This window comes from Anoplophora glabripennis, unplaced genomic scaffold, assembly GCF_000390285.2.
Source record: "Anoplophora glabripennis isolate ALB-LARVAE unplaced genomic scaffold, Agla_2.0 scaffold52, whole genome shotgun sequence".
Taxonomy (NCBI): domain Eukaryota; kingdom Metazoa; phylum Arthropoda; class Insecta; order Coleoptera; family Cerambycidae; genus Anoplophora; species Anoplophora glabripennis.
Window position 1 is genome coordinate 1312848 of NW_019416264.1, and position 144179 is coordinate 1457026.

Sequence of the window (144179 nt, forward strand, 5' to 3'; positions counted from 1 at the left end):
AAGTGAAAAAATACGTAAATTTGCCAACTTAGCGTCACTTTCGAATTACTTTGATATTATCATTCTATATACATATAGAAATTGAGATAAAGTGTACAGTATAATGCCACTGCATATTCGATTTTCGAACCATAGGAATTATCATGACAAAGGAATATTTAATTACTCATACCGATTTAACGTCATAATCGTTGGCGTGAAATTTTCCAGACAATACTAATACCCGCCGGTAAATTTTTCGAATGCGCCTCCACATTTATTAATATCTAAGCGCTCATATTGTCTTACAGGTACAGTTTGTCGATGCCCACACGAACAAGGTAAATGCATCTCGATACCCGACGCCTATAAAGTATTTAATATTTATGCCCAAACGGCGTACGAAAATATAATAAATTTGAATACGTTTATCTTACTTCACACGTACTCTAGCCTCATGATAAAAGATGGAAAGCGTGTATGGGCTACGAGGCCGTTAAAGTCAATATCTTTAATAAATTTATTATCGTGATGCGTTCTCTGAAATTTTAAATTCGAAAGGTGCATAAATTGTTCAGAGTTTTATGGGCGTCACGAATAGTAACTCATTTTGTTCTAGAAACGTAGTTTGTGGGAAAGGGGGGAAATTTTTGTACAAAGAAATGTTCATTAGATATGCATTTTTACAGGGTCTTTATAGTGTTTTAAATTTTTTTTATATGGTGTAGAATTTGCTGGAAAACTAATAGAAAACCATTGAAATCTTTACATTTCTGAAGAATTTTGAACGAGGGACAAGACTCAGCATTTAAATTTCTAGTACAGATTTGGAAATTCAATTCGAAAAATCTATTTTGTTTTGATTTTGTTCATTTCAGGAATATGGACGCAATATTTTGAAATGCCTACAACCAATTTGTGTTATATATTGTTATAAATTCTTGTGAGATGGTAATTTTCTTACCAGTTCTGCTTCGCTTCTTGTATCCTATTTTTCTTCTTTATTGTATGGGCGCCAGCTCACATGAGCATATAATTGTAATTTAATTCAAATTTTGTTTGTTATGTTTATGGAGAAAGTCTTTGTTTGAGAAAAATATTTTAATTTAAGATTCAAGCAAATTTTATCTAATAGTAGTAGTCTTACCTCAGGGTAAGGTTATGAGACGATTAGTATTTTGATTTTAAAATATTATACTGATTAATGAATTTAGATACTTAATCTTGAGAAGGAAAAGACAAAAAAAATTATATTTGAATTTTAACTGACCACAGTTATTCTATTTCTCGTAAAAATAATTTTTAATTCATTTAATTCCTCTGATCCAACATATGTCAAATTAAAATAAAAATTATGTGATTGGCTAACACTTCACTTCATTATACATCTTAACCACGTTCTACTAGACCACCATGTAGTTACGCTTCTGTCGCTTGAAGGTGTCACTGATAACAAAGCAAACATTTTTTGCTTACCCCTGGCGTGTCGCCTTACCTCGATAAGAATCCTTAATACGTTTTCAGTGCGCGTAGAGTGTGTCACGTTTGTACGAATAAATTAATTCGATTTTAAAAATGTGTAAAAAACAATTGAAATCCGTGTCAAAGAAGATGAAACGCCTTCAGGATACAATGGTTGCTCTACTGGAAAAACTTTTGAGCGATTCCAGTAAGTAATGCTTGTATATTTTTTTTATTTCTTATAAATTTAGGTGCATTAATAATAGGAAATCAATACCTATTGGCTGTTTTGAGAATATTAATCTTATAATTAATATAGCGCCAACTAGTTAGTTGTTTATGCAACTGCTAGTAATAAATCAAGACAAAATACGATTTTGTTGGTAATACGTATTAATTTTGTAATTAATACCTTTGCCCAGAAATGATTGTTTATGCAATAATCCCACCGATGAAAAATTTGGGGATATATTTGTGTATATTCTCTTCAGTTATTTTATCGTTTTTTNTAATAGAAGTATTCTTATATGAAACCTACGCCATTTCCCCTACTTTAACTTAAACTACATAACAATATCCAAGATTTGGATTTAAATATTAAATTTAACAAAAGTCTGTGTTATATTAGGGATTTATACCTCTTTACCACTGTCTAATACACTAATTTATTTTCTTCTTGGTCCTTTATCTCCTCTATTTCTTTCGTGTACCTGTTAGCACAATTTCCTGACTTGTCGTCTGTCATATAACTCCTTGTTGTTTGTCGCCTTGCTGATATTTCTATATTACTATTCCCTGTCGGTGACTTGGATTAGGCCTGTGTTGACTCGAAACAGGGTAATACTCTATAACAGTTAACTTTGTTTTGTTATTGGACTTACTAATCTTCCTTTTAAATTAAAAGTTTTATTTTCAAAACTTTAGCTGTCAGCTCCCCAATTTATTATTTTTTTTCTTAGTTACCTCACTCTTTTTCTTTTCATGTCCCACTAATTTTTTTTATATCACTTTCTAATTCTAGTAATCCAAATTTTTATTGCCAATCACATTTTCAATTTCGAATAATTACATTATATTTCTTTAAGTTTTGTTTGAAATTTATTTTTTACGAAAATTTTTAATTGGTCATATAGGTACTAATTTTTATTTATTTCATCTTTTCTTTCTCAATTTCAACCATCTACTGTACTCCTATTGGTCACACTTATTCAATTTATAATTTATTTCTTTAAAATCAATTTTACCAACTTTATTTTTCCAAATTTGCCTTTCTCTTTGATATTTTAAAATCTTTGCCCCTACTCATTCTATTACAATATATTTGAATCCCTCAAATGTAGGGTGTTCCCTTGTTAAACATCTGACTTTAATATAGGTCGAAAATCCCTTCCTAACCGACATACAGGGTGTCGAATTTATTTTATTTTTACGTTTTTTTATGATATCCCAAAAAAAAACAGTAAGTACTAACGAAACCAAATTAGGTACATCTTATGGCGACATAATGTCCTTTAATAATGGTCTACAAACGAATCACTATAACCATCAATGGCGTGCTAGTGAATGAATTATGTGTAATTTCATGTGGACTAAAAGGGTTTCACTTCATTTACCCAGATATTTATTACAATTTTACGAGAACAATTTTTCATTTTGATTTGAATAAAATTTCAAAAAAAAAAACGTAGGCCTAGAAATTCTGTTTAAAAAGGGGCACCGACTACCCGTCTACCACGCCACTGCACTGGCAGTTGTAGTGAATGCTTTATAGCTTATTTTTAAAGAACATTATGTTGCTACAAGGCAAACTTAATTTGGTTTCGTTACTACTTGCTGTTTTTTAGATATCACGATAACAAGTTAAAAAAAAATTAAATTCTACACCCTGTATCTAATTGTAAGTTAGGAAGCGGATTACGACCTGTGTTCATATGAACTTTTTTGTTCAAAATCAAGTTTTCTATCAACTGTTAAAGTTAGTACATTCAAAAACGGACCACCCTGTACAATGCTTTATTCAGTTATTAATTTTTTTTTATTAGTGTTTGAATTTATTTTGTGAACACGTGACATAATCAATAAAAAATTGAAATACGCGCCGCTGTAACATATTTCGAAGACCGTCTATAAATAGCACAATACCACCGCCTGAAAAATATTTGAAAAAAAGCAAATTCACCGATGTCATCAACCGCTAACTTGGAATAATAAATTTCACTTGCAGTTAAGCTGCTAATGAGTTCTGAACATACATTTATGTGTGAACATACATTTACGTGTGCTTAATAAAATTGCCATCTGTTCTTTGTCAATAATCAACTATCGCATCCTGATACAAAACTTTTATTACGCGTGTACAAATATAACCCTGAAATATTATGCAGTCAAAAGTTTAACAATCATAATATTTTTTATCACATCATGGTCCACGAGGATATTATTTCACTTTTAAAGTTTATAGCTTGATTTGCTATATCTACAACTTTGGTCAACAGAAATGAAAAAGATAATTATACAATTTAAACTAATTATATAATTATGTTGAATTAAGGCAATAATTACATAAGTTGAATTATTCACAATTAGAAAACACTTTTTATTCATAATTAGCAATTTGTTGATATTGATTGTGTTAGATCCATAAAATAGAGATATTTTCTCTTTACGTTCACACTATTTAGGCTGTAATACAGTCTAATTTTGGAAATTGACGTAGCAAAATTTTACATCCCTTTAACATTTTTAATGATTTATTTATTACCCATAAAATCTATTCATTCATAAACTACGCATAATAATAAATCTTGCCAGCAGTGTCTGCTACTTTTAGTTGAAAAGTGTGGAATTTTAACGTTCTTGCTTAAAAGTAATTGTCATAAAATTTTAATGTACTTAACAGTGAACGATTCTATGTTGTAGAACAAATGTTTAAATTATGTTTACACCAAAAAATTTAGTTCTAAACTTTATGATTTTAAAAATTATTGTCATTTACCATGGGCGTAGGAAAGATTTTTGCTTGGGGTGGGCCCCAGGTCTGCAAGCTCTATGCAGCAAAACAGAACTCCCAATCAACGACTTATCGATATAATATTTCAAAACCTTTTTCTTTGGTAGGCACCGGGCTTTCCGAGATGGATCATACACATCCCTGCCCCCGTTAGCTACGCCCATGTAATACAGAAATACGTTGAAGCAATAAATTTTTAAAAAATATGGATTATTTGCCCTTATTATAAAGACATTAAGCTTATTCAAATAAATTCAAAAACAAGTTTCCTAAAATAAATCCTAAGAAACAAAGTCAAACAGTGTTTTTATACCAAGAATTTAAGTATATGCAAGATATATAAACTCACAGACAAGATTCCTAATAATAAATAATTATTGTAATAGACTTAGCTAATTTTATTGTTATGTGTATGTGTATGTGTAATGTTACTTATATGTAAATGCTTAGTTTGTTTTGTATCTTTGCCCTTTGTCAATTTTTTTCTTTTTTTTTTTGTTGTGTTTTGTAATTGTGTCACCACTAGAAATTGAAACTGTATGTAAATCACTTTGATTGTATCAATTGGGTTCACCTGTAAATACGATATTGTTTAATAAATAAATAAATAACATTGAATTACACCAACAATATCTAGCAAATCGCTACTTGCTAAATAATGCAATCTTGGAAAAAATGATCTTGTATTTTTGTCAATCTAACATTTCCTTGAAAAAGACCGATACGTAAAATTTTTTAATAGGATTATTTCTTCAGGTAGCCTCCTTGAGAATGGAATTAATAAATATTTTCATAATAGAGTAATAAAGGATAGTAGGGAGTAATGTAAAATATAATAAGTAGTCTTTACGATATGTTGTTTTATTATTCGAAGAAAATAAATAGTAGATCTGATCCTATTCATTTGCAGTGAAGTCAAACAGTTTATTAAAAATATTGTGCTATTAACCTATACAAATTTGAAATTTATTATTTTTGAATATTTTCATGCCTAATGATCAAATACTGGAATAAAAATACACGTACATTACATAATGAGCTATTTTTAAGCTGAAGATAGTGATCATATAAAATAGGAACTTCGCTAGCTTTGCAGAAAAACCGACAGACGAAATACGATTCCAGTAGAGCATAGCAAGGCGACTGACAGTCGTTAGGGTTTTTCACAGAACTGCTTAGTTGTTTATTACTTTATTATCATGTATATTCAACAGACAAAATATGTAAATAGTTGCCTACACTAAAGGTAAGGAGATATGTTGGAATGTCTAAACGAAAAGGGCATATTCGTTTCAAGAGATTCGTCTCTGCACACAGTAAGAAATAGTGACAGATAACTTTACTATTTTATATTCGTTTCATAAACCGTATGTATGTATTAATGAAATTAACAACATTTATTTTGATTTGACTTGCACATCTGTTTATATGAAAGAGTAGATTAATGTAATATATTGCTATTTATTTTGCATTTTGCAGCATCGATTTGATTACGAAGAAGACGCAAGTTGGCAAATTTCAGATAGCGTAAGAATTATCATCATGCATTTTATAGTCTAAAGTGATATAAAATAAATACAGCATGTTCCACAGCGATTCTTCTTTAACTCTGCAACTGTACAATTTATAAACAAATGGTTTTAATAAAAGTTGTCTGGAATCATGTGATCCATGTAAAGAAAATATTTTTAGTTTTACAGGGTGTTCCATTTCGTATGGGCGCTACATAACTTTGTTATTTTAAATGGAACACCCTGTATATTATAGTATTTTTGAATTCCTTAGTTAATATCATGGGTGAATGCAAAATTGAATTCCCTTTCGACTGATATAAGATTGTCCATACTTATTTTTAACAATTTTCCAGAAAAATCAGGTTCTTCTCTAAAGTCCGAAAATGTAGCTATTTAACAGCTTGCAATATTCAATAATATTAATATTTTCCCTATATTTACCTGTAAACATTTTCAATCTTATATTACTTAAAAGAATTTAAAATTATTTAAGTAAATTTTTATGCTCAGCTTTGCAGAGTAAGTACAAGTAATCATATTGGATTTTAACATCCATAACATTAAAAAAGAAGTAGATAATTATGCTTATTCTATCATTCTGGAATAGTTTAATTTTCAATTTTATTTCAGTTTTACAAAAATTTAGAATATATTGAAAGTACTTTGATGTAAATTTGATTTTTTATATCAAATTCTAACTCGGCATATAACCTATAGCATTAAGTCAACATGTCTTCACCATTAACACTATACAGGGTGGTTCGAATTTTATGCAAGAAACATAGGGCAGATAGATCTCTTTAAAATAGTAGATGTTTGCTTTATATACATAGGGTCTGGAACGGCCTCGTTTTGGAGATATAGGGTGTTGAAATTTGATAAAAATATTTATTTTTTGTATATATCTCCGGAATCTATTAACCGATCCCAATAAAATGTGGCTCAGATAATGCCTTGCATTCCCTAAAATATGAGCCCTAAAGGTACATACATTTTTTACCCTAAAGGTCAACCAGTAGGGTACAACTGGACAGTGGTCACTTCCTTTTTTAGAAAAAAAACTTGCGCCCCTGCATTTTTTACAAATTACTGTAACGGATCTATACCTATTCTAATGCACAAAATACGTACCGTGGGATGGGGATACTTTGCTAAAAATAAATCGAATAATATTTTATTTGTATTACTCTCAAAGCTGTTATAAAAATAACCTCAATATCATTTTTTTCCGAGCTATCGGTTCGTCCAGAGTTTTTGCTAAAATATATGTTAGTTTTTAAAAATTTAATTCTTGAAGACTAAAACAAAGTTAAACTCTAAGTGGGGTTACTTTGTCTACCTCATTAATTTTCATGATATTTGACAAGTAAACCCTTATTTTTACCCAGGTATTAAAAATATATATCCGGAACAATCTCACTGAATGACAAGAAAAAAATTGAGCTTATAAATGGCATTAAGACACCAGAAATTAGAAACTTAGTGATATATTAAGGAAATATTATCTTTTACGGTACAAAAATATTATTTAACTCTTATACAAATGTAAAGTAAATATAAATATAATATTCTGCAATAAAAAAAATAACAATTTTTCTTTGCGCAGTTGTAAGTTCTTTAAATAATGTTTTCACCAAAACAATAACAGCTTCTATTAAGAATAGGTTGCCCTAACTTAAATCTTATATTACTTAAAGATACTTCGCAGACTTTGATAATTTTCAAAATTGCCCCACTACATCGATCAAAGTTTACCCCATTACCCCGATCAAAGTTACCCCACGACAGAATATTTAAATTTTTGGTCATATTTACTATGCAATATTTTCCAGTTTTTAATATCCTAATGGGTTAACGTGGTTTTACAGCAAAGACTATAATATATTACTTTACTCCTAGTGCCTGTTTCTCTTGTGCGCTTGAAGTAATATTGGCTTCAAAAAAGGGATAAAATATCGTTTTTTAAATTTTAAATAAAAGCCTGGTACACTCTTCAAACATCACTGGTTCACTGAGAAACGATTAGACATGATCGCGTTAATTATGCGGAGTTGCCATATTATGATATCTGCCTAATATCTCGAAAAATGTCGGAAGGAAGAATATAAAATAAGATCGTCAATGTTTCTGTCAAAGTAGCCCACGGTAAAAAAGATATCTTGAATTTTTCCCCAAAATTCAACGTTCTCAAATTATTCATACCAGTACAATCGCCTTGTGATTATTTGTTTATGCTTAAGTAAGTGCAATCTGTAAGCACATTAACAAAATTCTTTACACTCATGAGTCTATTCAATTGTTAGTTCGAATCGGCGAGTTTCTGATGCGCAGAGGTAATTTGCTCATGTATTTAATTATAAACCTTCATTAAATACCTATATTTATCAGACACAAATAAAATTTTGTGCAGACTGTGCCTGCTCCACTATTAAAGTCTCCTCTCTTTGTCACTCCTGCTGTGGACTCTCTTCTTGATCTGCCCATCTCGTGATGAAGATGGGTTTGGTTAAACCGTGTGTGTCTATTAGAGGGTTGCAAAATGGTTCAAAATGGCTATATCCGGTAGGGATCTGCAAAACCTACCATCAGAAAAAAAAAAGAAAAAAGGGAAGAAAAATCAACCATAGAATATTTTTTTGTCAATTGCCATGATAGCTGCCGTATTTCCGATATCCCTCTACGACTTTCTGGAAAATTTCAAATAAATACTTAATTTTCTTCAAATAAATAAAATTTATTTTGTAGGTTTAGGGCTGTTTTCACCCCTACGACGACCGCCAAGACATCGCTGCTGTATTTCTTATGTATTCCTGCGATTATCTGGTAAATGTTAGGTTGATATGTTATTTTCTTGAAGTGAAGCTTAATTTTTGATTAGATATTCACTCCCTTAGGGCAAGCAATTTTCAACTATTTTTTGGCCGTTATTAATACCTTCAACCTGTCGGTAATTTCTGTAGTAATTGCAGGATTTTTGTTATTACATATTTATAAGTGTTTCTTGAACCGTAGAAAATTTAACGTTACGCCTATGGACGTTCGGTTATTTCCGGAAATTTGGCTGCTAACATTTGGCTGCCAACTTCACACTGGTAAAATTAAAATTCCGATTAAGGTGAAATGAAAGTGTGTGAAAAGTGCACATCTGCTCTACAATAAAGTGTAATTTATAACATTCATTAGTAATTGCATCAAAGATTATAATCTGATAATTTTTCATATTTCTATGTAACTAGATTTCATCGTAATTATACCGAGTGATTAATTGTAGGAAATGGTCCAGTTAGTACCAACTATGAATTAATTAAACCACTTGAGGGGAATGCGCAATTTTTTATTTGAATTTCCTCTTCCTTAAAAATCGCTTGATGCAGCGATTGGTTTCTCACGCGTAAAAATCGCCATTGTCTCTCACATTGCATTATTTTTCATATTTATCACCTAATTAAATAAATTATTAATTTCTCACCACTTTCAAATTTATCTTTCCTTGTATGACAGACGTTTGATTGTGTGCTGTGGGAATGAGGGGTTAATTTTATTTTCTCACTAGTTTCTTATTATAAAAGATGTTTGTAAATTTCTGGTAGTATTACATGCATCACAGTCTCGACAGTAAAAGTAGAATAACTGGCAAATACCTATTTGTTTCTAACTAGTTAAAAGCCATCAAGCAGAATAACAATAATAACATTTTACAAAATTAAAAAAATAGCCCATTTCCATTATTTGCTTTTTTATACTTAAGTACTTAAAAATAAAAAGAATTAAAGTTTCCTCTGGATAATGAGAAAATGACCTGACAATAATAGCAACTCATTAAAAATACACCTTGAAACAGAAGGACCAAATGCAAAAATAATTAAAAGTAAACTGAAAGTTCCCAACCTCGCTTTTGATAAATTCAGGAAAGTGTTCGAAATGAGGCGATTATCTTTTGTTTAACTTTCATATATTCTCAATGGGAAAATTATAACGAAGGTCAGTTCTGAGGTATGATAAAGAAAATAGCAGTTAAATGCAAATTCTTGAACCTGGTTACCATTTTGATAGTGTTAAAAATGTAGATGAAGCATTAAAATGTGAAAAAACATGCGTCAGAATATCAATTTAAAAAATAAACTAAAGAATGAGTATATATTGTAATGAAATCAAAGGAACTTACGAGGAACTTAATAACTTAAAAGTGCATTGTACAAACAAAATAGAGTATAAATATTGAATTACTTTGTATTGTACAAGAAAAATGATGGAAATTGTTAATATGATAGTTAAGTTAATGAGAGCTTACTAAATATAATAATAATAAAGTAGAAGTAAATACTATAATAACATTAAATATAGACTAGACCCGAATTCTCGATCAAATATTGTGCCTGACAATTTATTATCAGAGTACATATTCAAAAATAATGATAAACCTATGCTCACGCATATTAAAAAGAAGCTAAAATTCCAAAATTTAGTTACAAGATTTTTGGGAAGAAAGCAGACATGGCTCTTAAGAAAGTTTCAATGTAATAAAAGGAGAAACGTAAAGGTATATAGAAACAAAATTTAGTTACCAGTTCCAGAGATCAAATTGTTCTGGAGAGGTACAATGGAATTTTCAATCCATAGGAAAAGGAGTGACTATAATTTGCAATAGATATAACAAGAAAGAGAGAAGTGTTCCAGAGCGAAAATTGTTCAGACTTATCCAAGGAATCCCGTGGAAAGAGTCAGATTGGATGAAAAGAAATAACCAGAAGCTGAATTAATCATAAAGGAAACAAGGAATCAAAAGTGCACATAAAAAGGTTAGATAACTGTTTCATAAAGATATAATAATCGAAATCTGCACAGAATAACAATTAATAAATGATAGACAGATTACTTACCTGTAAATTTGAAAAAGAAAGAGCTCTGTAATAATTAAATTAATAATTTATTTTAATTGACGTCACAATACAAATGTATGCATTTAAAATTGAAAGATTTATTTAGAAGCAATCATAGTAGATAAGGAAACAACCCATAAACATGTCTGCTGTTTTAATAAAGGTTTTTACCAATAAAATAAAAAAATTAGAATATTTAAATAACTGAAGACAAGAAGTGTTTTAAAGGGAATAGTTTTAAGAAAGTACACACCTGTACATTAAAATTTTGTATATCTTGAGTGGAAATATTCTTTAAATTTCATTTTTATTCATTTTAAAAGTGGTTCTACATTGTGCTAGATAATAAATTGGAAAATATTGATCCTCTGTTTCAGTGTGTCATGAGTTGCATGATTTTCCTTCCTGTTAGAACTTCCTGTTAGAATTCCCTACTGAAGATAAGATTTCATATCTCTACTTAAATAAAATATTAACTGAAATAAAAATTCTAAATTTTAAAATCATATCATTATAATTGGCGCCCAACAACAACAACAACAAATAGAATATATTAAATTTCATATCATAACAATTTCATTTCTCGTAACAGTGATAACTATATATGAAACGTAAATTTAAAATTAACAAAAAACACAATCATCACAATATATTATTCTTGCACTTATTTCCAAAATATTCAGTCGAGTTTCTAAGGTTCTTAATAGCGGTGTATGTTTTTATGGTTGGTAGTAAGGAGAAGGTAAGGAACTGTGTAGAGGAGAGGATTTTTATCTGCTCCGGCAGTCAGGGCGTGCTCAAGGTGGTTAGCTCCCAGATGACAACGTCCATCCTTGTTCAGGAGTGTGGAGATGCCCTGGAGTCACTGACCAGACGAAGAGAGGTAGAATTGGTTTTGGTTCCGGGCTACATGGATATCCCTGGCAATGAATGAGCAGACCATCTGATCCGTCTTGGATCCATGGGGCCTGGCCAAGAACCAATCCTCGGCATCACACGAGGTAGCATTAACGGTACCATTAATAAATAGGCATATCAAATATTAGTTCAAAACTGGAGGACGAACAGAGAATGTAGGCAAACCCATAGCTTTATACAGGTATGTGTGCTTAACAAACCTAAGACGAGATGACTGCTGAACTTTAGTTGAAAAATCCTAAACCAAATGGTGGGGTCGTGGCTCGTGACCACTGCAGACTTAGGAGGCATTTAAGCTTAATAGGAATTTGAAGAGGAATCTTTAGGCCCGAAATGTGGAGAAGGGGGGAATACCCCTATCCATCTTCTGGGTTTGGTACCGAAGAGCTTCAATAGGATGAGGTGAGAGATCTTGCTTGGATCAAAGTTCTGACGTTCATCAGGGCGTCAGGTAGGTTCGAGGAGGGTTGGAGGCAGACTGTGGATAGGTGATGGTTAGGTTAAGTTAGCGGGGTAGGCAAAAGGGGCACATTTGTGGCCTAATTGTCAGCACCCCTATTCACTACTACTAACGGTATCTTTCGTTTTACCTTTATTTTACTTTTATCAGACCATTAAAGCAGATAAAAAATCTCTAATAGTTCTTTGTTATAGTCTTCGAAAAACAGTAAGTCACTTTAATAAATTTATTAATTTAAATAAAATTTTGGCCTAATGATATGAATTGTTGTTTATTTTTTATCAAAACAAACTATCTTCGGACCAAATACTTAGCCTATATTCACGTGGCTCTAAAAATTGACGCTCAATTAAAATTATACAAATCATTGCTTAAAATAAGACTAAGGCAGATAGTTCCAGCCTATTTCTTAACTAAATTAAAATCGTGTATTGCAGTTTCAGGCAGGAAACGAGATTAATAATTCCATTCAGGGCATGGAGCTCTTGCTCAGGATATAACGGGAGAGTTAAAATAAATTAAAGACTTAAACGGTTAAGAACTTCACTAATTTGTTTGCTAATATGAGGCTTAAAATAATATTTGTTGAAGAATTATCTATTAAAGAGGATAATTTGAATAGAATTTAACTAAAATGATTACCTAATTAATTAATTACTTATACGGGAAATAATTATTACTTAATTGATTGAATGGATTAATGAACTTTTTATTAAATTTTGCCAAACCAGGTCAGTTAGTCAAATTTAACAATTGTAAATTTCAGTATCAATTTACGTAATTATTCTTAATTCTGTTAAAACTTAAAATTAAGATACCTACCCTCTCCCTCATTGCCACATAACGATTGACGATTGTAAAATGTGACAAATGGTATAGGACAGTCATTGCAAAAAAATTAGTCGTTTGTAATTAATTTTAGTAGACATGATGTAAATTTAATTAACTGATATTTACGCTATGTTCCACTACATTAATTAACTTGACCTATTATATTTTTTATAGTTTTTCCATATATTTCTATTAACGACGTCAAAACGTGTCTGAATCCGGAGTAATTCGAACTAAAAAAATCGAAAAAATTTGTATTTGTGATTTATATAAAACGAAATCAACATCAACAGTTATTTGTTCTTTTCTAACTAATAGGGCAAATTTGGGGACCACAGATATAATTTTTTTAAATGGTTGCAACTTTACCGTTGAGGTTGCAAAAATATTTTGAACGTTAACTTTAATGATAAATAAATTAAAGTCCCAATAACAAGAGTGTAGTGTAATATTTATTTAAACTAATTATTTAAATGGATGGCCATTTCACTCAGTATGAATTGTTAAATCTACTTTATAGCCATACAGCTTTGAATTACATATTCTATGAAGCATCTGCATTTGTAGGTACTACTGTTCAATACAAGATATCCACGTTCATTACTTACTTCAATATTTATTACTCTTCTGTTCGTTATTTGAATTATTCTTTACGATTTTTCATCTTAATGTCAGTTTTTTTATTTATCTTTATTGATATCTTCTTCGGCTTCAATTTTTATTCTGTGATAATTTGCCTTCTTGTTTAACTTTACGCTTTTCTGTAAGTTAAAAAGTATTAATTATTTATTAATAGATTATTTCCTATTTGTTTTAAACATGAACTTAGGTTCAATTTTTTCTGTAAGAAGAGATTTTTTTTTGTATCGGAGGTTATCGGTTTTTAGTACATTATGTTTGTTACTTTAGCTGTAAAGGGTATGGAAAGCAGAGAAACTATTTAATGAATAATCAAAATCAACAGAAAAATAAATAATACAAAAACAAAACAATACAGAGCAAGTTTTTGTGACTGAATGCTATAATACCAAAACGTTAAGACCTCGGGAGTTTTACCCATATTTAAGAAGGAAGTTTAGAAAAATTCGGAAATTCTTTAATGTGCAAAATATGCATAATTCTTTCGGTACTTGAGTTTGCACTACTACTAAATACATTTGACGCATTACCATTTTCCAAATACTAATTTTGTTTCAACAAGACAGTTGCAACAACAAAATTTACAACACATATTAATATTGGATACCAGCCCCAGCAGAAGTTATAAAATTAAATCGCTATTCCAAAATCTAAACACGTGTTCGCAATATGTCAAGTACTTCTGTCAGCTTCAATAAAATTCTGCGATTTTCAGTCCCCTTCTAGCAATATAATCCCTCAGCCGCAGTGATGAAACTAGAAAGATTGAATATTCACGTTTACGAACATCAAAACATTCCGCAGTGTCAGAACAAGATTATAAAACGTCGCACTACAAATATTTGTAAACATATTTGTATTTCTTTCAAAAGCTGCATATCTTCAAAGTGCCGATATGTCTCGACACACCCCTAAATACCAGTTTGAGGTGTAATTTTACCCGTCTTTAGTCTTTTAATGTGGCTAATGGAGTTACGTCCTTGTAGACTAAATATCTCCCTCGGATGTTTTTGGCACCAGAATTGCAACTGCTCCATGTGCCAACGGAAACTCGAAAATTATATGGACTACATAGTAATAAATAAACTTTCATTCCTTAGCCACACAAATACAAAATGTACGATTCAGTTACTTTGGTTGAAGTGCATATTCAAACGGAAAATAGATACTGCGTAAATCAGTGTCAATATGTTTGAAACTCATTAGACAAACCACTTATAAAAATATGCACTTGAGAGATGCAGAACAGGACATTTAATTTTAGACCAATTTATAACAGTTAAAACCGGCCTTCTTCCTGTTGGAAGACAAAGCGGTGTCAATTTTTAGACATGTTTTAAAAATACCTTGTATATTCTAGTTTTAAAATAATACAAATTCTTTTGGATTTTCAGAATGATTAAGACTTATTTAGGAGGGCATGTTTTTATTAGTAATTTGAATTCAGTTTACAAAATTTGCTAAAGTTGTTTATAATTGATTAAGAATTCTTTAGCAGTCGTTTAAGTTCTTGAACTAATCGACATAATGGTAATCCGATCACATTGTTTCCATCGCCTTCAATTCTAGTTACGAAAGTACTGGCAATACCTTGGATTCCATAGCCTCCTGCTTTGCCCCTGAAATGTAAGTTATGCAAACATGAATACACTATAAAATCTTCCAACAATAATTTCCTTATACAACTCAAAGGCAATAATTATGAAAAATGTAGTGTTGCTTTAAAATGCATTCTATATTATTGTAAAGGCAACAGCTATTTTCTAAAAGGATTATTCACATAAAAAACTATGTATAAATGATGTGGTAGAAAAGAAAAATGTGAAATGTAATTTTAAAGAGTATTTATAATTTTTTAAATTTCTTACATGGGTTCTCCAGTTTCTACATAAGCCAATATTTCTTCTTTATCCAATTTTGCCATATAAACCGTAGTTACTTCTGTGAACTTGTGGATTTGATCTTTATACATTATGGCTACTCCTGTATACACTGAATTTGGTATGCCAGATTGAGTCAAGCTAAAAAATTCAAACATACTGTATCAAATAATAATGGTAAACTATGGAAACTTACTCTGTTATAGTTTTTATAGCCTCTTCCTTTGACTTTGGTTTTCCATACATCTTACCATTGTAGGTAACCATTGTGTCAACCCCAATAATTATGTCAGGTTTTCTTTGGTCATTCTTGAGTTGTTGGTAGACGTCATTTAATTTGCCTATAGCCGTTTTTTCTACAAAATCAGAAAACGTATGTTCTCTTGGATCCAAATTTTCTTCGAAATTCGATGTGCAAATTTCAAATTTGAGTTTCTAAAAAAAGGTACATATTCATTTAAGAGCGTTTAGTGATGATAATTATTTTGAATTAAATTTTGGCGTATTTTAAACATTTCGAAGGAAAAGTTTATCTTTGAGAATAATTAGATATAATAGTTATTGATTAAAAAAAAAATCATAAATAGTTTAACTGATGGCATGAGTGGGATACGCCAATTACATCTGCAACCAAACACAGACTCGGAACAATTTCGTTATCGATTATATTTATTTTCATAAGGAACTGCCAGTGCCATCTTTTAGTTCTTACCGTACTAGCTAGCAACGACTGACGTTGTTTGGAACTGCTTGCTAAGATTACTCTCATTTCGTTTAATTGAGACAGCAGAGGTTCCAACATTTTGGAAATCATAAATGGTCTATTTTAGTAAGTACACTGAGTCACAGCACTACTGTAGCAATGAAAGTAACCACTTTAATATCAACCTGAACGCGTTTTGGAGGTTACAATAAGTAACCCTGCCCCCTGGCTGTTTTGTTGATAAGTAGAAATCTGTAAAAATTTGCGTCTATTCTATTCTGTCTTCTTGCAGAATAGAGTCCTTGAATGAGGAACGGAAGTTTTAAGAACGTATCAGTTATACGTAAATAATTTAATAAGTTGAGTTAAACTAATACGTTCAGTATACCTATATGCCTAAATGATAATATAAAATATCAGAGAATATACTGAAAATATTAAATATTTAAAGCAAAAGTTGTATCTACACGTAGGTTTATCATTTTCATTTACCTAAACAATGCATTAGATATTTTACGAATAATCTGATATAGCAACAAATATATATTTCTATGCATGATTTTTTTTAATATTTTTTATCATCACGTCTCTAATTCGTTGCCATAACAGTCCAGTTAAGTCATACCAGATAATAGACTAAATTAAGACACTGAAGGCCATATTCGGCAGTAGTTGCAATTGCAGGTTCTGTAAACATGTGTGGCGTTTACTTTTAGATAATGAGTAAGTAATTCTAAAAGGCCATAACAAAGGAAGTAAAACTGGTACGCGATGATCTATCTCCACGTCATCTGTTTATTATCTGATTATTTAATTACATTGACGTCCATTTAAACTTGTGTGACCAAATTTTCCACCTGCAAATAATTGCTTGTCGTTAACTATTTGTTTGCAATTGTGCAAGCAGGCATGTAAAACCGATTTGACTTATTTGACATTGATCAGCTTTTAGTGACATATTTCTAAAACAAACTATACAGGATATTTCTACCTAAAAGTTTGGTACTGATTCTTAAATATTCATGTGCATGCATTATACCTACTATGAATTTAATTTTATAGAATTTTAAATTAAAGAAATCAATACAAAAATAAAATATTAAAATATCTTCAAACTATTTTCATTTTCTTACATTTAGTCAAATTTGTTTGGTTTAAATAGTTGGGTACTTACGTATTTCTCATTTGAAAAGTGAGTATTTCTTATTACAATCCATAATTTTAATGATTCTGTAATGATTGATGCCTTATTTTGGGACGCATATATTTATAAATATGACCCGTCTAAATTACAGATGCAAATAGAAAGTTTTCTGAAGGCTAAAATTTGAAATTAGAACGGAATTGAAAAAATAGATGATTACCTCCACGAAGAACACATTTTTTGATGTGTAGTAAAAAAACTTTGTTATTACTGACACAAATATTGTTTGCTCCGATCAAAAATCAATTAATTAAAGAAATATATCTTAATTGAAAATAAAATTTTTGATGAAACAAATAATTTGATAGCTACAAATACCCGAGCAAATACCTAACTAAGTTGACCTTAGGAAATCAAATTCTAGAGATAAATGTTCCGCTAAGGAATCAATACTAAATGTAATAATTGCAGCGATACATTTGCAACACGTAATCTTAATAATTAATAGAAAGTTTGTTCATATTGCATGATTATGTAAGCCTTATATTATTTTTATATGTATGGCTATAGTTTACATGAAAATATGGATACATACAAACATTTTCTCTGATTTAGTAATAATTTATAAAACTCATTTCAATGAGATTCTTGCTTGTTATCTACTTGAAAAAAATAAAATAAATTAATTAAAACTTAGAAATTCAATAAATTACTCTGATGATACGTTTTGTTTAAAAGAAATTTGTAACTTTTCATATACGACTAGTTTTTCTTGAATTAAATTTGTCACATAGTAAAACACTGTATAAGCAATGTAGTTAAAAATATGTAAATGTTTGAATAAACGATAGTTTATATTTTCATTAAAAAATTGTTGCTAACGCTTAAAAAGTGAAATTGAAATATGGAAACTACTGTTGGTTGTATCCTTAGCTTCTATTTAATAGATTGGGGAGTTTACCTTGAAAACCAACATATGTACAGGCTGATTACTCGAAAATTGTTACCCTTTTCTCTGCGTATTTTACGGGATACGGAAAAAATATAAAAATTATAAGGATTTGACAAAAATGACACACGTAGTAGAAGGACAATTAAATATAGCACTTCCGAGTTATAAGCTTAACTTATGTTCCTTTTTAATGGTAGAGCCTGTATATCTTTAAACCGTCAAAAGAGAGATATACATAATAATTATTAATATGCAACATCACCCTAATACGTTGTGGAAGTCGGTATCTATTTTTTTCTATAGATATAGGAGCATCGTAAAATATTAAATAAACTAAGCGTTTTTAATTAATAGAATTTTTAATAAATTTTGTAGTATACAGTGTGTCCAAGATAAGTATGGGATAGCATTTAGATCTAGGAAACGGTAAGAGATACGGGGGTGGCTTAAATGTGAAAAATGTTGTGTTTTTTATACCTAACAATATGCTGTTTAGAAAGTTTTAAAATTTCGTGTAGTTTCGAATATCTGGAAAAACCCGAAATTCTGCAAAATCGTTTTATTTTTTCTGGCTTTATTTGAAAACGAATTTTAAAATAAATTACATATTTACAATGCCACTTTTTTCGCTCTATCCAATGGCGTCAACATTTTTGCAATCCGACGTTTCGTCTTCGAGGGGCCATCATCAGGTTAATTTTTTTAAATACGTCGCTGCTATTTTTATGACCAAATGAGTCATTTTTAATTCTGAATTAGAGGATATTACTATTGTAATCGCTTAAAAAGTTTTTAGCTTGTTTTAGCTATCATTTAAAATTTTTCTCGAGTACGGCTCTGAACGTTTAAAAAATATATGTTGGAGGAAGTCATAACAGTATAAAAGTCAATACAGCACAAAATATCCAACAATTTTTTGTACTACTTTAACAATACTAATTAGAAATACATAATAAAACATTTCATAAATTCGTACTATTTTTTTTATTAGGTACAACTTTTTTAAATTATTGATTAAAAAAAATTGTTGGAATTTTTGTTCTATATTGACTTTTATACGGTTATGACTTTCTCCAATAGATATTTTCAAAGCGTTCATAGCCGTACTCAGGAAAAATTTTAAATAATAGCTAAAATAAGCTAAAAACCTTTTTAAGCGATTACAATATTAATATCATCTAATTCAGAATTAAAAATGACTAGATTTTGTCATAAAAATAGCAACGACGTACTTAAAAAAATTAACCTGAATTTATTTTAAAATTCGTTTTCACGATTTTGCAAAATTTCTCCGGAACTACCTGGAATTTTAAAACTTTCTAAACGGCACACTGTATAGTCGGGGTTCTCTAAAAAAAAATGAAATAAAAATGGAATTATTTTTTGCTAAATTTTTATATACAAGTAATTGGCACTATATCGCCGTTCCTGTTTCTGAAAATATTTTTTCCTTTTTAAGAAATTAATTAGAAACATCATTTTTAAACTAATTTTTAATATTCTTCCAAGGTTACTATGTAAAACTATATTAAAATATGCAATCTTCTGAAAACCGTCAATATTATTAAAAACCTATCTTGATGGTCTTTCCAGTGATGTAAAGATCTGTAAGCTATTTAAAAAAACATAAGTTAGGCGACAACTATCTTTCCTGTATATCTTATTTTTTTTAAGTCCTCATAACTTTTATCTATAACTTTTGTTCGTATCTCAAAGAATAACTGAGATGAAGGGGAGGCAATTTTCGCGCGACTACCCTATAATGCAAGAAAAATTACGAATTGTTGTGTAGACTGATATTTCCTGCCTTATGTAACTTTAACAAAAGGGAATTTGTAATATTGAATTTATAGAAATAAAAAGAACGCAAATTATAAAAATAATTCGAATGGTTTAATAAAGTATTTTTTTCACAACATTTATTAAAACACTTTTTTCTCTAGTATTTTCTACATTTTTATATAAATCATTTACATTTTATAATAATAATAGTAATAATATGGAACGTAATAATATTATTTTTTTATAGTACTTTATATATTAAAATTATGCTGAAACAGTTTCTACTATGGATTTCTTAATAATCTCGCCGAAATTCTCATCGCAGTCCTCGGAACTGGTCGAGTTGCTGCTGTTGGTCGAATTCGCATTGACTTTCTCTATCCTCTCACCGGAGTTATTGGCGGACTCCACGGCCGGATCCAATCCGGAAAAAGCGTTGGTCTCTTCGTACCCTGAATAATTATAGCGCCCGTTCAACAGCTCAGAAAAGGACTCGATCTTATTATTGGCCCCGATAGGGTTGAGGTTGGTGTATTGGTTCTCCTTGGCCTCCACGCCGGTAGTCGCGAAATTATCGTTGGAAAAGTGCTCGTAGCCGGCGCTAGGCTGCTGGAAACCCCCTTCTAAAGCCTTCGAGCCGAATTCGGGCGCATACAGCCCTCCGTAAGGGTTAAAGACGGGGGAGAAGTCGGCGAAATTGGTCTGGTACGGCTGCGTGTATTGATTGGACGGCGCGGGGTAGGGCGCGCCACCGGCCGGGAAACCGACATCAGAGAATCTGGGGTCGGGGAAGTGGAACCCCTGTGTGGGCGGGAAGGGCTGCTGCTGCTTTCTTTCCACCGCGGAACCGTCCCGCACTGTCTCGTCTCCGTAGCAATTCTCGCGGAAAGTGTATAGATCCAGGGAGTCTCCTCGGTCTGGCAAGTTGGAGAATCCGGGCGGACTGTGGGAGAGAAGAGGCCCCGGACCTTCTCCGGGAGCTCCGTAGTGCAGGTTGGTAAAGCTGCCGTTGTGCACGCAGTTCTCCACCTCCACGTGTGCGTTTAAACTAATGTCCCTTAGCAGATTGCTGTTGTACTTATTTACACCTAGTTTACTATTCGAAGTTGCGTCTGGGTGGTCCTCTTTGTTCTGGTAGGTCGCGTTAAGTCTCTCATTGTTCATCCAGGTGGCCGTGTCTTTTTTGTCATGCTTCATCTCCTCCTCCTTCTCCTGTTTCTTCTCCAGTTCCAGTCTCATCAGGGTGTGGATGAAGTGCGTTCGAACTCGGACCGGATTGAATTCTATGCGACCGCTCGAGTTGCCGCAATTATCGCGTGAGCAGCCGCAGGGAAAGTTCAGTCGGTCGACTTGGCATTTGATGCCCGCTTGACTACACGAACAAGTATCTGGATCACAGTAACCTTTACATCCACAGCCACAGAATTCTCTGGACGAGCGAATGTCTCGACATTCGTCTTTCTCTAGAGAGTCTATCTTGCGAATACCTGCTGCCCTTAGCAGCGCTCTGCGCTGCCGCGTGGGAACAGGTTGCAGAAAGTAGTAATTATCCACGTCCATTTCGGATTCGGAAGCGTCGCTGGGTTCGTCCTCGCTGTCGCTTTCGTCGCTGGAAGAGCCCACCGTTCCTCCTGTTGTGTTTCTCTCCGATCGCAGCTGTTGCAACAGTTGGCGATGAATCCTGCGCTGTTCTACTGCGTGTTCGATGAGGGAGAATTTTTTAACATGTGAGTGGCGCGAGCCCATGCCCAGCGTGGATCCTCCTTGGGAGGGAACGCACGTGAAACCCTGCGCTCTGGGGAAATAGAAAACTGTTACGCTGTCGAAGGTTATACCACGTCTCCTTTTTACTTTAGGCTCGTCCGCGTCATTGTCGGTAGAAATTTTTCGTTTTAAACTACTTTTGATAGGCTTTTTTGATTGTGCTGCGTTCAGGATGTCTCCGATGTCCTTCGCTATTTCTTTAGCGCTCGCTTCCAGCTCATTATCTTTTAAAGATTCCTGTGAGCTCGTAGACGGAAGCTCATAGTCCGTGTGAGATTTTTGACTAGGAAAATCTTCGAAGTGGTTACTGGGCATTGCTTCGTCGTTTATCCTGTACAAAAATGACGATTCGCTGTCACTTTCTATGTTCGCGGCGTTTTCCTGCGGCCTTTCCTCGCACAGCTCTGACCCCAGTCCGGAGTCGGAACCGTCGGATCTATCGTGGGGTTCTTCCGTCAGTTCCTCTGCGGGAGGTAAACTCTCCGTGGCCGAATCTTCGCCATCGTTTAGGCTTTCCTCCTCGTTTTTTAGATTAAGTGAATCGGTTTCTATCCTGTCCTCAGTATTATCTATTACTTCTTCGTTTGATTTTGGCTCCCCATTGTCTTTAGAATTATCACGCGCCTCGTTACAGTCGTTTAAGTCTTTCTGGTTTGTACTAGAAGGCTTTTCAACAATAACATTAACAGATTCAACAAAGTTGGGTTTCTCGGCCAGCGATTGTGCTGTTGCATTTAGTACTGCTTGGTTCCCGTCTTGCATCGTGGGGAATGATGACTCCATGGTTGACTCGTTAGACCCCATTAGTGCATTTACTGGTTCTCCTTCGGATACATTCCAAGCAAGCCATCACTATCTGGAAAAGAAAATTAAGTTATTAGTTATCACAATTTTAAACGTATTACATTTAAATGATATTTATTAACTATGCGTATATTAAAACGGACAATTATACCGAGTATAAATAGATTGTAGATAAGGCATGAAAGATAACAATTTTTATCTATATCAACTGGCTGACGTCAGTGTATGTCATTATATTTCAAACCTGTAACAACTCTCATTTTTTGTTTTAAATCTGGTAAAAATGTATGTGTAGATTCAAATTTCGATGTGTATAACACAAAAATATATAATTTTCGGGAGGGTGAAATTTCTTTTATCTAAATTTTTACGATTTTTATAGTATATGTATATTATGTACCTACATACATATTACAATAATGTTATGTAAAAAAAATCGTACATAGGTTTTATAAATAAAAGACACTCTTAAAACAAAATTGTTATTGCGAAAATGTGATATTAACGAGTCCTTTATTTTGAAAAAAAAAAACGAAGCGAGTAACAATTATTGTTTTTAACTGTTTACTAATAAGATTTGTATAAATTCCATATGTTCAACAAGTTGCCAACGTCAATGTTTAATACATATACCTTTACTTCGACGTGCAATATGTTTTAGCTGAATTTTATTGGGATTTATTACATTTCTATGATAATGCGCCTGTACTACAGCTTTTCCTAGTTTTCTGTCGAAGTGGTTAGTCATAATTCTTCTAATGTTAAATGATACTTTCTGTCTACCACAGGTCTAACTTTCGTTACATTGATTCAGTTTGTTACAATTTCACTTTAAAAAGAAGTGCAATAAAGAAAGCAAAGCTGAAAGGCTTCCAATATTACAAATATTTAGTTAGCGTTAAATACAGATTTGTCCTTTACTACTATTTTATGTTTATAATGTCGTGGAACAGAGTTAGGAAAATTCAACTGATAAAAATATTTATAGTGGGAAACTCACCTAACACCTACCATATTCCTTTCACTTTTCTATGTCAAAAAGAACTGTCAATGACGTTATGTCATTTCTAGCTCCATGAAAACTCTCTAATCATCTGTCACAATGCAAATATACAGGGTGATTCATTAATAATTGTACATACGCTAACTGAATAATCCTGGTCTGAAAATATGAAGAAATGACACATAACGCTTAGGCTCCTTACAGAGATACAGGGTGTTTTATTAAAAAAAAATTAAATGACTTTTGTCCATTACTTTAACCTGGTTTGATATTTCCCTCTCATAGTTGGCATAAAGTTTAGAAACTTTAGAACATATTAAAAAATGCTACACAATCGTTCATGGCTATTACCAGAGGCGTACGGCAGGGGGTAGAGGGGAAGTTTCCCATTCCTATCTTCTGCGCCACTGGCGGAATTTTCATTTTGGAACAATTTTTCAATTCTTCAATACTTTCTATGCAATTAACTAAAGTCTTTACTTCTCGATATTTTTAAAGTTAAACATATGGCTGCACAATCATTTTTATTTGTAAAGTCGGTGTCTTCTGCCATGGGATTAGTTGAATTAAGTTTTACAGTTGAGTAGTACAGTTTTAGTAATAGGCAAAATCATTTAAAATTTTTTAAACAAAACATCCTGTAACTCCGTAAGGAGCCATATTTTATATAAGCGTTATGTGTCAATTCTTCATATCTTCAGCCTAGGATTATCCAGTTAGCGTATGTACAATTATTAATGAATCACCCTGTATAAATATGTAATGAAAATTGAAATAACTAGTTATATTTTAAACCTTATAAAATAAAACACTGGATGTACAGTATACAATTTAATTACATTAATTCTGTAAATTCACCATACCATATTTTCGTCAAAAAACAGCTACCAGTAAACATAATAATAATTTTTGACATTCTAGATTGAAGTTATGTACAGTTAAAAAAACTGTAAATTCCATTACGTCTAATGTAAATATGTATCAAAGGTCAACTATATCCAAAGTAAGACACATCTTCAGCACTTAAGTTTCTCCTAACAAAGGACAAAAGTTCTTCCAGTAAAAGCATCAAGGCCATTGAACTAATAAAGGATTTCATCAACTTAAAACAGTTACTTTTTAATGAAATCGGTTTGTTATTTATTTATGTTTTACCTATTTAAGCATTTACTAATTAAAAGAATATTTGATATCTCCTAAATTATGTAACTCATGTTACTAAAACTATGTATAACCAAAAATAGATAAAGACAAATCTAAAATCCGTTTTTTGTTTAACCATTTCTACGTGACTTGATTATTTTATTCCTGAATTTAACCCAACCGTTGTAATATATCTCTCTAATTTCTGCATAATAGAATAAAACAAAATTTATTTTTAATATAAATTAGCCTAATACTCACATGTGTTGTGCTTATAAAATTTCGACTTAGAAAGTGCGATACATACTTCATAAGTGATAATATCAAAATATTAGTTAAATATAAATATCAACAGTGAATAGAGATAAAAATGAAATAACAATTCAGTTAACCAATTCATTAATACAATAAAGAATTAATTCGGTAATAAATTTCAGTCAGTACAATAAACAAACACCTAATTTGTGGAATTTAAATAACTGTTACACTAAAAATGTACCTAAATGTTATCAGTCGTTAAAAAGCTAATTAGTTTAATTTTAAACATTACTGATACAGAGTTTTTTATATGTATTGCGGTTGGTGTTCATTTAAAACGTTATTAAAACGGTATTCTTCGTTTAAAGAAATATTGGGTATTTAATGGTAAATAAATAATAAAAATAAAATCATAGTAATAATAATACTATTTTATTATTTTGTATTTAATTTTATTCAGTAAAATTATTATTATGTTATTTTATACGCTTTCTAAAATTTGTTTTATTCCAAAAATAACTAGAATAATGTTAACCACATATTTAACTCATCAAAAGCAAAACATTTGTATAATATTTTTTGAGAATTGGTGCAATATGTATTAAAGAAATATCTTAAGGAACATATGCGAATGTTTTAGGCAGTGATTCACTATCTTAAAGTTTGTTACTAGACTCCGTGTCAAGTGTAAGAAGTACGACGAGGTATTAATAATAGTGATTGTGCATCATGATTTTAACTTTCGGTGAGGCTTATGGAAACTGTTCGTGGGATTTATATGGCTAATTTCTTGAATCGTCCCATACCAAATAAGTGCGCACTTGTATATGTTGTTCAGGAATTTCGAATGAACGAAAGCTACTGGATGATTTTCCGCTGAAAATTCGTCGAAACGTAATAATTTGATGATGGTGCTCCTTGCCGTAATGTCGGAATTATTCGAGATTGGTTAAGTCAGCACGATCGCCAGATTTCAATCCGTGCGACTTTTATTTAAGGGGTTGTTTCAAACAGCTGGTTAATGGTTGAGAAACGACGGGAACAAATAAAGAGTTCCGTCAGAATAATCTCAACAATGTGAGTGAAAAAGAAAATTTCAACTTAAATTTTCAATTATGCTCTGACAATAATGGAGGATGTTTTGACATTCCTTGGAACTAATCGAAATAATCGCGTTGAATTACTTTTGGCAAGTAAAAAGTTTGTCATCGTTACTTTTAAATAATTTTCGGCTCAACTAGTTCATAAATAAATATGTGTAATTATTTTTCAATAATAACCGAATAAATTCTGCATCTTTTTGTTTATTATTAAATTAAGTAAGTTAAATTAAGTTTTGATGTATTCATCAGTGGCGGGTAACAATAATTTAAAATGAAAAAAAAATAAAATGTTTTTAGATAAAAGCTGTTCTTTTGTCGAGTTAAATATATGGTTGAAATGTTGGTACTTATTTTTGGGACACCCTGTATAATTAAAAATACGTTAACAAATTACGTTGCTATCTTAATTTAGAAATTTGAATGTGACCTCTATTACGAGGAAAATGTCTGATCAATACATATAATTATTCAAAAAAGATATATTATATTTGGTCTCAAAGAGGGTTAAATAGGAAAACTAGTCCATATTTTCGATTGACGCTGTAATAAATTTGACACTTTTTTTAACAATATAAGTGTGTAGTAATCATTACATTTTATTATAAAATTCGAAGTAGTTTCAGCTAGATTCTTCTACCTCATAATATGTTCTGCGTAGCTTGTACGACTAGATTGGTCCCTCACATGAAATGACTAATCAGCGCTATTCCGTCTACTGACCAACCTCTGTTACTCATCTCGAATTTGCATATAAACGATCGGGCATATTACTGTTTGCGGACGGCTTTAGATACCTGAAAAATGTACCTTTGCATACATCACCACTAATAGCATTCAACGAAAGTACATAAGTAAAGGTTTTCTTCACAATTATTATACAAATGTAAACTATTAATAATATTTGATTGTTCCTACACAGCGGCGAATGCATATTCAAAATTGCTGCTGTCACGTAGAAGATGACATTTGTCAAGTAAAATCTCAAATTTTGTTAAATAAACATGTTTAAATATGGGCAACACATGTTCCGTGAAATTAAATTAATTAACAAGAAGGTATAGTCTTTCCAAAGTCAAATGAACATGTATAAAAACGCCTAGCAATAAAATATAATGAGTTTCATAGGCGTCCCTAAAAAAGTTTTCCGTTGAGGGTAAAAAATAATATTTAGTAGCTTGTATATGTATATAATGTGTAGAAAATTTCTATTATATGCTCACTTGGCCAACAGCATATTTTAATTATTTATGTTCTCAAACAATTTTATTATATTGATGGCAAGTTTCGTGTTGTTCTGTTTCAAAACGTCTTCAAAATGCCATGTTGTAATAATATTAGTAAACAAAATATCCCTCTTTCTCTCTTTCGCAATTTTAATATGAATGATTGATAGAAGGTGCCTATAGTAAATTAAAATTACCTGAATCATACCAAATTCCGCATTGCTGCACTGCACTGGCTAGGCAATTGTCAGCGAGTTTTCAACTACTGAAATTTATGGCCAGTCGCTCAGTTCGGCTGTGCTTGTTCGCCGTTTGCCCGCGCGCGCATTTTCAACTGGGCGTATACATTTCTGCCACGTCTACGTTTAGTTCGACCAGACATGTATATGGTTAAATAAATATGGGAACGAGTTTTTCAAATATTTTTATGCCGAGTTGCTGCGTGTCGACCGAACCTGGTACATACTGCGTAGCTCTTTGGTCTTCAATTGAGATCGGAAAGACTATAATAAGTAGTAAATTTAATATTAGTCCTGTGCTTTAATTCAAAATCATAAAACTGACATTTTCATCCTAAGAAATTAAGATTAAAATCAGCTTGAGTGGGAAGAAATTTCATTTTCATGTCTACTATGCTTTTTGAAAATCCTTATTTTCCTTCATATATGTATATAAGTAGAAAAAAGCAATTTTCTTAGTAGTTACTCATAAGATAAGACTAAATAATTAACATGAAGTGAGGATATACTTTTTGAACAAAAAGCGGGGCCAGTTGTTACTTATCTCATGGTGTCAATAGTTACAAGAAAAATATGTTCCATTTGCAAACAATTTTATCTCTGATTTAAATTATAAAGGAAAATCGAACTTTTTATAGCCGTGAAAGTTTTTACAGTGGTTTTATCGGGACTGAAATTATTTGCATCGTGATTGTCGGCTGTTTTGCCACTGAAATATTGACTCGGCATGTGAAACAAAAATGAACTGGTACTGCAGGCACGTTAATTTTAGACATCTGGAGAGTGAAAGATCTATTTTTATAATTCTGTATATTTTCTTACTCATACGAGTTAAAAGTGTGTAAAAACCCGACAATAGCTACGAAGAATAAGCCCGAATTCGAAAATACTTATTTATATCGTACTATATCATTTATGCTAAGATCTAAACACATTTTAAAGAGTATACTTAGTCACAGTTATAGTCAAAACAAATAAAACATCAAGGATATATTTTTTTCTATACTGTGACACAGACGTTGCTTGACGTTTTTTTGGTTCTTCTTTTTTTGGTAAAGTGAAATGTAAAAATTTGTTGCGGAACAAATTTTATAGCGTTCTATTAGTATGTAAAAGATGTTCAACTCGAAAATGTAGTGTCTACTTTTTTCAGCGTGAGATTTTTGATTAGGCAGAACTATTTTCACCAAAATTACGCTTCAGATTCTTTTTGTGCATCAGTTTTTTAAAATTTTTTCACAGGTAGCCAAATACCCAAAAAATAAAGAAAAAAACGGAAACTATGCTAAAAATAAACAACTGTAAACAAAATTTCACAAAATCTTCTAGCTGGGAAGGTCTTTCGGGACCATACGAGAAACTCCCTCGTAATGAAAATGAGGGTTTTGTTGGCGCAGAACAATTCACTTCAACATGAAGAGAAAACACATGTATACAAACTCGTATACTTTCAGTTTAAATATAATTTAGGTCGAAAATGTAACGCACAAACATACGGATTCTCAACCCAACCCGACTATCTTCTATATATGATTTTACTCTAAACTGAATGAAGGTCAACAAAATACCTACATTTCACTTAGATACAATGTTGAGAGTAAGTAATAATACAGTACAGTAATAGTAATAAGTACAAGTTGGAACGCTGCTGTACTGGTCTCAACATATTCGAAAATGCGAGTTTTAAAGACAAGTTGATTTTGTCGAGAAAAAGTCGTAAGTCACTGCTAAAATCAAGTCTAGAAAGGATGGACAGAACTAAATCAAACTTAAAGCTTCTGTGGATTCTAAAGAGAGACTTAAAATAAAGGAGAATTTTGTTAAAATTTAAAGTTTGCTATTCGAAAAAAATAACTAAATTTTATACACACATAGACCAGAAACAAAATACCATAATAATTTTAAATATTGATATACAGAGTGTTCAAACAAAGTGAAAGGCGAAGTGATAAAAAAAATAACTAACTAGCTACCTAATAACAACCTATACACACAGTTCTTTCTGTAACAATTTTGAACATAATTGATGATAAATTTCATCTGGCATTTTTGCCACAAAATTTTTTCGACGTAATGTTGACCTTGCCTTGATCATGATGGATTTTTCTTTGTGGGAATATTTGAAATAATGTGTACGGTGCTGAACTTCAGAAATAATGTTAAATTACTGAAGACAGTAAGTATTGCTCATATTTCATGATATACTAAATTGATTCCGAGATTTGGAAAGGTTGGAACTGAGTGTCGTCGGTAGGATGAAGTTTGAGTAATGTTTTAATTTAACATTTTCATATTTTCTGAACACTCCGCATCAAAATTTAAATTTACTTATGGCAATGCGATTATTTTGACAAGTAAACATTTTTACAAACAATAATTTTTCTGAAAAGAATTAAAAATAAATATGTTTTTTTTTTAATCAGACATGATTTTTTCTCTGGAATTTTTCATTTTAGGGGCATGCAACAAATATTCCCTTTTTTCAGTAAATACAATTGCAATTGTTAAAATATCTCTTTTCCCAAAATCTCTTCCGACAAAAAGAAATATGACAAAAACAAAAAACTGCTTAAGCGCCGTCTTTGTTATCAAAAAAACTCCTTTATATAAAATTTTATTGAAATATTTCTAAAGGCTATCTAAACAAAATTAAATAAAACTTTTTGAGGAACCGAAATGTATTAAGGATTAAGGTAATTTGTTTCACCAAAAGAAGCTATGTGGAAGTATAAACGGACATATAGGTTTTAACTTTTATATTATGAGTAAAATTAACTAATTCGGTTTTGTCGTAACTTTTTCTCAATTCCTATATGTTTTGCTACGTTTCTTCAACAAGACCTATTGTTAAAAAAATATAACCTTTTTTGAGTCAGTTACTGCCCTTGGTTTCAAAATCATACTAACACATTTCTACCAGTGTACAAACGATTTGTCGGGTCGTAATGAATTGATTACGATTCTATAAAGTTACAAATTACATAACAAAACATGTATCCTATGCGATGATCCGGCCTTGAGAATTAAGTACGAAATATGTACCGGTAAGACAACTTTTATTCCAATCTAATAAAAATGTCGCAATTCCGTCTTTTCCATAATTAAAAAGCGATCATACAGCTACTTGATCGACAACTTATCAACGTCGTTCTTCTTCTCAAGGTAGCTTTATGAAAGGTGTGCTACAATCGACTACAGTTTTCACCGCTATATCCACAACGAAATCCAGTATGTAGTGCTCCTACCAAACACACCCACATCGACAAAACTTGTTCTGTGGAGATCGAGATTAACAAAAAAATAGTTGGGCTATCGTTTCAAGGTCACAGAAAACATTAAATGGATTATGCAACATTTATTTGTTAGCAGTTTTATAATGTCAGTTTAAAAGTTGTTATTGCACATATATGTATCATTTTCAACTAATGGGGCATTGACTAACCGTTTGCCTTTCGACTACGCGACCCAGTTTGTTTCTAATCGAACTTCTAGGATACTTTCGTGGAAATAATGTGGTTTATTATAGTAGATTCTTAGTTAGTGTGCTACTTCAGGGCAAGAATAATTTTCATGTTGCCGGTACTGCGGCTTCTCTAAAGTTTCGATAACAAAGACTCCGAAACTTTCTAGATTTCTTATGATAGTCGTATCCGAATAAATTTTGACTGTTGTTGCATTTATTCTATAAATAATTTTTACTAATTCTCTGTTCAAATGAATTTGATAGCAAAATAAATTTGTAAAACATCAGAAAAAGTGTACGTATTCGTTTGTTAATCTTTTTTCTTGGAAATAATAACTGTTGGAAAGTTATGACTTATGACGATTTGTTTACGGTGTTGGTCACACAAGTACCTTCATAGCAGCCAAAGATCCGATATTCATGGTCTGACTGACCTACAAAGTAATAATAAAAATGATAAAGGACAAACGTATTTTCAAAATAACTTATAAATGTTCTCCGGACTTACAAGACCATGTCCAGATTCTTCAGTTATACACATTTTGACATTTATTATAAGAAACGGAAAAAAATATGGGTTCTCACTATCTTTTGAGCTTGTTAAATATACAGGGTGTTCGGAAAGGTCATGTCAAAAATTAAGGGGTATATGTACAGGGAAGGTTAAAATAGTCTATCGGGCTTCGTTGTGGAGTTATTCGTCTTCAAAAAAGAAGTTTGAAAAACAAATTTCTACTTAAGTCGTTCCCATGACAACAATGAAATTTGGGCAATTAAAGTAACTCATGGTAATGTTCATTTCGAAGCTTAAATTGATATTCAATATGCCTGGATTATACAGGAGGAGACGAAATTATCCATTTAAATTTATACATCTTTGACAGCGTTGCGAAATTTTACATTTTTCTTTCATAGTTTTCTCTTCGATCGAAGAGGATTGATAAGTAAGATGTTCAATATGTGCACCTTGAACTTCAATGCATTTTCTGAAACACCTCTGCTGTACTTACCTACTCGAAATAACATGTGGTGATCATTTCTAATGATGTCGGCGTATGAAATTATGCGATTTAATAATTCTATCCTACCATCTATAGGAGTTTCATAAACAAGACTTTTAAGACGGTCCCAAAGCAAAAAATCGAGAGGATTAAGATCGGGAGAACGTCGGGGCCACGGAAAAGGACTACCTCGACCGATTATTCGATTGGGAAATGTGGTATTTAAATAAGCCCTTATTGCCCTGCTAAAATGGGGCGATGCACCATCGGGCATAAGCCACATATTATTTCAAATATTTAAAGTGACGTCTTCCAATAACGGGTTAAGGTGTTCTTGAAGTAAATATAGGTATTTATCCCCATTTAAAATGTCCAAATCTTTATATGTATAAAAGATTTTATTTACAGTACACTCTTGGTCGCATTTTTCTTAATATTAGTATACATATACAGGGTGTTTTGGAAAAATGTACCAAATATTCAGAGACTAGTGAATGTGGAATCTCTTTTTGCTTTGTGATACAGGGCGTACAAAATTAAACGATTTTTTAAAATGAATACCTCCCCAAAAAAATATATTGCTCTGTAATTTGATATAGGTAGGTATGTTTTTGAGGATGTCTCACTGACAGTTGCTGACATATCGTTTTACATAAAAAAGTTGTTTTTATTTAAACTTTCTGAAGTCACACTGTTTTTGACAAAGACGCAATTGACTGTACCAAAGTTAATTCATAATATGCAAGGTGTCTGGTAACGAATGGGTCATACTTTAAAAATAGTCTCCCTGAATGAAATATTGAGGACTCGTAACTTTGTAAAGAAGTAAAATTGTTAAAAATCTAACTTTAAAAATGTTACTGGGACAGATCGTAGTTAGCAAGCTCAAGACAATGGTCAGAATTAGCAACACTGATTCATGTTCCGCATATATTTTTTTGGAAAATATATGACTAAAATTTTATATAAAAACCATCTTTGATGCTCTGTATCTCAAAATCAACAGAATGTAGATCCATGATACACAAGAAAGTATCGTCTTATTTTATTTTTTTTATATTTTACCAGCTTTCCCAGAAATTATGGTGTCCGTGTCATAAACACCCTATATTAAAGTTGTCATTTGGGCCTAAATTTTTTTGTGTACTTACAAGAGAAGTTTTGAAAATAAATATGCAATTTTTAACTCGGCACCATTAGAGAGCAACATTTTCCTTTATGAGGTACAACTAAAACCTTGAAAATACAATCAATAACGATTATATTGATTTTAAAATGTTTGTTTTCGATGCAAACACATTATTTGTGAGTATTAATCCGCTTATATTTCCTTTATTTTCTCTTTCAGTTAAAACGAACGTTGCCCATGTTTTAAAGGTCGTACGGATATAAATATACAGGGTGTCGTACGATTTAACATATGTTTTAAACTCAATCATTTTCAAGAAAAACTAAAAAGACATTACCAAATTATGGCTATAAATATGCCATATGGATCAAATGACAATATTTGTATATACCTATTCCAATCACGCGCGTCTTTTTGCTGTTTAAATGGAAATAATTTAATTTTAAATACTAATTCGTGAAATCATATATGTTTTTGGCAATAGTGCTAAATATTAAAATCATATTCCTCCATATAACTTAGCAGAGACAAGTGACAGTCGACAACGCTTGAGCGAACTACATTTTATTTTCACACATCTCAAACCCCTGACACCCTGTATAAATTTGACGTTCATAAGTTAATAGCCACATTTAGTTGGCACAAGATACAAGGTCGGAATTTATAAATATGGGATAAACGATATGAAGGCAGATATGCAAGGTGTCCGTATGTGAAGGACATAAAAAATCTGACAAATTACTTGTGTTCTATTGGCAAATATGGCGCAGTTGCTATATTTAATATTTTCAGTGGCGTGCCTTTAACAATGTTCTGAAATACTGGAGATGTTGACCAGTTCTGTAGAATATAGAACTATAATACATCAGTTAAAGTGAAGTTAAAAGAGAGGTTAAAAAATATAGGTACTTTATTTGTCGTCTATTCAATATAAAAAAATATTGATCGTAACGTAGCATACATTAAATATAGATATTAAACGATATCAAGTAGTGCCAACAAATTTTGAAAACTGGCTTGTGTTGGGTTAACAAAAATAACAAAGTGCCTTCTTTCAAGGTATAATAATGTAAATACTATATGTATTCATTATTGTAAGTACGTTTATTTTGTTCAATGATACGTAGTACTTTCCATTACAGTTTTTAGGTGTTGGCAAAATACAATTTATTAATTGTAAGTTGAATCATGCACTACAGAAAACACAACTTTATTTATCATTTATGTCCCTGAAGTCAATAAAACAGTAATTTGAATGTTATATACGGTATTTTTTATAATTTTACATATACTAACCATAAAAGTGTCTCGTAATTTGTAATTATAACTATTTAAACTTCGCGTAGTTACAGAATTGAGATATATACAGCGTGCTGCTTGCAGTATGAAACAGTCAAACATATAAACATCAAAATAAAGACAATATCTGAATCAAGAAGGAATATATTTATTTTAAGTAAATGCGTTATATACACAGGAGAAAACTACATTCTCTTTAAACTAAAATGAATCTTTATCATCAGTACGTTTTATGATGTAATATTTTAATCTTGAATATAAATTTATAAATTGAATAGTTCCTCAAACATTCTCTTATAATTGCTTCCTTATGAAGAGGTCACCTATGAAACTTTCAAGAGGCAATTTTCAGCTCATGCAAATATCGAATAATGGCATATTTTTGATAATATATCAAATTAAATACAAACAAAATCATTACTTCAACTTCACGATAAAGTCTTTGTCGACCACTGTTTTCGCCAAATGCTCCTTATTAGGATCGAATTTGCGATTTTTAATATTTGCGAACTCCTTTATTGACGACATACGCGAAGCACCGTGAGTAATGCACTCTGCCGTAAGTGCATTGTGATAGAAAGCAAGGTTGCCAGGTTTCATTTACGTCATTACATAATAGCAAATATTTTTAGACAAGCATTTCTGGATCAGGTTATGTGTCATTTACTTAAATCCAGTTTTACTCAACCGATAACCAAAATAAGAAATGATAATATTTTGTTTACAAGTGGTACTAATAAATAGAGAAAACTAAAATTACACCACAAATAGTACGAACAGTAAGACATTTTTTCATTTTTTGATTGATTCTTCCTAGGCTGCTTATCAACAAACGAAAATTTTTATTTTTTAAAGCAGAGAATTTATCAAAATTGGCGCTTTAGTATTATTTATATTTCACAATAGCAAATATTTCTTGTTAAATATTAGGTGATTTTAATAAAATGACGAGTTGCTTTACTATTACAACCAATGTAGATAACGTATATTGCAAAATATAGCAATACATTTTTTTCGCAATACTAGTTTTGCACTAAATATTACCCTTCTACTACAAATATATTCCATTCAAATTTTGATATAAGTGAATTAATTATTTTTTTTTCAAATACAAAGTAAAACTGGAACACCAAAAGATATCTGACTTATCACTATCAGCAATGTGATGAATTTAGTTTATCTTAGCTCTTAATTCACAAATGAATTATAAATTAATTACATTATATAATAAAATAAAAGGACAAAATATGACAGAAAGTTATAAAACATGCTAATTCAAATAGTAAAAATCATAAGACAGTGAAAATCTGATTGTAAGCGTAAGAAGGGACAATATAAAATTATCAGCATTTAGTATAGGGATTAGGAAAACTGTTGCAAAATCAATGTTACTGCCGTTAAAGGCGTCATTCTCACAAAAAAGTATTTTCTACAAAGACAACAGATTTTAAATAGCTGAACTATGTATTTAGGGTTTTCTAAATAACAATAATTTTATGTTATGATAGCCATTTTCAAGAGCAATAGGGAACAACGAATAGAAAGACAAAAAAAAACCTAAACATCGTCAGTGGAGTTTGCAGAGTTTGGAGTTTTCTGGTAAGATATTTCTTTCTTTATATGTTTTTTTTTGTGTTTTTGCAAACACAAAAAACTCACAAAAAGAAACAACACAAACGTTAAATGAAAACACAATAAAACATTTATATAAAAATTATTTTTAACAAAAGAAAAGTATTTTTAAAACAAAATACAAAAAGTACATTAATTTGAAAGCAGATTTAATCAAACATTCCGCAAGTCATAAGCGAAGGAAATCACGTTGATCAAATATCCTAAAAGGGACGCCTGTTCCTGGGTTACAATAATAGTAGTTCCTTGACAAGTCATTTTTCAGTAATTCAAAATTTGAGAAATAAAATTCGTAGTAAGACTAATTTTGATTATTTATATTGAAAAAGTGATATTTTTATTACAAATGTATTGCAGAATCGGTTGCCTAGGTTATCAATAGGAGAAATCGAAAAAATTGAATTTCGTTGATCATTTGCCATCTATCATGAATCGAAAAAAATGTTTCAGACAAATCCTACGTACTTTTAGCAGCAAAATCCGAATGTGCAATAAAAAATACGGGTTCCAATTTAAGATTTAAAAGTTTCAAGTAAAAAAAAATGAGCCGGTATTTTATATTACTTACTACACTGGAGAAAATTTTTTTCTTAGAGAGAAATATGAAACACCGACCAGTATTCTGATGATATATTTTCAAACTGTTCCTTATCGCACCAGCGGATTCTAGTCAACGAGTCATATTATGAAACGGTTAGATGTATTCGTCTGCTCCCTGTATTGTTAACGGTTAAGTTGCGCAACAGTTGCTCTTGTAATACCGATTTAACGGTCCTCCAAATCCGACATTTTTACATAATGCACAAATCAGCCCGTTTCCAACTGTTACCTATTACTGCAAACCCTTTTTATCGCAGCGCTAGAAACGCGCGACCACAAGTTGCACCATCCGAAAACTGAATAATGGGATATTAATTGGAAATTTTAATCGATACTCGCGTGTAGAAACATTGCAGATTGGATGATATGGTAATTTCTACAAGTAAAATTATATACAGGGTGTGGCGTCTATAATGCAGAAAATTAAAAACATAGGCTCTTGACAATAAATGAAGTAAAATAATATATACTACCATAAGGCGATTATGAGATATTGAATATCAAAAATATTTTCCAAAAAAATACAAGTGACAAAATGTTAATGCCGGTCCTGTTTAACATAGCACAAAAAACATTGACCTAGTCCGCACTCTGCACGGCATGGCACCTGTGGAGTGTCAGTCAGTCAGTGTCAGTGTCAGTATGCTTTTGACTTGCGGGTGAATTGTTGCTAAGTTGTGTCAAAAAGATTGCGCTTCTACTGTTTAGACGTTAAGTGTTTATTAAAGATGTTTCTTATTTTTTATTTTTTAAGTTATTGTTTTAACTAAATCGGCAATGGATAACGAGGACAACAATAATACGTTTACTACTATCGAACGATAGCGGTAAGTTTGCATCTTTTTTGTTTGTCGTGATCCAACCTATCACTTGCTAAAATAATAGTAGTCTTTTCTGTAACACCATGTACTTTGTTTCTACAAACCTCTTGTATGGGATTGCACATTATCATTTACAGTGAAAAAACTAATTGAATTTTATGTTTATTTTTCCTTTTAATTAAAACGAGAGGATTGTATTAAACTGGCCAAAATGATTTATTATTGCATTAAAACATTTTATCTCTTTTGTGTGTATTTCATACATTTTAATTTGGCAACACTGATTTGCGCAAAGGCTTGACTCTCTGTTAAGTTCGGTTTGGCAAGCGTGCGCTGATGTTAATCGAATGGCATGACATTTTTTGACCAGGACCGTACTAAGATTTATTTCTTCGCTACAAAATTGAAGTTCAATTTTCTTGACAAAACGTGGATATATGAATTTCTTATATACGGCTTTATTGCATATATTCCTAGTAATCTGCATTTTATTTTTTCTGCACTAAAGACGCCACACCCTGTATAAGATCTTATATAAACATAATGTACTTATAAAATAAAGTAAATAAATAGTATACTCATCTAATTACTTTTTTATAAGTTTAGTCTAAATTCGTCAAAATAAATAATGTGTAAATAAGGATAATATAATATGAAATAATCTATAGCAAGTACTGGAAATGATGATATTTTTACTGGAATCTTAATAATTAGCATTTTCGTTACATTACGTGGCAATTCTACCATGTCTTATTATGTTGCTAACTTGGCAGAGCCAACAATAGCCAGTAATGGCGGGTAGATGCTTAACTGTAAATGTACTCACCTCACTAGTTTTAATTCCAATGTAATGCTATCGCGAATACTTCATTCTGTTGACAAACAGTAAGTTTTATGTTTGTGGAAGTAACATAATTTAGAATCAATTTTTAGCTTAAAAGTTAGATGTATAATCTTAACACTAAATATTGTGTACTTCACTGTTTCACAAAATTAATTAATCTTATAATGAAATATGTGTTAATATTTTAGGCAAATAATTTTAACATAATTATTTTAAAAATTTCTAATTTTTGTATATGTACCTAAATGTTTGTTTCCTTTTCATTTAATTCATATAGTTGAATTAACAAATAATAAGCCTGTATAGGGTGTTATTAAATAGATATGTATTGGTTTTATGCTAAAGCAAAACTGAACGAAATGTACACGAAAAAAATTTCAGTATATGCTCAAAAAATGTGGATACCTATTTGTAGGTATGCTAAATAAAAATGTAAAAATGTAAAGCTGCTTGAGTTGATTTAAAATATATTAGCTGTACTAAAAATGAAATAACTGTTCTTCATGAGTAAGTTGCTGACTTGCTCTTGATTAAATCGCTGTGAATTATAATGGCATTTACTTTCTACAGAAGAATTCACTGCACTTTAATACAACGAAATCATATCGTTTATTTTGCATTGCTTCAGGAATAATATACAAAGTTATAGCTTAAAATAAAAGTTTATGCAAATAAATGAAGGAAGAATAATTATTTATATCGCCTCCGGCAAAATTTGACGAAAAATCAAGCTTTAACATCAGAATTATTAAAAATTTGAGGGGTTTCATATATAAAAAAACTTCGATGGAGATTTTCCATCAAAAACTTTTCTCCTCGAGCTGATTTCGTTGAGTATGTAGAAACATGACAATATGGGACAAGTGCTTTGCTATAATTTGTGAATAACCTAACCCTATAATCTGGTTGAATATATTCATTTGACTACATTTAAATAAATGCGAATTTGTGGAAATCTTAAAGTTGTTCCGATTTTCCTCTATGTTCTATGCTTTTTATACCTTTAATCGTAAACGGTGAAGAAAAAATTTACTTGGAGATAGTCCAGATCAATAAATCAAAATTCTCTTAACATTTGATCAAATTTTAAGGAATTAGGAACTATTCGAGGAACGGTGGAAAATCTCAGTTTTCTTTCGACACGTATACTGAATGTACATTTTCTAACAGGCTCAAAAAATACCTGGTGCATTTCAGACAAAAGATTATAATTTTTAATTTAGATTTATTGATTTATTTTTATTTATTTATATGCACGACAATCTAAAAAATATTACCGTTACGGGTGCTCCATAACTACAAAATAAAAGACATAAGTAGGTGCAGTAAAGGTGCAAAAAATTAAAAAATAAAACTAAACTAAAAAAACAAATAAGTAATGCAATCAATTTTATAAATTGTAAAGCAAATATACAGAGACTAACAATTTTTAATACAAGGAAAGCTTGGCGTTTTATAGAATATAATGGTAGATCAAGAATATGACCCACTAAGGACCAGGACATCTCTAAAATTTTTTTGAGGTATATAATTATAATAATGTTTTTTGTATACAATAGCCTTCTTCCGATTTTTTCTGTTCCTGGTTTACCAGGTTAACAAAGATAGAGATAGAATAGTGTTCTACTTTGATTTCTTTTTCAGCGCCAGTGAACAAGGAAGATTTTTTATGTGTTTTTCTATGTCTGATATGTAGGAACTTTTGGAATTTATTTTTGATTTATCTCTTCTACAGAAGTGTCGTATTGTTCTAATTACGTCCTAAGAGTTTTATTTGTATTTTCATTTAATTGCAGGAAAATACAAAATAGATAACAAAAAAATGTTAGATAATATATGTTATTTAATAAATATTGTGTACAAAATGAGATATGAGGTTAGAATACTAATAAAATCATAATAAAATGTGACAGCATTGTTGTAAATGTAAGATCCTTTTGCCTCTCTTTCGGTACTCAAAAAGTTATGATTATGAATTTTATTTTAAATTTTGCCTTTTGAAAATGAATTTATCATTTAATAATACTATTATACATAAATATAAAAATTATACATTTTTCCCTAAAGTTTTTGTGAGGAATTATATGTGTTTGGGTTATCAAAATCTTTAGCACTAGGTTTTCACGGGACTTTTACTTCTTTACGTATTATTTGATGCTGAGGGTGAGGCCGGATTTTTAATAAAAAGTGTCTAAAGTGATTTTCTAAAAAATCGTCTCTATGGATAATATGAAAATGGATTACCATAATAATAGTTGCTTCAAATACATCTAGCTATAGGTTACACAAAAAAAACATGTTCAATCGCATTATGTTTCAAAAAAATGTATTCTGGTTTTTAATGGGCCATCTTATAGTTATATGACTAAAGGACAGAGAGTATTGTTATTATAATAGACATTTAGGAAAGTTAATTGATATTTCATGATGATCGAGATAGACGTTTAATAAAATACAAAACACCCAGCAAAAGGACAAATGATATACGTATACCTATGCAATCTTCTAGATCCCAATTTTACCATATTGTAATGATTGATTCAGGCGTTGCATAATTTTTTCTGAATTTTTCGGTCAATACTGAAGATATCGAAATAACACTGAAATCTTTGATTTATTGCTCTTTTTTAGGAGGCAGCATCAAATATAAATTAAAGTTCAGATATAAATACTGCAATAACTGAAGTATTTAGATCTGAATCTTCTTCAGTTATCGACACAAGTTCGGCTCATCTCTCTCTTGGCGAAATCCTACAGCTGCTGGCAACGCTGCTAAACATCTTATTAAAACCGGCTACAACCCATCTCAAATAAAAATTACCACAATTCGACCTCTACCTGCTCGCACAGGATTCCATCTTCTCGGAACTCCCGTGGCATATTCCGCAATTCAATAAAAGGAAAGATTGCCGCGTTGGTGCGAGGGTCGTAGTTTACAGGAGGATCCGTCTTTCTTTCTATGTAGGGGAGGAAGAGAAACCTAGGAGGGCATAAATAGACGGATATTTTATCCTTTATGTATTCCACGGACGGTGCCATATGGCCTTATTGGTTAATTCTGCTTTACGTGTTCGAACACCAAGCGAATATTATAAATTTCCTTCCCCGTGGCTCTGGTTAGAGATAACGGTGGACATTAAATTTTAAAGGAATAAATACTCGTTGGAGGATACAGATACGAAAGTTTCATTAGAATTTTGCTCTAACTAATTTAGATTGTGAACTGACAATCAATTCAATCATTCACAACATAAACATACAAAATTAAAAAAGCGGGTGTACATTTTGGGGTTAAAATACTATTAAAGGGCCATGCATTCTCTTTTGTTTGTTTGTGAACTTCTTTGTTGTCATGTGGGGAAATTCTTTTTCCAAGTATTCTAAGCGTTTTCCATCTTTTCCACAGATTTTCACGAATTGCTTCTATGAGACCTGGATTGTTGTCTCATGTCGAAGATAGAAGAGAAGCGTTTTTGATTGATCGTGAATTAGAAAAATGTTGAAAGGTCTGGCCTTTATCTGAACAATGACAAAGAAAAAGTAGCATAGCCTAACTTTCAATAAGATGTTGAGAACTTCTTAAGGAATCACAACCATAGAAATGTAGACATAAATTCAAAACTTTGATAGAATGAGATATTTGATGTCCTTGAAATTGAACTTCCTGCATTCTCATATACAAGATCAATTCCCACAGATGTTAGGAGATTATTTATTATAGCGAAGATCAGGAAGAGTGTTTCTACAAAGATATACAAGGAATAGAGCACAGGTATCAACCATACCAGTCTCGTTACTAGATTTCTAATTTCGAAATGTACACGCAAAAAATTTCTTGCTTCAAATGTACAACATTCGATTTTAAAGTATCGTACGTTTATACAGGGTGTCCCGTAAAGTATGTTACAAACTTTGGGTGGTGATAGTACATAAAAAAATATGACTAAAAACTCTAATAAACATAACCTCTTAAACGCACCATTTTGAAGTTACAGACCTTCAAAGGTGCAACTATAAAAGTAGTTTTTATGACGTAACTCTTTGTTGGAAAAAGAAAACTTAATGAAATTTTCAGGGGCTAATCAGCTTTAGGAAATCAATAAATAATGCGGATATGAATAAAATCGAGAAAGCAGAAGGGTGTTTTTTTATCACCCTGTATCCTATTTTTTGCTAAAAAAAATTTTTCTGCAAAGGTACAGCAAGTATCATAAGATTTTTAGAAAGACCATTAAATTTAGAAATTTTTTTGTCTCTTGTGTTTTTTATGTAAAATGTTTAGTTTTCTAGTAAATTTACAAAATGCAGAGAGATGAGTGCTTCCGAATTATTTACATACATTTCTTAAGCCTAGTGAATTTTTAAGAATACAATCAATTTCCAAAATAATTTTTTTAATTAAGTAACCAAAACAGAACTAAAACAAAATATGTTATTATAATAAATGTTGAAATTGACCTCCTTCTGCATCGATACATGCTGTCAGTCTCTTTATAAAGTTAAATCTGACTCTTTGGAATATGAATAGACTATTTCTTATTAAATTAAAGGTTTCTACAATTCGCAGTCTAAGTTGATCTTCTGTATCAACAGGGGTTGCATAAACTTGAGATTTCGCGTGTCCCCAAAGATAAAAATCGACAGGATTCAAGTCCGGTGATCGCGGTGGCCAGGCTATTGGTGCATTATATCCTCTTCCAATCCATCGATTAGGAAACCGCATATGTAGATACTCTCTAACATGAACACTGAAATGCGCAGGTGCCCCGTCATGGAGGTACCACATGTATTGTCTCAAATTTAAAGGAACATTTTCCATTAACTCAGGGAGATGGTTTTCTAGGAAGTTTAAATATTCTACTGCATCAAGCCTTTGAGGTAGAAAGAAAGGCCCGAGCAAATAGTCACCTATTATTCCAGCCCATACGTTGACTGAGAATCGGTGTTGGTGATGACTATCAATGGTAGCATGAGGATTTTCGTCTGACCATGCATGTGCATTGTGCAAGTTCAGTAAACCATCTCGTGTAAAGGTGGCTTCATCGGTAAATAAAATGGAGCTAATAAATTCCACATTATGTTGGTGATGGTTAAGTATTATTCGGCAGAATTCTAGGCGTCGGGGAAGATCTTCAGGCATTAAATGTTGCACTTTTTGGAGATGGTAGGCATAAAGGCCGTTTTCCTTCAAAACACGCCAAACTGACATTCTGGAAAGCTGTAACTGATTAGCTGCCCTTCGCACACTTTCTCCCGGATTTTGTTCAAAAGATCTCAAAATTTGTTCATCTTGCGCGGGTAGTCTTCTAGCAATTCTACCACAATGTATGTAACGGGGTACCACACTACCAGTTTCAATAATCCGTCTGTGAATCCGAGTAAATAATTGTGTAGACGGCTGACGTCTCTGCGGATAACGTTCTATGTATGTTCTTCGAGCAGCTGTTGCATTTCCATTACATAATCCATAAATAAAATGCATTTCGGCATATTCTTGATTAGTAAAACGATTGTTATCCGCCATTGTACTCACAAATTAATAATTCGTCAACAGACACGATTAAAATATGGTAACAAATGTCAACTATGTTAAAAGTGACAGGCGCCTACTTTTTGAATACGTCAAATTTAACACCTAGCGGTGAGTAAACTCCCTTTGCATTTTGTAAATTTATTAGAAAACTAATCATTTTACATAAAAAATGCAAGAGACAAAAAAATTTCTAAATTCAATGGTCTTTCTAAAAATCTTATGATATTTGCTGTATCTTTGCAGAAAAATTTTTTTTGGCAAAAAATAGGATACAGGGTGATAAAAAAACACCCTTCCGCTTTCTCAATTTTATTAATATCCACATTATTTATTGGCTTCCTAAAGCTGACTAGTCCCTGAAAATTTCATTATGTTTTCTTTTTCCAACAAAGAGTTACGTCACAAAAACTACTTTTGTGTTGCACCTTTTAAGGCCTATAACTTCAAAACGGTGCGTTTAAGAGGTTATGTTTATTAGAGGTTTTACTCATATTTTTTTATGTACTATCACCACCCAAAGTTTGTAGCATACTTTACGGGACACCCTGTATATAGGTACGCAAGAAAATATTTTCTTCTTTCAAGAAAATTATTTATTTATTTAAATACTTTAAATTTCTACCAGAAATACAATTTCTTACTTTAAAAATATTTGATACCTACTCTTACGGTTAAACGAATTCTATTCTTAATTTTATGACCTATGTACATAGATTTTATAGAAACATGTTTTGTATTGTATATTAATGTATCGTTTATTTAATATAAAATTGAATAGTTTTGGTCAAATGATTGTACATACTTATTTTAAGAATATATTTGGATATAAATATTTCTTAGCAATAAAAAATATATTGTTCCAAACTCACAACACCTAGTACAACAGTTAGGATCGTTTGTAAATTTAACCAACCAGACATAGGTCGGTTTGGGACTTATTGATAGTCCTCGTTATTATGTTTTTAGAACGATCCAGCTGCTTTAGTGTCCTTACTCACAAGGAGATATGTATACACAGAACGTAAGTGGCTCCATCTATCGTGTTACTTCCCACCTATGCCATTCTGTAACCTGCTACAATTTTCTTTCAAGAAAACCTAAGTTTGATTAGAATATTATGCTACATTTGTCTTGAATAATTCCTACATTGGTACTAAATTTTAAATATACATATATATTTTAAGGAACTGGTAGTTTTGAAACAAATATGTTTGCAGTTTATGCTGAACTATAAGAGATATTGTAGCTAAAGTCCGAGATAATAAATTTCAAAACTATTGAAGATTTGAATTAAATTATATATATTTACAAATAATATGAATTCTAAGAACAATTATAGGTTACAGCAAATAATTCCATTTAAAACTATCTGCTCATTTGATCCAAATACTTTTTTCTTCAGTGTACGATCAGCGATTTATGGAATACATTTTTGAGGTTAATAGTAAACTTCAGATACGTATTCAGCAAGTCATACTTACATGGTGGTTGAGTAGTCTGGTCTTCAACAAAAATAATTTTGTATGAAAGACAAAATCATAATTACCAAAGGTCCAGTTTCCAAATCGAAATATCAAAGAGGAATTAGTATAGTCAATTTTTAAATGTCTATATAACATTTGAGAAAATCTTATAACTTATACTGCAAGATAATGTTTTTAAAATTATTTCTATTTCATTTTCTCCCTCATTCCAAAACTTAATTTCCCTAATCGCAGGAGCCTTAGAACCAGCTTAGCCAACCACAAGAATTGAAATGAATATCAGGGCAGGCCTAGGGGTTCTGATCGTGCCTCCGCCTCTACAGGACTTAGTCCAAAACAACAAGGGCATGTCACAGATTCCTGGCTAAAGCTAAGGAAGAGCAAGGTGCGTAACTAGCAGCGATAAAGTATATGGAAAAAAAAAACATTATTTAAATATCAGCTCGAGACGTGAAAGTTTTGAAAACCATACGTACAATATTCTACCTTCCTCAATTATTTTATTTTATTTTAGTTATATGATTCAGAATAAATAAAAATACAAATAATGTAGGGTTTTAGAAATATAGAGCAAATTTATGGTCTTTTTAATAGACTAGAACTACAGTGGAACATGATTTGATAGATGTATCTCTAAAAAGAAGGAAGACACAGTCAAAAGAGTGTGAAATTAGCGAAATATGTTAGACAAGGGCTACATTAAAATCCTGTTACTTTTACCTTTTTTTGACTGGCAATAATTTGTTCGGAAAATTGTTCAAAAGATTGTTACAATTGTTTATATGATTTTATTAGTTGATTTAGAGCTTATGCCAAATTAACTAGATTACGGTATATGTAACCTATCCTTTATATATTTAAATTGAAAACAAGGATCAAAATTAGAAAATGTAACTAAAATTGGTAAGTGTTGAATACTTATTAAAAGCCATTAAAAATGTGTTCTATTGTCTTTCATTTATTGACCATTTCAAGTTATATAAATCATCCAATTTCTTGGTAAACCTAAAAGGCTTAAGACTTATGGTACACTTTCCCGACCAGTGATTCTAAGAAGGTGTTCTAATCCAATATGCAAAAAATATACAAGGCATTCGATTAAAAAAAAGAACAAGTTCGGTTTATATCTCTGAAACAAAATATACACATTTTTTTTCGAAGCGCTGCACCGAAATCACAAGAAGATTTCCTAAAACTTTGGTTTTAAACATTTTTCTTAAGTACGTCTACAAAATGATAAAGAAGGCAGGGATCTTATGGAATATTCCTGTAAAATATATTTCTCAAAATTGAATGTAATTCTTACAAATCTTTTGAAGAATCCAAGTCTATTTTTTTCTGTTTCTTTAGAAAAAGATTTATAACTGGAGAAAAGAATATCCAAAGAGAAATTGCCTCTTAAGACTTCTGAGTTAGTTATCAAACTGTATTGAAATAATCTACGATGTAGGTATTTGAAAACCTATCACGGTACCTTTTATGGAACCGTAATAGAAAAATAATTAGTTTTATATAGCTAAAAATAGCATAATAAAATGGAACAGACGGAGCGTATCTCTCTCTAAAATAACATCACTTTATACCTACAACTACTACTCATTGCAACATTTTGATGAACTAAAATAAAAAAATATAAAACATATCGAGGCTGTAGGAAAATAATACCGTTTTTTAATTTCAGACAAATTTTTACTTCTACTAAGAATTAAAGAAATGTAGGATTGAACTTTTTTTACAAAAAAAAAATAAAGTTTTCCGAACCTTACTTTTACATACTAAAACTGTTACTTATTTTGGAGTCAATCAGGAACAAAGCTGAGAACATTTTCAAATGCTGTGTAAAACTCGATGAAGTATCATTAACTTACCATCTACTTAGGAGCCAATTAGAAAGATCTTGGAGATTGATATGGGGCTATAACGTCTACTTATCCACAGAAGTTTATGGATTCGTACCTAGTATTAAATACTGTTTTATGGCAACCAAAGAAAAACTTTCACTCAAATTGTACGTTACTTACACAATTGCTTTTATAATATGTTATTACCGGGATACATGACTGAATTAGATTAAGAAAATGGATAAAATTAATAAAAAACTGATTAGTGTCATGTTGACGAAGTCTCAAACATATTTATTATCTCTGTATTGAATTACGTTGTAATATTGCAACGAAAAGGTTGTAAAACTGTTTTTCTGACCATAAAAATAAAAAAAAATGTGAACGTTTCGTTATTGAAACATAGGGCGTCCAAATTTGATTTTTTTTGACGTTTTGCCCAACACCGTTCCTGGTAGGTGCATAGGTACCAGTGATGCTTTTTATTGGTTGACTGAATCAGACATGAAACCCTATTACTACATACAGTCGCATTTTGATGAATAGTAACCAAAAAGTTCAAGATCTTAAAAATATGCGAGATCAAAAATTACAAAACAGAGGTTGTTTTTCCTTATTGACCCAAAGAAAGTAGCACCCTGTATCTCAAAAATTAAGTGTTTGTTTCAAATAACATGTTGCTCTGATCGAAATAAGTAAACCACAAATGGCTATAAAACTATTGTTTCAATTGTGGAAAGTTGTCAGCATAATACTTTCTATTAGATAAAATAATAATTAATTGCTTTAGTTCAGATATGTATCAGCATGATGAAAATGACTCAATTTTTCCCGTATGCATCGATTAAGATCTAGACTCTAATACCAAAACTATGTTCTCTACGTCACTGCACGTCTTGCTATCTCACACCGAAACGATTTTAATAAATTAAAGCCTAAGTGAAGAAAGTTTCATGGATAAACAACAATACTTGAGAAATATCACGTATAATTTCACTCGCAACAATGGAAATCGACCCTGACAATCGAACAGATTAGACTACGTCACAGTGGGGCAAATGACGGCATATAGGGAGCCAACTGATTTTCTGGTCTTTCATAAAAGAGCTGGTATGAGAATTAATGTAGACGATCCAATGTGTGTGATGTTAATTTTATAAGTTAATAGAATCCATTCTTAAATTTAATAGATCTCCTTTTGAAGATCTTTTATTTCAGAAAATATTTAGATTACCCGCCATGACTGGCTACCTTAAAGGTTACATTAAGTGAAGTAAACTATTCTAATGGTACTCTTCTTTATTGTTATAGGTAGACCCACCGAATTCTATATCAACATATGTACTTGTAAAAGAACGCTCTTTTTTAATATAAAAAAATGATTGTTCCGTTAAAAAAATCATTAACCTCTCTCACTTTTTGGGAGCCACTGAATTTTCCAATCTTTCAATGACCATATACAGGGCTAGAAAATCCACATGGTCCATCTGCCTTTACATGAGAGCAACAAAGTAAAGTAAAGAAATCCGTGCGATAGATAAGGATGGCTATAGTGAAGACGTTTCATAATTTGAATAGTCACCGCCCGTTTCGGGTTAGAACTATTCAGATCATGAAACGTCTTCAATGTAACCATCCTTGTCTATCGCACGGATTTCTATGACTTACTTCATTGCTCTCACGTAACGGCCAATAAACCATGGGGACTTTACGAACCAGTATATTGCTTTTAAGGAGGATCGGGTCATTGGGAGGGGTGGAAGGGGGTTAAAGCGAGACGCAGGGGGCTCTATCATTACCGTGTAATAAAATCATTGCTATCAATGCAAAGGAAAATATTTAAAATTATATATTTCCATTCCTCAATTTATCTTTTTTACCTAATAAACATAAATAAATGCCAAAATTTGCAACAGAAACTCGGCAACAGTTTATTACATATATGTAAGTTTGCAGTTCTTGTCATGTATATAGTTATACATTATGCTATGTGATCGCTGGCACAGCTGATTGCTTTAAGCTATAAAATGTCGGACGAAGAACAGAGTCCAGTGACCAAAAGAAAATGTGAGTGATTAAGTATTAGAACAAAAAATAGTAAAAGCAGAAAAAAAGCTGATGAAGAGAAGGTTGTGGAGCCAAAACCTCCGCACACCCTTCGAGGGCATCAACTAATCGACATAGAATCATGCACTGCTCTTTCTGCAAAGAACTTTTACTACATATTTTAGATTATCTACAAACTGTGATCATGAATTAGTTACATGCATAAATAGCATACTACTATGATGCACTTCTGTGAATACAAAATAAGACAAAGGTTTAAAGCGACTGCATTTATGAAAGTATAATACAATTTGATATGTGTAGTATTATACTGTGATACGATGTTATTGCAGCCAAAATTATTCTAAAAAATATACTGAAATTATTGAAATGTTAAATTTAAAGTGAAAAATGTCATAATTTATCAAAATGTATAAGATTGTTATATGCGCTATGATGCAAAGTATAAATAAGTCATTGTTTATATGCTGCTATTTACTTCTTGTATTGAAAGTTTATCGTACTTTATAAATAAAAATAGTTTTCAAAAAATATATTTCAATTGACACTCCCATTTTATTTTATTATTCCAAATTGAATTACACAAATAAACACAAGTTGAATGTAATCCATTTTCAATGACTAATTTGTGGATCGAAAAATTTATTTAAATTTCCCGTTACCTATCCTCATTCATACTCTATTGCGCTGTTGCCGTTACTTCTTCGCGTTTAGTACTTGGGGGTCGACAAGTCAGAACTTTTTATGTTTGATAATCTATTTCTCTGTGAAATGTGCGGTAACCTACTTTTTTCTTCCTTTCATCTATTAATTAAGTAATGATTCAGGTAAATGTTTATATTTTTTTCGTCTTACCATTTACATTTTTTCAGCAGCAATTCAATTGTATTTCCCATAAGAACCTATGAAATAGTCAAATTTTTGCCATTAATTAAAAACAAAAACAAACCGATAAATAATTCCAGAATAATTCACAGAATTCACATCTGCAAGAAAAAAATTTCATATATTTTTTATGAAACACTTATTATTTTCGGTTTATTCAACAGTGGCAAGTTTATGACAAAAACAAGAAAATAAAGTAATGGTTAACTTTTGGTAAAGATGGGACACTTTTCGGAAGTGTGTTACGGACATGTCCGTTGGACATGTCGATGAAATGTCCGGACATGTCGGGAAAAGTAGAGTGACGTCATGTTTTCACAGGTCACTGCTTGAGGGTATGTATCGACATATTTTACTTATTACCTACCTTTAAACTTTTTTATAAACAGGTTTCTAATTTTCCCGGGACAGTCAATACACTTATTTAAATGTTTTTCCATCCTACTGGAATTCTTAAAAATTGTTTTTGAGCAGAAGATTTATTAATTATTTTTACTCAATTCAGAAAAATATAACCAAACTGTTAATTTTGGGGTCATACTTCATTTATAAACTATTTGTGTATTAAATATTAAATTAAGAATCAACTGATTACTATTTACTAATCTAAACTAAATAATAAAATATGAACATATAAAAGAAGTTATATTTTTAAAATGTCAGTTTCAGTTAAACAATTACCAGCAAAATTACAAGAAAATGGCTAAACATCTCTAATTTTACATGTAATAACCTCATAAATTTTTTGCGAGAATTATGAATGTAACAAATAATTCCGCGCATGCGCAAATAACTTTTCCATCTTGAAAAGTGTCTTCAAGACATGTTCACTTTTCACGACATGTCCGATAGACATGTCCATCTTACATGTCCGCGGCATATCTCTAAGGCAGGTTAACTAACCACCGATAGACATTCTTTGTAGAATCCATAGAAACATACAAAAAATTCATGTATCTACGATAGCGTCAAAAGTGATAGTTTGGTACATTATTTCCAGTGTAAAAAAATGGCTGCAATAAAAATTTTCGTTGTAGTTTTTTACTGACCGATTTAGTTAAAATATCTGAGTAACACTTTTATAGTTAACACAATTTTCAACAAGAATTCTAGAAAATTGAGAACTTCATATCACAGTTTTGTCCTACATAAGTTCCTGCCACCGTACGCATTTCTTTAAAACAACTTCTCTTGCATCTGCAAGCATCATTGCAGATAACCGTCTAAATCTGTGACCCGTATACTCCTATGGAGAAACCCAAGATATCTTGCAATTTCCATTGCTATTTTTCCAAAGCTATAGATACCTATCGGTTGAATAGAACACTTTCCACTATGGTGGCTAGCAAACAGTCTATCATGTTTTTCTATAAATTTCAAGCATATTTTTCGATCATCTCTGGATTTGCCTCACCCTATAACCCCGGCGCCGAATTTAACCTCGAAAGCCTATGCAGAGAGTTAAAAATAGCGTCTGGGGTGTCAAAATATCGTTGGGTTTAAACACGTTTAGTACAGAGGAATACACAGGTCGGATCGATATGGAGAGCGGCTCGAAATATCGACCGGAGCCGGTAAGGACGCCAGTTTAGATAAATTATTATTTATTCACGGCATGGGATACTATTCTCATGTAAGTCAAGTACATCAATCATGCAAATCGTGTGACAGATAACCTTGATGATAACGCATGAGTGTACAAACTGGACTGCCGGTCGAATTCTGTGGATAGTATTGACGTTTGCTATTTTTGTACCTTCCGATCCGTGCGGCCTAGTGCAAAACTGATTATTACAAAGTACTTAAGGTCGCTGAATTTATGGCAAAAAATGTTCATATTTCTAGTCTTTAAGTACAGGAATTTTGAAAAATGTGACGTGCACAACACAACAAAAGTAAGCACAAAAAAAAATTGAAATTCTGTTTATTCGTTATTAATTTATTCATTTAAATTTTGCTCCAATAAAGTTATAAATTATAATTTTTAAAACACGTTTTAAACATCATCTTTATTGCTAACAGTATCTATAATTTCAATAATACTCTTTTAGTGGGACGTCACATACAGGGTGTCTCACGGTGACGACCCATTAGAATTATTTCAGAGATTACTTCGCTTTGAATTTTGAAAATTTGGGATACCGGGTTTTCGGGCATGCCCTTCTCAACTAAAATAATGGCGTCCACGTACCACTTCCGGTTATACCGGAAGTCGCCATCAACTTGCTTATTTTAAATGGAACACCCTATATATTATTGCAGTTTTGGATTCTACGTGTTATTTTAGGTGGACTTTTATGAAGATTCCTAAAATTAACCGTTTTCGAGATATTTAATTTTTTTCAAAAAAATGGAGAGAAACAGTGACTAGCTTCAAACCATGTGTATTTTATAGTAAGAAATATAAAGCAACAATATTTATAGGGGGGATAGGTAGACCCCTAAGCTTCCCATCCATACGTTCAAAGTGGCTTAATTATATACAGGGTGCTAGAAATTTAATACCGAGTTTAGTTAACTTCAAACCTTCATAAGACGGTTTTTTTAAATGGAACACCCTGTATGTTTTTCTATATTCTGATACAAAATTTTATTCTCTTTCGAACAGTATCAGAGTTCCCTATACCTATCTCCTCTAGTTTTTTAGTTATCTACTATTTTTTGTGTAATCACCTAAAGTCATGTAGTTTCTTGCGAGGATGGCTGTAGAATTTTTAGCAAAACTTCAAAACACCCTTGGGTACTATTTACATAAATACTATAGAAATAAACAAATTCAAATTTATTTTTACAAGGATTTGGAAGTAGTTAAGAACAACAAACATATATTTCATAAAATATATACACTAATGTGCCTAAAACTTACAAAAACCGATATAAAAGAATATTCTTAAATTTAAATAAAGTAAAAATTTAACATTAACCGCGTTATTCCTAATGCTCATGCTCGGAAAGAATAGCCCCATACGCATGTGAGATCTTGTTGATATTTACAGTACATATTTACAGGATGTTTTTAAACAGTCTTCCATAGAAGTACTCATAAAACATAAAAGAGAAATATATACCTTTCTATGGACCTATCTTTTCTTTTTAAGATACATGGCGTCAGAGACGATTTGTTTTATTACAGTTAGCTAAAATGCATTAAAATGGACCCATATGCGACACAGGAATACCTATCTAGTTTCAGAGCTAGAAATTTTAAACAGTTAGTTATAAATAACTACGTTCATTTGAGAGTTATTAGTATTTAAAATGAAAAAAAAAGTAATTTTATATTTAAAAAGATTATTGAAAACGTAGTTTTATCCGAAATTTTACAGTAAACCCCAAAAACTAATTTGTTACGTTTAAAATAGAAAATATTAGACGGAATTTTGGAAAATGTAATGGAAATGATGTTGATGTACGTATGTATGTATATGTAGTAACTGTATTTAAACGATGTGACTTTTGGTTCTTAGTTGCATAGAATCCGTTGTCCAGTGTGTATCAAGGCGTCGTCAAACAGTCAGATCGTAAAAAAACAATGATTTTTCAGCTTGTTCAGCTAAATTGTTGTTAGAGAATATGAAAAGGATTTACATCCCCTAAATCTTTAATTTTTAAGGAATTCGTTTTGACCAATTGAACTGTGTATTAATGACAGACAAAGGGAGATATCGTTTTTCTTCATAAATTAACTTCCAACTGCATACATATCAATTATTGAAAAAAAATGTATTCAAATGCATGAGTTGATACGCGACAGAATGTCGCATAGTCCAACACAGGCTTTAGCTTTCTGAATGGAACTAGTACTATTGCATCAGCATCAATAACACATATAATTATGTAAAAGCAACAAAAACCCTTCATAAACAAGTTTTTTAAACATTTGACACAAATGAGATACATCACAAAGTCAAATGTATTAAACAATTTAAAATAATTTTTGAGCTAATTATCGATTTGAATACTTAGTAATAAAAGATTAATTAAAAAAAAAACAACCTTCAATCGTGCTATTCTATTACTCAATTAAAAATACTTGCAAGCACTGCATTTCCGTAATTTTATATCGAAATGAAAGTATATGAAAAAATCAATAAACATTAACAAAAAAATAAGGCAATTCCCATGTTATTTATTGTCGTTAAAACATTTATATAAAGACATTTTAGTAACATTAAATTACTGATTTTTAATTTTTAAACCAGTTATTCACGTTCAGAAAATGAGCAATGCTTGATTCGTATCGCACTGCTTGTTGTCGCTAATAATGTGCGTGATGAGTTCGTGTTAAGGATAAGTGATTCGTCTCCATGAAAACTGCTTGATTCGAATGGGTTATATTGCTACATGAAATGCAATAAAACACACAGGACGTATATTTAATTTATGTGGTTCCTCCACAAACTACAGTTTCTATCTTTGAATTTGTCTTTAGCATGAATTACTGCTCTACCAAAATTTGTAGTGGCAGCAAATTGTGCTTGAGACCAATTATCGTATGCATAGGTCCATCAGTCACGCAAAATGATCGATAATATTGCATATATCATATTTCAGTGAAAAAACTAAACAGTATTTGGTATCTCTTATCGACTGATATTGTTTTAGGAGAAGGTATGTTGCTATAAACTGTGATTGCGTTGATTTTATTAAGGTCAAAGAACTGCTAAGGAGTAATCAGGAAATAAGTAAATATTCGAATCGATAAACGAATCAAAGCAGGCATGTTATCTGAGATAATATTACCTCCAATTATATCGATTAGAACCTTACAAACTTGTTGCATTGTATTTACCTGTATTCACAATCGTAGAATTATTTGGCAGAAATAGAAACAACTCTATATCAAATTGAAGGAGGTGAAGAACAGCGAAACGTTTGGAACGTCTCTAAGGAGCAAGCACATAACTTACGTGACGTACCTGAGATAACTTTCAAGGAATCATTTCTGTGATTACATACAAAAAAACTAACCCGACCTAACCTAACCTATCAGTTTAGATTTTTTTAAATAATAATCGAGAAAAGCGAGCATACTGGGAAATTCGAATCAAAGTGGATTGGTTATCTTTAGACACTATTGTGGGCTGCCGCTAACGTGTGGTATGACGTCACAAAATGGCTTCTGCGCGTTTTCCCAAGCATCGCTTTTATTAATTATTTCGAGGGAAAAAAACTACGATGTGTAGGTACTTTTTGAATATGAATTTAAAAATAAAGCTAAATGAGCCCATTGTAGTAATAGTTAATAGTAAATATTTAACGCAATTTTTTGCAACAGTTTCCCTCTTTTAAGATTTCTCTGCTTACAATTAATCTTAAAGAATCTTGTGAGATTTAATGGTAAAATAAATATCTATTATTACGTAAACATGCATTACTTTTTAAAAAAATTGTGTGAGACGCGCTTAATAGATAAATGACCTAATATTTTCAAAATACACTACTCGTATACACGTTATTTTGGTGCATCGTTAACAACAAAACATTTTATTGTCCCGTCATCACTATACTAGTTGTTTACATTTCCAACTGAAAGCGAGACGATTCGGGCGTACTATTCAACAAACACTCAGGTTTTACAACCATTCAAATTCGCGGTGTTTATTTTACGACTTATCTATAAATATTACTGCGTTCCCAGATTCACAATTTGTCGAAAATAAATAATAACTTTATTACTGTTGCATTTCTGCAAAGTTTCGAAAACGTTACAGTTGAGTTTATTTTAGCACAAAAATTAATATACAGGTTGTTGTACATAATGCGTTGGGGAATAAATAACGTCCGTTTTTTTTTTTCAAATTAAAATGAAAATTAAACGCATTGTCAAATTGGCACATGCCATTCGAAAGAGGACTTATTGCTCTATGAAATAGTGTTTTTGGTTGCTTTTTTAGATTTAAGTTTTGTAAATTTTCATTCATTTCAAATGGAATATTAAGTTGATAAATTTTATCATTTTCGGCACTAAAACGCTAAAGCCGCTCAAGCTACTTGGGACATTTGCGCCGTATATGATGATGGTGCTATGAATGAACGAAGGGCCCGTTGATGGTTTTCGAAAGTGATTCCAACCTTAAACACATTAATTATTCCAGATGCCCTGTTGAATTTGATGAAGAACAATTGAATCGACTCCTTCACGAAAATCTAAGACAATCATCAAGGGAATTGGCTCAGGAGATGGGAGAAGTAAACCACCTGCATTCGATGGGAAAAGTTCAAAGACTCGGGGCTTGGCTTGGCTTGGCTTGGCCTCACATGTTTTGTAGGAAAACAAAAAGAATCAACGCTCCGCAATTGCCGCTGGATTACTCTGTCATCATCGATCAACACGTGGTCATAAGGAACGTTTTCTTCATTGGTGATGAAAAATGGTATCGGTAAGTCAACTTGAATCAGCGGAAAGAATGGTTAAGCCCCAAACAGCAAGCAACACCGCGAATAAGACCAGAACTCCATACTCGAAAGGTAATATTATGAGATTGGAAAGCCTTTTCCCTTTATTATTAACTCTTACCAAACAATCAAACCGTCAACGCAGAACTCTGTGTCCAACAATAACTGTGACTCCACGTGGCTATTCAGCAAAAAAGACCTGATTGGCGATACAACGTTCTTTTGCAACATGACAATGCACGACCATATTTCGCCAATATGACTATCCCGATCACGCGCCTTCTGATTTTCACCTCTACCGCTCTTTGTTAAACTCCTTAAGCGGTGTTTCTTTTAACAGCAACAATGAGCTAAGATCTTGGTTGGTAAGTTTTTCGAGTCAAAACCGGATAATTTCTACAGAAGAGGCATTGAGAAATAACGATGGAGAATACATCTCTCTTTAGCCTAATGATAAAAATTGTAGAGTTAAAAATAAGATATCATAATAAAAAAACTTATTCCCCAACCTTATAAATGAAGTTTAAATTTTAAAAATATATAAAACTGAATATTTTTTTCCATTATCCAGACATTTGTAATATAAACCAAATGTTAAAATAGTGTACGCCTTAACCACTATGTAGCTATACTGCGTTTGGCTAGTTTATGTTCACGACTAAGCATTTTTTGTTTAACTACTGTTGGCAGTTTTTCAGTTTTGTAAATGCAATTGACAATCGCTTTTATCATAGATTAGCACCTGCACTAACACCGAACAAACGCGTATGTTGTCATATTAAAAAACTTTCATTCAAGTGAGTTATTGAACTGTGAAAAAACCTGACGTAATTTTATTTTACAGAGAAAAAAAGGGCAGTTTGGCATACAATCACCGATATTTAAAGGTTTCTTGAAATTATGACGTTTTGGCGGCATTGCCAGAACGAAACTTAAAAACAAAAAATAAAATGCAATGATTGGAAACTGCTTTTTTTCCTAAGTGTGAATAAAATATGAATTTTAAACTCTTATTGTTATTAAATCCAAATACACTGAAATAATTACATAACGATATAACGTTTGTCTCTTTCACCAATTGGCATATTTTGTTTTGAACATAAATTCTATTTAGAAAATATCTTTTTAAATTTGTTATGGTGGAGACTCTTGGATGTCACACATATATTTCTAAGTATTTCGAAATGTTTGCTTTCTATTAAAAGTAGTGCTAAAATAAACGTGACTGTAATTATACTACGCGAAATGGTAATAGTTTCAGTCAATTGCGTAAGAAGACTTACAGGTGTGACATTTAAAGCAAGGGTCTTGCAAGAGTCAAAATATGGGCGAAATCAGGAAAAACACGAAGTAAATAAATGAACTTTAATAAATACATGCTTTAGAAAACATATAATTCTAGTCAGTAAGCTATTAGTATTCATTGAATGTAATTAATTAAAGAGAACAAATAATTGTATGAAAATTATTTGTTAATATTAACTTAGATAAAACTATGGTCTTGAATTGATAATTTGGGTTTATACTGTAATTTTAAAATAAGTAAATTTTTCTTCCGTCAAGATTTATTTATTTAAGAGAAGATATTATACAGGGTGTCTCACAATTAGTGTCCAATAATTTACCACTTGATACTATTACCAAAAATAAGAATATTTTTTCACGTAGACATGGGTCGACAAATGCTACGCCCCCCTAAATGGGGCCTCAAAAAATTCATTTTTTTTAAATATTACCGAAATGGCTTGAAGGAAAATGATGAATTTTGACATCGTGAACGCTCATTAAAAGTTGAAATAGATCATCAAATTTTTCAAAAATTTTAGTCAGGGGCGTCTCAATTGGAGGGGGAGTCGTCGGTTAAAATTTGCCCCAATTTTTTTGCTTGTCGAAATTTTCAAATTCAGATTCCAACATATGATAGACCCTAATTTCCTTTACAAAAAAGATACTCTTAATTTCTTTCAATAAAATGCTCCATTTCCGAGAAAAACGGATCTCAGCATTTCATTGCATACATTAATAAAATGAAAAAAATTTTCTTGAATAGCTAAAATGGGTACATGTACCATTATGAATTTTGATATGTCATCATGTCATTATACATTGTAATAAACAACGTGAAAAGTTCTTAGAAAATTTTGTTATGGGTGTCTGAAGCAGGGTGGGGGGCGGGAGGCTCGAGTAAAATTTGCCCAATTTTTTTACATATTGCTATTTTGAAATTTAAACAGTAACATTTTATAGATCTGAGTTTTCTATTAAAAATGCTAATGTTGTTTTATATCGAAACAGTAATCCGTTTTTGGGGAAAATCGATTTAAATATGTTTTAACAGTTTCCAAAGTGTGTTTTTCTAAGCACCTAAATCGGTTTTTCTTGGAAATGGAGCATTTTATCGAAAGAAATAAAGAGTACCTTTTTTGTAAAGGAAATGAAGATCTATAATGTTGGCCTCTGAATTTGAAAATTTCGACAAGCAAAAAAATTGGGGCAAATTTTAGCCGACGACCCCTCTAATTGAGACGCCCCTGATCAAAATTTTTGAAAAATTTTGTGATCTATTTCGACATTTAATGAGCGTTCATGGTGTGAAAATTCATAATTTTCCGTTAACTTATTTCGGAAATATTTAAAAAAATATAATTTTTTAAGGCCCCATTTAGGGTGGCGTAGATAGCATTTCTCGATTAATGTTTACAGGAAAAATATTCTTATTTTTGGCAATAGAATCAAATGATAAATTATCGGACATTAATTATGAGACAAATAAATGTTTTTTACATACCCCCAAATTGAAAATATCGAAACATTGTACTAATTGTAAAATTTCTTCACCTAAATAAATCTTGTCTGAAGAACGCTTTTTTTAATTCAATGTTACAATATGGTTAGTTAGGTACTTAAAATAAATATATCATTGATTAAAAATAATCGTTTTTCCATTTGTATACTTATAAGTATACACAGAGCTTAGCCCGAGAACAACAAGGGCAGGTCAAAGATTCCTAGCTACAGAACAATAACTATAATTTGATAACGTGGAGAAATTTGACGTATCTGTTTAGTTTTAATCTTTACTTTTTAAACTCATACATAATTTAGAACACTGTTTGGTACAGAATTCAGATAATATGTAGTTGTATTAGCTTGGAAACTATCGGGAGTGAAAAACAGACATTCAACTTATGTTTCATCTGTGGGTGCCAATTTCTTTACAACAATGGTTTACTTGCTTTCGTTAAAATACTAAAATATTAATTAAAAAATGTTTTGGAAACAAATATCCAACTATTACCTCAAACGAAATTTTAAGTTAAATTTTTAGTAACAACGTCTCAAATGTTTAGAGAACTAAACATGCAACTCTTAATTACACACAAAAATTGCATTCTTTGTTTTGTAAACTTTGCCGCTGTTAATTCCAATTTAACTGAAGTATCAAAATTCTCAAAACACCCTTTGTAAAAATTAATAACTTGGTACATATTTCGAGGGAAACAAAAGGGTGAACCTTATCAAATGAAACATCATCGAAATAACAAAAATGCTGATTTCAAAAATATACATGTCATCTATAAGAAAAATAGAAGTTGTACAAGGAGGAAACGGTATTCTGTTCTCAATGATATACATACCTTTCAGGCCAACTACACTCTGTTCAGTATTTCTCGGGCATTATTACCATTATTGAAAATATAGGTTTATAATAATTGGTTACTAGTTATAACATTAGGGTAAACAATATCGGTAGCAGATTTCACATAGGTACAATCGTATTTTAATATTGGTTTTCATATCAAATGTAAATTTATTGCTTGCGTGATACTGATATCAGTCAATCATAGTAAATATTGGTTTAAAGTAATAGTTACCATTGGAAATACAGTAGCAGTTTTTTCAATACATATTGTTTCTCAGACCTTCACAGAAAAAGATTCTTAAAACAAGAATACCTGCATTTGTGAACATATATCTGTAGGAAAATATGTACTTATTATAATCTAGATTTAAACAATTTATTTAGTCCGAGGTTATAATAAGCTTATATCAGTTAAGGCTACGGAGCCGATATATCAGAGACACCATTATTTCTTTTGAGGTAAAGCATTTATTATTATGGTTAAAAAAAAGTTCATTAATTTAGAATATTAAGTTCCCAAAAAAATTTAACGTAACTATGCAACTATTTTACTTTGTCAGTCAGGTCATTAATTAAGAAAAGTAAATGCAGTATTTAGAAATAAATACAGGTTTTAGCAAGAAAAAATGATAAAACGGTTCATCAGGAGAATTTTTAAAAGATCGCGTCAGTTTTGTAGAGTTTCAGCATTTATTATTCATTTCCAGCGATTATATTTTCTGTACTTATTTTGCCACCTGTGAAAAAAATTAAGAAAATAAACCCGTGTGCTAAAAATCTCACTTAACGGTTGACTTTATGAAACTATTTTTGTCTAACCAATAATCTCAGTGAAAACCGGCAGAAAAAATACGTATCACTATATTACACAGTTCCTTCGATAACATTTCGAAAAGGAATCCATATTTGCTTTTAAAACTGCGAGTGGCGTTTTCTCTTCAAATTTTTTAGTTAGATTTTTTTAGTCAAAAAGTCATTAAAACATCTGACCGTTTCATTTGACACAAGGGATTATTTAATAACTGTTCTCACAGATTACAAAATGTCCAAATAGGTACAAAACAAAAACTAATATCCTCTAAATGAATAATGAATACTACAGCACTATATAGTTAATCAGGTTTTTTTGTTTTCATTTTAAAAGTTTTCATTTTAATGATGGGAATGGGTTTTGTCATTTTATTCTGATTACAAGAAACATATCTTTTATTTATTTCTAAATACTGTATTTACGGCGAATATTCTGACACTCTTCCGACATATTTGCAATAATTTGAAAACGGAAAAATATATAGACACGGTGTTTCCATACATTATTTTCTTAATTGCCTGTAAAACAAATTAAAAAAATTATAGGGTTGCATTTAATTATTTCGAAAAATCAGTTAAGTATACAAATTAACTTTTGATTTGTTTACAACAATACTGAATCATATGGAAAAACATTTTAAAAATTCGGCATGTTCTCCAAAAGATCTTGAAACATTTGTAGTGGAATGAAGGGAGTTTATAGAAAGAATATTTCTGACCAAAACTCTATGCGAGATATTTGAAAATACTGATGATTTTTTTGTAATACCATGACAAGTGCGCCCTCTAGCGATGAAGTTAGGTAATTAAACATTTTAAACCAACTTTTTTTTTGGCCATGAAAATAAAACACAAATTTGAATGGATCTAGGCTCATTTTTTTCGATACACTCTGTACTTTCGACTGCACCACACCTAATACCATGTAATCCTCAGCGAATGAGAATAATGTGACGTTTGCAGCTGAATATGCGTGACAAAATAATTAAAATCGCATTTAGCGCTCGCCTATCGCCATTTAAAAAGGGACGCTCGTTCCGACATGGAAAATCCATCGGGGCCTGTTTTTAAAGTTAATTAAAAACTTTCCTCATAAATAAAAGAAAATAAGTATTTCTGTCTTTCGCCGCGCTAACTAAATTCGAATTTAAATCACTTAAAAAAAGTTTTTCGGGTTAAGGAATCTCATTTTAGCGCGTCTTAAATCTCCCTAGTAAATTGCTCCATGAAGGTTGCTACTAATTAACGAATTACTACTGGAGGAAATCGGAAAAGTTTTTTTAAGGAGAGTAGTGTGGTGAGAAACGTATTTTATATTTTAAACAAATTGGGCTCAATAACCCATAGCAAAATTAAAATTATTTTTTATAAGTTGTAAAGGAAAAAGTATTTTTTAGAAAGCAAATCAAACATCCTTACTTTTTATAATTTTATATACACAGAATAAAAATCAATAAACCTCATCTTAACTTCACACTGATTTTGAAATTTAACATATCAACTTAAAACCAAGTTTTTCTTACAAATCGATGAGATTGCCAGAATATCTCTTAGCATAATACACTAGTCACAAAAATTAAAGGATAAAAAAATCCTAAATAAAAATCACTTAGGTTAAAAAGTGATTTTCAAAAGGCTGTATTTTGGCGAAAAATTGTCGTAGAGTAATAAAACAAAGCTAATCGATACTGGAAGTTTCTAGTTTCAGGAAAATTCAAAATTTTTTAAGAAATCATAAATCCAGCGGAAAAAATTTGTCAAAATTTTTGTTTTCCTTTCGGGAGCTCCACGGGCTTCAATACATTATCTTTGGCAATTCCACTTGTCTGCTGTTTTAGTTCCTTCATCCTCTTTAATTTAAGCCGACTAAGAGCTTTGTACAGTCTTTCCTATCTCAATTGAAGAACCAAGAGCTTGGCAGTGTGTACCAGGTTCGATCGCTGACGCAGCAACTCGGCATTGAGAAATTTGAAAAACTTGTTCCCATATTTATTTAGCCATACCCATATACAGGTCTGGTCGCCCAGCTGAAGAATGAGCGCGCGGGCAAACGCGGCACAAACGCAACCGCACTGGGCCACCTGGCCATAAATTCAGTTGTCAACAAATGGCCTAGCAGTGCACTGCAGCAATCCGGAATTAGGTGTGATTCAGGTAATTTTAATTATTATTATAGGCACCTTCTGTTAATCATTCATTCAATTGCGAAAGGGAGGGATAAGAGGGTTATTTTGTTCACTAATATTATTACAACATGGCATTTTGGAGACCTTTTGAAAGGGAACAGAACGAAATTTACCATGAATGTAATAAAACTGTTTGAGGATATAAATAATTAAAATATGTCAAATGAACATATACCTAGTTGAAATTTTCTGCTCATTATATACAAATTATTATAATTTTACCTTTAGCAAAAAATTTTTTTAGGGACGCCTATGAAACTTATTAAATTTTATTGTTACGCGTTTTTTTACATGTTCAACTGACTTCCGAAAAAAATATACGATGATTTGTAGCTGAGCTATCGTCGTTGAAAGTAAAAATAATTTTTTTTTTGCTTTGATAATTAGTTACTCGGGAACTAATTATTGTACAGTAAATCTAATTTTTGAAAACCTCAGTATATCCTCTATAAGAAGCTCTTATCATTTTTTAATAAAATAATTTTTCGATGGAGGAAACTTTATTGAAAAAAGGCAAAAAATTGCATATTTAACGATTTTCATTAAATTTGAGGTAATTACAGATAATGAATAGACTAAGGATATTTTCGTATTTTCTTAAGTTCAAAGTATCCAAAAGAAATCCTCAAGACTTCAAACCGCTGAGATATTTCTTTCATTGTGATCCGATTCATTGAAATTGTCACTTTTGCTTAAAATCAAATAAATTTTATTATTTAATTTTGCATCTTTTATTCGTTTTTATAAATTGAAAATGTTTGTTTTGCAAAAATCGACATAAATAATGTTAGAATAGAAAAAAAAGAAAAACATGAAAAAATTAATACTGTCCTTTGAGAAATTAAGAGATTCTTCTACTGCTGCTATACTTTGCCACTACTCCACCGACTAACCGATAAATGAACCTGGAAGTGGGGTATTTCTAAGTTAATTTTAAGAAAATAAGTTTATATAAACCTTTGTCCGGAAATGCTTCGTTTCTGAGACACAGGGTGTTAAAATTAAAATTTTATTTTCGATTCTCTCAAATAACGTTTACGAAAGGTAAATTTTTCGCACAATATTTGGTAACCGGGGGTTTTTCGTGGTGAGAAATCATAATTTGGTATTAATTTTTGTGCAGAACTTAGAGAGGGCTACGTACGATGTCATTATTAATTTTAATATACCATAACTTTTTTGACAGAAGATTTCTGCAATTTTTTATGAATAAATCATATTCCTACACCTTTTTTAAGCAAAAAAGGTACACTTCCATAACAACGCTAAAAGCCACCGTTTTCGAAAAATTTGCAAATTTCTGTAAAGATGCAATTTGCTAAGACGAGGAAATGTTAAAGAACCGCATAATAGATTCCTGCAAAACGATAACACTTAAATATTTTAACGTACTTAGGTTACACCCTATATATTTGGCAAAAGACGATTGACATTAAACATGGGTCTAGATTACGTATAAAAACATGACTTTATTTTTTTCGCACAAAATTAGTAAAATTTAGTTTTTTTTATTTGCGCGACCTTGTCAAATGTCACCAATCTGTTCGAGAAACAAAAATTCATTCATTCATTCATTTTATTTGTCTCTTTTATTAGAATCGATTCCAATTGAAAACATAAATTTATATTTTCTTCCTATAGAAACTTGTTTCTTATTTTGAATGAACAGTGTCCTGTAGTATATGTTTTCTTAAATAACCTGTAAACAGGTTCGGAAAGTACCGATGGACCATCGGTACTCTCCGACCCTGTATGTATTTTGCATATTGATGAGAGTGAATAAGTTCAAAACCGACTTATAAATAGTGGATGAGGTTATAGCCCGCAGAGTACTAGTTTCCCACAATATCGTTAGTTATTTGTCATTTATTTAATATTTCAGATATATTGAAAGAATGTGCTATTTCTAAAACCTAATAATTATATAATAATCCGGATTTTATTATAAACATTCGGTTTTTGATTCTTTTATCAAATGATTTGTATTACGCGATTTTGTGTTTCGCAACAAAATTCTCTGTATCCCCATTCCTAACTGGAGTAATCAGTTTCGATTTCCACCCAACAATATAAAAAAATTGTGCATGAAGCTCTTGGCAAATGTGCTCCCAATTATCGTGATACGCTTGCATATCGGGGCATTTACTGGTTAAACGTAATTGCTGTTTATATTCGTGAAATCATTTTTAAATTTAACATCAAAATCTAATTACTGTGGTCAGTCACTCGGGCGATGGAATCTGGGAAGTGAAGTGTCCCAAATGAGGCGGCTTGAACGAAATTTCAGAGTAATGAGGACAACAAAGCGAGTTCTGCAGTTGGGGCGCAGTGGAGGATGAAAAACAAAAAAATACGTATTCCATCGAGTCGTAAAAATTTCGATGTTATGGCAGAAATGGACCAAATTCAACTTGTTTAGATGACTGATGAAACACTTATTTTTTTACAATACACTCTTTCTTTGATAAAAATTGCTTTTTAAAATAAGAATGAGGTCAAACCTTTCGTAACAACTGGTTATTTAAATACAGGGGTGATACATACAAGCTGATTCTAAAAATAAAGGGTAAACAATTTAGGATGCGATACTATCTATAAAAAATTTAAAGAGGAGAGCAATTACAAAAAATTTAAAGAGGAGAGCAATTGTTCACAGCCAAGATGAATACCAAGAAAAACACATTTGCATATGTGATGGAACAAAAGCTGACTAACAACGCATATAAAGATATGTCTATCTTAGTATTTTTTTATTTCTATAAAGAATTTGATATTAAAATAATATTGTGGTGAAATATGTTTTAGTAAATATTTCCCCACTGTACAGGATGTCTCAGTTTTAATCTATGAGACTTCGGGAGCAGTAGTACAACGAAAAATAATGGCACTTTGTCATAAAGATTTATTTCAAAATCTCAACCATTTTCGAGATACAGGGTGTTAATAATTAAAAAAAAAATCAGTTACCTACTGTAAATATCTTCTGAAGTAATAGAGGTATTTGAACTAAATTTGGTGTACGTTATATTGGATCAAGTTTCCATAAAATACTGTAATATCAAGACTTCTGCGCAACCAGTGGCAGAGATATGAGAAACTCATTAGACTATTTTACAAAAAAAAATAGTACGGTTTTAGTTTTAATTATTAACACCCTGTAACTCGAAAATGGTTGAGATTTCGAAATAAGTTTTTATGAAAAAGTCACATTATTTTTCGTTGTACTATCTGCTCCCGAAGTCTCATAGATTAAACTTGAGACACCCTGTGTATTATCTTCTACTGCAAACACAGTGGTAGATATAAATTGTAGAATTCAATAGAAAAATGAATAAATTTTGCTCCAATAGAAATACGAAAATGCTTTTTTACAATACAGATATAGTAACTTTTTTCAATGCATCTTTTTCTGTACAAATTAAACAAGACGTTTTAGAATAACTTGAGAAAAAATAAAAATGTCTGCCAAATTTGTCGCCCTCTAGCGGCTAAATAAAACTTTGGTAAGTTCAGTTAGATGTTATTTTAACCCCAAGGATCTGTGGTCCATGTACCCGAAATATGTAATAGAACATGCCGCAATATTGTACTTTATTGACATTAAGCCTCGCTTGAAGCTTTATTATAAATTATTGTCACACAATTTAAATATGTGTATTAAAACATAGCTCGTATAAATCTAGGCAATTCCATAAGTAAACAATTTCCGATAGTAATAGTATACGTGACAAATAACACTTGAAGATAATATAAAAATACAGAAATATTGAGATATACTTTGTAAACCTGATCTTTATAAATTAACATAAAATTCATACCGTATGAAAACAAGAAGGAAAATAATATATACAATATTTCCTTAGTGTCTATTAGTATCTCAAATATAAATAGTACAATAAACACGATGTCTCATACAAGTCTGATGGTCAGAGATTAGAATGTAAACACAAACCTTGTATTTTTAAACTGAAGTATTACTGCATGCCATTATTTCACAGATTAGTTAGCAGTGTGGATACGGTGCGATATTTAACGATATCAGCAAAAATACTTAAGGAATACGCAAGGTGTAGGTATTTACAAAGAGCATTAAGTCATCTTTTTAGTATTAACATTTTAATTTGTTTATTTTGTAATCTGGACATAATGACCAAAACGAAACAGATAAAGCCTCGGTTTGAGCAATGGAAGGTGAAATTATTGATTGTCTTGAAAGATTACGCCCAATACTTAGTTAACAACAATCTATCAACACGACAACCTACTAAAACACAGAAAAAATATTAGTATAAAATGTTATAAGCCGATTCTCTTTGTCTTGAAAATTTTTTACTATTTTTTAATTCATAATTCGCTATTTGGTTACTACCTTATTTGTTACTGAATTATAATTTTCGGAATTTTTATAAGATTCGTTAAATAAGATAATAAATCTAACATTTTATACTTTTACCAGAATTATCTGATATGGAATGCATACCTGATTTGGCGAGTTAATGTTGTTACTTTATACATACAGTAGAAACGACCTTGTCGCTTTGCTTAAGAATGTTTTCGGTGGAATAAATTGAGTGTGGACTATTGCTATTCTCGAAGAATACTTTCAAGAGCAGAAGGCTTGAAAATTCGAGTACATAACTCAAGCGACATAAATCTTATTTTAGAAAACATTTTAAATTTCAAATTAAAAGTGGGTCAGTTACCAATCCTTAAGCAATTTCAGATACTCGATGGTGTGCCTTTAAAGTTGTTGTTATCAAGAATTTTACAAATTTAAAATATTTTGTATCGTGGCATAAGCTGTGTTATTTATTTATTTATTGATTTAAAATTTTAAAATTAAAGCCATGGCATTATGATAACATGATTAAAATTTTAATACAGTAAGCAACAATCGTTTAATAGTTTAATACTAGATCAGTTTTATAATAGAAATATTCTGATACAGTCAAGGGTACGAGTAAGAACAAAAAATAAATTTTTGTTTAAAATTACCAACAACATTGAGTAACAGAATAAAACGCATATTTATTGAACTGAATTACTATGTAATAAAATTATAAAAAGTAAATACAAGGCACTGCACATTCTTTACATAACATACTAAGCAATCTATGTTCAAATAAGTATAATTGATCTATAAAGTTTGAGTGAAAGGAAACAATCATTTTGTTTAATTTTATGGCGAATTACGAACTAATTTTACCATATCAAAACTGATAATATAATATTTAATACAAAAAACTGAAAGTTGGTAATAATGGTCTGATCCTATCAACAAAAATACTTGAAATTAAATTATTTTTAATACCTAGTAAATGACATAGTATTGCAAATGAAATATAAAACACCATAAAGATATCCAGATGTGTGTGTCCGCTTTTTGACCCCGTATCTCTCAAGATAACGAGATCTTAAAGGAGCGGCTTAAAAAACGGGTACCCTGTATGTACAGGGTGTTTTTTTGTGATATACGTTTTGGTAGGAATTCGCGTTTATAGTAATTTTTCTTAAATGCGATAAAGTGGGAACAAAATTCAATAAACATCCCGTAAAAAGTTACATATAATTTCTGTTTTAACTGATAATTCAACCTAGGCAACGTGTTAATTCCATCAACTTAGCGATATTAAATTTAATAATGTATCGGTTCGTTCTTTATTTTTAAACACAAAGATTTTAAACATTAAACAACAATAAATAATTACGTTACGGTTATCTGGACTAATTAATTTATTGCGACTTACTCGTGAAGGCTGTTTTTCTACATAAAAAATATCGATTAGCTAGATTCTGCCTGCTAATGTTTTTTTCTTGTTTTAATAATATAAATCCCTTTCGCAACGATTTTTAATAAACAAGAGATACAAAAAGACATAATTTAATTTGTAGATTAATATTTTCATCTTATAAGCGCAGTATAAATAACCGCAACAACTAATTTTGAGTTTCCAGCAGGGTTGCCAAATTTAATGAGATATCTTGAAGAACTGGACACAATGTGATATGATATGATTGAAATTTTAAGTAAATATGTAACTAATTTGATGTCTTTATGAGCATGTTTAATGTAATTTTATTTTGAAAATTAAATAAACTGTAGGAGTATTTCAAAAAGTAATACCAAATTTATTATAGGCAATGAGACATTTAATTAAGATAACTTTTCTATGCAGACATCGGGTTTTTTTATTATAAGAAATGGTTATGACTGTACCACTTTTTTAACCTCGTGACAACCATTTTGTGGCGTGACTACAGGAAGAAGCCAAAAGTTTTGTGGAAAATAATAAACTGAAATATCCAAATAGAGCATGAGTTTTTTTTATAGAAGTCCCCTATACCATAATCTTATTATTGGCTTTACTGCCTTCACCGAAGGGTAAGCCATTGGCCAAAATTTGTACAGTAACTTTCAGACTTTCATAATTAATTACTCAAATATTATTCATATAAAAGAGAGAGGCCGTGTGACCTAAATAATTGTTTTAATATCCAAATAATGTTAAAGAATTACTCAAATATTACTCAAAGTGCGATTATTGGATATTAAGTATTTATTATTTCACGCTTTTTTCAGACAATATTCCATACTATGTTCATACTCATATAATCAAACAGTGTCTGATATTACTTTCTTAAACTTAAACACCTTCGTAGTTCCTCTTTACAGAGAAATATTATAAGAATTGATCTATATTTAAAATTAATGCAACATATTTTAAATTATTCACTCGAGTTGTATGTTAAAAAACAGAAACAAAGCAGCCTATTTCAAGCTCAGTATCACTAATGAAATGTGCAATTCTGTTAGTTTACTATAAAAATTTTATAAATAGACGAAAAGCGAGCAGATATTGTTTCAGTAAATAATTTTTAATTCTTAACAAAATCTCTTTAATTGTGGATAGGCTGTAAATAATGTTTCTCAATGTGATGGTACGATTATGGCTGACTTTTGCATTTGGGTATCTTGTGTTCAAATTTATTTAATAATTTGCAGGCTAAGTTACCGACCTATATTTCTGTTTACAATATAGGTATCACCTTCGTGATACATATTCTTATAATGTCATAAAAATGTCATTATTCATTATTCATTGATGACGGTTTGTTTTAAAACAAGAAGCTCTTGCCTTGTTTCAATGTTACAGCTGCTATGCTTTTTCAAATATGAAAATCTGGCTCTTTATCGAACACTTGGCAACGTTGTAAACTATTTATTCATTTGACTGAACTGCGGGCGTTGTCTCTCTGATGATGGTTCTCTGTCGCAAGTACAAAAACAGTTTTAGCACACCTAGATCTAAAAGGAATCCTGCTTTCGGCAAATGTGCATTCTAGTTTATACTATTTACGATGGATTTTTTACTTTCTAATATAGTTAGTTACACAAACGGAATTAGAATGCACCCAAACACGCTACTGAAGCTGTTCATGGACATTAAATAGAAAATCGATACTTTATTAATATCATTTGTTGCTAGTTGGTAAAGCAAAACATTTTAATTGGTTGCCGCATTTTATCTGGATTTTATTCATGTCCAATTTCAACGCCTTCATTTCTTCCTCCGTAAAATGAAACATTAGGGACCAAAATTGTTTGATTTTATTCTTATTCCACATTGTCCAAGTTTGGCGATTGATTTTTTTCTTAGTGTATATTCAGGACGTCATTTTTAAATTCAATATGCCTTTATTGCAGTTAGGTTTCGGAAAAAATTGATTAGAAGTTAAAAAAAACTATTATTGATAAGTTTTACCTATAAATCGATTTTTATGACATAAATACTTAGTTAATTTTGTAGCAAAAAAATGATAAAATGACACTGTTGGCACCAGGAACTATTTTACCTAGAAAACGACACCAATAACGATTTAATAAACAGGTGATACAGGTAGATATGCATTAAAAATAGGTTCCAGCACCTTATTCAAAGAGTTGTTAGAGGCTATTTTGAACCGGCAAGTGAATGTTTTTACCTACTTTCAGTTCGCAATAAGCTAGTTGCTATGGATTAATACTCTACATATAAACTTCAAGCAGTAATAATTTTAGGTTTTATTTGAGCCGGAAACAAGCTACGCTACTGTGTCACCCTTAAAATTAAAATGTAGTCACCTGCACAAAACGGTTGCGACGATTGGTGGAACACCTTGTTGCATCTTGTCAAATTCAAATTTGAACTCTTTGGGGTTGGAAGCGGCGAATATCACTCTGGAGACGTTAAACTTGCCGAACACAGTCAGAAACACTTCAGTCACAATATTTACTTGTAATAAAGTTTATCAGCTGCAGATATAAACAATCCAAAAATAGTACTGGATTTAACCGCTAGTCCCTACGTCCGAATCCGCGGAAAACGTAATTTATTTTTTCGTGGCGTTGTAGTTCAGGTCAATTAGATGGCTGCTTAAACGGTTTTTGATTCGTTTTATTGTGTTCTCTAAAGGTATTAAGTTCATTGTACCAAATGTCCCACAACTTTAAGCGGCACTTTTAACTTGTATACTAACAACCAGTGTGCATTGAGAAACCTATCTTTTGGCGCATGCGCCCGGTGTAAGTTCAGCGTATGACGTATCGCCCGTTCGACGAGGAATTTTGTTGGTAGAGGTGGGTGCGAGCGGATTGCTTGCCGTCGAATATCTTTCGGATTCAAATGCGGCGATCGGGGAAGGCTAGCGCAAGGATTAATTTTATTGTTTTGTTTTGCAGCTACTTGCGATGGTGACGCCATTTCGAATTATTGCGGTACTGCGTAGGGATCTAAAGGTGTTCCTTCCAATATCGGACGAATGATCGGTGCGAACTAATAAATACAAAAAACTCGTATTGCGCTTCTCAAACGTTATGCAGTTCGATGGGGTGAGGTTCAACGACATCACTGTAGGAATGACATATATGTCGCCTCCCTTTCCTCTTAGAAAATTAAGTTATGATTTCTCAATATTCCATTTTTTGGTATCAAGGGTGTTTCTGCGTAATTTAATAAAGTAAGATATTGAAAGTGATCATCTGAGAAGAAAGAGTAAGTAGAACCCGTCGCGTAGTCAATCAGTGGTTGTGCTAAACCGAACATTGGTTTGTAATTTCCATAATTGTTTCTGTTTCGCGATTACAGTGTCTTTCTTTAATGGAATTTGTACTTTAGACAATAATTTAAATGAAGAAAAATAACCAGTTTTTAGGCATAATATAGCAGAATATTAAAATTTTAAAAAGGTACCAAACCAGTGGCGGCTAGTGCTGGAGGCTTAATTTAAAATTTCGTTTACAATGTTATATATGTAATTTGTAAAATGTGTAAAATTCGTTTGCAAAACTCTGAATACTCGCCTTTACATCTGTAAAGTGTTTACAGCGGTGGTCATGGTTACCGTCGCGTAGCAGTGAAAAACGGAGTTAGAGTAGCGCATATTTACTATGCAGTTTTGGGATCTGTTTAGTCTAACCCTAGCCAAATAATATACAGGGTGTTTCAGAAAGACCTCCCGTAAATTTAGGGGGTGATAGTACGTCAAAAAATAAGAATTTTTTGTCTTATGAACTATATGTCTATCTCCTCTTGTTTTTGAAATACAGAGCGACAAAATAAAATTTTTTAATAGAATTTTTACGAAAATTTCCAAACGGTGCGAAATATTTTTATGAAATTTGGTATTCCGGGGTTTTTAAGGACGCCAAATGCGCTGGTCTAATTATTTTTTGGATACTTCATAGAGGGCCATAGCTACATTCCTATTAGATTTTAGGTTCAAATTTTTTTGAGGTTAGGTTTTTTGGGCTCCAATTTCTAATGTACACTTTTATTTTCTAAAAATAATGTACTCTTGTTAGAACTTCCTAATGTGTGTTTTCGAGAAAAAAGACTTTTAATTGAATTCTAATAATATGACAGTGTGAAATAAGTGGCTTTTTTCAAAGTAGGCTTATGTCAAAAATTGAAGGATGTCTCATAAACAACGCATAAATTCTTAGTAATATTTTAAACTCTAATTAGTCATTACTAATTACAGTCACTAACTATCACTAAAATTTTAATACAAGGTTAACTAGAGTTTAAAATATTACTAAGAAGACATCCACCAATAAGTTTTGACATAAGCCTACTTTGAGAAAAGTCACTTATTTTATACACCGTCATATTATTAGAGTTCAATTAAAAGCCTTTTTTCTCGAAAACCGTCAACATTAGGAAGTTCTAATAGGAGTACATTATTTTTAGAAAATAAAATTGTACAATTGCACTCTTACAATATTACGGTGTAGAAAATAAGTGACTTTTTTCAAAGTAGGCTTATGTCAAAACTTATTGATGGATGTCTCATAAACAACTCATATATTCTCAGTAATATTTTAAACTCTAATTAACTTTATATCAAAATTTTAGTGACTGTAATTAGTCATTACTAAATACACTAACAATTACTAAAAGGATTTTACGGGTGGTCTTTCTGAAACACCCTGTATATTCTCTGCCTTTTTCTAAATAAGCGTAATTTTTTCAGCTATGGTGTAAAATTTTGTTACTTACATAAATATTCTTTCTTGTGTTTTTAAAAAATGTTATAAAAGTTTAAATTGATTGTAGCACTTGCAATAAAAAATCAATGGTGAGAAAATTACCAAAATTTAATGAACAAGTAATTGAAAAGGTTATTTCGGACACAAGCAGAAGAAAGGAATCACTTTAAAAAATAATGTTGAGTATGTTTTTATTTTATTTGTATTTTAATAGGACCTACTTAAAATAACAATACTTTATTATATTTGATTTTTTTAATATTTTGTACCTAGATTTTTGCACTCCCTGGTATGGATGTTCAAGAGCTGCCACTACAAAACCTTTTGCATAGTTCAGATTTACAAGCAATGCACACATGCAAATGTTTTTAAATAAATGGTCGATGCAGATAGAAAAACATTTGCCCGTAAACAAAAGCAAACGTGAATGAAATGTTTTTTAGTTGGCCGTGAACAAAAGTTCACATCAGAAAATATGATTTATTCGGTTTGAGTATTGTCAGTTGGAAAAATAAGTTTCAAAGTGAAGCTGGTATAACAATTTTTGCAGGCTACATATTTCTGAATTTAAGAAGTGTAGACATTAGGAAAATGAGTTGATACTTTTCAAAATAGAATACATCCTGAAATCCTTTGAGAGATATGAAAATAAATGATGAAGCTGGATTTCGAAATTTTTTGAGAATGACAAAGTTATTAACAGGAAATATATAAATAGTATATATTAATATTTTTTTATGAATAAAAAGTCTATTTGTATTTAAGTAAAATCGAATTTGTAAATATAAAATTTTTTTTAGAAAATATTATTTTTATCTTTTTTTCTGTATCTGTGCTTTTCATCACCCTGTACACTTATAATTAAATATTTTCGTTCTGGAGCTCTTTTATTGAATATGTATGTGATGTTATTGCTTCGAATTTTTTTACCATTTTGTTTATGAGTATAAAATACTTTTTAGTGAACCCTAATAATTTTGTTTAAAACTCGAAGAACGATCGCAAAAAAGTTTTTTTAGTCAATTGCTCATACATTTGTGTTTGTGAATAAAAATGTCCGCACTACTTGTTTGCGGGCAAATTTTATGTTTAAAACTTTTGTTTTCCATGGAAAGGATGAAAACAAAAAACACAGTGCATCGGTACAAATGTTTTACACAGAAAATCGTAAATAGTTTTTATACATGTTTTTTTTTGTTTGTGGGCAAATGTATATAGATTTATTTTGACTTTAGGGGAAACTGTAAACCAATAATTGAATATTGAACTTCAACCTACCTACGTTGCAGTTGTACTTGACGCAAATAAAATGAGTACTTATTTAACTTTCATTACAAAGTGTAAATATAAAATGAACCTCCGATTAATTCACCCGAGAATCAGTGGCTTTGGAATTACATCTTAATTAGTGTCAAAAGAGCTATCTGCCAGAACCTATTTTTTTCAGATTTCGATAGATCTTTTCCAACCAATATTTTTTCGTCTTCTAAGCAATTTCGAAGCATGTGTTAACAAATAAAATTTCAGAAATATTCAAAACGATCAAATATCTGCAACTAAAAGCCAATCATTTTGCCCTAACAATAATTTAAGCCGCGTAAATATTGTGATAAATGTCACACACACAAAACATAAACTATGGCACATAGTTCCACTCTTAATCAAATCTCACTTAATTCAAATGTCAGTGGTTAGGTTTAGTTAAATTTTACAAATAGCTATAATGAAGGATATTTACTAATAGTAAGGACTATAGGACAAAAAGTGTGTGAGTGTGCCTTATACTAAATTTAATATGCCAGAAGAATATTATTAATAGGTGTTTGCAATTAGATAAAACAATGCTTCTATTCTTCAGTGATATGATATTCAATTGTTTCTGTAAAAAATTAACAAGTTTGCTTACATACTTTTATTCTCACACGCTTTTAACTCGAAGAATAACGGTAAGAATAGAGAATGACACTTATAATGTACTAATATCAAGGTAAAAGGCCAGGTATGAAAAAGAAAAATGCAGTTTCTGCAACTTTTAGCTTTTCTGGTTTCTTTTTACAGTGATGAATAAGATACATTAGAAGATGAGGGATCAGGGAATACATATTTAAAAATGAACAGTTGTGAAAGAATAAGGACAAAAGATATCCATTAGAGACTGACTACCTAAACCAGCTAAAACATAATACTGCTAATTTTTTTGTTCACACTGACATTTTTCAAAATTATTGAGAAATTTCATCATAAAATTCAAACTTTGAACGCCCTGTGTCTTTGAAACCAGCAAAATTTGCATAAGGCATATTTGGCTCAATCGACATATTTTGGTTACTAGTACCTCCAGTTTTGAGATTTCCCGGTATAAGTGAAACCACAAATTAACAAATTTTCATGTATGTATTTTTTGTTTTGTTTTCGATTTAGAACTGTGGTACCTGACAATTCTGTAGAGAAATCACAGTCAACTGATCTAAAGATATCGTGAATATATGCATACATAATAAGGGAAGAATAGTATGAAGTGCCAAGAAAATGTTGGCAGTTGTTCGTTTGAAGGCGCCTGACAATATTAATCACTGGTTAATTGCATATTATTATCATAGCATGTGGTCCGTCTTACCAATATTTCATTAGTCGCATAAGAATTAATTTGATTAGTTCAGGTGTCCATTTCGATGATTTTTAAGGCAAACAACAATAAACAGGAATTATAAACAGTATTGCAACGCTTTTACTGTGTGATGTTAGAAATTTAGTAAGTTTGCACGTTTTGTTACTCAAAAAATGTTTAAAATATTTTTATTTTTAGGTCAAATGAAACTTCTTGTGGAATACATACGTTGAAGTATTTGAAAGCTTGCTTTTACTGTATTATAAAGGTTTAAACTAATACCAGAAATCTAGGCATGCCAAAGATATCTAACCTCACAAACAAGGTTCCTAACTGTTGATATTAAGGGAAACAACACTTTATAGGCTACATTTCTCAGCTAGCTATTAAAAACTTGAAATTATATATACCTGGAATATTGCAATTGTTAAATAATTCAAAGTATTTTGTATTTTTGTTGTTCTAATATCACCCACCCTTAACAAAGACGAACACGTAAAAAATAGCACTACAGAAATTCTTATTACCAATTTTTGCTTCTTTATGTATAAGCGTCTTTTCGGATGGTACTAATTAATAATTATTGATAGAACCAAATTGTTTATAAAAACACAAAAAGCTTTTAAAAACAACAGTGAAAATTGTTGAATATAACTAGATTAATGTTAAGTGTTGTTTGTTACTTTACCGATTTCAAAATATATAAATTTCAGTATGTCAAGTTACAAGGACGTCGCCAACCAATGGGCCAGGGGGGGCAAGATAAGAGAGAGGAAGGGATAAATATAAATTATAGGTAGAAATAGGTACAGTGAATTATTTTTTTTTGGAAACATTTTTAATAAAACCTTTTTAATATAAGAAAAACAAAAATATATAAATAACTAAAAAAATAAAGAAATTCAACGAAAATTAGGTATAACATAATCCTCTCGGATTTTTTGAAAAGTTGTCGATCACTGTATTAATAAAATCTTCATGGTTGTCAAAAATAAGCTTTCTGTGACTCATTTTGTACCATAGTAAACCATAGAGCAGTTGTTTCCCGCAATAGCAGCAGTTAGTTCCATGTGGGGTTAGATATCTTTTGCGCATCTAGAGTTCTGTTATCGAAGAACATTATTTGACTTCAGTCTGTTATTATCGGTCAAACTAGAGAGCCTGAAAGGTCCGATTCTAAACTTTCTATAAATCACAATTAAATAACTTTGTTTCATTATAAGTAACTATTAAATTATATATGAATTTAATACTGACTTACTTTGATTAATTATATATTCACTACTATATACTTACTATAGGACAGAGTGTAGTAACTGGACTTAGTACTTTATTCAATACTATTGAGGACAAATGCACTAGAAAACGATGAAAGTAGAATAGATTTCTGACAAAAAACATTAACGAATTTGTTTTTTGCGATTTTAAAAAAACTTGTACAATCTATTTTCCATGGATCATAAATTCAGTCGTACGTTATTTCAAGGATACCCCAAGGCTCCGTATAAAGCCCACTATTTTCCAATATCAAATTTAATTATACTGACGACGATCTGGAGGTTAACTAATAAGTTTATTCAGTGAACTCTAGACTCTAGGCAGTGTCAAGGCAATAACTTGACTTATAAATGTAAACAAATGTACCAGTGTCACGTTCTACATTAAATAAAATATTACCGTTTATATTTATAAAATAATTAACTTTTCGTGTTTCATTTTTTAATTATTAATCTTTATTCAACTACCTTCAAAGTCAAACTGTAATGGATTTATTAATATTTTTTTAACAAGTTGACTAATTCTAAATCTTTTTCTGTTTCCAATAATTTCCTTTTTGTTTAAAAAAATATAATCTGTATTTTTTTACTCCTAGGAGACGTATGTAAGATTCTTACAATTAGTAACTGAAAATGTACTAACTGAAAATATTTATTTTTATTTAAAATGAAAAAGTAGCACCTAATTTTCTTATAAACTACGAGGTTTTGCAAAAAGAATCGTTAGACAAAAGTTATTGCTTTTGCTAAGTTAACTATGTTGGAATTTGTTTCTAATGCACCATGTGCGTGGATTAAACTAATAATATTATTGACCATTTTCTCACGTTTCTTGTTTTAGGGGTGGTTTCCACCCCTTAAGTAGGGGTAAGTCGAACAAATATTGGAAAAATCGAATTATGATCACCTAGATTTTTCATGACGATCAATTTAAGTCCACGGAGACCTCTGGACGACCTTCCCCGTTCTTGCTACACACTACGCAAAAACGGGCGAAAAAATGGGTTTTTTTGCGGTTACTCTTTCATTCGTATTTATTATATTTAGTTCGCTCAAATTGGTTTATGTAAGGTTGGTGCTACAACGAAACTACCATGTATAAGCATATGCTTCCCTCCCGCACCGCCTGCCCCGCAAGAGATGTATCGGACCTCCTTAATATTGATAATTGTATCCCTTTTGCCATAATATTTGAACTAAAACTGAGTATTTTCACTCAAATATAGGTAGGTTATAGGATAAACTCATATTTGGTACACTTGTACCTAAATCGGAGTAAATGTCCTCATTATTGAGTGACCCCACCCCATTCTATGGTTGTCGTGCGTTGTCTTTGTCTATTCCCATCGTCCCCATTAGGTCATCTCGTGCCATGGTGTGTGACGTTAGTCAATAATAATATATTGATTAATATTTGGTTAAATAAACGGATAGTTAAATAGTTACCTATACTTACTTACGTATCTGTAATGTACCTACAATACAGTTGTGGCAATCTATTCGTCCGATCAGTTAATCAGTTATTTTAATAATTGAAACCTAAAATATTGTTTCTGTGCGCAAACCACTGTGACAACTTAGTAGTTTACGATTTTAATACAATGATATTTAAATTAAAATTTAAAGAGAATATAAAGCAAATCTGAGTAAAATATTAATCGGTAATAGTTAAATTTAGAGAAAAAGTCAACTCTTAATTGTTTTTACATACTCAGATCAGAATAGAGTCAAATGTCACTCACTTGAGAGTTAGCAGAAACTTGTATTTGAGTAAAATTCACTCACTTCTGTTGCAATAGTTTCACTCATAAAATTTTAGTTGTACTCATATTAATAGAGCGAATATTTCACTCAATCCGGTGTGCACAGAAATTGATATTGAGTAAAATTGAGTGAAATTGAGTGTTTCTTTTTACAGTGTAGAACTAATCTACTCAATAAAATGCAAAATTATTTTAAAGTTGCTTATAATTAACAAGTAATCAAGGAAATGGGCTTTGTTTTGAAAAATTGGAAGAGCTGTAGCTTGCAAGGCGTACTTTTTGCATGTTTACAGGAGAAGAAAGTCGCATTTTGCTGCTAAAAATTGCCTATGAATTGCAATTATAGCTTTTACAATATTTTATTATTATTTTTCTCTTATTTTCTTACTCATTTAACAATACTTTTGTTGTCTATGTTTCTTCTCTTAGAAGTAAATTCAATATATTTTACAGTTCTTTTTCTTGTATTTATGTATTTTTATTTATTTCTTTACTATATTTGTATGCTATATTCTAGTTCTTGTGTGTGTAACTATTCTAATTTCACATTTTTATTTCCGCTAATGTCATGTAATTGGGTTTGTTCCTGTTGGACTAATAATAAATAAACAAATTAATTTTTGCCTGCAGAATCCACCATTCCATTTTTTACTATCACTATTGGGACACCCTCTATATGAATTAAAACGGCTCGAGGACCATTTGTTCGCTTACGAAAAAAAATTATAAATAAATTTCATCTCTTGTTACAAAATACCCACTTCATGTTTATTCATATCCAGAAATTTGGAAATTCCGGCGCCTGGATGCGAGCAAACAGAGGGGATGCAAATGTGTTTCGCCCGGCAGGGTAGGGCGGTCATACAGCTTATCTCATTTAGCGGTAATCACCCAGCATTGGGAAGAACGAGAAGGATAATCCACAGGTTCCTCTTAACGGCGTTCACGCACGCACCTCTAATTCCACAATAGTTCTCCCCTCGCAACAATCTTGGTAGGCTACGGGAAAATAAAAAGCGATTTTGATGTACGGTTTTTCGTTTCGTCAAACGCGCCAAAAGATGCAGAAACGGCAACGGTAGGGGCAGAAATAGGACGATGAGCGGACAATTGTTTTATTACCTTGATTATCGAAGTGCGCTGTAATTTTCCGTTATTATATTTAGAGTGATTACGTAGCGCGTATTTTAATAATCGAGAAACAGAGACACTGACTGGAATAGTACAGTTTTAAGTAGCTGTACTGAATCAAGTGATATGAATGCAGATAAGACTGGGACGATTCTAGGTGCACTACTTCTGTCTTCTTTGCTATTAATTTATTAATGTATGTTGTTTGTGACAATTTACTGACGTATCAGGGCAGATGTAAACTGCTACATCATGTAGGTACAGGGTGATTCAATATATTTTGACCCCCCTTTAACTCTTTTGTTTTAAGAGTTATAAAAAAATGTGAAATACAAAAGTTGCACGATTTTTTTATATAGTTTTCAAAAATGATTGTAGAAAAACAAATGAAGTCCAAACAAAATGGCCGGGGATGTTAATTTTGTTAATTTAAATGGAACACCCTGTACAGGGTGATTCAGAATTTATCCAAAAAAAAATTCTGGATGTACAGGGGACCCTTACAAATACAATTTTGTAAAGAAAAAATCAAAAAGGGCAATTCGAAAATGATTTAAAAATACACTTCAGCACGGCACTGAAAACTGGTCCACTGTACCTCGCACAATGCGACTGGCATGGCGGTGTGATAAAAACGGACAAAAACTTTCGCAAGGAAAGAAACGTAAATAGAATTTTATCGCACCTATTTTATATCGGCAAATTCAACTGCTTTTGCCCTTATTAATTAATAAAATTAATTTGTGTTTTTAAATAATAAAATCATTTGACATACCCGATGTTACAACAATTGTTCAAAATTTTATCATATATTATATTTTATATTTTATCATATTTTTTACACGTTGGTGTAAACACATTTGGGTCCGTTGTACTCAGTTTCTACGAACTAATACAAATGTTGTCTTGCTTCACCATAACACAAATGCTTCACCATAAATTAAAACAATATCCATCAACTCCAAGTTGCTATACCTACACGCAAACCATTTTTGACACTAACTACTAAAAACCTTTTGTAAACACCACTATCGCAACGACGATTGCAAAATCCGATTTCAGTATTCGGAGTCCCTGAGGCTACGTGACGAATGATGCTAGAGACTACAGTTGTCCAGCTATGTAGTGGTTGAATGTACTATAACTTCAATTTTTTTTTTTCTCGGAAACTATAAGGATTTTACAAAAAATTTTTTTGCAATATTGATTCCATTTCTCATGCTGCATTTATTCCCAAATTTTTTGGAGAAGTTGTGAATCACCCTGTATATTTTTACATATTTGGATAGAACGTTCTGTGTCGAGCATAGTCATATAGGGTTTGTTGGGTCCATCTCTAACAATAAGCGAGATAATATTAAAAAACGAAATGATGTTTTTTATCATTTTCGAAAACTTCATGAAAAATCATGCAACTTTTGTATTTCACAGTTTCTTTATAACTTTTAAAACAAAAAAGTTAATTGGGGGTCAAAATATAATGAATTACCCTGTACAAGGTGTTTCTATAATATTGTGCCAAACTGTAACATTAGATTTTCTATCTAAAATAAAAAAAATTCTTTATGAAAAAAGAATACTTGAAAGAGACAGCACATTTTGTTTACAATTTTTAGACATTTGCCTATTTTGACTCAATTCTTTAAACATAATATTTATAATTATAAAATTAATATTTAATATTTGTCATAATATTATCTGGAAATATTTTTGTTTCCTCATTTAAATACACCCTGTATATTTCACCTTAGGAAATTACTTATAATTAGTTTTAATTTAAAAAAATGATACGCTGATGTATACGATTCATAACGCAATTCTTGGAAGGTAAATACTTATTTCTATGGTACTTTTCAATCCGCCAAAATGGGTGAAAGTTTCAGCCACAACTTCCTTGCCTTTATATTTTTATATCCACCTTATTGGATCCGAACAATAAAAACTGTAACTCGAAAATGGTTTATTGTGTGAAGAAATGCAAGAGATCTTTTTTATTAAAAACAATTTTTCTGAAAATCCAGTGGGGTAGTTTCTGAGGGTTTTAATGACAAAGCTCCCCTGACAGATTTAAATATAGAAATATGCCGAATTATTACCTTTAATTAGTTGCATCATTTTCCCAAGTTTGGTCAATCTACGTCAACAACTTCAGAGATAATGTGATATTTTTCAAAAACTTTAACGCCCTCTTTCCTGGAAACCAGTAATTTTAGAGCCCTGGTTTATTAAGGCTTTTGTGCCTAAAATATCCCAAGGAATCACCTACTTAATTCATGACAGACTTAGCATACACCCTGTATATGTATTTGGTTGTATAAAATACAAGGCTATGGTTTTTCACATTGTTTTGTATTAACATTCGTTATTTGACCTTAGGTGTGGAATTAACCCCCTCGTAGAGATGGGTGTGAATTTAATTTTCACATATTTATTTCCCATTCTCAAAGTATTATTTTAAAATGTTTTCTCCAAGTATTTACAAATTGTTGTATTTCATTAAAATGCTTTACTTTATTTCACCGTATTTTAGGGGATATTTTAGCGTTTTACTAAAAAAAAATACCCTGGTACATCGGTTTTTGGGCTGTGGATTCGGATTCAGTATCAAAAAATACACAAGGTCTATGCACTCATATCTCTGGTACAGAACTTTTTTTATTTTTTATTACTCTATACTTACTTTTTTATTGGACTCATGTTCATCGGAAGCTTTTAGCTTAAAATAATATTTCCTATCTCTTATTCTAATTTGACACCATATTTTAAAAGCACTATGTATAATACTCCAATTAAGACATCAGATTTGTTTGGTTGAGGCTGAAATAGGTTGCGCTGACTTGTTATACAAAAATAAAACATATGAATATGTTTTATTCATGTATAAAAATAATAATGAAGCCTAAAGTCATGGTCAGCCACTGCTACTATTTGATAAATAAAAGGTAATATTAGCAAAATGGAATCATCGGCAAAAATATGCAATAAATTCATTAAAAGTTAATCAATAACATGCATACTAAAGCTTATAAACTGTGAATAAGAAGTCCATTGGAGCAGAAATCACAGTAGTAAGTTTATTGTTCAATATTTATGATTAACTATTATTTATTATTAACTACTATGTAGATACTTCAAACTTTTTTTAATGACAATACATTTTCATTTTGATTTTGTAGCAATCGAAACGGCAACGGTCTTTTATGTTCTTCATAATGTTAAATATTGTTACTTTTAATTTCAATTTAGACCTTTTTATTACTGAGCTAATGGAAAGTACTGCTAATCTTATTTGAAATTTTTTTACATATTTTAAGTTGTTTCGGAATCCACTTTTAAAAAACTTTAAATAAACTCCTTCAATATTTTACATTCATTCAAGACTCTTAATACTTGGTAGCAAATATGTTGTGATGTTTAAAAGATTACCAGGCACTAATCTCACCCTGACCATAAAAATCGATTAGACGGACGAAAATAAATACTTATACCGTTAGTTAACTGAATTTTGGCACATCAATAGGGGGTTAAATATCTGATATAGTATATAGAAACAGCAACCCGAATATCAATACTGATTTAGGGGCTTGATAAATTTACTTAATAAGCAAAATGTAAATTTTAATGAAGTCAAGGAGCCCTGATAAGCTAGGAAGTCCCTTTCTACTCATATAAATGATAATTTTATGATGATGTTAACAGAAATATTAATTCTGAAGTATACATAGTAAATAATAAACAAATGTGATATAACTAGGTTTAAAATCATTAGAGACACTGACCCAAAGTTTTATTTAAATCCGTATATAAAAAAACATAGTATAATATTTAAAATTTCGTTATATTTGTAGTGAACACCTCCAAATTTTGTAAATGTTTATGTCTAGACTTCTTTGCATTCAAAATTTAGGCTTGTCCATAACTAACTTCAAAACAAACATTTTTATGTCGCTTTTAGTTTCATGAATGTGTATCTCGAAAATATTTTGATCTCTTCTGCAACCAGCAATACACTTACTTTGCGAAATTCTATTTGCAGTAACTTCATTTCTCTCGAAAATGATACATGCTACCGAATTTCGACAAGTATACGTTTTTTTTCGTAGTATCCTTTAGAGTTTACAGAGTTTAGAAATGTAATAAATTTTGACTTTTAACATATTTTTTCTTCGATTGTACCCCTTCAATTACCTGTATCGGCGACACTGCTTTTCAGAATGAAACCGTTTGCACATTATTCTTAACACACTGTTGATACTCGTGTACAAATTTTGACATTTTTATCTTCAGCCGATTTAAAGATAATTAAGGAAAACTATTTGGAAAGTAACAACTTCAACACACTGTATCTCGAAAACAGGGCGTCTAAGAAAAAAACTTTACATAAACTACCCTTATTCCGGCACATTTGCGCAACCCTGTATATGAATAAAAAATTAAATATTAAACATCCTATTCCACTACAAACAGAATCGTATGTCAGTAGGGATAATAAAATATAAGATCACACAAGATAAATATGAAATTTCTGCCTGCATAGTTAATAAATGTGGAAATTAAATAGGAAAAGGGCCAAAATTAAGATAAAAATTTATATATTAACATAATTTTTTGTTACAATGTTACAGTGAAAAAATATATTAAACTTGTTTCTGTGTTGTCAAAATTATTATTTTTTGTGTATGATAAGTTAGACCTTTGAAACATTTGTGAAAAAAATAAAACAATACCAGTTTTTACTAACTGTCGTAATGCTACAACTTAACAAAAACAATTAGGTTTAAGGACAAAAGAACCACAAGTTTATCTCTACAAAAGGCAGTCTTGCAAAAATGAAAGCAAGGCTGGTCCATATTACAGGACGAATACCATTTTCAGATCATAAAATATACGTGGGTTGCAAAGGTTTTGTATGATTATCCCTTGCTTATGTTCAGCTACACTGTTAACACCTTGGTTAACACATTGGTGGGATCTGTTAATTCCGTTTTCACGGGAGCTCGTGGAATTTTTTTAATAAAGCAACAGTCTTCTTTACGTTAAATATTTTTTTATAACCTCAATAAGAAATATTGTCAGTTTCCTACGTCGTTTACAAAAACCGCGAAAAAATTTAATGAATATTAAATAATGGAAGATGTACATAAATATACAGGGTGTCTACAAAAGTGAAACGTATCTAAGAATAAAATACGATTATTTTTAATACCTACTTAAAACGCAATAAGGTTTTTTGAAACTTATTGAGAGTCTCTGGAATCCTCACTTGCATAAGATGAGGTGAATAATTGTTGTCCGGTTTTTTCTCTCGTTTTTTGTGGTAAACAGAAAAATTACTAGTTTCAATTTTGTTACTTTTCATTACCGAAACTTGTGCCTTTTATTGTTTCAAGCAAAGTTATTAGTGAAGAAATGTTTAAATAAAGTCATTTATTCATCTGGGCTCTTTCTTTTAATTGCGTTTTCATTTTGTGAATATACAATCTGTCTAGGGTATATGTGTGTTTACGTGGGTTTGTATATCTGTGTATTAATAAAGTGCACGAAAACATACTAAAGTGTCGCAGCAATAGAGTAAGAAATAATTAATGTTGTGGCAATACAGTTGATGAAATACTTGTAAATTGTAAATAGAACCAGCCAAACTTTGAGTCAGCGCATCCAAAAGTGTTTCTTCGTATCATTGTGGTAAGTCAATTCGTATTAAAAATCTATTTGCAAATAATACTTCCATTTATTTTTCCTCCTTTGCAAGTTTGTAACACAATGTATAGGTTTTATTGGCATTTTCGATTCTGAATATTAATTAATTCATTGTGGTGTTCTCAATGAATTATTTAGTTAGACAAAAGTAATAATGGTATTGTAGCAAAAATATACTTTTATAAGTTTACACTCTGTTTCCTTCTATTACAGAGAAATAAAGATTGCAGATACAAAAATAACTTCGATGCAGGCCAAATAAATATTTTAAGTAAATAGAGACCTGAAACAAGAATACGTAATAGAAAAAAATATCAATATGCTCATTTTCCACAACTTCCTAAAGAGGAGGCATGGATTTCTGAATTGTTTGTTCGCACGCATCCTCCAGGTGTTTACTTTTGTCATAAATTCCAACAGAAAAATATTTCTTCAGCGTCTTCTTTGTTTCTTTCTCGTGAATGCATTCAATGACTTACAAACAAAACAATCATTGCCAGTGTGTCTAACAAAAACACGTGTATATAGTTTGGAAGTAATACTTTTGTCTGTCAGTATCATCATTTAATTGAATCTCTCTCATAAAATAATGTATATTTGTAAAACCGACTGACACATTTACTGGAAATATTATTGCACGTTGTTCTATATTACCATTATTAAATCATTTTGTCCAGGTACGTATTTCAAAATTCATTTATGCCAATGATTGATATTAGTTATGCATTTTGAAATGAATAAAATAATTTGTTATTACCATATTGTAACTAATGTCGAGATGTTATTTTCGTCTAGCAAATTTGGTGAAGTAAAAAGTGCTTCCGCTCAAAACTGTAACTCTTGGATAAATGATCAGTGCCAATCTTTTTACTAGTACGATTTTGCTGGAACGCTGAAAAATAGTGCGGGAGAGATACATGACAACAATTTTTCAGATTCTTTGCCAAAAAGTTTGTCTGAAATAAATAGAAAATATGGTTCCAGTTGAAAGCAATGTTTTCAGTAAATCATTTTGCCGTTGTTTTCAAGATGGGTGATGCTTCTTTCACTCACTTCAGAGTACAAAAATTGCATTATTAATAATATTAATAATATTAATAATAATAATAATTTATTCATCAGAAAAACGTTACAAGTGAGAACATGGTACGTCATGAAAGGAAGAGGGTTATACATTTACCAGATAAAAATACAGACAAAAACAAAAAAAACAAAATCACAACATATAATCTAAAGTGTTATAGTTATAACGTAAGCCCTAGAAATAATGTATTCTTATAGATACATACAACAAACATAGTTACATTTTAAAAAAGTCTCTAATGTCATAAAAACACTTATCTATAAGATATGCCCTTAATTATTTTTTAAATTTATTTACACATCGTATATCCTTTATTACATTTGATAGTTTATTATAAATATCGCTACATAGATATATTGAACATTTTTTGCTCAAGGACAATAATTTTAACATAGGCACCTACATTATTATTTGGAAATAAAAAATATTCTATTAGGTCAACCTGAAACTAAATTTGAATATCTGGAGTCACTTCCGTAAGTGAAATTGGATGTAAAATATTATTCAGGGTATGTTTAAAATATGAAGCTAAAAAACGTATTTACTGCTTTGGGAAAATATTTAGTGACTTAGATAATTATTTATTATTCTTTTTCTTAACTTTGCAATAAGACTAGTAAAAAGTTATCAATGTCAAAGAGTTTTAGTAGGATAAGATTAAGAATATAATAATTATAAATTATATAAATGTAATTATTTAATTCCTTATAAATAGAGCTGTCAGAACTGGGCCATGGGACATAGGCGTACACATTTTTTTATTAAAAAGCCACACATAAAATTGTCTACAATACACCACCATAACCACCAGCGGATAGGAATTACGCAACATCCGCACGATAACAAAGGCAACAGTATACTAAAGTGACCTGAACGTGAAAAGCATTCTGATACAGCGGCTCGCGCAAGTTTCGGTCAACCCGCTTGGCACGCCATTCAATTGGGGCTCTCTCTGACAGCCCTACTAATGAGAACTAATAAGTTCGAAACTGATGTATGTATGGTGGTACTACCGGTGAATGATCGTGACTGTTTACTAGCCATTGAAACCCACAGTGTAGTTGTTTCCTGTAATATAATTATTTGACTTAATCTACAAAACATAAGCAAGACAAAAATATACATATGTATAATTGTATACCTACTGATTTACTTATTTCAAGCCTCTATTGGATTAAAGATGACAAAAATATATTCGATATATCTTTGTGTACTTGTCTTTGTAGTCTTTTTAATTTAGTAGGTATAAACGTTTGTTTTTTTTCCTACTAGTTTCGGTTATTATGCCATCATCAGGGATCAAGAAATTATAATGCAATATAAAAAACATACTTCAACATATACAGGGTGTGTCATTTAACACCCCCGCTGTCAATATCTCTGAAATGAAAAAAAATATTTAAGTTCGGGAAATTGGGGTTGTTAGGTCCCTCGAATAGCTTCAAATTGTAGTTAAAACTGTTAGTTCAAATCTTTCCGTATAGATGGTGTGGCGATACTAAAAAATGTTTTGTTCTTAGGCAGCGGGAGTGTTAAATGGCACACCCTGTATTTCAAATTATATTTAACGAACAGAGTTATACTTACAGTCGTTAGAATTATTGACTGTATAAAAGTATTGATACATGACACCCGTTGAATTCAATAATTAAAAAAAATCTAAAAATTATAATTTCTTAATACTCTTGCTTTCACTTCCAACTTTTTTTAATAGTTACTAAGTTTGGAAACATCTTTTTATTAATTTTATTTTTTAAAAGCCTGCCATGGAAAAGTATACATACATCCCTATATCATAATTTCAATTCTATGCATTGGAAACTTTAATGGTGAATATCTCGAAAATGGTCACTCGTATACCGTCACTTGCAATGTATATCTTGAATGGTGAATATCTCGAAAATGGTCACTCGTATACCGTCACTTGCAATATCTTTTTTTACGTAAAAAAGATAAGAATACGAAAAAATAAATATGTATCAAAGAGGCAGATATATCGAGAAACAAAAAAGTTACGACATTTTAAAGACATGCAATATGCTGCAAGTAGCGCCCTCTAACTAGTAACAGCTAAATTATGATTGGATTTAAATTCGTCAAAGAACTCCCGATTCCCAAAAGTTTGTGCAATATCTTAATTTTGGAAAGATTATTTAAAAATAATGAATTCCATATTTTCGCGCTGTAAAAAAAAATTCGCTCAAATCCACTCAATTTTGTATCAACTTCTGTCCACACCCGATTGAGTGAAATTTTCACTCTATTTGTATGAATACAACTAAAATAGTGAAACCATTGCTACAGAAGTGAGTAAATTTTACTCAAAACCTAGTTTCTGCTAATTCTGCTAACTATCAAGTGAGTAACTTTTGGCTCTTTTCTGAGTATGTAAAACCAATTAAGAGCAGACTTTTTCTCTAAATTTAAAATTATTGATTAATATTTTACTCAGACTTGGTTTATATTATCTTTAAATTTTAATTTAAATATAATTGTATTAAAGTCATAAGTTGCGACAGTGGTTTCTACACAGATCTGGTTGATATTGAGTGAAAATGAACTCAATAATTTTACTCAATGAATTCACTCCGTATCTTTATTGCTTTCACTCACCGATTTTTTTACAGTGTATTTTAAATCAAAGTTTAAACATCAACAATATGATACAATATTTTAGGTCTCCATTAAAAAAATTGGTTAACTGAAGGGACGAATAGATTGCCATAACCTTTATTGTACCTTACAGATACGTAAATAAGTATAGGTAATAATTTAAGTACCCGTTTATTTAACCAAATATTAAACGAGACTCAATATATTATTGTTTTTAATTATTGTAATCAAACCACTGCATTTAAACATAATTTTCACCAAAATAACCGGATTAACCAACACTTGTCCATCACTACATGCCATACACCACGCCACGAGATGACCTAATGGAGACAATGGGAATAGACAAAGACAACGCACGACAACCATAGAGTGGGGTGGGGTTACTTAATAATAAGGATATTTACTCCGATTTAGCTACAAGTGCACCAAATACGAGTTTATCTGCAGAATTTATTTAACAGGTACCTATATTTGAGTGAAAGTACTCAGTTTTAGTTGAAATATTATCACAAATGAATAAAATTATCAAAATGCTCAATATTGAGTGAAAATGAACTCAATAATTTTACTCAATGAATTCACTCCGTATCTTTATTGCTTTCACTCATACCGACTGTTTTACATGTAGCCTGCATCTTTTTAAGTAGCAACATCCGGACTAAGGTAAATTTGGTTATAATTTTAATATGTAGAATCCGCTGTTGCTTTATGTACCTTTACTTATGGGACACCCTGTATAGTATCACATCTATAAAAATACTGCTTTTCAAACCTCTCCACACTACGTCATCACATTTGTTTTGTACGACATGAAACGACCCCATTGGTAATGCAGCAATCACATGTATCAAGAGTTTTGGAAAATTTTGTGTATTATTTGTGGATTGAAATTTCTCTGAAATGATTATGCTGTCGTAAAAACAGACTAAAACTTATAAAAGTATCCATTGATGCAATTACAAATCTTGTTTCAGAAACCATATCATCAATTATATAACCTCATTGGCCGAGGAGACGCTGATGATGGTTAATTTTAAACTGAAAGCATTCTGGTAAGCAAAGATTGATATTTTCGCTAGCGCACATAACAAACGTTCCCGGCGATCCATTTCTCTTGATTTCCGCAACTCGAGCGGGTGCCCGAGTCTCTTACATAAAATCTGAGAAAAGATTCACGGAGAGGAATACTTTTTATAATGAATTAATTAGCGCTCCGTGAAATCTGCCATTAATAATTTACGGTGTCAAAATCAATTAATTCCGCCGCGTCTCCCTTTCAGGACCAGACGAATATTTGCTCGACGCGAAAAACTGATTACTAATTGTGAGATTAAATCTTTCATAACCGCAGACGAATGCGGCAATAAAGGCGATAGGAACATTTATTCTCTAGTATAATGTAATTCATATTCGTTATAATTTCTCTTTTAGAAGATTTAAAGTTCTCATCTAGATTCAAGCGCTTGTATTGAGAATTCAACCTAAGAAAATACAGTAGTCGCGTACCTAGGCCAGGGAATATAGAGTTGGACGCGACTTTTTGTTTCGGCAAGCTGAATTTATCACTATAGATGCTAAATATTATGTACAATAACATATTAGTTTCCACAGTCATAAAAATGGGGGGGGAAGATTGTTTACAGGGTGGTTAATTGTATAATTTTTACATAAATTCACGTTTTTCGCTTATAATTTTTTACCGTTAATTTCCACGAGAAAACAGCAAAGTACTTTTTTTCGCCTTCAAAGACCTACAAAACTAGCCATCGAGCGTTAAAAAATATTGATTATATCAAAAGTTATAAACAGAAGAAGTTTATTTATGACTCTTGAATTAAACATTTATAAACTGCGTTATTATTACCAGAACTTTTTGGCATCGCATCCTCTCAGTTCTTATCACTGTCTAATAACTCACACGAAATCTGGAATCGTTAAGTTGAATAGTTTACAAGTTATGGTCTTATAAACAAATTAACTAATTATTAGTCTAGACTATCCCAAGGATCTTCCACAATCGCACTGATTTTTTTCTTGGTAAATTTCAAAATAATACATTGAAATTTATCATTTTTTTTTAATTTCAAATTTTCAACCTGGATTTTTTTTTATTTTTTAGACTTAGTTGCAAAATGACATATACGACGCACGAGCCTGATATAGTTATATATTATTACATATTCGGAAAGCTTATGTTAAGTTAAAAAAATAGTCAAGATTCATTGAAAAACAACAGAGTTACAGACTGTCAAATATATTATTTTCAAGCGAATTTCGCTTTTTTAACGGCAGGACTATGAATATTATCTTCATTTTCTTCGAACTCACTCTCGTTCGCTTCCCCCACCCTTCCACCGCGCCACGACTCGCCGAAAATCAAGCGACCCACTGACTTTAGACAATATTTCATATGCACTTAACATACTTCCACAAATAAAATATTTTTACCTGGGAAAGTACTCGGATTGCCGGTTATGATGTTTTTTTACCAACGCTATCAACCTAATTTGTTTAACAATACATCGTCAACCATATACTTATTATCTATATACTGGTAGCCGGCTATAGGCCCCCGTGTACGGAATTGTCCGGAGAGAAGGAGATACTTTTCTGTCTCTCCCGAGGAATTAGAATCCAATGCGCATGCCCTGCACACAAAATCATGAACGAGTGGAGAGAGCAAGACGGCTGTGGTCCTTACTACGGATTGTCCACTGCTTAGATTGTGACATTTTACTTATTGTATCTAGCGAAATTGTCACATTCTCGCATCGGCATCTGCTTCTAACGCATGCGCACCATTCCCTGTTTACTTGGCAAGGACAGAGCGATGAGGCTTTCCTTCCGGTCAAGATCCAAAGAAAACTCATAGTATATAGATAGTATGTATATGTCGTCAATTTTGAGAGTCTGTAACTCCGCTGTTTTTCAACGAATCTTGACGACTTTTTTTTAACTTAAAGCTCTTTTCATAAGCTTTCCGAATATGTAATAATATACAGGGCTGGAAAATCCACATGGTCTTACTCATGGTCATACTTTATCGGTCTCACGTAACGGCCGATGTACCATGGGGACTTTTCGAACCTGTACAACTATATCATGCGTCGTATATTTCATTTTGCAACTAAGGCTAAAAAATAAAAAAATCCAGGTTGCAAATTTGAAATTAAAAAAAAAATTTGAAATCTACTATGAAAAAAATCTGTGGGACTGTGGAAGATCCTCGGGATCATTCAGACTAATTAGTTAATTTATTTATAAGGCCATTACTTGTAACCTATTCAACTTAACGATTCCAGATTTCGTGTGAGTTATTAGACAGTGATAAGGACTAAGAGGATGCGATGCCAAAACGTTCTGGTAGTAATAACGCAGTTTATAAATGTTTAATTCAAGAGTCATAAATAAACATCTTCTGTTTATAACTTTTGATCTAATCAATATTTTTTGACGCTCGATGGCTAGTTTTGTAGGTCTTTTGAAGACGAAAAAAAAGTACTTTGCTATTTTCTCGTGGAAATGAATGGAAAAAAGTCATAAGCGAAAAACGTGAATTTACGTAAAAATTATACAATTAACCACCCTGTATACAATCTTCCCCCCATTTTTATGACTGTGGAAACTACTATGTTATTGTACATAATATACGTATTTAGCATCTATAGTGATAAATTCAGCTTGCCGAAACAAAAAGTCGCGAAATGGTCATTTTCCAGCTCTTTTTCCTGGCCTATACTGCATATATGTTTCAAGCGCAGAAAGCATTGCAGTCTTTCTTTTTCTCAGCGTAGCATCTAAAGCCGCGCTTAATGGAGAGTTTTTAATAGACGAACATTTGCGAACTATTTTGTCCGCGACGGAGCGAGCGACCTCAATACCCTCTTTATAAGCTTTTAGTGTCCGTTACAGACCATTACCACCCGTTAATTGTGACTGTGCGGAGATCTATTAATCGCACCCCCGACGTCCGACGCGACGTTCCCGCGGCCTTGACCGAACGCTCGTTGTAGCCGTTTTGCACTTTTACATGAGCCGGCTAACTAGTGCAATTAATTACGGCAACGGTGTCTCGCAGGGTGAAGAATGTTGGGGCTAATTGTCGACGGTATACTGTTGAACTTGCGGGGTGATGTGAACTCTAAATGGTTTCTCTCGATATTGAGCTGTATATTGTCATATGCCTACATGTATTATTTTGATTACATTTGCGACCGTAAAAAGTACAATATACAGGGTGACTCATAATGACATCCACGTACCACTTCCGGTTATACCGGAAGTCGCCATCAACTTGCTTATTTTAAATGGAACACCCTATATATTATTGCAATTTTAGATTCTACGTGTTATTTTAGGTGGACTTTTAATAAGTTTCCCTATTCCTAAAATTAACCGTTTTCGAGATATTTAATTTTTTCTCCATGTGTATTTTATATTAAGAAAGATAAAGCAACAATATGTATAGGGGGGTTAGCTGGACCCCTAAGCTTCCCATCCATATTTACAAAAAATAAAAATAACGCTAAAATAACACGTAGAATCTAAAATTGCAATAATATACAGGGCGATTCAGTCATAATGTCATTAATTTTAAGAGCAGATAGAGAAAAATGAGTATAATACGACGGCGTGATTAAAAAAAAATAAATGCATATTTAAGCTGAAAACAAATTTGTTCAAATGATTATTTAACCCCCTTTTCAGGCTGTTACTGACCGGCTGACGTCAGCCGGCTACGATATGAACAAAGCGACCTAGATGCAATATTGCCATATTTATATATTTTCGCACATATAAAGACAATAAATAAACAGTTTGCTCACGTCAGCCAATAATAATTTAAAATGCTATAAATTATTTTTTATAATTAGAACCTCGAGAAGGTCTGAGCATGACTTGCCAAAAATCATTTTTTATTAACATCATAGTGATAATTTTTTAATTTGCTGTAAGCCTTCTACTAAAAATTGAAAGTAACGGGGCCCATTCAGATGTACATGTAGAAAATGCGGCCCAATCAAACGATCGCCATATACTCCTGTCCATACATTGAGACCCAACCTCCTCTGAAAGCTAAACCGACGAGCAGTGTGCGGGTTTTCATCTGACCAAATGTGACTATTATGGCTACAAAGAAATTAGCTCTGTTTCACTTTAAATAAAATTTAATATTGAAATTACAAAACTCCAAGAGTTCAAATAATTTAAATTTCATTTCATAACCATTTCAATTTCATTACAGAAATAATAACATAAAAAACCAACACTCACTAGATAAATTATAAAGAGAGGGTGAAATGTATGTAGTATTTAAATATTGACTGTAAGTAATAGAAGATAAAAATACAATCGGACGGAGACAAATAAACAACTCGGTACGTGTTTCCGACCTAGGTTAACCTGTGTCGAGGTCAATAACCTTCTAATTTGCACGTGTGCACTTTAGTAGGATTGTATTCCATGCAAAGTAGAGCAAAAAGTTGTCGGTCTTTTATCAAAGGAAAAACGTGTCATCAATGAATAGGGATGATTGTTTTCGAATGTACGTTTATTACAATTTATCATTTTTAATATTATTAACGTTTTCACGTTTTATAATTTATTATGTTAAATAATACACAGTTTTAGTATTTCAGTTTATTATTCAATATACAGTTGCGTATAACCAAAGTTTACTTTGGTGTAACCTAGGTAGGCACTTATTGTTTTTGAGAAAGCAGTACTTATGTTTTTTACCTGTTTAAAATGCCAGCACGAGTAAAATAGCATTCATCCGTCCAGAGCACTTTACTTTGTTATTAAAGTTCTGCTGCACTTCGATTTAGGAACCAATTGCAAAATTCAAGACTATTGAGGAAATCAGCTGCTTCTAAAGCTTGAACTTTTTGAAAATGTTATGTTAACTCCTTTGCGGGAAAAATGCGGGAGATATGGAGGGTGGTAGATTTGAATAAACGCTTTAAATTGTTAGGTAATGGTTTTGTAACCGTGTGTAGTGTATTTTGTTTATTCGGGTATTTAGTGTGCCGATTTTTTTATTTGATAAAATTCAGTGTGCCTACAAACCTCTGCTTTATTTATTTTCTTTTAACGAAAGTAGACTTCGAGAAGTAAGGCTTGTTAAAACATTTTGCACTAAGTTAATACAATTATTAAAATTAGTTATAATAAAATGCAGCATGATTCTTTATTTACTTGCATTTTATTGGTTCCGTACATATGTATCCGTATACTAAAGCGGCAAAATTAAATGTGAACCGCAGATTATGATGTGAACTTGGCAACGCTGTTCGCCTCAGCTGACGATTTGTTCGTGACATTACGTTACAAAATTTTCCGAGCATCCGGGCATCTGGCAGGACCGCCTTCTTAGCGGGAGTTATGGGTTGATTTCCTTCATTTTTAAAAGTCGAGTAAACATTTTTTTTCCGATTTTCTGTCTTTATTATCTCTCTCATATTCTTCCGAATACGTGATTAAAATTAATGACATTATACCTAAAACACCCTGTATAGGGTGTTCCATTTAAAATAAGCAAGTTGATGGGGATTTCCGGTATAACCGGAAGTGGTATGTGGACGCCATTATTGTAGGTGAGAAGGGCATGCCCGAAAACCCGGTATCCCAAATTTTTAAAATTCAAATCGAAGTAGTCTGAATTAATTCTAATGGGCCGTCACCGTGAGACACCCTGTATAATCAAAAACATATAAGTAGATTACGAATAATGGGTAACTTGCATATACAGTGCGGCCCATTAAGAACTAGATACTTGTTGAACCTACTCCGATGATCCAACTGCTGAACCAAGCTGATACGATTTTTCTTCATCCGATTTTTTCGAAAATTACTTTAACGATTTTCCTTATTAACAAAGTGGCGTTCTTCGGTATCACTTAGAATCTCTGTGGCCCGAATTTCATGTATTTTTATCCAAGAACAATTTTTTTATAGGGCCTCAAAAGTTACATATTTTTTTTTAACCCGGACATAAACATTGAAACGCACATAACATAAAAACATAAAACACACCACAGCAATGAGACATATTGAGATATGATATGAGATGATGATATGAGACATATTTGTAAATATAAGCAGACTCCCTTGAGTCACTACCAAGTACTAAAGCTGTATGGTACGAATATTAGAAATGTTATTTAAATATATCAGAAAATATAATGGTCCTAACGCGGTACCCTGGGGCACACCTATTATAATTGTTGACGCACTACTGAGGTTGCAACCTATTTTAACCTTTCGAGTTCTCTTTCTCAAGTATTTATTTATCAAGATTAAAGCATGGCATCTAATCTTAATATTGTCTAGAAATACTGCAAGAAATTTTGATTCAAGTTTTAAATAATTTCCTTCATTAGACAATAAATAGATTTAGTATTCATATTTTCTCTAAAACTAAACTGTTTGGTTGACAATAATCCATTTTTCTCAAACAATCTAGCAATGTTGTTTCTAACAGATATAGGTCTGTAATTACTAACATTACTTCACTCTATTATGTCATAGGATTCAAAAATAGGTGCTACTATTGATTAATTCCATTGATAAGGCAGTACAGAAATTCTAAAAACTAAGTTAATATGATATGAAATATCTCTGTGATGAACAGTCATTATATGTAGATTTTCCTATAGCTGACTTCAGGGTATCAATAAATGTATCATAATATTCTTGAATATTATGATAACGTAACCATGGATATTGTGATATAATTATTGAGTAGAATCAGAAGTGGGATATAGAAGTTCTCCTAAAAGCTTTCAACTGAAGTTGTTAACATAACCCGTTTATTCTAATAATTTTTTGTTTTTCAGATTCACCTACGCTCTTTATGGGTTATGCTGTAGGTGTATTTCATCACGTAATTCAGATTGTTTTATTCGAATGCGGAAGAGGGGGGCGACAAGTAAGAGGTGAAGAATAAATGAATAGGTACGTGGGTTCGGGCGAAGGAATAACGTGGAAAGGAAAATTGAGAAAATAAAACTTTATACAAAGGTTTATATGTTTTATATTTGTCGTGCCGTTGGTAAAACATTATATTACACTAATATAATATATTCCTCAACACTCTTGTACAAAATATGAGTTCTAGGTTCAGTAAAAGGCGAACCATTATTCTGCCCTGTTAAGCCATAAAGTCGTAACTGTCAAATAGTTGATTTTAAGATAATTAACATTTTCTCTAGTCTAATTTGCCGTGAAGACTATTACACTCAGAAAAGATATTTTTATTATATAATACTAATTTTTACTTGCAGATTTTGTTTTTTCACTTTATTTTGTGGTGCATACAGCCCGAGTATGATATTTGACACATACGACATTTTCTGTTAATAATGATGAAAATTGAAACTATGAGAAAAGTAGTATCTACAATAAATTTCAATTGTTCATTAATTGTTATTTGCCTATTACTATCAATTTTTAACTGATATTGTTTCTTACAATTTGTGCAAGATGCTTTGATTTGATATTTACTCTTACTGGTCTTGATTTTAATTTGATTTCGTTCAAATTTACTTAGAGCGTATTTTTTTCTTTTGCGTAATTCGCCTTTTTTAGTAAATTCGGCATTGCTTGCAGAGAACCAGATATTTTCAAAAATTTCGTCCATAATGCCCTTTACTACTTCTGAAAAACATTCATTAGAAACACGCAATATAATATTGCTCAAAATATTAACTTTTGGATTTTTTTCTCCATTCTACACTCTCTACAAAAACTTCCTCTTCTTTGTATAACGATGCGTTGTTTATGACCTTTATTTTTGTTTTTACATTTGTAATATCTTTAAAACTGTTACAATTACTACTACTACTACTATCACTAGCCCTATCCATTTCTTCCATATCTGGCTCATATTCGCTGCTACTACTATCATCCTCTCGCTGCCTTTTTGAATAATTCAACTTTTTAAAAAAATCGATTTTCTCAGCAAGTTGCTTGTTCAGAGCAAGAGCAACCATAACTTTACCCCGTTTACTCATATTGGAAATTGTTTGAAATTCTTAGCTGTAACGAAAAAAAAAGATACTGACCATTTACCATGTTTTTTAAGTTTTAGGTTATGTTTGATAATATGCATAATTAGATTAACAAGAACAAAAAATGTAATTACTTACTAAATAAACAACTCCGGGGATACGTTATAATAAATATTACTACCTCACCCTTTAACAGTCTAGAATGAATGAGACTAATTAAAAACTGAAAAATTCTCACAGCAAATCACTGTTTATCTGCTAGCTAGTTACAAACTGAATCTGACAGGTGGTAGATATTATTTTGTAGATGGCGCAGTTGTACAGTTGTTAGTACAGTCACTAAATTACAGTCACTAGATAACATATGTTATCTAGTGACTGTAGATATGTTATTTAGTGACTGTATAGTGACTGTAGTTGTTAGACGAATTGGTCGTATCTGTGTGATAAATATTACAGATACGACTTTTTATTCTAACATTTTCAGATACGACTTTATTTCTAACAAAGGCATGGAAATTGTAGATACGACATTCACATTTTGAGGTATATAGCCTATAATAATATTTTATTTGTCATCATAAATAAATTTAAATTTAATGAAAATCTACATATTCCTCTTTTGTGTTTCCTAAATACTTGCGGAAAATCCAGGGATGTGTTACATCGTTGACATTTTGATTCAAATAGGGCCGTTGTTTTCGAGATAGGACCAATTCAACATAATTTAATTTATAAACCATTTATATACTTTTAACAAATTTAGTATGTCTATTGGTAGGTTGGTAGGTAATAAAATAAATTTACAGTTTTCGTTGATATAGCATCTTGTTTCAAATTAATAAACAATTCATTATTTGTTTCAACTTTTTATCCATAAAATACTAACATTATAAAAAGTATGTCATAAAAAATTTACTCGTTATCGTCTACGAATATAGTGATACACATGGTGTCACCAGATATTGTGCAACTCAAATAAGTCGATTTAGATAAACTTACCTTAGTTCAAAGTTGCTCCGTTTGGGCGGTATACGCTCCTGAAGTTGCTATTTTAAGAAGCCTTTTGCGATTTTGCAAAAATTTGACACCGCTCTATAAGACATTTAGACAATTTATTTAGATTGCCTACTAAAAACAATTTTTTTTATAATTTTTAAATTTTGGAAATCCTATAGCTCGAAAACAATCGCCTTCGAACCTTACACGAGTATTTATTTCACAAAATTACCTACATTTTTGCATACATTCCTGAATTTTCTGTACGTATTTCTCAAACATCCTGTACAAATATAAATAACAAATTTGTTAACCATCCTTTGGTGAAACTATTTTTTGCTTTCAAAGTGTTTTTATACCGTCAGCGAAAATGGGAAGCAGATGCAATGAAGTCTAGTTATTTTTCGCAAACCATAGATTTTTTTTTATTGAGAGTTTATAAATAATTTACACATAAACGTTCAAGTGCACAGACGTCATAGCATAAAAGTAGACTCAATGCCAAGGCCTGGTGGGAAACATAAACTATACTATTTTTGTCTCAAATGTCCCGTGCAAATTTAACACACAATATTTTAAAGTAAAGGGTTGGCAACACCCTTCTTATATGTTCTATTAAAACTGAATTGTGGGAATTTTCTTGTAGTAAAATTCGGTTTCGGATGAAAATACTAAAAAGATCATCGCTATTAAAATGCAACATTTCTACGGTAATGATTTTTTAAAATCACATTTCTAGACAAAAAAGTACAATAGTTTGACATTTTTTTTTCTTTGGATTTCCTGAAATTTCTAAAAAACAAGTGACGTTGAATTTATGAGGTTCTTAGTGATACTAATTCTTGCTTTTTCGGTCACTGGTTTTTAGCCGTGTTTGGCCAACTAATCCTGAAACACCTAGTTATAGGTACTAATAAGTATTTATTAAAAAAAAATACATATAAAAAATAAATTATTGAAGCAATACTAGATATTAGATAGTTTTAATAAAAGCAAGAATATATATTTTTAAGTATGTAATTTAATATTATTCGTAATTAAATTTGTAACAAAATGTTTTATCACTGAAAATATATTAGGTATTTTATTACTTTTAATACCTACTCACTGTATTGTATATCTAAAAATGTTATATGTATTTTGTAAGTTTTTACAAGTGAATATGTTATATGTAAATGTGGCTGTTATTTAATATTTTAACTTTTACGTAAGTCGTTATCGTAATTTTCATAATTACGGCATCCACAATTGCCTCAATTTCGCCGACCAATATACCAACAACCGCCAACTGTAGTTGAAACCTGAAACAGCGTTGTCAGTTTTCATGTCTGTTTCCTGAGTCTAGATTGGAACTAATTGTATGCAGGAAAAAATAGTATGTGTACAGGATCATATGAATTTATTTTTAGTTATATCTCAGTTAGCACAAAATAGGGTAAGGTGAAAAGGCAACCAATGCCCTATAAATTATAATGTTGGTGCGTGTCGCAGAAAAAAAGGAAGGTTATTGAACTTTCAGAGGAAAATGCTTACAATGAGCGTCCTGAATCCTCCTTCGTCTTTCCTTTTCTAATTTGAGAGAGGGCTATAAAATGATACTACAAACAAGCTCCGAATAAATGTGAAAGTGTCTTGTTATACCATATTGCTTTTACTTATATTTCAAAGTGATATACCAAATTAAAAAAGTTTTAAATACATCTACTACTGATGTGATTCTAACCAGGAATCAGATTTTGGTCGTAAGTCTCATTTTAAACAATAAATTGCTGTTGGAAATAACGATTAGAGTCGGTACAATTTATTATATAACATTTATTATTATATGTTATTATTGTGGCAAGATTAATAAATTAATAGTTCGTTCAAATGTTCATATGTATAACAATTCAAAAAATGTGTTATAATTAGACGTAACACAAGGTTCTTAGCCATTCGTACCTTAAATTACTTAACATCCAACATCTGTCCGTACATAAATATTAATTAAGTACTTGTGAAGCGTTTTAATTAATTATTTAATCAGTGTGGTTACCTACATAAATTGAACCCTTTATTGAATTACATGCACCATATTATTATTTATGCATTATACATACATACAAATACATTCATATACACATAACCTACAAATGCGACGAACTTAAATTGTTTATTTATTAATGTAATCAGCAGAGTGGGTTATATTACTGAAAATATTGTAGCAGGAAAGCAGAACTGTGCAGTAGAGCCGGGAGTTTCTCCTGTTGCTACGTGGTAGGACAGTCGCGTGACTACAGGGTGTCCCAATCTCCCATTTTCAATGTTATCGGTTTCGCTGACTACAATAAGCATGTACAGGGTGGTTTTTTCATCTAGCAAAGTAAGTGTCTTAGTAAGACCAATGAAAAGTTATTAAAATCAGCTGTCATTTTTACTTTACTACAACTTTTTTTTTCATTTCGTTCTATAACAATTACTAAATAGTCAATAGTCATGTTCTGTGAAATAAAATTACGTATGGCAAATTACATACAATCTGGAGACAGATCACTTTTGATATGATGCTTTCGATATAAATTAATCGAATTATGTCTTATGTTTGCGATTCTGAAAATGAAAACAGAGGGACTTTTGAATAATAAACTTTAACTGTTTGTCTTGTAAAATTTTAATTTCTTTGATGATTTTTTGTGATAGTTTGTAAAGAATTTCAAATGTGATTTCCATATCTAATTACATTTACAAGTTAACGGAAGAAATTTTGAAAAGATATACAATTTTTAGGTACCTATATTATTATTATCTAGAAGTATTTCCTGTCTAGTTATTTTTTATACATAACAAATACTAAGAAATTAATAACATAGAAAGAAGTTCTTAAAGTTGCTTTCTCTTTGATATTGCAATGTTCGATCTATGATGTAGTACCTAGATTGCTATCCAGCAAAGTCAATACATATATTTAATTTAAATATGATTAAGATATTTACAGTTTATTGACCTATATTGAATGAACCGCATACCCAAAGCGGTTCAAATCAGATTTAGTTGTGGCAAAATTGTTTTTTTTTAATTGAGTGCCTCCAAGTTTTTTTAATCTTTGTGATACTTGATATTGGAGAAGTGGTTGATTATGTGTACAATCGTAAAGTTTTTAAAACTTTAGAAAGTGAAATGAATTATAAAAAAATTACAGCGGTTGTTTTGAGAATGAGTTATAAACTGTATTAATAATAATATTTGGTGTCTATTTCGGCTCTTACTGAGGATGAATTGAACTGTCTTCTTTCTCTTTGACACTTGCAATGCTGAAACAGTCCAAACTTGATTCTTGATTTATACAGCAGCGAGTTGAGCAACACCATGAACAAAATAAAATCACCTTTACAACAAATGTATCATACAATATTTTTTATAGAACTGTTATTAAAAAAAATGCCGTCTGTGGTTTGAACTCCCAATCTATCGTTTATGTGTCGAACGCGTTGACACTGAGCCACCCGTTCGTTTCAATTACATGTGACAATATAGTCTATACAGGGTGTCCCAGATTAACGTGTACAACGGAGGACCACATATTCGTGGACTCAAAATAGGCAGATTTAGGCCAATTCACCTATATCCGAAATCGAAATCGCTTCGTTTGGCCGCTAGATGGCCTCAAAGTTCGTGAAAATATTTTAAATTTTGTAAATAACTCAAATACGTATTAATCGATTTTGATTATTTTTGGGGTGTGGACTTTTGATTTCAATTTCAACATATTTTGGTGTTATACAGAATATATTTTAAAACTTATAACTCCTACAAAATTGATGAATGGTGATAATAACTGTTAATAACTTCGGACAATAATGACTAATATTTTTTATTTAATAGATAGTACCATTTGGAAGTTTTTGGGCCTCTTGCAGAATTTTGATTAAATAAGCGGTTTGGTTACAAAAATTTTTTTTTAAATGTCTACATTGTCTTGCCACCCATATTACAATACTTAACAAAGTGCTAGTAGGCTCTGATGATACTACGATAAAATATACCATAAAGTTTCATTCATTCATTTTTTTCCATACACACACGACGAATTAGAGTTATTTACAACGTGCCTAATTTTATTGAAATAATTCATAAAAACAATAAATAATGCTGGGGATAAAAGTAACAAAGTTGATGTTATTAAATATAGTACAACTTATTAAAAAAACTGTTCAAAATGACCAGTGTTGTTTCTACAAGAGGTTAATTCAGCGAAGAAAGTTAAAGAACACGTTTTGCAGTTCTTAAAGGCAATTTTTTAAAACAATTATGGCGTTTTGAATGTGCCTCCACAACTCTTCTTCAGTGTTAGATGTGGAAGCGTACACTGTTGTTTTCAAAGTGCCTCGAAGATAATAGTCGCAAGGTATTAAGTCTGGCGAACGTACAGGCCATTTAACAGAAACATCCCATCTACCGACCCATCGACGAGGGAATCTTTGGTTCATATACTGCCGGACATTTACAGTGAAATGTGGAGCGTTATGATACATAAACCTCATGTTAGCTCTGAGTAATAACGACACATCTTCCAATAATTCGGATTTTGCAAAAATTCTAAATAAAATTTCCCATTTAGTCTATTGGGTAACAAGGCCAATAATAATGCTATCAATGATTCCAAACCAAACATTGATGTGAAATTTATACTGATAGTGTTTCACTTTCGCAGCATGTGGATTTTCTTGAGCATACACATGTTCATTGTGAATATTTATTATTCCGCTTCTGGTAAAACAGTATTAGCAGGTACAAGGGCTTAAATATCAAACCGAAATTACAGTCATACTACAAAATCAGAGCCTAATAGCACTTTGTTAAGTATTGTAATATGGGTGGCAAGATAGTGTAGACATTCAAAAAATATTTTTTTGTACCTAAACCGCTCATTTAATCAAAATTCTACAAGAGGCCCAAAAACTTCCAAATGGTATCATCTGTCAAATACAAAATAGTTGTCGTTATTGCCCTAAAGAGGAAAAAGTTATGAACAGATATTATCACCATACATCAAAGCGATTTCGGATATAGATGAATTAGTATAAATCTGCCTATTTTGAGCCCACGAATCTGTGGTCTTTACGTTGTACACGTTATTCTGGGACACTCTGTATATCAAGTCAAGTACTGCATAAAAACTAAGTAAAATAGTTATAAGTTGTTTGTGTTTATTAGTAACTACAATTGAAGGTGTCCTTGAATATTGTAAGTTTTGTGGCTAAAAAAATGAATTTTGAAGAAATTACAGGAAATTAAAGTAATTTTATTATTCCATCAGATATTGAAGAAGCCGCAAGTAGGGCAACTTTAAATCTGTTGCCACTGAAATCGCGGTAACAATATGATATATGTAGATAGAGGAATCTATTACAAATAAAAATAAAATTGCTGAGGGAATTTTTCCCAGTACCAGTATCCCTTCTACCTTAACATCAGCGTTATCAGGTGACGTCGACGATATTATTGCAGTTAAACTGAATACCTTCGCAATTACTTCTCAGGGAATTAACATTAGTAACTATTCGGGTTGTAATATGTTTCTAAATAATACATTTTTCGATTCGATTCTTTGACTCCCATTCCAAAGAATGGAAGAATAGTTTATGATGCCTCAATAGTCTATACTAATATTATAAAGAGGAAAGATTTGTATTTTTGTATGTATGTATGATTGTTACGAATAAACTCAAAAACTACTGGACGGATTTCGATAATTCTTTCACCATTAGAATGCTATATTATCCCTGAGTAACATAAGCTATATTTTTTATATCCCAAAATGTTTAAAATAACTGTTCACCCGTGCGAAGCTGGGACGGGCCGCTAGTATGAGATATTTGTGCTGGCATTTTACGAATATTAAATCCTGTGTTTTGCAAATTTGCACTTGCACTCCACTAGCCACTATCACTGGCTGCTATTGGCACTGTCATCTATATCGCAAGGTAATATTTAATGAATATTTCCAATAAAGTTAGAGATAATTGAAGATATTTACATTGTATTTTTTTTTAAAGTGTGATAAATAAATTTGGCAACTGCTAAACAAACATTATAATCACCAAAATCCAACACAAATATGTCAAGATTTATAGTTCTTTCGACAGATAGCGTATTGTCCTAACTCTCATAAATTATCACGTGATCGGATATTGTAATTCAAAAATAAGAAATTCATGCCTTTTTTTCACGTAAATATTCAAAATTAAATACGAAGAAACACTATAAATATTTTAGACTAATCTCCTGAAAAAAAATTGTAAACATGGAACCCGTTCAAAAAATCTTGAAAAATTGATTTATCTGTCAAAAATTAGTAAAATTTGCTCATAGCACACTTTACAATTATTCACAAATGAACACACGCGTTACATTAGTAAGTGCCATGCCGACTCAAACAGGGTAATTCTCCTCCTAAGATTTATTTGTTGAGGTAATCCGCAGTGCTTACTGAACTTTGAATCATTATTTGCAGCTTAGGCAGTTTAAAATTTTATAACTAGAAGCACATATCTGAAAGGGGAAATTTAATCTTGAATCTGTCCCTGTGCCGAAGTGCTTTGCCAAGTTTTAATCTGATTAAGAGTACGTATTCCACAGGTGTACTCTGCTGTGCAAAATCGCATCAACTGGTTCCTCAACATCTGGAAAGTTGATCACTTAAAATAAAAATAAACAAAGAAGCATGGACTTGAGAAAGTATTGTCTCACCTTGAAAATTTCCAAAAAGATCAATTTGTTGTTTATTGAGTTAAATACAAATCACAACTGACGGTTTTGTAAAAACTCATAGATCCTTGGATATATTTAACCATATCGTTTCTTCACTATTACTTTTGAAACTTTACATAATTTTACAAATTTATCAACTAATTGTGAGTCATTCTGGTAGTAGATAGAACTGAGATCAAAAGTTGCAACTCTATTGTCCTTCTTCATGCACATTAATTTTTGTTTATAATATAAAATTATGAATAGTTAATTAGAAAAATTTTTGATTATTCGGGAATATTAAGTTTCTTAGATGCCCTATATATTAACATTAAGTAAAACATGAAGTGGCAAATAGCATTTTATAACACAAGTTGTATGAAAACTTTTGTGTCATGAAACTTTCTTCTTCATCTTACAACAAGTGAAACTTTTCAACTTCTTTCTGAAGTAGGCCGCGTTTGGTTTTACTAGACTAGTCTAACTGTACAGGGTAATTCATAATGCACGTTTGATTGCTATTTATTTCTTCGCTGTTGAGATATCTGAAGAGAACAAAATTTAGATATACAGGATGTGCCATTTAACACTCTCGCTGCCAATATCTCCGAAATTAAGAAATTTATTTTAGTTCCGGAAATTGGGATTGTTAGGTCCCTGGAATAGCTTCAACTGTTAGTTCAAATCTTTATGTATAGATGGCGTGGCTATACTAAAAAATATATTGATCTCTGGAATGTGGAAATGTAGTCCATCTGAAAGATCGTTAAATTGTGAGTAATTTTTGTAATATAAAGTTTTTCCCTATATTTACTAGTTTTTGAGATATGTCGACTTCAATATGCAATGTACGATGTAATAAGAAAATCTATTGTTTTATTTACATCACACTGAGACAAAATATTCTTTTAAAATATTGTTATAATGGCTTTATTCACATCACATATTAAATAACAAATAATAAATTATAAAAAAACTAATGATCAGCTACAGAAAAAGAATGTACAGTGGTAAATCTTATAAGGGACAGAGACGAACCGTATTTTATCAAATGTTATTAAAAAATGCAGTTATAGGTAGCTTATGCCATTTGTTTAAAATAAAACATGTATGACATAAGACACATATTAGTTTTCCAATAATTACAGTTTTATCAGTTTGCGTCTTTCAATTTAACTATACTGGTTATAAAATTTTCCATTGTACAATGTTTTTTCTTTAGTTGATTATTTGTTTTTTTATAATTTATTGTTGAGAAAGTCTGTCTGTGGGGAATTGAGCGATTTGGATGCCTCTCTTGCTGCGGCACAATTTTTCTGACATTCAAAAAATAGTTGCAACATGTCAATATATTCATCACTAGTAAACTTATTTGCCATAATATAGTTTGTGGTATGGTGGAAATTGTAGCCAAATGAAAATTTAAGAAAAATACAAGTTTTCGGAATGTCGACGTTTTGTTTCTTTATTGAGACATCTTCAAAACTATCAGAAATTGGTTTTCCGCATTGCGAATAGCGAATCAGACCTAACAGTGATAATAACAGAAAAGATAGGACCAACAATGTGCAATTATTATAATAAACTCTTGTTGTATTTTGTATTTCCTTATATTATATTTTTATTTGTTACACCATAAATAGTAATTCAAAATTTGTAAATAATCTACACTCCTGTTTATTATGACTTAACCACCAACTCAAATGGTATAGAATTATTTAGACAGGCATTTCTCTAGTATATAACATATGATTTGAAATAAGTTGTACTCCTAAGTGGTGCTTCGAAGTAATACTGTAAAAAACTTTTCTCTTATTTTTACTCACAGAATGCATTGGTCAAATACTGCAAGTTAATTACAAGACACTCTGTATAATTTAATAAAATGAATTCATACTTGTGAGAGGGGGATTTTAGTGCCAAAGTTAAAAGATTCATTTTATAGTTTCACACAGCCTGAACCGTGACACTAACGGTTTCTAAATTCGGCCACACACCATTGATGTTCAGTTGTTTCATGAATGAAAACGCAATTAATCACCATCCTAATTAATAGAATTCCACAACGCCTCGGCGTGAAGTGACCGTATTTCCTTCATCATTAAGAAAGAATTAGTCACGTTGACAAAGTTGTAGGAACTCTACTGAGACTTTCCTTGAAGTGGAGGAAACTGAGTAGGAACTACCTTGGGATTGTTTATAATGTGCCTCATAAACGGGTAAAATGCAATATTTCTTATATTTTTTGAACCAAAGGTCAAAAAGCGAGTTTATTTTTTCGTGTTTCATTATTGTTGTATTTACCTATGTAGTACTTAAGTGTATTTTGTATTTCACAATGGACGGTATATTTTTATGTAAATTTTCAACGATTTTAAATCTTCAAGCAACACATTATTGCTATTAATGGGTATCAATAGTTAGTTAATTCATCCTGTTCATTTTACTACTCGATTTAACAGTCAATTTCTCAAAAATTGAATATTCAACACAACTGAATGGAGAATACCTTCCAAACAAGGTATTACTTTACTATTGTTGCCATAGTTGTCTAGTTTGCATACATATTATGTCCTAAAAGATGTTCTCTTTTGCTTTTGTTTTTGTTTTGTGTTTTAGCTTCCTCCAAATTATTTGAGACGGCTGCTTTCAATCACAGCATTGTATAACAAGAATAACAACATCATTGTTAAAAAATAATGGAGCCATAAAGAGATAATTTTGAAATTTTATTATTTGCAGTCGAAGATTGTAAGGATATAGGAATTATAATCATTTTAATAATATTTTTACTCTATTATAAATACATTAAACTAGTTCAAATAAATTCAAAACACATTTTTTCTAAAATTGCATAAAGTCAAAACAGTGTTCTTTGATACCAAAAATTTATCTAGGCAAAAGATGTCTAACCTCACAGACAAGATACCTAACTGTTGACATTGTAGAAAAAAAACTACTCTATGCGTTGCATGCCCCAACTAACATTGAACTACACCAACAAAACATAGTTAATAGCTGCTAGAGTACCTAATTAATAATTATCCAAAATAAAATTCAAAAATGATATTTCTAAATATTATATACAGGCTGTAAATGATAAGTTTAGCCAAACTTTAATGGCGTATTCTACCGATGAAAATAATCAAGTTTTGTCCTATAAAAATTTTTGATAGGACGCTTCCCTACGGATATACAGGGTGTTAAAAGTTTCAAATACATATTAATATTATTTTTCCATTTTTCATGGATAACTTATTCCAAAATATACTCCAGTGGCACAGTTATTGGGGTACTAGGGGACCTTTTTTAAAAAAATCGCCACTGGTTTTTTAAACAATTTTAAATGTTTTTAAAATGTACAATAAATTTGTCGCAATAAAGTATTCTTGTACAGTATTCATAAAATTTGCTGGTCTTTAGATAATTGGGTAATCAAATAAGAAGATACTTAAGTACCTACGTTGTTATTTACCATTTTTTATTGATTGCTAAATGTGTAACAATAAATTCAATACCTAATATTTTTGAGAGATATCAAAACACTACACATCACAAAAAATGTTCAAAATATAAAAAAAAATAATTTAAATATTTGAAACATTTAACACCCTGTATCTTCGTAGGCGATTTAACCGAACTTACCTTAGTCCAAAAGTTGATAGTTAAGAAGATACAGGGTGTTAAATGTAAAATATTATTTTAGTTTTTTTTCATTTTTGTAGGTATTTCTTAATAAATGCAAATATCCACAGAAAATGTTGGGGTTTGGGGTTTTTTGGACGCTTTACAACTTTTTTGTACTTAGGTATCAAATTCTTATTTTCCAACTTTTTTTTACAGAAAAAGGTATACTTTATGAAAGTAGCTGTCTCGCACCGATTTCGAGATATTTGGCTTTGGAACTTCCAATGCCAATACTTGAAATAGTTTGAAATAATTTAGAAATGTTAAAAACAAGGGTTTATTTAGAATTAAGAAATGCAATGAACGGTAAAATAGTAAACATTAGTAAAAAATATTCCTATTTGACAGTAACTGCTCAAAATGCCCACCTCTAACTTCAATACATGTATCAAAGCGTTTATTAAAAGATTGTCTTATTTTAAAGTATAAATCCTTAAAATGAATTTACAGCATTTAAAACCTGCTGCCAAAGTTCTTCCCAGGTGTTTATAGTTTCTATATAAACAACTGATTTCATATAACCCAAAAACGGAAGTTTCGGCATTATTTCTCATATTTATGTAAGTACATGCAATTTAAATTGTAAGCTAAGATATAATGTTAATTAGGTACGAATAATACTTAATGGAAAGTAGCATATAAATCACAGCAATAAGACAAGTGAAAAACGTCAATTATTTGATTTTCGTGCAAACTTAAGAAACTTTACCGCTAAATTAATAATAATAGGTACTTAATTCAACAGCATTGGAAGTTTCAAAGCCAAATATCTCGAAAATGGTGCAAGACAGCTAGTTTCATAAAGTATACCTTTTTTTGTTAAAAAAAGTTGGAAAATAAGAATATGATACCAAAGATGAGATACCTTAAAGTATAAAAAAGTTATGTCGTTTTTAACACATTCAATCTACTGCAGCTAGCGCTCTCTATGAACTTTAATCAAAATGTGAACAGATTTCAATTCCTCTTCTTAAAGAACTTCAAACGCTGACGTTTTTTGAGGATATTTGCATTTGTTAAGGAATAAATGAAAAAAAAACTAAAATAATATTTTACATTTAATACCCTGTATCTCTTTAATTATCAAATTTTGGACTAAAGTAAGTTCGGCTAAATCGCAATGTTTTTGCTTCGGGAATCTACCCATGAATTTTGGCCTATTACTTCGGGACCACCCTGTATATAAAAGCACACGCATGAAATATTGCAATTGTTAAAAAAATACAATCTCTCAAATAAATATCTTGTATATTTGTTGTTCTAACATTGCCGTTTACAAAGATCAACACGCAAAAATGGCTACTATAGAAAGATCTTACTATTTCCACATTTTATTAGGACTATTTCTTCAGGTTATCAGGTTATCTTGCGAGTGGAATTAATAGAACAAAATTATGAATGAAAAACACAAAACTGTTAGAAAAAATGTAATTTTGGAACAAGTGTCAAAAGTGTTCATTATGACTAGATTAATGTGAATTGTTTTTTAAAGGATCTTCACACCAATGTCAGAGTGATGCTCACTGTTTTTTTTTTCAACTCTAATGGAATTGTGCAATTTTGTATTCATGCCTCAAGGTGAAACAGTGAACCGTGTGTACTATTAAAGTGATTTACAACGTTTGCATGAAAAAATCTGCAAAATAGACCAGAGTCGTGGCGAGACAACACATGGTTTTTGCGCCATGGCAATGCGCTCGCACACTCCGCTGTTGCGTCCATTGTTGTTCCAGAAAATCGCACATCTCAAAAATCGTTACTAGCAGTTAAACACGTTGCACTCAAATAACAATATCACGAAAACTATTAATGACATTTAAACTTTTTAAAATTCTTCTCATCTTTTTTTATCACTCGGTAAATTTTGGTTATTCATTTCGTAACACTCTGTATATCCACTCTTACAATCGTTTTATTAGTAATTTTAGGTTCTGACGAACTAAAATCCAACTTATTTCATGGGTCGCCAAATTAATTTCCTCAGTACAGAGTATCTCAAGAAGTATTTAATGCAACTACAAGTTCGTGCTCATGCTAGGTAATTTAGAGAATTACCTAACTTACTGCGACTGCATAGATTCCGCTGAGCTTAGTTGTTGGTTGGTTGGCGATTTATTTTTGCCTTATACGGACCAACTATGTAGGAGTACAGGCACTACTTAAGTAAGACACAGCTTTGTTAGACTTAACGGTTTGCCGTGAACTTTGTTGGAATCATTGCTGTACAGCTATTCGTTACAATGAGCTCGGTCATTTTTTCGCTGTTCTGGTCATTAAATGATGAAACATTAACGCTCCGAGTGGAGTGGAGATTACTTGCATAATCGTAATTGTAACTGTATTTGGAATAGTATTAAATATACTCGTAGGTTGACGTCGAGTTGAACGGGTTTTTCGTTCAGCAACTTTTTCCTCTAAATTTTTAAAGAAATTGTCATAGTTCACTATATTTGTCGCACGCTTTTTAATTTTGTAATAAATTGGCTGATTTATTGATATTTTATTGGCGAGATTTAAGGCTATAACTTTTAGAATAAATATGAGTTTTAATAAGATGAAAATACAAATAATAGACTATTTTAAATATTTAAAATAAATTTCAAAGAAAACACTATAGTTTTACTTGTCGATGTTTCATTACCATGTTGTGACATCTTCAGGACCAGATCTGGATATGAATATAGAAAAAGTACAATCCATGTGCACTGTTACTGTTGAAGAAAGTATTTACAATTACTTAAATCCTGAATGCAACATTCAATGAGTTCTAGTTTCCAGAATACTTGTATTCAAGTATTCAAATTATACGAATACAACGTTGAAAAAAGGTACGATGTTCCTGAGGTGGAATTCAAAAAGAAATTATGTTTCTTTCATACTGAGATAAGTATTAAAATGAAACAAACCATTTTTTTATAAGGTTTAAATATCATGAAAATATTTGGATAGTAAATACATATATACGAATACGATATATACCTGTTTATTTTTGAACTGAGGAAGGAAAAAAAACGTTATTTCGTACAAAGTACGGAAAAAGTTAATGATTATATTTAGAGTATCAACTAAAAAATGTCCATCATATGAGAACAATTTTTACTATTTCTTTCTGAAAAACAAAACATGAATGCATTGGTTTGTGCTTGTACAAAGACTATAAAAAATTGCGCTTAAATTTGTGACGTCACATCCAGTAAAACCAAATTTGACATACATATTCCAAAATATAATAAAAATTCTACGATAAAGTTAATATGTAAGGTTTCAATCAAACTCGACATATTTTTTGTTTAATTTTTTCAGTGTAATATATCTCATTTAAGTTAAAGATTATATAGATACTTTTAAACTTCTTCTTCTTCTTTTTTTTCTTCAGAAAGTTAGTATTGTTGCAGAAAAGTTTTTTCGTGATACAAAAGTAATCGATAGTGACGAAACACTGACAAGTACAAATATTGTTTTCTTTGAAATTTTATGCCATATTTTTTGTCAATATATGCCAATTTTTGTATTAGTTACACGAATCAACCAACTCTAAAGCAGATTTTGAAGGAAAAACTATGGCGATATACTATTTCCTAAACTATTTTATATACATCAATTTTTTGACATATTCCTGAATTTAGTCACTGGGACCATTGGTTAATAAAGTAACTTATTGTATAATTTCCAATTTGTTCTATTTAACGATCGTTTCGTGCTTATCCCATCTTCAGGAAAAAACTGAAAAACTGTTTTAGTTCTATTTTAATTATCACTTATTCGTGCCACTTTTTTACGCAAAATTTCTTCTGAGTAGATTCAAATCAACAGGAGAAATATTTGAAAAAATTGTGTCCATATTTATTTAGTCATACCTATACACAGATCTGATCGAACTAAACGTGGAGGTGGTAGAAATGTATACGCCCAGTAGAAGAATTGGAGTGCGGGCAAACGAAATACAAACACAGCTGCATTGGGCCACTGGACAATAAATCTCAGCTATTGACAAGTGGTTGACAAATTGCCCTGTAGTGCAGAAGTGAGAAATTTGGTGTGATTCAGGTAATTTTAATTTATTATAGGCACCTTCTATTAAGCATTGATATTACAATTGCGAAAGGGAGAAATAATATTATTACAACATAGCATTTTCGATACCTTTTGAAATTTACTGTCAATATAATAAAATTGTTTGAGGACATAAATAATTTAAATATGTTGTTGGCCAACTGAACATACATATAATAAAAATGTTCTACACATTATAAACAAATTATTACAATTTTTTACCTTTAGCAGAAAACTTTTTAGGGACGCCTATAAAAGTCATTCAATTTTATTGCCAGCCGTTTTTTTACATGTTCAACTAACTTAGGAAAGACTTATACTAGAATTGAACATTTTCGAACATTTCAAGCCCACAACAAGAAATATTTGTTTTAGTATAGACGTTATATTTTAAAAGCCATATTTGTGACAAAAGTCTATGTTAAAATTGGTATAGTAACAACTGAAACCACTGCGAAATAAAAGGTTATAGGTTAAGAAGAGTCAAAGTGTATAGTGCCTATTAATTATGCTAATTTGTAATTTGAAAAGGAAAAGAAAGGAAATCAGGAATTAATCACATTCTGATTAGTTAGAATACGTAATAATACACTTTTCAAAAGTTTGTTAATTATATACCCGTAAATCCATGTAACTGATGACAAATTTAATTGTATATTTCGTTTCGACTCTTCATTGAATAAACATTGAAGGTTTACGGGAGTCATTTATTTTTCGTACAAAATAAATTCTTTTATGTGACATATTTAAAAATTTTATGAAAGTTTTCACATTTAGAATTTCATTACATTCAGAATATTTTTTTTTAAGTTCCGTATCTTTTATGTCCAGATTAACATGTTTCAAAGTAGATGTCAATAGTACAATATAACCAACTTATTTTCATAAAAAAATACTAATAAAATTGTATACAATTAAGCTGGTAAAAATCAACCAACTTTCTAAAGAAAATGGGTAAACTATTAGATGTTGATATGGGATGCTGTATACAAAAATAACAATAACAAAGCAAAGAATGATCAAAATATATCGGAAAATACTTTATATCCAATATTATTGGATTTCGCAAGGAAAAGTTCAAGATACCATAAATAGTATTTTACTAGTTTTACTTACCGATGTTTAGTCAATAAATTTTGATCTTATTGGTTCCCCTCTTTTCGTTTGATTTTCTGAAGCAAAAAGAAAACCAATATCAAATTTTTGTAGAACATAAATATAACATTTATGCTACTATATAAAAGGTATGTGATTACAGCCTATTTCTAAAATTTTTTCTAAATTTTTATCACCCTATACAAGGCATAAATAAATAAGTGCAAAAAAATCAAAGATCTGATTCCTTGTCGAAAATTAGGGGAGAGGGTCTTTCATACAAAAAAATATATTTGTTCCCTTTATGGCCGTTTAAAGGAAAAGGGAAACATTTAGTTTTTATTTTTTTGTTTAAATGTAGGGAAAGTTACTACTGAAAAATCATTTACATGGTAAATTGTTATTATTTCCCTTCGGTTTCAAGGGGTAGAAACAACTACAATTAATTACTTGCGTAACTATTTTTTTTATCATCTATATGGCCCTGTTTTAATCAGTTTAATTTATTTGAAATAAATTGGGTGTCTTCTCTTTCTCTCGTAAATGTAACGGTTTATAAGCAAAAAAATAAAATACTCCATAATCAATACAGGATTTCGGTCCGTGGGTGGGTGAGCTTTTATTATATCTAACAAAAGCATTGACTCACATATCCTGTCAAAATAATATTTGAACTACCGCACATGAAGCAATAATGCTATCCCCCAATTAATAAATATCTTGCATTGATGCATATTAAAGTTTTGAAATGTTCATATACATAAAGGGCCCCGCACAAAATGAATGGAAAATGGATCCCGCTAGATTTGGCTGAAATTGTGATATGTTATAGTTCTCGACATTCTGATGAAAAGTTGTCACGGGTCCAAAGTGATCCTATGGATAGTTTCAGAGATATACAGGGGGGAAGCCAAGATACATTCATTAATACACTTCTGCATTTTAAGCGTTGCTATTTCAAGATAATTTTAGAACGTATTTTTGTTAATAGGATGGAGCAGATGCATCTAAATTCGATTAAAACCAAGCCATTTCCGAACGTCCGGGGTAAAAAATCATACCATCGCTGTATCTCCGCAATCATCTATCGATTCGGGTTTCCGTATTTCGTTTTGTATTTTTTTCTGGCACGGTGAATGGTGCCGGTCGGAAGGTGTACTTTTTTATTTGCTTATATACTTTGAAAATGAAAAGCAATACACTCTCTCGACGCTACAATGAGCATTTTCATAAAAAGAGTAAATCGCCGTGGAAGCCCTTGTGCTGGTACGGATAAAAATGAAAGAATAAAGGAGAGGAATGGAAGGCCGTGTTTTGTGGAATAGTCTTGCTAAGTCAAATATGCAGTAATCCGTGGTGAGATGCCATTTTGTAAATGGCGTTGGAGATTGCGAGTGTCGTCGGTTTCCAAAACTACAGATTGCCCGTGTCAAAACCAAATTTTATGAGAAACCCACAGAAGTCAAAAAGTGGTTGTAGTTATCAAAACTGAGATCAATATTTTCTCTCACATCCTCTTTTCTTTGTTTGTTAGAAACTCCAAAAATTATTCCTCAAAATCTCAGGAATAGTCGTTGTTTGTCCTTTTATATATAAAAGTTAAGTCTTCCTGACTGAAATATTTTATTATTTAAATAAGCTACTAGGCAAAATGCGTGTTTAAAAAAATTGTGAGGGGTTTTGTCAGAACATTATTCTACAATAATACGAACTGTACAAGCAGTTTCATTAATAACTCCTTTGGTAAATTTTTGTTTGATTTTAAAATTTTTTATTCTAATCGCACGCCATTGTTATTCACTTGTGCCATACTGGACTATGAGCATATTTTTATAATTTCTCTCTATTCCTCTACTACTAAATAAAAGGAGAATGGCAGGGTATCATATTTTAGTTGAGCTTCCTATTAATAGATGGCGCATAATCTAGTACATTACATCTGTCCACCAATTTCTTTCTACTTTTACAATTTTTTAAATTACGAATTAAATAATGATTTCATACAAAAATAAAGAATTGCGACTTAAGATTTTTACCTTACTATTTTATTTTCTAGTAATTTTATAGAAAGGTGACAAACGTCCCGTTATAGCACCACTAAAGATGAGCCCCAAATTTCAAAGCAGATTTTCTAGAGAGCAGCTAAACTAAGTTTAAGAATATTATTCTTTTAATTCCAAATTTATTCCTCAGGATAATGCTGATCTATTTTTACAAGAATTTCAGTTTTCGGCATTTTAGCAGTTTTTACCTGCCAGAAATTTGGGGCATTCTCTTGCATGCATCAGGTAAAGTAGTGAATGTCTACTTGAATTAAACTGCACTTTGATTTTTTCTTCATAATTTATTTGTTACGACACACAGTTCAATTAGAGCGCAATAAACTGGCACGACAAATAAAAATTCGCTCATAACAGTAACAACAAAAAAATCTATGACAATTAGATTACACAATCAATAGTAGAGTACTTCTAAAAAGGATCTTATTTGGATGACTTATACGCAAAACGATTAAAAAAAAAGAATTTTCAAAATCAGATAGCAGTTTCCGAGGAAGAGGAAATCAGTTTTGAAATTAGGAACCATTTTTATTTCGAAAAATTGGGGAAAGTTTGAATAAACAATAGCCGTGACTGTTTCGTGGGTATTAGTCAAATTGTTAAAATCGTCCTGTTGTTATATACGATTCGGAACATATCCGAAAAAAGTTAGGTGGATGTATAATTGGTGGTGTAAACTGTGATACATTAAAGAAAAATAAATATGTGTCACTATTACAACACTGGAAAACTGGTCGATCGGATTGAGGTAAAAACTCGTATCTATTGAGAAGTAGTTCGGCAACAAAGTCAGACTTTGTACATACACCTACCAAGCACAGTACTATATTTTCTGAATTTAACATAACTACAGGAAATTTACAAAATAGTTTAAGGTGGCCATATCCCTGGCCGAGAAATGGTGAAATTTCTGGCATTTTTAGGTACTGAAATCTTAAAAAGTAAAAAGTGTAGAACAAAAGTAAGCACAAAAATAAAATCCTTGATGTTTTGTTTATTCATTGTTACCATTTAAATTTACCCAAATAAAATAATAACTAAAAAAAGCGTTTGTAAAACATTCGTTTTCTGTTATCCTAACCCCACATTTTAAGAATTATTTTCACGTACTTATAAATAAAAGTAAACAATTTTATATGTAGGACTAAGCAAGTAAATTTTATAAGAATATTTACATGTGGAGTTATATATAAAAAAGTTAGTATTTTCGTAGATTTCAGTACCTAAAACCTTGATGGTTTGATCGTTTTTTGCACCTTTTTATTCGTTTTACTGCGGCGTCTTTGAAAATACCCAGATGGCATGACATAACATTCCTATTATTTGATAAGCTTTAGATTATTCAGTTATTAAATGTTTGAAATTATTTGTCTTTGCGGAAAACACTATTTAAAGAATATGGGGCCCTTAAGTTCATTTATAATTTTAATATCCGATTATTTACAAACAGTGCCGCCCAAAACCTAAATTTACCAGAATTTATTTGCTTTATGAAATATAGTTATCTCGTATGCGGTATGGTTATTTTTTTTTTCAGCCAGAAAATGGTACTGAATAATTAAGAAATGTATCAGACTTCCTGAAAATTCTTTATTTGGTTCATAACTTTTATACTAGACTTATTTTTTTATAAGGAATTTTTATATTTAACTTGAAATTGCCCTGTATTTTAATACTACAAAAAGGCTGTCTTCTTCTCTGTTTATAACAGATGTTCGAAGTAAGTTTTATCGACAAAGATAAAAAAAATAAACTACACTTTAGTAAATATGTAATTACTTAAATAAACTAAACTACTAAATAATTTGAATTTTTTTCCAAAAGTGGTATCTGGTGAGCACATAAAAGAATACGAAACAACATTATACTATTTATACATTGCACTTATTAAATATAATCAGCTATTACAGAAGTTGAACAAACAGCACAGTGTCACGAAATATTGTTTTTTGCAAATACTTTTTATGTATTTTGACCCGAAAACGATGGAACTATCAAAAATGCTCCATCACATCAGGATTTTTCCCTAACCTCAAAATATAGCTCAAAATCAGTGGGAATCTTGATTTTTTGTTAAAATACACTAATGCAAACAATTAAAGGGTCAAAAGAATTTCCCAAATTTTTCCGTGATTTTTGACAGACTGTATTTAGGTATCGGGAATTTAAAAAAAGCATTTTGAAGCTCTAAGATTCTAGTTTTTAGATCTTTCGGTCGAATTTTTTTAGGAGCTACGGTTATCACGCAATTCTAGGAAATAGCGCGACAAATAAATTTTGCAAAATTTTTTTTTTTTCGTCCACGGACTTGGAAAAATTCTTTTCAATTAAGCATGGACCAGATAGCTTGTTTATTCAGCTTCAATTTCATTTTTTTTTTAATTTCGATACAACCATTTTTTCATCGAAATATCGGACTTTTAATGGAAAAGGATCCTTTTGTCTTCAATCATCGATATCTCGGCCACAAATGGTCATACAGAAAATTGAAGGGCAGTTTCGAAAACTGGAATAAATTTCCTATAACATGCTGCCGCAACATTTTGGAAGAATTCTTTTTTTTTACACAAATTTTAAAAAACAGGAAAAAAGGGTAATTTATGGTATTTTTGGAAAATTGACGGCTAAATTAGAAATATTTACGAAATGACTAATGTTAAGCATGATTTTTACAGTTCGATATACCCAGAAGAATCCTGTGAAGTTTCATCTCAATCTAGAGAACCGTTTCTTTATTTCAAACTGTCAAACTTTTAAAAAAATTAATGGGTTACGCTTTTTGAGCTTAAACACTTCATAATCGTGATTAAAATGGAAAAAAAATTTTTTTTCAGGTTTTCTCACATTTTTACCTCAAATAAACCTTTAAATTGACGAAAAAAAAAACGCCTCGAGAATGCATTTTAGAGAAAAAGGTGCAAGAATAGTGTTTTTATTTTGACCCAATTAATGCAACAAACTAATAAGAAGGAGGTATATTACTGAGCACTAACTTCAGCTTAAAACAAATTTTTTTTAATATGTTGAATAAAAATCACAGTTTTTAAAAGGCCATGATCATTTTTTGAAAACATATTTCAGAAAAAATTATTGCAATTCATGAAAAAGTGTCGGTTAATTAGTGAGTTTAGTGAGTGGGAAAACCAGACTTATAATCTTCCAGTACGCTAATATTTATTTGTATAGCGTAAGGAATAGAAAAAAATTTAAATTGATTCCAGTTTTGACTTATACAAAGACCTTTTTTTTGTATAAATTCTGAATTGCCATGTCTATAAAAATCGAACAGTGCAGTTACCATTATTTAGTAACTGTTCCATAGATATCAAATTTGTTTCATTGTATCTACATTAACTTTATTGTTGCTTCAATGCCATTTACTAGTTACACTAATTATAATGGGACTGGTGTAGGAGGAGACCCTTCAAAGTTCTGTAGCCACATATTTGTATTTGTGTTATATCTAACAAATTTGACTTTCACGCAATATCAAGTAATATTACAATCTCAGCCGATGTGTCAATACTAAAATACTCATTAAGGTTCATTAATTTTTTAAGAAAACAGTCATTAATGTTTACATTATCAGGTTTATTTCAAGAATAGTTGGCCATGCTTTTGAATATCAGTAATGAATAATTTTTAGTCACTTAAGGGATGTGATAGTAACACATTTCTCTGTAATGATCTACACAAATACAAATTACAAAAGTTTTTATCGTGATACGAATTACATAAGTATTAGAAATATGCGAAAGGTCGCTTCACAGTTCAATACTTAATGCAGTTGGTTGAAGAACGTGATGTCACCGGTTGCTATGGAAATGATTGTTCCATAGCCAACACTGAAGACCGGCGCCTGATTGTGCCTTCGGTTGTTGTTTTTTGCCGATAATTTAGTTTTACACATCTACATCATTTAATTACTCATAGTCACAGACGTCGCTGCTCCATCCAAATTAAGCCCTCTTTTGTGGATTATCCCGTTAATTAAAAATGCCAGGCAGTTGTGCCACATTTCCTGTGGAAGGGGAACTGTTCTCTATTTGTTCCCGATGCTGATGATTTTCTTTTGTCTGACTTAGACAATGGAAAAAATCAAGTCGGCATAAAACAACAATGTGAATGTAGAATTTGGAAACATTACGATAAAAATATAAGGAGAGGTATCCGATTTCTTGAAGGGCAGATTTTTCATTAATAAAATGCTGCGTCTGATTATTCATCGAATACTTTTGATTTTTTTTAAGTTAAGTATTCAAGATCATTACTTAGTTCAAACATTTTCAAGATATCTGCCTACTCACAATCAGAGCAATTTTTTATGTTGAATAAAAGCCGCAGTTTCTAATAGGATTGAACTGGACACTGGAAATCTTTGGACACGAATCCAGTTGATCACTTTTTTAAAAACATATTTCAGAAAAATTATTGGTATTCATGAAAACACGAGGAAGTGACTTTTGGTAAAATATTAATAATTTTCATTATTAATAATATTGACAACGCATTCTATTCGATTGCAGAAGGAATAATGTTTTAAAACTTGCTCCAAGAACATCCAGGTTAAATTGCAGATTTGGTTTTGCCAAAGCATTTAATTTTTTAAATCATCAAAAGATTTTTTATATCGATGATATATGCCTACAAAATGTGTTATCTTAATGATTATCGCTATTCAATGCCTACTGACATAAAGCATTGATCTGTATCCAGTATCAAAGAGCGATCTACTAATAGGTGCCAAGAAAGCAAGATTAAAGTCCTATCTGTGGTTAATGGCTTGGCCTACCAATTTGCAACACCCTGTATATTGATATTCAATTGTAAATAGAAGAAAGTATTTCGTTTATTAAATTATGCCTTAAATTGCACAGTTCGAATTTTAAAAAATTCTCAAAGAGCGTATGACATTTATAGAAACCAATATTACAGATTAAAAGAATATCTGATGACTTTGTCATCCGAAAACTTTCCACTTTGAATTTACTTTGTGCTTTTCTTGAGAGTCCACTTGAAAAAATAATTTGTGACGACTGTCTTTTGCATCAATTATAATGTCTAAGGGTAAAAAAATCCTAAAACGGGCGAAGAAATAATGACATAGTCTTAAGCACACTTAAAGAAAAGGGGGATACATATTTTTGGAGAAAGTAGAAGGAAATTGAATATTATTGTGTAACGGAAAGAAAATTAGTCAAATAAAAAAATAAAGTTTTATAAGTATGGGCATTTCATTACACTTTTGCAATAATTACTTTCATTTGCAATAATTACTTAAATACTTAAACAAAATTAGCTACACATACTTTAGTCTAAAGGAAGAGATATTACACTAAAAAAACTGGTATTTTTTTAAATGAATTCAAACAATTTTAATTCATTTAGTACATAATATGTATGCTATTACGCATATAGACAATATTGAGCTTTATACAGGGAGTTTCAGGCATAATGTCATTAATTTTAAGGGGAGATAGGAAAAAATGAGTAAAATACTAATACACAATCAAAAAAAATTTAAAATGCATATTTACGTTGAAAAAAAATATTTTCAAATAATTATTTAAACCCCTTTTCTGATCCACAAAGATTTATCGAGAATGAATCTTGACCTACCGTAATATTTGGTCATTAACCTGGCCTTTAATGCCTTTTTAATTCGTAGAGAGATACATCGAATTAAAACAGTTTTTTAGGCAGACACATGAATGAATAAGATATTATTTTACATTTTTAATATTAATAAGTATTATATATTTGTTAATAAAAACAAATGTATAAGGATAATAGGTAATTGTTTTCGAATGTTAGATAATACAATTTAGTATTTTTAAGATTGTTAACGTTGTCACCACGTTTTATAATTGATTATGAGTTTTTAGTATTACATAATATCTTCAATTAATTAGTCAGTTTGTAGTACGTATATTTTATTGTGTGACTTATTGCTTTTCGATGAGTACCTATCTTTTTAAAATTATACTAAGGCTAAAAAACACTCACTCATTCGTCCACAGCTTTGCTATTAAAATTTTAGAATTCGCTGCACTTTGATTTTGAAATCAATTGCAAAATTCTAGACGACTTGGTAAAAAATCAACTGTTTCACTTCGATCTCTCTAAGTCCTAGTTAAGGGTCAATTTGCTTATTTTTTAAAAGGTAAAGTTTTTTTTATTTTCTGTCTTTATTAGGCCCTTCGAATATGTGGTTAAAAATAATGACATTATGACTGAATCGCTCTGTATATGTTTTATCCTTCATATCACGTCAAGAAACAACTACTCTGCGGACTACAGTCCTGTGCTTTGAATTACATCCGCAATATCTAATAAACAGTTAAGATCATTCGTCAGCAGAATCACCAAGCATACCAGCAACAGTATGCCAATAGGTGAAACAAATTGACGAATGATTTAGCTTTTTGAACATATTATATATCGACACGTTTCGAGCTAAATTATTTTTACATATCTCTTTGTGTTTAATTTGTTTGTTTGTTATTATTTTTGTATATCAACCTCAATCAGATTTGGGTATTTGTATGTGTTGATCTACTAATTAAAATCCTTTTGTAAGGTTATTCTAGAAGGAATAATTATTGTAAATTATACTAGAACAATTTTTTTTCGTCGATGTGTTATTTCGACAATGCATGAATATGTCAAAAAATGTCATAGGCGTAGCATGTAGAATTATGAGCATTGTTTTGTATAATATGTTAGAGGTAAAAATGTTGTGAAGCAATCGTTATTCAGTGTTAAGGATTAAGTCGACAAACTTTATGGAGGTATGGAGAAAAAAAGCATAATTTTTTTTCCAGAGACGCTTCATTTTTGAAATATAGGGCGTTAAAGTTTTTAAAAAAATTCGAATTTTTTAAATAATTTCTAAATGAAGAAGGCTATTTAAGCCAAATTTGGCATGACACATCTTCTTATAAGATACCATTTTTCCATAGAAGTAGAAGTCCCGCAAGCAACCAGTGGCGAAGTTATGGAGACTCAGACTCATTAAATTATAAAAAAAAATTAATACGGCCCTACTGAAAATAAAAAATGATGCTGTTTTTAGATAGTTTGTTATTGACAAAAAGTGTACATTCACTTTTTTCCTAACACTTATAGTTTCATGGCAAAATTGATTTTTCGGAAGGGTGCTTCTGGATTCCTCATAAAAAAAATCAAGTATACATTTTTTTCCATAGACGCTTCATTTTCGAAATATAGGGCGTTAAAGATTTAAAAAAAACTTCAAAATGAAGAAGGCTATTTAAGCCAAATTTGGCATGACACATCTTCTTATAAGATACCATTTTTTCCATAGAAGTATAAGTCCAGCAAGCAACCAGTGGCGGGGTTAGGAATATGAGGAATTATGAGGAATATCTCTTTAAAGTTTGTCGACTTAATCCTGAAACACCCTGCATATTTTATTATTAACTTTTTTAAAAGAACTTAAAGGTTAGCACTTACCTACTTAGTGCTATTAGAAAAGAAACAATGGATTACTGACAAAATGTAAAGTATTTGGATTTTAGGTTCGTCGATAAATAATTTGAATATGCCAGGAAAATTTGGTCCGCCCTGTGGATATATCAGCGAAGTGCCCCCCACTCCTCCGGACCTATTGATGCTCGTGCTCGGTAACCTCCGGTGGAATCCGAGCGTGGTCGTTCAGGAATTATTGATCTCAGTATATAATATTATCCCTAAAACCCTTTTGAAATGGAGATTTTGGGGTGAGAGCTCCCACTCTATGGTTTCTAAAGGTGGGGGAAATAATCGAGTGTAGACAGAAACAAAACAAAATGAGAAAATATACGGTACAAGTTACAAAGTGCGCTACAGCACAAAGCTTTGCTAAACAGAATAACGAAAATGGAAGATCCAGGCCGGGGCCGCTTTGATTACCCAAGTTTCTTTATTAGGATCGTTTCTGGAAATATCGCAGGAATTACAGGATTATTGCAGTACCAGCAGCGCCTGAATTATTATTAAGTCGGGGCCCTGTGTTTTCCCGAGTTTCCCGCCTTCCACCGATGACGTGTGATTGAAGTGTCTCTTACGTTGTTGTGACTGGATCTCATAAAGTTTCATTAGGCTTACTCGCCTGATTTACTGCTTCAGTCTCGACAAATTTATTACTCGTGTCTTTATATCTTACACGTCATAATTATATCCTTTCGTTACGCTTCAAAACGGGAACCGGAAACGCTTCGGTTTTAATAATGCTTCCAGTTTGATGGAGAATTTAACTGAAGTAATCAATATGGATATATTTAAAGCAAAAATATCAGGCCTGTCTTCTACAAATATCTTCTACTTTAATTTTTTTTTTGTGGATTTAAGCCCATATTTTCTAATATACTACATCGATATTTTATATTTAATTTAATTGTAAAAATCGTAATTAATCGTAAAAACTTATCATACATGAAGGAGGACGTTAAAACAATTTTTTTTTTATACAGGAGAGCACATACCCACACACATAAAAAGATATCTTTAATAATAATCTACAAATTTCTTTAAAAGCAATTGTTTCTTATGAAGAAATATTTATTTAATTTGATCATATATCTTTATTTCAGTATTACTCATGTATTTGGAACAATTCTATTTTATATTTAGAAAATGTATTAGAATCAAAGATACATCCTAAATTTAAACATATAATATAATGTATTAAAACATAGTAAATTATAATGTAAAACAAATCAATTTCTTTAAAACAATCATGTTTTAAGGTTGCATCTACATTTTGGTTATTTTAATTTAAATGAACTTATTTAAAACAAATAAATCATAAGTCCAAATTAAAACACTTATTTTATCAAAGGAATAATAGTATTTATTGACATAAAACTATCATATCGTTAAATTTTCAGATAAACTGCATTTAAAGATGTGGTATAGTTGATTTTAGTATATTGTTTTAATTCAAAACTATCATATTTTTAAAACTACGGCGAAAAGCGTGGATTAACTTTCAGCGACAGCCAAAGGCATTTAGACTTTTAACTTCTACCACATGCAGTTACTCGTCTCGTATGTGTTTTATAACTTGCAGTGTAGTGTGAGTGTGTATGGTGTATAGTCTGTGGTGTACTGTACTGTGTAGTACATCGTAGGAGTGTGTAATGTAGTCTTAGACAAGAACAAGACTACTTAGAACATTTAACTGCTTCTGATTATGGTGTTAAGGAAAATTGCATTTTCATTGAACTGGATGACTTTCACATATATAAAAATATTAGTTGTGATTTAATGCATAACCTTTTCGAAGGAATCCATCGTTATGAAATGGCGAAAATTATTAACAATTTATTAACTAATAACTATTTTACATTAAGCTACATTACTAAATGCTCGAATTAAGTATAACTCTTATATGTATAAATAAAAACATTCCTCCAAACATTAAGTATGCATGAACAAATTAGAAACGGTTATATTACTGTCATCTTCATGCTTTCCTTAGTTTTAAATTTTCATTTAATTATTAGAGATTTAGTTCCAGAAAATGATAAAACATGGATACTATACTTAATTTTATTAGAAATAACCGAAATGTTATTTTTGTCTATCTTTAATGATGAATCCATTGATTTTTTAAAATGTCTTATTGAAGACCATCACCTAATGTGTTTAAAACTATTTAAAGAAAATTTAAAGCCTAAATTTAATTTTTTGCTTCACTACCCAAATATAATAAAGAAAATTGGACCTGTAATACATGTTAGCTCCATTAGATACGAAGTAAAACATAAAGATTTAAAATATTTAGCTACCCTTATTACATGTAGAAAAAATGTACATTTTTCACTTTGTATGCGGACGCAGCTTAAATTATCGTATAGAATTTTATCACAAAAGGACTAATAGACACGTTTGAACATGGACCAATTCAAAATTTAATAAAAGGAGACGTTATCCTTCCATCTAATTCAGAAATTTCATCTTCAAGTTTTTGCGTGCCATGGTTAAAAATTAATGGTATTTTTTACAAAATCAAGTCTTGTGTTTTATTAGGTATCCTAATCCTTCTTTCGGTATAATAGAAAACATCATTATTAATGAAGACAACAATACAATAATTTGTTTTCATTTCTATTTATTAATTACCTTAAATTATGATTTGCATCATAGTGCTTATTCTGTGAAGATCTCTGAAAATTTTGTAACGGTAGACATTAAAACTTTAGGAACAGTTAAACCTACCGTATTTCACACTGTCTCGGAAAAATTATTTATATTTTTGTGAATGTTATTTTATACATAAACAGCTAAGGAACATTAATTCTTAAAATTATTTCTTATATTTGTAATGTTTTGTGTATACGTTTATTTAAGAAAAAATACATTCCATTCAAACATACTCATACTTTTATTTTAACCTTACCCTATCTTTCCTAAAAAAGTTCCAAATTTTTATTCCAAAGAACTATTTTATTTAATTCAGGAAAGTTATAGTCTCATATCAAATAAAACCATTTATTTATATTTAAAAAACAATAATTTTCTTTCAAACATATATTTTGTTTTGTTAGAACAAATGTAATGTTATATTAATTTTATAGTATTTTTAAAATAAAATTACAAATGTTTTCTCTAAACCAATGAAAAATTTGAGTCAACAATATGTACTACATTATTTCAATACATAAATATTTTTCATGTGAAGCGTTTATTATTTAATTGAAATAAATATTTTAAAGAAATAATATTCTTTGTTCAAATACATGTTTACATTGCGGATATGGGAAGATATTATTTGTTTAGTTTAAATTTAACTGCATTGAATTAAACAATTATTTTTATGTGTGCATGAGGCAATTACTTTTTTAAATAAAATACAATATACAGGGTGGTCCGAATTCTATGCAGGGAACTCCGAGGGCAGATAGATCTCTTTAAAATTATATGTGTTTGCCTTATAAACATTGGTCTGGAACAGCCCCGTTTTAGAGATACAGGGTGTTGAAGTTGTTAAAAAAATTTTATATATCTTTTTTATATCTCCGGAATCTCTTAACACATCTCAATAAAATTTGGTACAGACAATCCATTCCCTAAAATATGAGCTCTAAAGGTACAACCAGTGGTGTACAACTGGACAGGGGTCATATCCTTTTTTATAAAAAAAAACCTATACCACTGCAAGTTATTGTAACGGATTTATATTCTAAAATACGTAAGATTCGCCGTTTTCAAGTTATTCAAATCAATATAATCCCCTTGTGCAGATATTTCTAATCATAATACTACAATTATATTTATGTTTATGCTTAAAAGTAAGTGGAATTTGTAAACACATCAACAAAATTCTTTACACGCGCTTCCATACCACCTGCGAGGTAGAGTTCCTTACGCGTTTTAATTTCCACTGGAAGTCTAACCCACTATCTTTACAAATAGGAACAACTTAAATCAAAATAATAAATGTACTTTTACCAAAGGCGAGGGTAGTAAATTTTCACAATCTCCATATTTGGTCACAAGAAAATCCTCATGAAATTCGGACAAGATCTTTTCAACACGAATTTTGTGAACGTGTGGCTCGGAATAATTCGCAATAAAGTTTGTGGATCTTTCTTCTTGTCACCCCGTCTAAATTCCTAGTCATTTCTAAACTTTCTAGAAAACCATCCATTTGAATTATTAGAGGATGTTCCATTAAATATAGCTAGATACAATGGATGGTGCTCCTGCGCATTCTGGTAGAATAATATAAGAATGGCTTAATGAAAATTATATGGAGCGATGGATAGGTAGAATATCAAATGCCAATGTCAACCATAATGGTGCAGAGGGTTCAGTGTCTTGGCTAGCCAGATTGCCATATCTAAACCGCTTGGACTTCTATGTTTGGGATTATCTTAAAAGTAAAGTTTATTCTACTCCAACAGATACAAGATCACAACTACTGCAACGAATAGAAGACGGGTGTAATGAATTAAAAGAAAACCACCATATGATATTAGCTTCAATTAATTCCATTAATATAAGATGTCAGAATGTATCGATGTGGGTGGTTCGCATTTTGAACAATTGTTGTAAATACGTAACGTTAATTTTGTTTCTTGTTTAGTTGCTGTTGCTTGGTAAATATATTTTTATTATTATTTTGATTTAAATTGTTCTTATTTGTAAAGAGTATTAGGCCTCCAGGGAAAACTAAAATCCCCAGGAACTCTACCCAGGAACTCTACCTCACAGGTGGTGTAGAAAGAAGTGTAAATAATTTTGTTGATCTGCTTACAAATTGCACTTACTTTTAAGCATAAACATAAATATTCTTGTAATATTATGGTTAGAAGTGTCTGATGCAAGGGGTATGTATTGGTATGAATAACTTGAGAACGGCGAATCTTAGGGAGAAAAATTCAAGTACCTTATTACGTATTTTGTGCATTAGAATATAAATCAGTTACAACTTAAAAAAATGCAGTGGCGTATTTTTTTTTGTAAAAAAGGGGTGACCCCTGTCCAGTTGTACACCACTGGTTGAACCTTTAAAACTCATATTTTAGGGAATGTAGGGCCTACTATATACATTATCTGTACCAAATTTCATTGAGATCGGTTAATAGATTCCGGAGATATAAACAATAAATAATTTTTTTAACATTTGATAGCATTCACATCCGTCAAAATTTTGAAAAAATATGTATTGAGGCCAGTCCGTTTCTGCTTATTTTATAATAGTAAAATAACGGTTTTAACATTAAATCATGAAGCCTTTTCCGTAATACACTAAGATCGTTTCAAAGTTAGATTCCAAAAAAGAAACTTTCTAAAGACTTCTTTGGAGCCCGACATCATTAGGATATACGGAGAGATACAGTGTTATTTTTACATCCCCCATCCACCCCATAGAGGTTAGATACTTACCACATACCTTCTCAAGTAATATATTTTTCTTTATAAATTGTTATTCTAATAAGTTAGTGCTGTTTGAAATTAATTGTCAATGACGTTCGAATGGTGACAGTCAAATATTGTTTCAGTTGGGCATCTTGGTATATCAATAGGTTCAGTTACCTGTTGATTTTTGAAACACTGAAGTATTTAAAATATGTATGCTTGAAAATCAGACTGAAATACGTCAGATTAATCAATTAACTTTCCATATGAAGAAGTATATAGTAACATAAAAACCAATTAGCACATTGGACCACGTAACTTTTTTCATCAAGCATTTCTGGATGCTTGATAAGATGTAATAAAAACTTTGCTAGAAATATATTTATTTTAAGAATAGTGATAGGTTGCTGTTTCTGGTACAATTAATAATATTCATGTTAACATTAAAAGTTCATAATTTTTACGAAAACACATAACTCCATGTAAAATGGACCACCTTTCAAAATACATTTCACATGATGAAATTAGATAGCAAATAAGGGAATTGTTCTGATAATGAATATTTATGTCTGATAGGATTAATTTTAATAATATAATGCAATTGAAAGCGTTTTGTGCATTGTTTTGATACATTACCGACACTTGTTGACTAATCCACAAGTGTCCATTATCCTTTGTAATTGATCGATTTAAATCTTGGTAATTAAATAGATAACGACTCAATAAACTCAGCAAGGACTCCCTTCCCAGTGGCGTACCTGACTGTTTATTACTAATCGATTTATTTGAATTATTAGGTAACAGTTATCGTTAACAGCTTCTTGGAAATGTTGAATAGTTTCTTTATCCCAACACAAAAATTACTCATTATCAGTGACAAAATCCTTGTGTGCCATTTTCTTATTAGGATCAAGCACATTATATTTAATACAGATAAATATGTGAGAGGTTTAGGCGTCTAAGGTAAAAGTCAATGACGAATCTTGTACCTGCGTCGATTCGACGTGAAAAATATGATCATTTAGAAAATGTTCTTAAATGCAATAGAAATAAAATATTCTGACGCACTTTAGACAAGTTATTATTAATCAGAGTATTGACACATTAGGATCTCTTTTTAATTATCTTAAAATTTCTAAATTAATTCGTTAATAAAAAAAATATCAAAATGATTTTAGAAATTTTTTAAGAAGGTACTGATTTTGTACATACATAAGAAAGTACTTGTACATACATAAAGTACATACTACAAAGTACATACATCAGAAAGTACATACATACATTCTGTACATACTTAAAGACAAATGTTGTTTTGTACATACTTAAAGACAAATATCAAAATTGTCACCATTCTTTAAATTTTACTGTTAACTTTTTTATTTTTAACACTTGAGCTGTAATGCAGGCGCTGCTGGATAATTATTTTCAAGAAAATTGAAAAAGAAGATTTGTTTTTCGCTGCTTATATGATAAACTATGACTGAAATATTTTATATATTTTATTTTTTCTGTCTAAGAATTTTTTTAATTTCCTATAAATGAGGCAGATGTCATAACTGAATTATTTTTTCCTCGCCGTGGTAATATATTTTTACCATTTAATTTAGAGAATTTTTTAGCATTGTTAAAATCATTCCTTATAATTTAGTATTTCTCTAGCTTTTAGATTGCCGATATAGTACAACCCGTTGACGATTTACTTTGTTTATCAAACAAGACATATAGACATTATTAGATAGGGAGAGAACACACATAGATTAAAGACGATCACATGTATCTGCAACGCTACTGTCTTTATTCCAGACCTACCCCAATAAAACAGTTAACGCTGTGCAGTGGATATGTGCACTGTGCACCATAGTACAATAACCTTACAACGCAGCTACGAACACGATTCCGGTACTTTAATTTTGGATCTTCTTCGTGCCGCGTAATATCTTTCGTGGGTTAAAAATCAATCACAGACAAACACCATACGCCACCTTTCTAGATTCTTTTAACGAATATAACACTAACCGAGATAACGAATCTCTTTACTAAATGCTTTATGTGGACTACAAAATTATTTTTTAGAGACTTTGTGTACAATTATCGACAATAACACAGTGATTGAAAAAAAAGTTTTAAATTGTAATTTAAAGTACATATTTGCATAATAGCATGAAACAAAAAGGGGCAGTCTATTTTTGACAAATACCATACGCCACCTTTCCAGATACTTTTAACGAATCACTAACCGAGATAACTAATCTCTTTTTACTAAATGCTTTATGTTGATTACAAAATGATTTTGTAGAGACTTTGTGTACAATTCTAAATGTATTATTTTTCTTTATGTAAAAAGCAACATTTTTTTCAGTTATTTCCCAGAAAGTAATATTTAGAGACGAATTATATTTTCCACAGTTCCGTTACCAAACCTCTTAAGATAACATTCGAGATACAACTAACCCAAATTTTTATTTAGATTAGACGAGATGTCAGAGACAAAAGTACGCTCCAGCGGTTCAGTCAAATTGAGGAAGACTTTTTGTGCGGAATTTAATTTATTTTCAATCGGAAATAAAAGTTTTCATGTAAAGGGGACGTTGAGGTGAATTTTAATTTATTTTTCCAGGTTCTGTGTTTCCCGATTTAACAATGCTCTTAATAAAAGCATCTTTATTTGCAGATTGATAAAGTGGAACTTATCCTTTTTATATGAGTTAATCTACATCCAAAATGTGCCACAGGAAATATTTTTCAAGATAAATAGCAACATTCCTATTTATTTCTTTTTTCTTTTTTGATAAAGTAAAAGTATATACTTACATATCTATATATATGTACATAAATAATAATAGTACCATTTGTGATATTTTTAACTACGACTAACTCAAGCCCAACACTCCAGCCAACATTTGTATGTCATCAATATAAGCGACATTCAATTGTGATTTATTTTTGTTAATTTTATTGTTTCTTGAATTGCAGAAAATTCAATTCGCACTAATTTAGAAGTTAAATGCTTGTCTTAAATTGATTAGAAAGTGATTGTTAGTTCATCAGCTATCGTCTTGTATTTTATTTATTTATTGGATTTATGATAATCTTTAACTAAGTCATTTATTGCGGCATCTCAGCGTGTATTAGATACTGGTAGTGCTTTTCCTCGCCTTGGGCCGTACCACAGCAAGTTCCGTGTAGGTAGAAAACACCAGATATTGTACGTATTAGTCCAGTCGCGTTAGACAAAAAAACGGCTTAACCGGGAAAAAATTAGGGACCACAATTTTATTGTTCTAACCTTTAGGGGGGGTCAATAGTCAATATAATTCTTTCCAACTTTGTTTATGTACATTTATGTCGTAAAGTCAATAACAAACGAGATAATTCAATAATTATACTTTGTCACTATTTTCCCCCTTAACTTGAAAAATATCGATCGCACGATCAAATTTGTAATATAAGAAGTTGTAGGAAATCGCATTTGCAACAATTTAAGTCCTTGCCATTTTTGTTTTAAACTTGAAAATGGCCGAGATATTGAGCAAAAACGATTTTTCCTTAAATTCAAGATGGCGGCTGATGCAGGGGTGGAATTCAGTCGCGATTCTGAATTTACACAACTATTGACCCCCCCTAAAGGTTAGAACAATAAAATTGTGGTCCCTAATTTTTTCCCGGTTAAATGACAAACCGACTGGGCTAGTATATGGTAATTTCAATACAAGCATAATTGTCAATCAAGCTGATGCATCCAAAGTAATAATACATAAAATACTTCAATAATTATTTTATTATTATCAAAAATTACCAAATTTTTCTCAACAATAGAATTTCTGTAGTTGGCTTTTGAAAATGACCAGTGTTTTATTGAAACTCTTACAGGACAATGGAGGATTGACTATGCAACACAAATTTTCTATTAATTTATGGAGTAGGTGATTATTTAACTGGGCTATTTATTTTTTCCTGAAAACTAACAGAGCAAAAGTATTTGGACTGTTTACTACATTCCATTACATTGTTTATTTTGCAGTGTTTTGTTACATAATAAACATGCGGCACTTATACCGCAGATACTTTGTCAACTTATTTAAGCCTTTTTTAAAAGGTTGTTTTTGCAGAATCAAGGCAATATATAAAAAAATGTAGGAAGAATGAAATGACAAAATCGATATCATTTCAGAACGAAAATGATTCTAACTCGCCAAGATATTGTTCTGTCAAAAAACTATCTAGGTGGAGGCCAAATCAACGCTATGTATCCAAAACACACATATGCAAAATTAATTCTTGTGGGAAAAGGAAAGGAAGAAAAAGGAAGCTTATATAATAAATACGGTTTTATGGAAACTACAGCCTCTATTATGTCCCGGATAACAGCTTAGAGCTTGGAAAGTCAGTTATTGCCCATAAAACTTGTAGAACTGTTGTAGCGACCAAAGAGATGTAGAAAATATTATCACTGACAAAAAATGTAAACACATGAAAAGATGAAGGAACTCCCGACTAAATATTGTACAGCATGCCTTCTGTTTGACTTTTACAAACACGAGCAATATAAACAAATCCCTAAAAATTAAATGCCGCGTACGTATTTACGCACAATTAATGTCGGGATAATTAATAGTTATAATTTTTACGTCAAGTTCAATATCAGTCTTGCGCAAACCTCAAAGTGTGTGCCCGTGTTCGACTCTAACAACTGCGTAGATTTTTAGATTGCTAAACAATTGCTGGATGAGGAAATAATAATTAATATTATGACATAATCGTTGGTTCTTGGCCTAAATACAATAAAGTGGTGTAGTTCGTATAAATAAGTTAAGCCAGTGTTTTAAAAAGGAATTATTAATGTACAAGACGGAGTATTGTTGTGCAAGAAAACTAGCAGCACGTATATGTTTTAATTTTTGTTTATAATGTCAAATAAGGATGCTGTTAACTATTATGTTTATTACAGAATCGCAGCAGGTCTGATATTGGGTAATCCGTTTTATACACAGTTTGTGGAAAAATCAAAATACACCATTAAAAAAAAACTGAAAAAACAAACTTACCATATTAATTTAGAAAACAATAATTATTCCGGTTCTGCCTGTATGTGTACTGTAAAATAAAGATAATGATTTTCTGATAATTGTGAATTGGTGTTTTATAAACTAAAGTTTTCATCCAACCCCATAAAAATAAATCAGAAGGGTTAAGATCTGGTGACATGGCTGGCCAAGTAACTGGAAAGATCAAAGGCTCGGAATACCACTGTGTATCATCAGGAAATTTATATTGAAAATTTGTTTGCCCGTAAATTTATAATGAAGATTCATTTAGGTTTTCGTTTGTTTTCTTTTTAATTGATAATGTTTAGTTTAATTTGTGTTTATTTGTTATTACTTTTTAATATTAACCTTAATAAAATTAATTATCTCTATGCGCTAATCCCTTAAAATATTTTAATAACTATAGTTCTATTGTAAAATAACACGTAAAAAGTATTGTCATGAGAATTCAGTTATAAGGTTCAAATCGGGATAGGTTCAGATTCTGTTAAACTTTCGTACAATATTGTTAGAAAATCTTCAGTTTGTTTGTAATTATTTCATAACTGTAAAATAATTATTTCAATGTAAATATTGAATATTAATACAATTTGTGTCTGTTTCTGCATGCCACACATGCCACAATTGTGAGAATTTTCATGTTTTTTTTTTGTGTAAAAGAAAGTTCAATTTTTATAAAACATTGGAGTATTTTTCAACTTTTTAACTACATCACCATATGAAGGTAGGTTAAAAATGTTCCCGTATTTTTTCTTTTTTCATTTTAGCCTCATTTAAGTACGAAAAACTAAAATATGCGTTGAGATGTCATTTAAAATATTTTAGTCTACTACAGTAGCTACAGTGGTATGAACCCGTCAGTACTTTCGCATTTTTATAAGCAATTCCTCCAGTGTTGCCACATTTATCAGCTAAATTGACAAACATAAGCAAGGCTAATAGCTAGAATCTCCTACAATAAAATAATATCTATTCGTAAATTAGAAATAACCCATAAAACTGTGATTCAAAATTCCAGTTTTAATAATTATGTACTGATGTGCAAATTAAAAAAGCTGTTTTGACAAATCAAATGTAGTGTTTAGTTATTAAAATGTTCAAATTATATGATTTTATTAACTATTTTAAATGTATAGATTACTTTTACAGGTATGTTTTGCAAACGGAAAATCCTCTAATTTCGTACAAATTGCTCGTTTTGGCAATAATGTTTTTTCCCATTTCCTTTAGTCATCGAAGAGACTGTACCGACCTCTAGCGGAAGACGCGTCATTGAATCCTACTTCAGAAGTTGCTGCAGAAATCACTAACAGCCTCTGGTGGAATGAATATTAAAATAAAAAAAATACCCATTAAAAATTGACCTGCACAAAAAATATCTAAAACATTAACACGGAAGTTAAAAAAATATGAACCAGACTATTTTTTCGTAAGAATATATTTAGATACATAAAAAAAATTATAGGCGTAGAAATTGCCCTTTAAGAAAGGGGCCATTTCTACAACAATGGTACCTAATTGAAATGCAGAATTACTAGCACGGCATATAAAGTACTAACGCAGGAGTTTATATATCAAATTTTGCGCAGCTATCATACGCATTTTTGAAATGTATAAAGAAAAAAATTGTGTAAAGGTTTTTGTTTATTTTTAACTGCGGAATGTCCCCTTAAAGTTTGTGTACTTTGTAGCTTGTAACTAGGTACATAGAAAGGTACAGCAAAACGGAAGATGAATAAAAACATATTTTTTATTACTTTTCCAAGTTTTAAATAGGTTGTTCATTTAATATTTAATACATTTTGTTAATCAACTTTTGATTAAAATTGTCAATGTTTCAAAATAATTGCAGTTTTTCGTTCACATGGACATCGTTAAATGTTCGATCAAAAACGTAGTATTTTGTGCACTTTAAAAAATTTACTAAATATCTAACAGAGATCCCTATTAACTCGCTGTATATTTGAATTCATCTTACCTAAATATTGAGATACGAAACAAAGATACACATCTCATTTTTATATTACTATTAATGTGAAACTTTTCCCAAGTAAAATTATTATTGAAATAATATCTAATAGAGCATAAAAGTCGTATAAAATGACTAGATAACGAGTACCGCATCCGACGCTGTAAATAAAGTCGAATATATACGGCTCCCATCAATTTAAATTTTATTAGGTATGTAAATGCACAGGCTGACGGTATTTAGTGTCGGAAAACAATAATTGCGACCACACTGTAGTTGTAAATTGTGCCTATTCCCTCTGATATTTACGAGCCAGTTGCAATAATAGATGTTAACAAAATAACAGAAATGAAATATATCGTAAACGCGCGCCTCTGCGGTGAGTTTTCCAATTATTATTATTCGAATGTGAAAGTTAATTTTCACTTTCCAATAATGAAGATATTATTAATTGCAAACAAATATATCAGTTTCAAACCGCAGTCATTTACTACTAGCCATTTACTATTGTTTCAAATGTTAAGGGATTTTTGTTCAACTATACAGGGTGATTCACAACTTATTCAAAAAAATTTGGGAATAGATACGGCATGAGAAAAGAAAAATAAAAAAAATTTGTAAAATTCTTATAGTTTCCGAGAAAAAAAATTACTGAATTGTAGTACTTTCAACCATTACATAGCTGGACGATTGTAGTCTCTAGCGTCATTCGTAATACGCTTGGAGAATGAAATCCGATTTGACCGTCGTCTTTGTCATAGTATTTACAGTAGTTTTTTAGTAGTTATTGAAAATGGCTTGCGTGTATAGCAACTCGGAGTTGATGGATAACGTTTTAATTTATGGTGAAGCTAGAAAACAGTTGCATTATGGTAAAGCATTTGTGTTACGGTGAAACAAGACAGCATTTGTGCTATTTCGTTGAAACTGAGTAAAACGGACCGAATTGTGTCGGTAGACAAAATTGAACAATTGTTGTAACATCCGATAGGTATGTCAAATTATGTTATCATTTAAAACAAATTAATTTTATTTATGATTTGATTCAAGTTGATTTTGTTTGCTCATCGTTTCCCATTTTTAAATATATTTTTTTCAAAATACAAAAGTAAAATTTCGTAGCACATATTTGACTTTCGATTGATTTTGTACTTTATGAAGTTTGCGCTTTAGAACTAATTTTCTAACAAATGCAAAACAGTACCCAATAGCTTTTCAACGCAAAAATACGTTTTTTTTTGCCTGTCAGTACTCCCTAATTAAGCTGAAAAAAAATAATAAAATATTAAAAAATAACTAAATTTATAAATTTAAAAATGTAAAAATACCTATTTCAAATTTAAGCGAACAACATTCTTGAAAGTTGTGGGTTTAGGACAGTTAACAATCTTTATTTTTCGCAAAGTTTGTCAACGTGTAGACTACGTATTAACTATACTACTATAAAACTAATCTTATGTTATTAGACATAATAATAAAAGGTAATAATTAAACATTAATTTTTCATTTTTAATAAACAAGACTAACAAATGCCTTTTGTGTCGTCGTTGATGCTATATCGATTTATTTATACTATAAATCAACTATACGGGGTGTCTCTCCAGGCATGGCCGCTATCGATATCTGGGAAAGTACTGATCCGATAAATCTGACACTTACTTTGTCACATTTTCATAAATAAACAAATTACAATAATCCTCATTAGTATAATTTAAACGATCCCCAGGCATTTTTATTTAAATTTTTGGCAAAAACTATTACAGACACAACAATAATTTGACAACTAACTTAACAAATGTCAAAGTTATTTCAATTGTTTTTGGAGTGTTGCCGGTGATGGCCAATTTGATAACAGGCCTGATACGAAAAAAACTGCCCAAAAAATAGAAAATTGCAAATATCTCTAAAAGTAGTAAGGCAACCCTGACAATGCTTATATGGTTAGAAAGGAAATTTTAATCTACAAACGACAGAGTAAAAAATACAGAGCGTTCAATTTAAGTTAACAAAGTTATAGCTGTTTGATGTTATGAAAATGTAACAACAAAAATGAAACACCTAGTGTTAAATGTTTTAATTTGTTGGTATATCATGTTGTCATACCCTTTACAGGTACCAAAAATCCGTTTGATATCACGCTCCTGAGAAGAGTTACTAGCATCTCCACGGACTCTTGCATCTGTCAAATTTTTCTTTAAAAATTAATATCTCAAAATCTATAACTCCTATGTATATGGAATATTTAATAAAGTGATAATCAAATTTCACGTAGAATCCGAAAATGCAATAATATATATGGTGTCCCATATAAAATAAGAAAGTTGATATCAACTTTCGGTATAACCGTAAGTGCCATAAAGTTCTAAATATTTTAGCTGCCTACTGCCTTTGCTAGGTTGCCAAATTTTCAGATTTATCCTGGTGGACACCCTGTACATGTTTTAAAATGAAAATATGCATCTTTAACGATTTGTGCATAGAAAACACTTTTTTCTGGTAAAAATTATTTTCAAAGCACTGACGTGTTTACCGCAAATCGCAACGCTCGTCTTGAGAATCATGCCAACAATTTAATATTGAGCTTATAAGTTAGATGTGAATAGCATGGCACAGATACTATTACGGAAAACCATTACTTGATAGGAATGACAAAGAATCAAAAGGCCAAAAATATTTTTATGAAGATAAAATATGTCTATTTATTTAACTCTTTTCTTCTATTTCATATAATAATTTAGAGTTTAAGAGTTCCGTGTAACATCGGCAACACTGCATAAATGATCTTCCCTTAGACAAATATGTTACGCATAAATACCAGAGACAAAATAGCTGGCGATAAGCTATATTGTCTGTGGTAATACTAAAGCGAAGTCACGGTTTTCAACTAGTCTTCTACTGAAAAATCAAGCATATTTATTTTAGCTTTCAAAAGATTATTAGTTATATGTTCTACAATCTGTAGTCTGTGTTTAAAATACCGGGTGTTTTTTTTTTCAAATATCTCAAGAAATAAAAATGTCCATAATCAAAATTTTATAATTCTATGGAGGGAACACATTAATATAGCTCTTCCTATCTCAATTGAAGAACCAAGAGCTTGGCAGTTTGTACCAGGTTCGGTCGCTGACGCAGCAACTCGGCATTGAGATATAAAAAACTTGTTCCCATATTTATTTAGCCATACCCATATACAGGTCTCGTCGAACTAAACGTGGAGGTGGCAGTATACGCCCAGTTGAAGAATGTGCGCGCGGGCAAACGGCGCACAAGCGCAGCCGCACTGGGCGACTGAGCCATAAATTTCAGTTGTTGACAAATTGTCTAGTAGTGCAGTGCAACAATGCGGAATTATTTTATTGTTGATTATTTTTATTTAATAACTTTTCTAACCTAAACTAACAACCTTTCCTCATCTTTCCTGGCAAGGATATGTTCATACCTTCCCATTGGTTCTTGGCGGGCGGTAATATAATGAAAATGTAAATGTATATATGTCATAACCAAAATTTACCATTAATATAATAAAATTGTTTGAGGACATAAATAATTAAAATATGTTGTTGGCTAAATAAACATAATAGAAATTTTCTGCACATTATATACAAATTATTATCATTTTTTACCTTTAGCAGAAAACTTTTTTAGGGACGCCTATGAAACTCATTAAATTTTATTGCTAGGCGCATTTATACATGTTCAACTGACTTCGGAGAGACTATACTAAGATTAGTCCCCCCCTCCTTGCAGGTGGAGCGGTTGTTACTTTGAAATGTTAAATAGGAACCTCGAATCGACAAAATTCATTTTTTTTTCGATTTCTCTTACTGGGGACCTTATGCAGACCATCGTGAAATACGTTTGCGATAAAAAATATCACGTTTTCACTGTAAATAATCAAAATTAGTCTCAAAACAAATTTTATTTCTCAAATATTCAATTATTTAAAAATAACCTGTCAAGAAACTGCTACTCTACAATTTTCCAGTTATTTGAAAGCAAAATGAGTAAATTTTTTGACGATGAATTTCGAGTATTTACATAAAACGGTATTTTATATTACAAACACATTGAAGCATCGTTTGCATTGGTTTTCAGTAGGAGAAATCGAAAAAAGTAGAGTACCTTCGATTTATAGACCAATCAAGTTAATTATTTAATTATATTCATTTCAATTAGATATGTATAACTTTATTTTTGTATCAATTTTTATTTTTTATAACCTTGCTTGAATTTTAAATATTTTAATATTGTTTAAAGAAAATGTCTGCCTCCTGTATAATAATTGTAATTTGTTAGTTCTGTTGTCCCAATAAAGAGGCGAAACGTCGACATTAAGAAAATTTTGTTTTTTAAGGTTCCATTTGACCAGAAGTCCCACTATTACTAACTGCTATTAATTTGGTTACTTATTTACTTTATTTTATAGATGTTTATATAAAATTGCGGAAACCATCCTATTAATAATCTGTACTTATATTAAAAATTCCAACGAATCTAAGCTTTATATTTCGATTTTGCATCAAATATTCCCGAAGAATTAACGGCTGCCCTAATGAAGAGTAAAGATCCGCAGTTAAAAAGTATTTAAGTAAGTGAAAGAAGTCTGTCGGGGATTTGTTTTGCTACAGGGGCGTATTACCGAGTTAAGAGTGGCGTAAGTAGTTGATGTTCATGCAAGAAATAAGACTGATGGACAACCTGTTGGATTTTTAATGGTTATGGCCTAACGTTTTCAATAAACGGATTAAGGTAGTCCAGACTGTGAAGCAATAAAAAATATATGGCTATTTCATTCATGGTCCAGACGAATGGGATAGTCGTCGTAACCAAAACTCAAAATGATTTAAAGGGAAAGAAAGGAAGTAAACAGTGTATTTCTTCTGTGAACTGAATTTGTCACGTACTCTAGGAGAATAATGGATAACCTGTTGAATTTTTGATACTTACCTAGGTTTTTAATAATGCAGTAAACATACCTAAGCCAAAGCGAGATATAAAACTCTTGTAGCTCAATAATCTTTTAGTAGGTTTTACAACTTGTACTTGTAGGAGAAATATGACTCGTTATAGCTACGTTTCTGTGATTTCAATGGTGAAATGAAAGCGTTAATATAAATTACTTATTTAAATTATTATACAGGGCTCTCATAAATGTTTGCAAGTCACGTGACCAACAAGCTTACGCAATCCAACATTAGACGACTGGCCACCAATATTAATGACTTAGAAAAATTATGTAAAACTATATGACAATATTTTTTAAATATCTTTAATACAAAAATTTCTATTATATTTGACAAAACTAACAAGATATTAAACTGAAATGAAAATACTGAAATGCTATATATTATTAACATACGGACAAACATTGTATTATCTACTTTTTGAAATAAAATTAAAAATTTGGTGCAAGAAGCGGATAAGCTAAAAGTGATAGTTTTTAGCACAATATACATTGTCAAAATTGGCTTTGATAAAAGTCTGTGCAATAATAATTACGCAATGTAGTAAACAGTAGGTATATCAGTAGTGGGATGTATGTTTTAGATTACTTCCTTGACTGACTGCAAAATTTGATCTAGCCATTTATTTTGAATTGATTGTTGTGGCCAGAAACATAAATTCTAATATAATAATCTAACCTTAGTGTTAGTTTTTGACTTTAAAATTGTCTTTATCAAGATATTACCAATTTCTTCCACATTACCAATGCTAATTTTATAAAATTCGTCATTTGCATGCACTGGCAATGCCGAAAATTGTTACAATTTAAGATTAGAAGTTTCTACTATTAATCATTCCAGTCACATAAGTGAGTGCTTTGTAATGTGTATATTTATCTGCTGAGCACTTGTGATTTCTTAGCTGTTAAATTAGAAAATTAGATAATCAATATCTTTAATTTGCCCTTTCTGAAAAATAAGGAACACATTTTCTTAACAATTCTTCTATTCATTAACATGCAATGCAGTTGAGTATATATCATTTCAGTCATGACTAGACATCGGAAACTTTGTATCGACAATCCAATAAATATGCTGGTAAGCAGCAATACGCGTTGTAGTAGCAGAATCAGGCCAAATCTGTGATCAAGCCCTGTGAATAAATTGATCGATGCGAAGTTTCATATTAGAGGCAGACATGTACATATTATTGTACAATGATGCGGATAGTGGGATTACTAAAATGTAAAGTAGTTGATGTTTCGTCACCATTAATAAAAATTGCATGTTTTGAAAACTTCGACTATTTCAAATATGCGCCTGTAACCTCAGTATTTGAATTGGGTATTTACCGATCGCCGGAGAAATGTTAATTATTTTCCACAATCGCATTCCTTGTGAGCCAAAAATTATAATTTTTTAACTTTTGCTGGTACTTATTATTATGTACTATACCTGTATATTTTATGGTAAGTTTTTGTTGCATACTATTATGCAAGTACTTGCATATATATTCTTATAATGTGTGCAGTTATAAGAAACCAACGGTTGTGTTACTTTTGTTTGAATAAAATTACATAAAAGAGAACCCGACCCTGTATAGTCTTTCCGATATCAATTGAAGAACCAAGAGGATGACAGTATGTACCAAATTCTGTCGTTGACTCAGCAACTCGGCATTGAA

The 144179-nt window shown here is 31.0% G+C and overlaps 2 protein-coding genes across 4 annotated transcripts; both read right to left on the reverse strand.

Moving 5' to 3' along the window:
• Positions 1-15111: 15111 nt before the first annotated feature.
• LOC108903386 (maf-like protein CLH_0546) lies at positions 15112-16498 on the reverse strand. The gene is made up of 4 exons (XM_018705543.1): positions 16285-16498; positions 15769-16007; positions 15561-15713; positions 15112-15311 (listed from the first exon to the last, which is right to left on the reverse strand). Exons 1-4 carry the CDS (start codon positions 16384-16386, stop codon positions 15173-15175), a joined length of 633 nt encoding a protein of 210 aa, XP_018561059.1. The 5' UTR covers positions 16387-16498; the 3' UTR covers positions 15112-15172.
• A 3847-nt stretch (positions 16499-20345) lies between these two features.
• LOC108903391 lies at positions 20346-80317 on the reverse strand. Of its 3 annotated transcripts, XM_018705565.1 has the most exons (3): positions 71450-71839; positions 38462-38507; positions 20346-22773 (listed from the first exon to the last, which is right to left on the reverse strand). In XM_018705565.1, the coding sequence occupies exon 3, from the start codon at positions 22719-22721 to the stop codon at positions 20418-20420; it is 2304 nt and encodes a 767-aa protein (XP_018561081.1). In that variant the 5' UTR covers positions 22722-22773; positions 38462-38507; positions 71450-71839; the 3' UTR covers positions 20346-20417. The 3 variants fall into 3 exon arrangements, with proteins under 3 accessions (XP_018561081.1, XP_018561082.1, XP_018561080.1); XM_018705566.1 differs by lacking the exons at positions 38462-38507; positions 71450-71839 and adding an exon at positions 80261-80317; XM_018705564.1 differs by lacking the exon at positions 38462-38507.
• Between the last annotated feature and the right edge of the window lie 63862 nt (positions 80318-144179).

Excerpts from the sequence above, each read along its gene's own strand:
- LOC108903386 (XM_018705543.1), bottom strand. The coding sequence starts at position 16,386 with ATGATTTCCAAAATGTTGGAACCTCTGCTGTCTCAATTAAACGAAATG. Across the intron at positions 16,008-16,284 it reads AGTCGTTGCTAGCTAGTACG|AAACTCAAATTTGAAATTTG; the intron begins GTAAGAACTAAA and ends ACCTTTTTTTAG. Across the intron at positions 15,714-15,768 it reads GCTATAAAAACTATAACAGA|CTTGACTCAATCTGGCATAC; the intron begins GTAAGTTTCCAT and ends TGAATTTTTTAG.
- LOC108903391 (XM_018705566.1), bottom strand. The coding sequence starts at position 22,721 with ATGGGGTCTAACGAGTCAACCATGGAGTCATCATTCCCCACGATGCAA.